The 144,179-nt window shown below is 40.8% G+C and overlaps 2 protein-coding genes across 3 annotated transcripts; both read left to right on the plus strand.

Annotated features, from left to right (window-relative positions):
* The first annotated feature begins 10,380 nt into the window (after positions 1–10,380).
* Positions 10,381–63,395, plus strand: tfpia (tissue factor pathway inhibitor a). 2 transcript variants are annotated; one of them, XM_084085328.1, is made up of 7 exons: positions 10,381–10,578; positions 42,072–42,275; positions 55,265–55,441; positions 56,580–56,651; positions 57,440–57,496; positions 61,055–61,240; positions 62,684–63,395. In XM_084085328.1, the coding sequence occupies exons 1-7, from the start codon at positions 10,500–10,502 to the stop codon at positions 62,746–62,748; spliced, it is 840 nt and encodes a 279-aa protein (XP_083941454.1). In that variant the 5' UTR covers positions 10,381–10,499; the 3' UTR covers positions 62,749–63,395. The 2 variants fall into 2 exon arrangements, with proteins under 2 accessions (XP_083941454.1, XP_083941453.1); XM_084085327.1 differs by having other exon boundaries at positions 10,384–10,578; positions 42,069–42,275.
* Positions 63,396–64,830: 1,435 nt separating this feature from the next.
* calcrla (calcitonin receptor-like a) lies at positions 64,831–112,789 on the plus strand. Its single transcript, XM_084084947.1, has 13 exons — positions 64,831–64,971; positions 92,973–93,078; positions 94,062–94,212; positions 96,853–96,963; positions 97,646–97,758; positions 99,873–99,964; positions 100,936–101,062; positions 101,858–102,011; positions 102,249–102,309; positions 103,818–103,884; positions 105,642–105,860; positions 107,572–107,613; positions 109,239–112,789. The coding sequence occupies exons 2-13, from the start codon at positions 93,019–93,021 to the stop codon at positions 109,461–109,463; spliced, it is 1,422 nt and encodes a 473-aa protein (XP_083941073.1). The 5' UTR covers positions 64,831–64,971; positions 92,973–93,018; the 3' UTR covers positions 109,464–112,789.
* Positions 112,790–144,179: the final 31,390 nt, after the last annotated feature.

Here is a 144,179-nt window from a genome sequence, read left to right on the forward strand (position 1 = left end):
GTAATTAGGCTTTGAAACTAAAATTAAAGAAGAGAGAGGAGGGGTCGGGGGGACCTCTTTATTATTATTTAGTATTACTATTATTTATTTTTCAACATTTAAGCATGTCATGACGTGTGCTTGTACTGTAGGTACACGTGCTTATGGGTATCTGTTGTCACTACAAATTTGTTACTGTATTTATTTTTGTATCTTTTAGTTTTTTATTCTCACTTTGTAAATGTCTCTCATTCATTCCTTCATTCATTCATTCATTCATTCAAAGATCCAGTGTAGAAATCTAGGACCATCACCACCAGTATTTCATTGTATTTTATTTATTGTGTTTGGTTCTTGATTCTTATTTCTTACTCTAACCTGCACGTCTCCTGTGTTTCATTCTCACTGCTGCTGCTTCCTGGATTTCCCTCTGGGAGTCAATAAAGGTTTATCTTACCATATGTTATCTTACAAAATGCATAACCACCAACGCCTGTGAGGAACAGATGTCCAGATGCTGTTGTTTCTCTACTGGTTTGTTGCTTTACTGAAGGCCAAGTACATAATGCCCCCCCCTGGAGGAAGTCCACCCACCCCCCAACATGTCATAGACTCTTAAACATTAGATTTCATATGAACCATCAATGCCCTCAGTGTCAATATTCAGTATTTCAGTGAATGTTTGATGTTCTTTAAACACCCTAGAGTGTACTTTGTTGAACAACGGATAGAAAGAGCCGATCTACAAGTTCACAATGACACAATTACTTTTGAAGAGCTTTTGCCTATAATGGCATGCCGAAAATAGGGACGGATGCCAGGTTAAAAGTGGTTAAATTTGTCTCAAATCTCAATCAATGCAACTAGCAGCTAAACTTTATCTGCTTTAGCCGAGTATAACATTCTTTAGCTGGTAAAGAATGTTACAAGTCGTGGCTGACGTAGTGCTGATGTAACTGACTGACTCATTTATTTGACCAACCGTGTGTACAATATGCGTATCAGAACTAATGACTTTTATGATGTTTTGCAAGACGTTCTATGTAAACCACTCCTTATTTGCCAAAGGAAGATTGACTGTTCCAACACTGTGCACGCTTGCCCTTTCTGTGCACCACCCTGCTTCATGCTCAAACACTTCTACATATTGAATAGCCCATAGCTGTGACCAGTGGTGGAAAGTAACTAAGTACTGTACATAAGTGCAATTTTGAGGTATTTTTACTTTAATGGAGTATTTCCAATTTTCAATACTTTTACTTCTACTCCACTACATCTCAGAGGCAAATATTGCACTTTCACTCTACTACATATATTTGAAAACTTTAGTTACTAGTTACTTTGTAGATTGTGATTGTTATTACAAAACATACATCGACCACTATACTTCGGCTATATGAAAACGTTGTGAGCTTTAGATCGGCTATTTTCAAAAGATTTTTACATGTCTATTTCTTAAAGGTATTTATAGGTGATTAACTAAGTGATTAAAACCAGGAAAGGACAACAACTATGCCATATCACAATATTACAATATCCCAGACGATAGTCTGATATTGCCCAGCCAATTTGCCAATTTATATTTTGTCTCACGGCACATTTATGCACCCGGAAATAGCTAATCTACAAGCTCACAATGCTTCGCAGATGCCATTGTGAGCTTGTACAGTAGATCGGCTATTTTTGGCCCACGATACCATCACACGACAAAGTATAAATCAGGAGTTAGTCATCTACTGTTGGCATCAGTGCCTTTAATAAAGTAGCTCTGCTCAGAGGCACGTTGATCGATTTCCCCAGCTGTTTCAGGGATTTACTCCAGTGACCCTCCATTTACAGTCTCTCTTAAGGATGCTTTGTCCCAGGGTCGCGCCAGTGACTCGCCTGGTAAGAGCGCAGCAGCATACCACATAATTAAAGCTATTCCTTTCTGCAGCAGGTCAGGGTTTGAATCCAACCCGAGGTTCTCTGCTGCATGTCATCCCCTCTCTCTCCCGCCTTTCCTGTCTCTCTGATCTCTCTCTGATCACTGTGACTAGTAAAAACAAAACATAAATACAGAAAATAATATATTTAAAAAAAAGGATGCTTTGTCTCATCAACGGCAACAGTGGATGTCACTAAAGATAACGAAGGAAAGGTACTACAGGTTGTACTGTACCATCGCAGCGTGTTGTGAGCTTGTAGATCGGCTATTTTCAATAGTTTGGGTCCCGGGGTTTGAGTCTCAAGCTAAAACGTTTGGGAACCACTGCCCTAAAGTAACCATACCCTAAGTGTCAATCGAAGTCAGAGTCCTTGGTACGTTTTTCCAAATTATTTGACACTTGAGACACTGGCAGAGCAAACAACGTGTCTCATTGTAAATCCTCATACCGGCACAAAGGACATGCCAAGTCTCACAGACTGTCACAGGTATACGATAATCATTCCCTGCACGACTCTGACGTGGTCGTGGGTATGCGCTAGCGCGTTTTCAATGGATGAAATGGTTAGTAGACTGTATACGCTTTTTTCCAAAAAATCTGCACTGTATATATTGTTTCCTCTCCTTCTCAGGTGCCCCACTATATCGAGGCAGAAGTGCAGTATCCTACTTGAGTAAATGGACTTAGTTACTTTCCACCACTGGCTGACTTTCTGTTGGGTTTAGATCAGGGGTCAATGTTTTTCAGGCCACGGACCCCTTAGCTGAGAGAGAGATGAAGCAGGGACCCCCACTACATATTGGATCCATGTTAAATGTGTGTTTTCAGATATTTAACGACTGAAACCCTCAATACTTTGTAAACTTGACATTTGGCTTGGTACTTGGTCTGCTCTTTTTTCCCTGTACACCAAACCTCTTAGCCAAAAATAGCCGATCTACAAGCTTGTAGATCTCTGCTATTTTTGGCTAATGTTCCCCCCAGAATAGCGATGCGAGGGTTAATGCAAAAACAAAAGTTCCTATCATACATACATCTTATATAGGGTATTTTATTCATATTTTAAATGAATAAAATACACATTTATTTTCAGCCAATAATAATTTCAGCCAAAAAATACATTTATTAGGCCTACATTTATTTAAATTACAGCTGAAGTTCATTTTGGGTACATTAATCGATTCATTAAAATGTAACTTAAATGTAAATTAAAAGTTTACAAAGGACATATTAATTGCATGTATTTACAGTAATTAGAAAAACACCACTTCAAGAAATTACGTGTAATGGTGTAATAATTATTACAACCATTAAACCACCATTAAATTCTTCCTCTCACTAGAGAGGAAAAGACAGACAGCTCGAGCATCTCAGGCATGCACGCACCTCTCTGGGAATCCCTGGTGTAGAGTGAGGTGTCACATTTTGGTCTATATAACAGCTATACCTGGCAGGGATAGTGCAGTGCTTTACTTGTGTTGTACAGGGCAGGCTACGCTAACTCAGCACACTATTTCACATACATAATTGGCTTCATTCAAACTATGAAATAAGTCTAGGCTACCGTATAGACTGGGTTGGTAGATGCAAATTTAGCCTCTCTCGGCTGCGACTGTGACACCACTTAACAAAGAGCATACCCTTGCTGTGGAGTGGAAATGTCCAAAACGGTTACCCATTTTGGGCATGTCATATTTTCAAACTTTTCAAAACTCTAATTTTCACAACTTTCCTATTGCAACCACCCGGGGCTTACCTTTGAGCTCATCTCTTTGATATGCCCCGTTTACCAAAAATGAAACAAGCACATTACCAGACTCCACAGATGGTGAATGGACTGGTGGCCCAGAGGTAAACAAGTGTAATACAGATGAACCCAGGTTGTTACTGGCACAGAGGACAGCCAGACTAGTCGTAAACATTAGCTCACAAAAAGGGGTGGTTCAGACTGTTTGTTTGCAAGCATGTATCCAGTCTTCTTGTTTTAGGGTCAGGGTTGAAGTAATTTAACCAATTAATCCCTATTTTATACTTTGTCTAACAATGGTGTCACACCAAAATAGTGCATACTAAAAATACAAAAACTACAAGCAACGCATTGCGAAGTGACACGTTGTTATCTTGTAGATACGCAATTTTTGCTACTTTTGAGTGACAATGTCATACGATGTAGTATAAAATACGCCATTACATTGTGGAAAAAAAGGTATGGAGTAACAAGGTTTCTGCCCGACAGCGATGATATACACTTGGACATATTTGATATATGATTCTTTGCGTGCTATGAAAATAAAGTGTGGGTAAAGTTGCTCCTGGCAAATACAATTTTAGGCCATATTACAGAACGCTCTGCTTAGTGAATGAGTACTTTCACTGCACTATTTCACATGGCATGCATTCAAATTATGGAGGTTAAATGTGCAGGCGTAGGCAGACCAGCATTTCCAAAGTGAAGCTCAATTATGTGTCACCAACGCCAGGACAGATGAGTCGAGATGGTTTCAGATCTCCTTCAAAGTCCACAATTCAAGTGTGAATTTCCAGAATGAAAGAGACACTTTGATGAGTTTCTGCCAAAAGGCTCGACTGGGGTAATGGTGCTCCGGAAGAAAATCTTTCATCCCAGCGAGACAAATTGCCTGAGATTAAAGTGTTGAAGCTGTGTCGAGGGGCTGAGAAGACGCGATCATGGTCAGGTCTTGTCACAGTTCATCAGGTCCCAATTGGGGGGGGTCATATTGTAACGTCCGGGGCTATTAGTGTCTGGGAAGATTTCACATTGTTCAGTGTTAGCTACTGTGTTGTCCTTAGTATCTCGTTATCATGTGCTATGGGAACGTGTTGGGAGGATGATAGATTAATGTGTTGTGTTGTGTTATGTTGTGTCATTCATATTATGTGTTGAATACGACGAGTGACGTGTATTGTCACTGTGTATTATTGTCACTGTACAATTGCACACACATTCAATTTGTCCTCTGTATTTACCCACTCTAACTATTCGGCGCAGTGGACGCCTGGACGGCATTAATGCAGTGCCCAGGGAGCAGTTATGGGTTATTGTTGAATGGCCACACCGAAGGGGATCTTCTGGTTCCCAAACGGACCCATTCAGCTATGGCTGTCCCGTTCTGTGTGTGATGAGTCATGCAAGCTGTTGCTGCAACAAAAGAGTGTTCCTATACAAAAGCTGTTGTCATGGCTCCTTCTTTTAATGTGCCAAACCACTAGTCATTAAATTGGTGTCTGGCAGAACTGGAAGTGACAGAAGAACGAAAAATCCCCCTGTGCTTTCCGAGGAGATGAGAGGGAAGGGACAGCAAGTACACCACCGTGAGGGTGCCCAAGCAAAGGTACAGAGAGTACATGCCACAGGAAGCAACCTCAAAGAAGAGACCAACACGGTATGGAAAAAAAGTCTCCAGGGGATGCTCATCACCAGGTAGCTGTACTGGGTTATATCGCTGATAATCTCTCAAGAACAGATTCCGACCTGCGGTGGAATCTGTCGGAGCGGTTCGTCCTAACCAGTGCGCATTGGCTAAAAGTGGGCGTGCCTTCAGATCAGGAAGTGGGCCGCGCTTTACCCAATCAAATGTAGTGGGCGGGATTCACGTGTCCATCCACCATGATCCACCCTCCCCCCCTCGAAACTAGCCGAAACTAATTTAACAATAGCGTCCTCGGAGCGGACAAAACCACGGAAAGATATTCACATTTTAAATTACTCTTTCATCATAGAAACAAGTGGGCTTATAACCAAAACCATCCATGTTCTCTGGGAGAAGTGGTGTTAGTGTTCCGTGTAGAAATATTGTTAGTGGGAATGAAAACATGGTCGCACCAACCGGAAGTGATGCGCTATAGGCAGACATGAAACCGGTGTTTCCCTGCGCTCTAGTCTAACATTATACTCCTGCCAGACTCCACAGAATATCAGAAAAGCAGAGGTCGCTGTTTTTCATTTTCTGTGGGGTCTGGCTACGCGAGACTATATCGCTGAAGACTCCAACCTTGCTCAAGATCACCAGCAAGAGCAGCCGGTAGAGGGCGATGACACCACGTCGAACCACACGCTACCAAACCTGGGAGTTCCTAGACTGTTCCTAAAGAAAAATCTGCCAATACACCAACAGGCTTCACACTGCCATGACTCAGACTGGCAGAACCCAAGAACTGTTGACGACGCCAGGAGCTTTGAGGAGTCAGTCTTCCCTGTCGTCAGGCTTCAATGATGGCATGCTAGCCAGGGGAGGTCTCGAGCTGCCCTGATAGAATGGAAAGAAACCTCTCTTTGGCCATGTTATCCAGGTCCAGGCCGTGGCTGGACTTGATGACTGGACACAGACATCGACACTGTCATTTATATACGTGTAACAAAAGAAAGTGGTGCTGCGGGCCGAGAGACCCCAGGCTGACTGCCTAAGGGGGCCTGCTCATCCACCTGGGCCATGTTGTGTGTCAAGTGTGGACCCAGAAGCAGACGAACAGACAGGCAGGCCAAGTCCAGTAATATCTATTTAACAAATAACAAAGGCTTACATGAAGGACAGAACAGCAGGGCGGAACATCAGACGAGGGACACGACGTAGGACTGTGGACTCTCTGTCAGTCGATGTGGTATGTGCCATCAGGTCACCCCAAGGGGGCTGAGATTTGACAGCTCTGCATTGCCTTGCTGCTTTCATCCCAAGTTGCCCCAGATGGTCCGTGTTGACAGTCCAAATCCGGATCTGTGTGATTTTTTCAGAATTGCTGATGGGGCATACAGTAGAACTTTTTGGATGCGCGAGTGCCTCGGGCCGCAGGTGTGAGTGTTCAACCCATCCGGGGAGAAAAGAGCCTGGCAGAGCACAGAAAGAGAGAGACACTCCACACAACACGTGAACCCTCACGTTGGGGCATCAGAGCCTCCAGGTCCTGGAAGAAGGAGCCTCAGCATCCCGGGACTTTGTGTCAAGCGAGTGGGTTACTGGGGAAATAAGCTGCTAGCTTTATTGCATTTTTATCCTTTTGATAATGGTTGGGCCCATAACTGTATACAGTATGTATTTCATCGTCACCGAAGATATCAAAGTCAAAGGGGAGAGGTGAAGCGTTGGGCTGTTTTCTGGGGGGTGCTTAAGGCTATTTCACCATGTGCTAAGGGAACAAGAATGTGTGTGTGTGTGTGTGTGTGTGTGTGTGTGTGTGTGTGTGTGTGTGTGTGTGTGTGTGTGTGTGTGTGTGTGTGTGTGTGTGTGTGTGTGTCCATTAGCACATGTTATGTGCTAATGGAGTGACACATTGTTGCAATTAATCCTTTCCCATTCCTCCTTTCATGTTGAGTTTATTTATCTGTAGCTGTAGGCTATGTGTGAAGCGTTTTGCGAGCTGATTGCCATATTAAAAGAGTGATTCCATGAATCCATTGTCATGGCTCCTTATAATAAGCCGGTCATTACAATATAAATAGGCTAGCTATACGATTAAAATAATGAACACCTATGACACGTCAGGAGAAATGTAAACACATCACACTTATATAGAGTAATGATAATGTATGTTCAGTGTTCAGAAAGAGTTGTGAAGCATGAGAAATATGCTCATTAAAGGCAGTGGTGTAAAGTAACTAAGTACATGTACTCAAGTACTATACTTAAAAGTAGGGTAAGGGATTTTCTTTGGTTAAAATAAGTGTTAAATAGCTCTATATTCTGATAGTAGTCATTGCTATAGAGTGTTTGTTCAGTAAAAGGAGTCTCCTTGTCTCTCCAGCTCTTTATAAAACAGAAAATGCATTTTCGTTTCAGTTTCAGTTTCATTTCCAATTCCAAGAACTCAATCAGGATATAGATTAAACAAGTGACATTGGAAGTGATGACACTAAGAAATGAGCAGGCAAAATTGGAACTGGAACACTATGAAAATGAAGCTTAAAAATGGGTACTTTCTCCTGATTGGCTGAGATTTTGACACCTACCGGAAAATGTATTTTCTGTTTATTAAAGGCATTGTAGGGAACATTAAGCCTAAATTTAAAACATATTTATATATATATTTTTTGCATTTTTTCCCCTCTATCAGCCACTATATAATGATGCTGGGGTGTTTTCCTGCACTGAAACACAGTACTCTTTCTGAAAACCCTATTTTCCCTGCATTGTTATTGTTTGTGCAGTTCGTTTCCCGGCCACCAGGGGGTGATGCCTCCATAGACTTCCATAGACTTCCTTACGTACCGGACAAATATAACAACAACAACAACAATAGGGAAAATAGGGTTTTCAGAAAGAGGCCTGTGTTTCAATGCAGGAAAACACCCCAGCATCATTATATAGTGGCTGATAGAGGGGAAAAAATGCAAAATATATATATATAAATATTTTTTAAATTTAGGCTTAATGTTCCCTACAATGCCTTTAAAGAGCTGGAGAGACATGGAGACTCCTGTTACTGAACTAGGCTGGCTCAGGGTGGAAGACAGGGTTAAACAACTAAAAATGGGACTGGCCTTCAAAATTGTAAATGAAAATTTGCCCGATATGCCCCCTATTCCCGCATATCTGAGTAAATACCTCCAAAAGGTTAGTGACACCCACAGTCACAATACCAGAGGGAGTGCAAACAACAATTTGGTACCACCCACCCATAAAACAAACATGGGCAAATTCTCCTTCTACAGCACTGCCACCCAGGTTTGGAATGGTCTAACCCCATCCCTCAAAAAATGCAGTTCGCTGGGCTCATTTAAAAGAGCCTTAAAAAATCACTTTTCAGGAGGCCAAAAGAGGAGGTAGTACCATTTTCCCGTTAGACAGCCGACCCCCCCCCCCCCCTGTTCTTGTACATATCTTTCCCCCCTTTTTTTATTCCATTGGCTGTACATAGTGTTATATATATATATATATATATATATATATATATATATATATATATATATATATATATATATATGTATATATATATATATATATATATATATATATAATTTTTTTGCTGTTTTATTTTTTATTTCTTTGTGTAATGATATTCGAACTGTGGTGCCACTATATATGTCTATGAATTGAATACCAAGGCCCTCATTGGAAACAAGTCCGCAAGGACTTTTATGAACGGACCTGTTAGACAAAGTATTTTAAATGTAAATGTGTTGTTTTACATTCTTTTGCCTAATAAAATATTCAATCAAATCAAAAAACAAACACTCTAGCAATGATTACTATCAGAATATAGTGCTTTAACCTTTTTAACAAAATACTTTTTGTTTTAACCAAAAAATATCACTTACCCTAACTTTAAGTACAATGTTGAGGTATTTTAACTTTCTTCAGTATTTACAAATGTCAATACTTTTACTTCTACCCCACTACATCTCAGAGGAAAATATTGTACTTTAACTCCACTACATGAAAACTGTTGTTAGTTACTTTGTAGATTTTGATTATTATTACAAAACGCACAAACCACTTCAGCTGTATGGCAATTTTCAAAAATATTTTGTATACATTTTCAACTTGTGAAATGGGACATTCTGCACAATGAGTACTTTTACTTTTGGTACTTTAAGTAGGCTACATGTTGACGCAAATATGTACTTTTACTCAAGTATATTTTGAATACGGAACTCTTGTAACAGAGTATATCTACATTGCAGTATTGATACTTTTACTTAAGTAAAACATTTAAAGGTAGGGTAAGTGATTTTCTTTGGTTAAAATAAATAAATAGGTCTATATTCTGATAGTACTCATTGCTATAGAGTGTTTGTTCAGTAACAGGAGTCTCCTAGTCTCTCCAGCTCTTTATAAAACAGAAAATGCATTTTCGTTTCAGTTTAATTTCCAATTATATTCCATCAGGATGAGAACTCCATCAGGATATAGATTAAACAAGTGAAATTGGAAGTGATGACACTAAGAAATGAGCAGGCAAAATTGGAACTGGAACTGGTACTTTCTCCTGATTGGCTGAGATTTTGACACCTACCAAATGTATTTTCTGTTTATTAAAGAGCTGGAGAGACTCCTGTTACTGAACAAACACTCTATAGCAATGATTACTATCACAATATAGTGCTTTAACCTTTTAACAAAACACTTTTTGTTTTAACCAAAAAATATCACTTACCCAACCTTTAAGTACTTTTTCCACCACTGCCTATGACACATCAGGAGAAATGCAAACACATCACACCTCACATAACCTCATAATAACCTCAGTAATGATAATGTATTCAGTTAGAAATAGTTGTGAAGCATGAGAAACAGTATTACGCTAATTATTATTAGGGTAATAAAATACTATTCAATGAGCGTAATTTACGCTCATCAAGGTGCCCGCCTTTTCTGAGAAATGTATTGGAATTTCATTCCATGTAAGGAATATGCCTTATCTAGGCGGAAGTGTGCGCGCCCCCCATACACACACACACACACACACACACACACACACACACACACACACACACACACACACACACACACACACACACACACACACACACACACACACACACACACACACACACACACACACACGCACCACACAACTTCAGCCCTTGTACAAAAGTTGATGAAGTTTCCCTCATAACTTACAGTCTCTCCGCTCAGCATGACACTATTAACCAAGTGGTGGGTTTCGTGCGCTCTTTCTCTCCTCTGTGTCTCCCTCGTTGTCTCTTCAAATGAAGGTAAGGTTTAACTGATAGAAGTTGTATTATACTTTGCTTTACAAGTCATTTAATAATGTCCACGAGATGGAAGTCGACGTGTTGTTGTCTAGTAATAGCAAAAAACAACGCTTCTTTTGACGCTTTGCAAAGGCGTTTCGTTCGTCAAGAAACGACACTATAGTATGTCGTCGTTAAGTCCGTGCGTAATTGGGGGTCTCCGTTCACGTTATGGATCAGACCCGAAATCTACAAAGTAACTAGCTAAAGTTTTCAAATAATTGTAGGGGAGTAATAGTATAGAGTAAACTACAAACAAGTTACAGCTTACTTTAAGTTCAGTGGTAACTGAACTAAAGTACATTTACTGGTTGTTTAACATCGACATAAGGGGTTCCCTAGCGTCTTCATTATTTCTTGGCTGTGCAATATGAAAACAAACTCTGTTGTACTTAATGTTGTTTATAATACTTCAAGATCAACTGTAAGCAACTTAAAGCAAGTTTAATAAGCAACATTATGTGGTTTGTACACTAGAGTCTAGTGTGTTTACAAACCACATGTTGCTTAACGCAGCAATATGCACAATAAGGTGACTAGACCAGTGGTTCTTAACCTGTGGGTCAGGATCTACAGGGGGGGTCCCCACGTGATTTGGGGGGGGGGGGGGTCCTCAGCTGACAGTGAAGTGACAATTTAATGACTTTTAAGACCTTTTTAATACTTCAAATTATTCTTCTATTTTGAAAATAGACGATCTACAAAATGGACGATCTACAAGCTTAGATCAGCTATTTTCACAATATTTATCTGTGGAACCGAGTCAAACTAAATTGAATGCCTCAACTCCTACAATTCCATGTGCTTGTCAGGTCTGGGGGGTCCCCAGGACTCCCCAGTTCAAATAATTATGATTATTTTGGGGGGTCACGGCCTGAAAAGGTTGAGAACCACTGCTATAGACTACAGCTTATTGTCCCGTTGTTGCGTGTCAGTGTGAGTGAGAGTTTATTATGAAATCAAGGACATTCATATGACCAAATCGTCATCAATGAATGTCAGAAATGTTATCATTGTGTTTCAACAAAGACCCTATTCATAATTGAGGCTCTTAACCTAAGTCATATCATTGACATTAAGCAGCACAGGCACATTATTGTTTTGGTCCAGTGTGGTAGTCAGTGGTGCTGTTGTTAACAGGGACAAGCAGTCGGACCTTGTTAGTGTTGTGTTGGTGAGGCCGAGACACAGATGATTGCCTCAGGGCTAAAGTCCAGACGGCTCACAGACAGTGTACATTGGCCATGGCTTTAACACCTGCCCTGGGATTCCCTATACTGTCATGTCACTGGTGTTTCAAAGCTGGTAATAGGGCCACTAGGGAGCGGATGTCAGCATGTCACAGTCACAGTCACTCAACAAGCAGTGAAAGTTGTGAGTTGGCAAAGTCAAGCACGATAAAAAACTGACACCCCCCCACCCACTCAAAGCTTTCTCGTTCCCTCCTTCACCATGTCCATTTGTAAAAGCAAATCGCTCCTTTAGCTACTATGACTTCACTAAATGAAACCAAACCCAGTAAGTGTGGAAAGAACAGAGCTTTCATTCCAGACATGTTAAGTCACACGCTATATTTGAAGGAAAAGGAGGGTGTTGAAGGCGTTTTTGTGACGCCTGGCCAAGCAGTCCACAAGGGGCTGTGAGCAAAAGGTCAAAAGGAGTGTCTGTGCAATAATAACGTCTGCTGATCAGTCTGTTATTATCTGTGGTGTCTGTGTCTGAACCAGACTGAACTATTCTGTTATCTGCGTTCCCCTGCACGGAGCCTTGATATAATTATAACACTCTTTGGGGGTGGAATTTGTTAACCCCCTGGATGGTAGCCCAGGAAGAAGGAAGGTTTGGAGTCGGGAGGGAGGGGGGGGGGGCACCATTTGTTTTGTACAGCTACTGTAGTACGATGTGCCTGTTTTAAAGCCATGCATACTGTAGTTCATTGGTTTTCAAAGTGGGGTCCTTGGGGTGGTTACAGGGGGTCCCCAGCAAAAGTAGCAAACCACTTTATCCATTTATAAGTTGGCTATTCAAAAATAGCAGATATACAAGCTCACAGCGTGTCACTTCGTGCCGCGCTGCGAGCTTGTAGATCTGCTATTTTTGAACATTTTTTTAAAAATCTTGAAATTATTTTGAACATTTTGCATTTTACAACACACATTTTCTCTTCTGGGGGTCCCTGGCTCAAAATATTTTCAGATGGGGGTCCGCGGACAAATACATATCAATTTGGGGGTCCTTGACATGAAAAGGTTTGAGAACCACTGCTGTAGTTGACTTGGAACTGTGTGTTCCTACTGTGGAATGCACAGTCAAGGAATTTGACCTGGTTGGTTGATTTCTTAGTTCACTCAATACAACAACAACAACAAAAAGAAAAGTGTTGACACATAAATACCACAGCCGCACTATCATAACAGCATGTAATGTCTTTTCAAGCTGCTTGCCCAAAGTTTTGTGTGTCTGTTCAGATCAGGATGCATGGAAAAGAGAGACGTTTATGTTGAAGTTTAATTGCAATTGCCATATTTGGTATTGAGTATTAGTGCATTATGTCTGCGCTGCACTGTTGTTCAAGCATTTATTAACACATTTGCATTTTAATTGCATATAGTTGCCCTTAGCTAGTTGATTATTATTGATGGTTTTTCATAGGCAAACAACACAAGGTCAAAGCTATGACCTTAACATGCAAGGAGAAATAGGAAAGTAGAAGTAAGTTTCTACTTATTTATAGCTTATAAAATTAAAATTGAACCCCCCGGCAATATCATGGGAAGCGTTATTTTCTTGTCACAAATTATGTTTTTCATCCTCTACATATTTTAGGAACTAACATACAAGCTACAGTAGATGCACAGGACAGGAGCGCTCGATGTTACTGTCATTACGGTAACCCTATAACCAGGTTTGTTGATGGGAATTAAAACATTATTATTTGGTAATTGCATGGTGCACTTACAATGGAAAACAGTGAACATCTGTTTAATTGCTGGGCTTCTTCTAAACTAAACATTAGCATCACTGGTCCTCATAATTGCCTCGCAAAGAAGTGCACTGTGTCTCATTAATTTGTGGGGAAATTTAATTAGATACGCGCTGTGTTTGAAGTGGTCCCATTATACAGTGTGTGGCAACCTTGGGCCATAGACAAGAGAGAGACTTGCCAACTTATGTAATTAGCTTTTGCAATAAAGAGTGCACTTCACAAAAGTGCTCGCCTACCCTGTTGAGCAAATCCGGTAGTGTGTGGTGTGTATATCAGAACAGAAAACACCTTGAATTGTATTATGTATGCACCTTTATAGTGGCCCACTGATGCCCGATTTATGGTTCCGATGAGGTTACAATTTTGGAGAGTCCTGGTCTAGACCATCGGTATTTTGTAAAAAGAAAAATAATGAAAAAGACTATTTATTTGAGAACATAACTTATAAGCAAACTAATGACAGGTTGAAAGTGGTTAAAAATCAGGACGCATCGACTTTCTACCTCACCAATTGTCTAAAACTAGACGACTCAGAGAAACTACTGTTCTAAATTGTTGTACCGAATTGTAATTAGTCTGTGAGAGGAACAGGTCTTAGGCTGTGAGATTCACTCGCTTAGTGATAGGTGCAGCATAACCATTTCAGGACTTAGTCGCATGAGGGCCCTTTAGTGTTTTAATGAGGAGGTGTCCGTTTCACTTGACCATGAGTCTCACCTGGAAGCAATTTAAGCTGCTGTATGACCAGCGGGCTGTTGTGTTTCTTGAGCCACACGACGTCTGCTGCCAGGGTTTGATGTGAAAACACACTCTAAGTTCTTTCCTCAGTGGAACACCTCTGCGTCTTTCTTTATCCTCATCACTTTTTACACACGCAGTTGCAGACGCGTACACACTCACAGACACACACGCTGTCCCATTTCTTGCATGCACATACACAGAAGATGCAAGCAGCCCTGAATAAAGCAGCATTGTGTTACTTTGTCATGAATGTTTTAAATGAAGACAGGTTTTTAAATAGATTTGTGCTGTTGTAAGCTACATTACATTAAATATTAATGTTGGGGAAGGGAGCATGTGCACATCAGAAGTGTAACTTGTCTGCGTGCATCTGCAGCAATTTATCCCCTTTCACTTCAGTGCTAATCAGTGCCTCCCTTAACATTGCAAATCTTTTGTTATTCGTTTCCCAGCTCGCTGGTTATTCGCACTAGTCAGGGGGCTGGAAAATATCACGTAATAAGATGAATGTCAATATGACATTATTCAAGTGTCATCTCTGCCCATCCCTATAATCGATTTCACACAAGTTTGGCAGTGCCCAGGCAGTTACCAAGATCACTTCTAACAGGTGACGCTTGAAACGCAGAACAGTGTGCAAAGTAGTATGTTTCACCAAAGTAAACCTTTGAGAGTGATATATTTAAAGTTGCATTGTTCTTTGCATTGTTCTTTAAAAAAAAAATTAGAGTAGCTTTTTACCCCTTTTTCTCCTCAATTTAGTCGTTATGCCAATTGATTCCTCCCCACACACATTTCTGTGTTGTCACTGCTGTCGTATCCTACTGACTCACCTGCCAGTGAGGAGCCCCCACCAGGAGGACGTAGAGCCTTCGCCCTACTCCTCCCGCCCAACACTCATTGCTGGCAGGTGCCGCCCCGCCCGGCTTCCCTCCCCTGAACACGGGCCAATTGTGTAGACGATTCGAACCCACAACCTGCCCACAACCGTGGTAGTGGGCAGGGACTTTACCACTGTGCCACCGAGCGCCTGTGTGCATTTAAGTTGCATTGTTCTTTAAGTGAGCTATTACTCTTGGGTTTTTACCGGGTAAAATACTACTGTAAACTCATTTTAGTTTTTGCTTTCAAGTCTCGAGTCAAGTCTAGACGATTCCAAGTCAATGATTTTTCAGAATTTTATTTTAAGTGAGTCGCAACCGCAGCGTCCCTATTCTGGGGTCAACATTCATCGAAAATACCCCATCTACAAGCTCACAATGCGTTACATTGTGCTCTTGTAGATCAGCTATTTTTGGCAAAGAGATTTGGTCGGTGTAGAGGGTAAAAAGGAATCGACCTAGTATAGAGCCCTGGGGGACCCCGGTCAACTCAGAGTTGACTCTAAAGTCTCAAGCCTACAGCTCTGCAACGGGAAATAAAGTTAATTAGACTGTGTTTGTGTCCTAGCAGTGACATCCCCTGCTCGCCACCTACTCATTTCCATAGATTCCGTTGGCGAAGCTTTGAATTCTGCTTGAGATGGAGCCTCCAGCTACCTTCCGTACCACCTTCTGTTATCATGCATGCCTTTGTTGTCTCGCTCTCCTACGCCCGATGTCCTAACAAAATAACAAACGGTACACAGCATAACGTCTCCCTACTAAATTCATGAATAAATAAATGGATAAATAAATGGATGATGATTTCCAGAGCTACAGGGAAGTTGATACTTCTGTGGCATTATTGAATTTACTGGGAACTTTGTTTAGTTATTTAACGGTTGTGATGAAAACTGTATTATAGCATCCGCTGGGCTCAGCTGGAAGCAAAATAACTCAAGTCTTTATCAAGGTTGAAGCTCATCTCTTGTGAGCTCAAACATCACATCTTGCTGAGCCTCATATAAGAGAATATTTTGCCACATCTGTGATACTGTAGCTCTTAAGTTTTAGTTTCATAAGGTTAACGTGTTAGTTTTCATCCGGAGTTTATTTGGAAACACAAAAGACTTATACTGGGAAAAAAAGAAAAAGAAAACTGTGAACACTGACAGGTGAGAAAATGAAAAACAGACTTCAGAATTGTCTCACTTTAATGAGATTTAAAAAATACTAAACAGCCACAATGCATCAAGATGAGATGTCCTTGAGCTGAATAACAAGAAGTAAATAAAACCAAAACTCACCAAGGATTAGAATATTTCAAAACAAGCGATGAGCAAAACTGAAAACGTCAAAAGAAAATTAGGAGACTTTATAGAAGAACTTAAATAAAAAATGTGCTTGGCACTGTGGGCAAACCTCAATTAGTTCTTGACACCTGGTAAACAGGAGAACGGGGACATTTGCGCAGAATATTTTCTCATTTACTGAGACACACAGATGCTCCACCATAAGTCCGCCTCACCCGCAGACCTCAGGGGATTCGGTTCTGTGCTGTCGAAATTCTGAAGTGCCAGGCATTAGCCCACTTCCAGACGAGGGAGTACTATATAGTTCTGAAATGTTGGCCTGGCTGAGAAACTTCCCGGCCGCCTGAGCTTGACATGGCAGAGAGGATGAGTAATGTACTCATACTGCAGCTCCAGCCAGAGCCACCACAGGTATAGGAGTGTGTCTTGTAATGTGCACTGTCACACACACAGGTAGGATGTGTGTAAACTGCCTCATGGAGGAAATGACCAGTGGTGGAAAAAATAATCAAATGTTTAACTTAAGTAAAAGTATCAATACTGCGATGTAGAAGTACTCTGTTAGAGGTTAAAGTCCGGAATTAAAAATGTACTTGAGCTCATGAGTAAAAGTACAAAAGTCTTGGTAATGGTATTAAAATGTACTTAAAGTACCAAAAGTAAAAGTACTAAAATGTTTGAAAATAGCAGATCTACAAGCTGACTTTCCCCTCAGCCCCGAAAGGAAAAGTTGGTCAGGCAAATAAATAAATAAATCAGATCTCCTCTCAGCTCTCTTCAGAGAAGAGTGAAACTTCTAATTCAATATGTGCCGGTCTTTAATAGTTAATAGTAGTGCAGTGTGACCAAACCATATGCCCCACCCTCCTGTAGTGTGCCACCTGCTATTTCACCGTGCTCACCCTTACCAATAGACAAGTTCCTGAAATTCTCTCACACATAACTCCCAACCTGCCAGCCTTTATTGACACTGCCACCACTCACAAAGAGCACTGACCCCTGTCAACCCCTCAACCCCACTGACCACCATAGCACACGACTCCTGCCACCCCGTCAGACTTACGGACCATAGCACACGACCCCTGCCACCCCGTCAGCCCTACAGACCATAGCACACGACCCCTGCCACCCCGTCAGCCCTACAGACCATACCACACAGACCCTGCCACCCCCTGAATCCATGCTTTACCCTCCTCCCCCCTGGCCGTTGATATAGACAACTACTCTGCAAAGGAGAACCATTGTGCCCTCAGTAATCACTGCCTCAACCACGTAACCACTTTAACCCTATAACTGACTGGGGTCTCCCAGGGGTTTATACGTGCCTTTTACCTTTTTTCACCAAATCTATTTGACAAAAATAGCTGTTAAAAATATCTACAAGCTCACAATGTAGTGAGCTTGTAGATCTGCTGTTTTCACCAAATGTTAGCCCTTTTCACCAAATGCTGACCTAATATGACAGAATAGGGACGCTAGGATTTAAGTGGTTAAGCCCTATATAGGCCTACTTATAGCCAAACAAATTGCCAATCCTACAAGCTCACAACACGTTCATGATGTGATGCTGAGTTTGTAGATCGCTACTTTTAAACTGTTTTGACAAAATAGGAATGTCAAGTTGAAAGTGGTTATGGCCTGGTAACACTGTAACAGACTTGCATTGTTGTGATGTTCCTGTTTGTTTATCCTGTTTGTCCTTTATGGAGGACAATAAAGAATTAATCTGAATCTACTATATCTGCCTATATGAAGGCAGATGGTTGAGTGTGTCCAAATGTTTTACCAAATGAGTATTCATTTTGATTCTACCATTCAAAGTCCAGTTCCATTTTGATTGGCCTACTGTCCGTGCAATTTGTGAAAGCACTGATGTCTGTCAGAATGAAAGCAAAAAAACACTTCTAAAGGATTTGCCTTTGCCAAGGGATGCAACACATTAAATTCAGACAGTAGAATAAACTAAACGGCAAACATAAAACCTCAAAGCAAATTGTTGACTTGACATTTTCTGGGTTCTGCACTGAGAGAAGCGATGCCTCCTCTTCATCTCAAACTTGCTGACTTTTCCATCACCCCTGAAATCGAAAGTTGGTCAGGCTAAAAATCTGCGTTTTCCTCCGACTGCTTTGAAGAAGAAAATAAACAACCTAAGCGAGTGAGTTGTTTTGCTGTGTTCAAAATGATTCCCATTAACCACTTAAGCCCTATATACTTTGTGGTCTGACAAACAGCAAAAATAGCCTATCTACATTTGCTATTTACAACACCAGGTTGCAAGTGCTTCGGAATGTTGCAGTATCAACACGTTGAATGTATGATGACAGATGTTGGAACATCATGTCCCTGATGTGATTTGAAGGGTATTTACTCTGTCGAGTCGACATCACAGTCTTCCTCACTTAGATCCGATAGTGTCCTGAAAGCTTCCATTTCAGTTTGAAAGCACTGCCGTCAAGAATGACAATGCACGAAGGCCTGAGCTGTATCTATTTTTACAGCATGGCTCTGTAGGAGGAGAGCTAGACATGTCTGTCTGTCTGTCAGTCTGCCTGTCTGACTGTCTGGAGCTAATCTCGTAAACGTTTCATACCCTAATACCTTCCTGACATTTCACCAGGGTATACACCCTGGTGTATATGACAGTGTTTGTGTAAAAAAAGAAGAAAAAAAGCTAAGCGGCTGGTGAAGTTATTGTAGCACATATGATATGATGTTGTCTAGTCTACAATGCTGAGAGTGTCTTAACTCTTTGACTGCCAGAGTTAAAACATCGTCTATAGCTGCCCTTGCCAGCGATTCCGAGCCACTGACGAGTACACTCGTCATTGGCAATGTGGACCTCGCGGGCCAACTGACGTGTACTCGTCAGTGGCAATACTGTATGCAGTTAGCCTACTTAGACAAGTCTTGCTGGGTTTAATCATATGAACCCTATAGCGCTATTCTGGGCATGTTGTATTAGGCAAACATTCCGTGAAAATAGCAGATCTACAAGCTCACAGCGCATCACAACGTGTTGTGATCTTGTAGATCTGCTATGTTCACTGTTTAACATAGGAAGTACAGTACAGTGTGTAGGGTTTAAACAGTTAACTACTTATGGCTCATAGAATAATGAATATAGGAGATAAGTGCCCTTCTTCCATGGATTCAGCGTGCACGATAACACTTATTATCGACACATCAGTGGGCTGGATGGAGATAATGTGGGGTGGTGACAGACTAGCAGTTGAATAAAATCATGTGGCTAAAAGATTTCTTTTGTCATTGGAAGAAGTCATTTGAAGATACAATTACACGTGGCAACATTTTTCATAATTCTACAAGATCATCTGTATTTTTGTCGGTATATCATCCAGGCCTATCCGATAGTGTCCTTAACATGTAAGTTCTATGTCCGTGCAGTTGCTGAAAGCACTGCTGTCAAGAACGGAACAATGCAAGTGCATTCTGATTACTGAGAAGATCCCAGATACCTCTAATGAATACCGACAAAGCATGGATTTGTCTCTTACTTTTAGACCTAGATTTGACAGCAACTTGGATTTTGAAGGGCTGCCTGTCAGAGACTCTTAGATGACTCTTAGATGTGTGCCCAGGGCACACAAATGGGCAAGTCAAAATCTCAAGGCATACCTGTATTCAAGTCTCGCCGTGATGTGACGCGTTGTGAGCATATAGATGAGCTATTTTCACTATTTTTGAAGATTTGTGGGAAACATTCGCCTATAATGACCTGCCCAGAATAGGGACGCCAGGTTGAAAGTGGTTAATGATATACTATATTTTTTAGGATATAGAATTTGCCTCTTTATTGGGAAATGAGCACACAAACTGATATTTTTTTATAGTTGTATATATTGCAATAATGTTGTGAGATTGTCACAAAATCCCACCTGGACACCGTTTGGGAACCACTGCCATAAACTGCAACACTTTTGTAAATTCAATTATTTTCAAGTACTCTACAGTATGTATTTTAAATACTTAATTTTCAAGTACAGTACTTTATGTCAGAGGGCGCGACATCCATGTTTCTCCATCTCTGTGTATTCATTATGTATCATTAACACGCCGTTAACACGCCGTTGCCCAATTTTGTGCAGGGGGTCAAATGACACATACGGAAACAGAGTTGGGGTTGGGTGTCAACCGTTGTGATGGATTCATGACTCACTGATGACTTGTGTATGCTCAGAGTGATAGTGGTATCTTTTCCCCATGTCATATAGAACATCGTTAGCGGTTCTATAAGAGGCGTGAGCCGGTCATCTACAAACGGATATGGCTATGGTGGCATGACTTCCTGTGTTAGTCATACTGAAAATGACTTATACGCTATTATTTGGGGGGAATGCGTGAGGAAGCTGTGTTCCACACAGGATACTGAACCAGTGGGAGATAGGGCCTGGAAGACTGAGGCCCCTGAGCTATAGTCTGAGCTAGAGTCATGCAATAATGTTGCAAATGCTTCAGAGAGGCATGTGTTAAACCCATATGTACTCTGTTGACCGGGGTCCCCCCATTGTTCTGTTGAGAAAATATTCAAAATAGTTTTTATTTCAGGAAGTGTGTGTGTGTGTGTGTGTGTGTGTGTGTGTGTGTGTGTGTGTGTGTGTGTGTGTGTGTGTGTGTGTGTGTGTGTGTGTGTGTGTGTGTGTGTGTGTGTGTGTGTGTGTGTGTGTGTGCAAAGATTGGAGTTAAAAATGTTTGCTTTAAAATTATGCATATATTCAAAAAAATAGCAGATCTACAAGCTTGTACCGCGGCACTCGTGCCGCTCTATGAGCTTGTAGATCTGCTATTTTTGAATAGTCAAAGTGTAAAATAATGCTTTTTAGCTCAAATCTAAAAATGACACGGATACGTTCCCGGTCTTAATGGGTTAAGTAGCTTTGGCTAAAATCACTGGCAAAATATATCTTCAGTGACATGTTGCTGCATTGATCGATGGACCTGAATATTTCACTGCAGTCCCATAAGTCATGACAGTATCGTCAAAACCCTTAAGTATTGGGAATTAAATTCAATATGAAAGTCATAATCCAAAGTTCTATAGCCTTCTACAATCAATATAGTTTCCCTTTTCCTAGTATGTTCCCTCATTTATTAGAATCCTATCATTTATTTCTCATGGCTGCAGCAATGGAAGAAGCCCAGAGCCTGTAAGATGGATTATGAGGCTGAGACTTCAGGATAAAAATCAGGGTGTATTTTCTACCTCGCAGAGATTACCTTCTGATCGAATGAAAGATAACTGCATATCGTCCTGACAGAAACCCTACGTCGTGAAGTTATGCGATTCTTTGCTTTTGCACTCATCCATAGCTGGAGTGTACAAAAGGTGTGGCAAAAAGACAGATGGTGGTGGACTGAGTTTGTACTTGTTCAAGTTGCACTCAAACAAAGTGAGCCGTGAACTAACAGCCAGGAATTAAAGCTCCTGCTTTTGTTGCATTCACTTCAAGGTAGTGTGATTCAGAAAGACAGAGCTGCCTGCATGTAAGACATTATCCATGGATTAAAGTTCTCAGTCGCCATGACTGATCTCAGTCATTTGGATCCCATAGAGGCCAGCATGACGTTTTCAGCATGTCTCGGCTAACTCTTGGCTTTTGCTGAAGGACGATTTATATACTTAGCCGATCTTCAAGCTCACAACGTGTGGCGGCTTGACATATTGTGAGCTTGTGTATCTGCTATGGTGTGTGTGCACGACACAGCACGCAACCAAGCATAAATAAACCAAGCATAAATCAAACCTAACCCATGCGGCTCATGCTGTTTACCAAAGATTGGCAGATTGGGATTTGTTTTGCTTTAATCTCTGCATGAGCAAAGTTTGGAGAACAACACGCTACAAAGTAATGTTATTTCTTTGTGGTGGTGAGTTTGATGTAATATTCATTACAATATCAATTACCGGGTTCGCTCCCAGTTCACAGCATCCCAGCATCATCTCTTGGTTAGGACATTTTCATAATGCATGTCCAAATATGTTTCTGTACGCTACAGTTCACATGATGTCCCAAACATTAACGTGGAAGCAGATTGCAAAATACAGTTCAAGTTCAACAGCAAATCTGATACACAATAGTACCGTCATATCCAAGCTGTTGTATTGGGGTTATGTGAAACACTGGAAAAATCATGAGCATATCCTGTTTTTTGTAAAGGCATGGTATTTTCATGACAACTTGGAATGAGTGTCTGGAATAATACTGACATAATGACATGCTCTGAAATGTGACATGATTGTTAAAGGTCTTTTATGGAGGCCTTATAGGCCTATATACTGTATGGGTGTACTCTATCACCACAGCAATCTGTTAGCTAACTTCTCATGTGTGCGGCGCTGATCTTTGGAACATCGGTGAAGAGGTTCGTGCTACGCCAGCCGAGAGACGTTCCTTGCAGGCAGTACTATGCTCGAGTTCAGCCATTTTGTGGAGGCTATGAAATCGTACCGTCTGTCACAAATAGCCCAGGCGGGACAAGACACTGACAACCCCCTCCCACCCCCAGGTTTGGTCGGAGTTATCTCAAGAAGCAAGCGTTGGCGTGAGGCCACATTTCTGAATCAGCATCTTTGAATCAGTAGTGGGGGGAGCAATTTGCTGCAGTCTTAAAGCCATGCAGTGTTCATTGTTGCTGAATTCGGCTAATCTCCTCTTCTGAGAATTTAGCAACCGCAATCAGGCTGGCATTGCAGGGGAGTGCACTTGGTCCAGCAGCCTACACGCTAAAATTCTCAAGTTTGATGTCCTACACGGGATTCAAACCCCAGTCTCCCGTGTGGGAGACCAAACGTCATGGGAGGGACTTCCTGCTTGGCCAGCGGAGATATTGCGCTTATGAGCTTAATACAGTACTATGTGTCAACCAGTAGGTGCATGTCCTACCCGACACCACTGGGGTCTAAATGTATCAATGGAAGAGTAAAGAAACAACCTCCAACCACTGCAGATGTACTAGTTATATAGTACTATACCTTAATCCATTAAAATAAGTTCCAGTTTGCACCTTTAATTTATCAATTTGTAACTCTGAGTGCGCACAAATGGAACCAAATGGACCCTCACGGGTCCATTTGGTTCCATTTGTGCACTCTCAGGTTTAAATTAACGTGTGGATTTAAGTGTGTGGAATGTGTGAGAGGGAGTAAAAATGTCACTACAGTACCAGTCCAAAGCTCTTTCAACACTCTAATTTCTGTTAGAGTGTAGTAATATCTTGGGAACAGCAGCACATTGCAATAATGGACACGCCACTGAAAGAAAAATCCCTTTTGGACTTGTCTCAGAGATTAAGCAAAAGCAAATTGGAGCTTTTGGTTCAATTTCACATGCCCTTTTATGTGCAATAACTGTCTGCTTCGGTAGACGAGATCTCTGCGGCGACAAGAGCAAATCCCCCTGGGGAAAGGAGCGGAATTGAATGAGACCATGCATGCTCGCCTGCTTCCAAGATAAGAAGTGTTGCCATTGTCTCATTTGTATTGTTTGAGCGATAACCTGCGTCGCTGAAAAGGACTCCCGTATTGATCCGCCCATCCAATCGAGTGCATCTACTACAGTACAGATCGTTTGAGGCGTGGCATTTGCACAGGGAGGAGACGAGGCGCCCTCTCTCGCTTTCTGTTCTTCCCATTGATTTGACACTATAATCATATCCACTTCCATCAAGAAAATGGTAAATGGTCTGCACTTTTGTCCAAAGCACTTTACAATGTGTGTGACATTCACTCATTCGCACACATTCACACAAAGACGGCGGAGGCAACCATGCAAGGCACCAACCAGCTCATCATGAGCAGTGAGGGGTTCAATGACTTGTTCAAGGACAATGACACGAGGCCAGGAGAAGCCAGGGATCAAACTGGGAACCCTTATTGTTCCCAGACGGCCACTGTACCTCCTGAGCAAGTGCCGTCCCGGAGGAGTTACCTTCTTGGTTTGACAAATGATATGATTGAATGCCCGCGGAGCATTATGGCTCCCATTATTCTTAAAATGACAGATAGTCCTTTAGAACTGTGGTTTTCATGTCAAGGATCCCCACTTCCGAAAATATTTTGTGCTGTGGACCACCATAATAAAATAATTGTTTTGGTAAAAATAATAATATTTTTTCAAGATTATTATTATATTTATTTTTACATTTTGAAAATAGCTCACATCACGTCACATAAAATATTAAATAATTTAGCTGGAACCTCCTCAAAGCCCCTTGGGGGCTGCGGATATTTCATTGCTGACTAAGCCATGTGCCATATAGCACTGTCACAAATTAAAGGAAAGCTTTGACTGTTTTAAGTTTTCCCTACTTGCCACATTGTACAGAAAGAAACTTTCTACATTGGTGAGCTGAATGCTCTGCTTAAGTCTGAAGTTCTGATGCCACTGATTTGAGGCGAGATTGAATTAGTCTTGGTTTTCATGGCAGTTTTGACATGGTGGCAGAGAATGGTTTACAAAGCAACAGGCAAACAAATGTGTCAAGAGCACTCATGCATGACTTAAGCTGAGCATTTCTTCCTTTAGTCTTTCCCTGTTGAAGACAATTTCTCTGAGTTGTGGATGGGCTTGTTGAATGAAGACAACATGTGGAGTTGTCAGTACAAATGTCAGTCTCTTTTTATTTCTTGTACAAAGCAAGGGCAACTTGGACTTCAATTTACTGTGCGATCATTATCTTAAATCATAAAATAAACTTAAAGGGGCATGAAATGGCTTGAGACAAGTTTTCAGTCAGTCTCGATCCCTCTATGATGAAGTTATGTTATGTATGACCTTTGACCGCTGACTGCCAAACGTAATATATTAAGTTAGATAACTATTACCGGTATGATGTTTCACTGTCTTGTGTGGTGATTTGATGATATTATGGTATAGTTATTGCGGAGAGTGGCTCAAACTGATCATTATAATAGTTTTGCACTCATTTCACACTGCTCAACTAACCAAGTTGTTGCGAACAGGTTGGGTGTATTTTCATGGCTTGTGCTCGAGGGGAAAGCAAACCAATCTCAGTGTGTCTTCATCCAATGGGGAAGGGTTATTTTGTGATTGGTATTTTCCATTTCCAATTTCAACACATCGGAGGAATTATATTGGATGTCCTCAAGCAGGAAACGGAGTATGAGGATATCGTATTGGGAAGTTGAACTAAGTAATTTTCTAGAACATGGTGTAAAGGTGACAGAATCTGGTCAGACTTTCTGTCCTGCCTAAGACTGTTCTCTAGGTCAGGACATGCACTAGAAGCATGCAAGTCTTCCAAACGCCGGGGGCTTTGACTACAGTGACCAGGCTGCTACAGTGCTACAGAGTCAGTCACCTCAAAGTGAAGTGTATTTAATAGTTTTCTTCAAAACCATCTATCACAAAAATGTAATTTCCGCTTATAATGCCTGAAGCGCTGTCAGCGTGCATCAGCTCTGTTGCTAAATAAAGCCAGTGGTCTGTGTTTCACCCATTTCCCATTCCAGCCTATACACTGAGACCAAACTGCCCCTCACAAAATCACATGTGAATGTGACATACGGCCAGCTTCTTCTTCCTCTTTACTGCTTCAACAAACTGCTAATATAGCCTTTTACGTTACTTGCTTATCGTAAAACCCACAGAGAGATGTAAAGTGTGACCAACAGGATGAGAACCACTGTTCTACATGACATGTGTAGAATAAAACAGTTGTCATTTAATGGCATACACCATTCCCAAACGCCATCAGCCGCTCTGATTCTGAAGTGAAAATTGACTGCCCCAAATATTGTTGTTATCTCCATATTTCAACTTGTTGTATTTTGTTTGTAAACTTAATGGCCTACGTACTTCTTCATACTACAGTGTCACACAAAAGTAGCAATAATATGTACAAGCTTCGCAATGCGAAGTAAATATTGAACTAATGAAAATAATTAACAAGACCTTGTGACTAAATAATAACTACATTGGATCCACTGGAACACAGGTTCTATTTTCCAGTTCCTGAAAACGAATGGTTGTGGACATACAAGGTTTCTACCCGACAGCCACGATATATATTTATTTCCTACATTGTTATATTATTATTAGTGTTGCCATGAGAGCATCAACAGTTTTTTGTTGCTGATTCTTACTCTAGACTATTCTTTAAACTGTAGTCATGGATAACCTTTTGTAGCATGTACTGATAAGAGCACCACAAATACAGACATCTGATTGTAACATCTGAAAATGTATTGCTGACAATTTTGTAATACAAAGGGGACTGGGAGACAAAGTCTGTGTGTGTGTGTGTGTGTGTGTGTGTGTGTGTGTGTGTGTGTGTGTGTGTGTGTGTGTGTGTGTGTGTGTGTGTGTGTGTGTGTGTGTGTGTGTGTGTGTGTGTGTGTGTGTGTGTGTCTTAAATCTGCAGCTCCTCTGTATAAAGTGTTGTCAGTGTGAGAGCGCTCTCTCCATCGTCTGGTTTTGTTTCTCTTTATGGGTTCATGCACACACAAATTGCAAATTGCACATTATGGGCTCATAATGTGACACAATTGTGAAATGAATTAATATTATGACTACGATATTTTCAACTTTCGGTTTTGTCTCTTTGGTTTAGAACAAGGTAAGGACCGATGACTGTCCCTAAACAGCATAAGTTAGTGACGTAAGGGTTTGCACCACGAGTCCTATAGCTTTAACTAACGAGTTTACACTCGTCACTTAAAGGACGACTTCACCCATTTTCAACCTATCTTCATATAATAGGTCCTCACTAATACTCATGATAAAATTATTAAAAAAAAATCTACTTGGTCTGTGTCTCATTGGAGGGCTGTGGACAGTCCAGAAACCCGTCTACCAGTGACATCATCGTTAGGCAGAATTTTTTCCCCCAAAAAGATTATAATTTTTTCATTCAGATTTTTATTAAGGCGAGAACAATGGGATCTATTATTGCATTGCAACTTTCCAGGAATACAAAGCCTGCCGTTTCTATTAGCTTGGATTCCCCATCGATGATGTCACTGGTAGACGGGTTTCTGAACTGTCTACAGCCCTCCTCTGAGACACAGACTGATTAGATTAGATTTTTTTACCATTATATCATGAGCATTAGTGAGGACTTATTATATGAAGACAGGTTGAAAATGGGTGAAGTCGTCCTTTAAGTCTCGTCTTTCACTTGTATTTCACATCACTGTGAGGAACATTTTATTATGATATCAACGTAGCCAGGTTGTACGGTGTACATAAATTATGACACTGTGCATTTGGCCTGCCAGGCTATGCCTGCAGAAGGCACCACAACTCTTAATTTGCTTCCTCTGACAACGCCTCTTCTTTTGACCTGAATTTGCACATGACTGTCTCTGGATGCTTTTTTTTAAGTACCATCCCGGTAAGATAGCTTTGAGTTGACCTGTTTAATTGGTGTTTTGATAGAGAAGGCTGCTTCTCGCTAGCCTCACCGTGGGAAGTATCTCAGTCAAATAGGAACAAGATGCACTAGACGCCCCGCCAGCCTTACAGGAATTAAAATCTCTTTGGATCTACACGATTGACATGGGTGGCATATTTTGCCTTCAAAACAGCAAATTCTGCCGAAAGCCAAGAAGAATGCGTGTTTGCGGGTCTCCAGGGAGGGAGTTGAGTCAAGCAGACCTCGCAGTGTGTAAACAGGCGAGACAAACATGAGCAGGCATCGCATTGAGTTTAAATAAAGAGCCCAAGATATGCAGTATCAGATATACTGTAACTTGGCAGCTTTGTAGACCTCACAAAGCAAATGCAAGTACAAGTACAAACAGGTGGGACTTTTGTTTTGTTGGTTACTCAAGATCTCACATGCCGCCGAGAGATGGTTTAGGCACCCCATATACACTCCGAAGCAGCCTTTGGGCCTTGGATAGTCTAGGGCAACTATCGATTACTTTCGTAGTCTTATTCTATCGATGGCGTTTTTGATGAATCAAATAATTTGGGAAGTGTGTACATGTATATTTGTTATATATCAATGAATCGACAAGAGGACATTCTAGTCGATTTTTCATAATGGACTGAATTGATTAGTCTGATTAACCACTTAAAGGGGCTACACCATGAATTTTTTTTTTTTTTAGGTTTTTAGTATTTTTTGGGCTCCCCAGTGTCTCTTGTACCCAATTTTTTTTTTTTTTTTTAACATTCAGTCATTCATCCTCATTTCATGGATTTCCTGAATGGGCGTGTCTGAACAGGCCATTTCAGAATGGCAGGGCAAGTGATGTCACTTGCCCTGATTTTGCATTGATGATGGCCAGACAGAATTGCTCAGTAGCTCCCCCCTGCCCAATAGGACGTTTTGGTATTGCAGCTGAAAAAGCTTGGAATGACAGTCAGATTGTGAGAAAAAATATCTGGATGTTTTTTAGGCTTACAACCTGTTTAAAACGTATTAGGGGGTAATATTTATATATAATATATTTTTTTCAATTCATGGTGTAGCCCCTTTAAGCCCTACTTAAGCCTACTATACTTTGTCGTACAACAGTGTCATGTAAAAATAGCTAAAATAGCCAATCTACAAGCTCACAACACGTCACAGTTTCACTATTCTTGAAATCTTTTGAACATTTCCGCCTATAATGACATGTTCAAAGTAGGGATGCCAGGTTGAAAGTGCTACTTGATTCATTGATTATTTTATTATAATTGTAATTGATTTAGTTCTCTTTAAATAATCGATTAAATCGAGACCCACCTGAGCCCTTAATTTTGTGTGCTATTGTTGGTTTTCCTATACAGTCAGGAACAGTGCAGAGGAGTATAACTGACTGTTTCAAATAACAAGCCTATATTATTGAGTCTGTGATAACTTTATCAACTGTGAAAAAAAATCTGTTATAAGACAATGCATATATTGGATAATTGGCATTTGGATACTAATAGTTTCAACCTACATGTTAATGTAAGTACCATTCCCTGTAGAAAATGCTTGAAATAGGATATCCATCCACTAATCCTAAAATCAGATCAGAGGATCTTGCATAATTGAAGTGAATCATTTTTCAGTCAGATATGCAATACTTAATAATATGCAGTGCCTCTTTCTGTTTAGGCTGCCTGACAAATGATCTCGGTTTTACACCCCTGGTGTTCTTTGTAATGAAACCCATTGATGTCTGAGTGTTTTCTGTTTTTGCCTTTGTAAATCATTTGGCATGTCATTGCTGGTGATCCTGTGAATAACTCAAGAGTGTTAGTGTAATTGGGACTCCCTGACCCTAGCAGATGGTGCTTTGGTACACCCCCCCCCCCTGCAGCCCTGTACAACGTATGGCAAACTTATGTTTGCGTCACCATTCGCCATATGCTCCTTCTGAGTTTAGTAGTGACCATTTTGTATCAAATAAAGGGGCAAGAAACTAGATGCATGTTGTTTGGTTTCTAACACCAAGCCTGACCAACTTGGAGGAGATGCGTCATAATCCCGGGTGGTTGAGCTAATAAAACGCACCTGTTGAATGACAGCCCCCGAAAACCCACTTTCTCCAATTTCTTGGTCTCTAATTGGCAGCAGTGGGGATTGTTTGGTTCACCAGAGCTTGGACTTTGTAAACTCTCAGAGCCGAGGATCGGCAGAGGAATCCACGCGAGGAGGAATTGACACAAGCCGTTATCGTACGAGGCCAGGTGAAAATCAGGTAGGGGCTCACGGCAGATATTGCCAGGAAAAGATAGAATGCGGGTTCCTAGGAGTAGGAGGGTGGGTGGTGGGGGGAGCAGGGTGGGAGTGTGGGGGAGATTTTCCCCCATCGAGCCAGGCATTGGTGGGTAAACTTAGTTGTCCCTGATAAACGCCAGCCATTGGAGATCTCTGCTGCCAGATACAGGCTGAAGCTATGGAGAGGCAGAGAGAGAGAGAGTTTGATTTATTACTTTCCAATCCCTCCAGCAAGAAAAAAAGAAACTAAACTACAGAGGTCGAGGGCGGCAAAGACAAGCCGTGATGAATGCGAAGTCGGGCATGGCTCGGACAAATAGCTCTACATAAGCTATCGAGCGGCAGAGTGACAATTAGCTCCTTCATCGCGACCTCTCCCTCCCCCACCACCTGCCATACCAACACAACTGCTCTGATTAAAAATGCATGGTTCTCATTGCGAGCTTTTAGATAATTAAGAAGGCTTTTTTCCCCCCTCTGCAGTTCTAGTCGATTGCTGCTTGTTATACAGAAAGACCGATTGTGTGGTGTAAGCGCCCTATGATAGGCGTGGTAGTAAATATTAGAGGACAAGATGCCAAATTTCTGGGTCTGATGCCGATCCGGAAAAGTACAAAAGTGCAAAATTGTTAATTTTGTTAAACTTATAAGCATCTATTAAAAATATGTTTTATTAATACAAATATTTTTCAATAGATAAAAAAATAGAAAAAGTGCTCCTCGGAGCACAGGTCTCCGCCAGGTCAGGTAGGTTATTGTGGCCTCCTGGTGGCGCTATAATAGGCCAATGTTTAAAGGGTGCCATTTGTTCTTAGGCCTTGCACGGACACTGCATTCATGGTTTGAGGCATTTTGTGTTTTTTTTTGCTAAATTAGACCTGCTGGTGGCGCTATAACAGGCCAATGTTAAAAGGGTTGCATTTGTTCCTCAACATAGTGTGAATGTGGGTGCAAAGTTTGACCGCAATCGGACGGTGCGTTCATGATTTGCAGAATTTTGTTCAAAACAAGCCACTACTGCAAACTTTAGATGTCAATCTTAGCCAATGAGGATGGAATATGAAACACATCCGTCTTGATCACATGACTATGGAGATCATGTGTACCGATTTGCGTGAAATTTGGATAAAATCGGAAGGAGTAATATAAAGAAATGTGTTTTACATAAGTCGGCCTCCTGGTGGCGCTATGAAAGGCAGATGTGAAAAATGCAGGGCAAAGGTTTTTCCTTTACCTCTAGGGAGTGTGCATACAAAGTTTTACACAGATCGGTGCCGTTATAGGTAAAAACATGAATCGGCCTGTTATAGCGCCACCATGAGGCTGATTTGATCATTTTCAAGTGTCATTTCTTCCTCTGCATAGTGGAAATATGCGTGCAAAATTTCACGGAAATTGCATGCTGTGTTCATGATTTGAGGCATTTTGTTGAAAACAAAGCACTCATGCAACTTTGGAAGACATTTTTAGCCAATCAGGATGGAATATGAAAAATCTGAAAGACACGTTTCGTTTAATGACTATAGAGATACTGTGTACCGTTTTGCGAGATTTTTTGGACAAAATCTGTAGGAGTACTGTCAAAAAATATGTTTTGCACAAATCGGCCTCCTGGTGGCGCTATAAAAGGCCCATGTTAAAAACCTGGGGCAGAAGTTCATAATTGGCATCCAGGGAGTGTGTGTGCACAGTTTCGCTGCGATCAAGCCAACGGTGCGAGAGATTAGCTGGTCACAGACGGACACACACGGACGGACGGAGGGTAAAACATACGTTCTCTCGCCATAACTTTCGGCCTGGCGAAGACAATAAAGACAATTTACAAGCTAACAACACGTTGCAACGCAACATGTTGAAGTGTGTAGACTTTTGATAAATTTCGTATATGGTGACATTCCCAAAACATAAAAAATCTGGCCTAGATATATCGGTCTAGCTCTAGTAAATATGGATGTTGTTTATCGTGTGATCTTACAGTCAGAAAACACCGTTTCCTCTAACAGAGAGGGACAGCTACTTCACTTGCACAGATGCAATACATTGGTTTGCATGACATTACCATATGTCCTTTGATGGGAGCTTTTATCTAAAGCAGCCCACTTTAATCTGCCCAGCATGGAGCTTCACGCGAAGTGTTCATCGCCCCATGTGCAAACCGTGCAGGAATGAGGTCACCGTGTTTAGCCGCCTGAAAGGCCGTCGTTTTAACAAGCTGTGAGTGACTCATGTTCTGTCATGTGTGGCGTCATTCTTCTTGTCATGTCTTTGTAGTTTTCCAATGCATGTTGGGTGGCGTTGGGCTCAGTTACAACTTCCACAGATAAACCGTTCCGGTTTCCAGAAAACCTCATAAACCACAGTTGTTATCGTTTTATAGTATATAATCGGTTTATGATTTTAGGATTAATTTGTTATCGCTGGCATTATCTCCGTTACCTCATTTTGACTGCCACTCCCGACCACTCAAACAAGCACACACCCACACACTCGTGCACGTGCCCATACGCACGCCTGTAGTAGTCACCCACTGAAATGGTCAAGCTGTATTGTGCAGGTTCATAATATTTGACAAGAGGGATCAATTATGTCCTCCTTGTACTGAAAATAAATCTACATTGTAAATGCACGCTGTAAATGTGTACACTGTAAATCTACGCTGTATGCCATGCTTGTTCCTTTGTTTTGGGCAACCTTTATATGGGAAATTTGGTTTGGAAACATGTAAACAACTTGGCCAACATTGTCTCATGTACAAACTACTGTAAATTACAATGTAAATTTAGAGCATTAAGCATTAATTAATCCTGAAGAAATTAAGTCTCTCACCATACTGTAACTCTGATCATTGTTATAAACCCTTGTATCCTTGCAGTTGCAAATCAATAAAAAGCTGAACAGCTGTGGCACTGTGGCCCATATCTGTTACCTTGATAGATGGGTGCAACTGTAACGCTTTGAGGCAAGCTGGAAAATAGCACAATGGCTTCGAACCCTTTGGCCACCGGCATCAGTGCATACTTCTGATGTCATGCTCTATACTACGCCTGCACAGTAAAATCCTCAGTGTTCGTTTAACTCAGAGAGTATGTGCAAATGGATCTGTAACAGTGTTGATTTTGTCGACTAAAACTATGACGAAAAATGTTCGTCAACTACCTTTTTTCACTGCCGAAAACGAAATAAAAACGAAATAAATATAAGGTACGATGACTAAAACTAAGACTAAATATATTGGCAATTTCGTCAACAAATAAAAACTAGACTAAACTGTCAGGGAGGGACGACTGGAGCAGTAGAACTAAAAGACAAGTCATTTTATGTTTGGTTGCGCTCAGGTGTTGCGCTCTGAAAATAGCAGATCTACAAGCTTGTAGATCGGCTATTTTCAGCATGCAAGCAAGTGTAAAATCAGCCATTACGACACCATCGAGGCACCGCCAAAATACATTTTAGTCGACTAAATCAACAGTAGATTTAGTCGACTAAAATCGTATGACATTTAGTCGACTAAAACTAGACAAAAACTAAAACATTTCAGATGACAAAAATTTGACTAAATCTAAATGGAATTTTATTCAAAAGACTGACTAAAACTGAATTGCTGTCAAAATCAACACTGATCTGTAAGGGTCTATTTGGTTCCACTTGTACGCTCTGAGTTACAGAACCATAAGGGTCCATTTGGTTCCATTTCCACTCAGAATGTTGTGCACACGGTGACAGGATTGATGTGGACCTTTTGATTGGTTCCCTACCCAATTTGACAAATTTGATCAAAAACTTTATTATGCCAATAGCTACAGTACAAATAACATCCTATTCCTACAGCTCCCCTTTCACAACAGTCGCCAATTTAAAGCCAGCAGTGAGTTTAGATAGGACACGGGCCAGAAAGCCCCGAAGCAGCTTCTCTTGGCCAGTTTAAATCCTTAACGGGGCTGGAGGGACATGAACCCATTGGGAGCTGTCAAGCTGTCCAGAACATGGCTCTGAAAATGCTCTGCCCTCTCAGCGAACTGTCTTCGCGTCTGTCTTTGACTTTCGCTCTCTGTCGCTTTCTCTACTGTATCTCTGAGGCTCTCTGCCACACTCTCTGCCTCTGAAGCGCTCCTCTACTGTATCTTCGAGGCTCTCCGCCACACTCTCTGCCTCTGAAACTCTCCAGAAAGGCTTTAGAAAATGCTTACTGTATATTAACAGAGCCAGTTCCTTGCAGATTTTCTACGGGAATTTGGCCATTTTCCAAAGGATGTTTTACAGTATATGATGACATATGCTGTATATGACTTCTGCGTCTCAAACTCTATTTTTAATATGCTTCTGGCAATAATGATATTGTAATATAGGCTACTGTATCTTACAATAGTTTATAGCATTGAAGCCTCAGCTAGTAATGTATGGGCTATAATTTTCATAATAACACTTTGGGGATTTTTGAATTTATTTCTATATGGGCAATCTCATTTTCTCTCTCTCTCTCTCTCACCCTTTCTCTCTCTCTCTACAGCAGTCGTGCTGTAAGCACTAAGGTAGTTGTTAGCTGAGCATTGACTGCAACCATCGATTATTTTCTTTTCGGTTATTCTATCTATTACTGTTTGATTTAAAGAATAATCAAGAAGCATTGTTTTTTATATCATCAAATCGATGCAAACAATTCTAATCTTTTAAATAGGCTAAACCACTTAACCACCCTGTTTTATACTTTGCCATACAAGTGTCGCACACAATAATGTGCTATTTCTTTTTTTACATTTGTGTCACCTTTAGTGAAGAGAAAAGAAAGAAAACAGTTACCCTTAAAACCAATTATATTATAAAATGTGATGATTTTTTGTAATCGATTAAATTGATTGACTGTCATTCTCATAGTCCAGCACAGCATGCCAGTTCAGTTGGTGTTTGACTTTTGATTGGCCAATCAGAAACTCTTAACAGTGTACTGTTTGGTTGCTCTTCCAGAACATAAAAAAATGTACGACTTAATCCTGGCAAAAGAGATTTAAGATAATACAAAAGTCGTGGGATCATTTCTGCTGGTATTTACTTGAACACGTTGAGACCTGGGGGCTGCCTGCCAGTATTGTGAGCTACATATTGAGTAGATATCCAAAATATGGTTTGCATGATGTGTGGCATGCATGTGTGTATTGCCTGCCTGCGTGTGTGTGTGCGTGTGCGTGTGCGCGCGCGCGCGCGCGCGCGCGCGTGCGTGCGTGCGTGCGTGCGTGCGTGTGTGTGTGTATGCGTGTGTGTGCATGCGTGTGCGTGCAAATCCTGGCAAAGCTTTATAGCCTGTCTCCAAGACAGATGAAACCAGCTTCCAAGTCTGATGCAACCCAAAATGTTGTGCCTAATTTAAATTCGTACATATTTCAGAGGACAGATTCAGATGCTGATTTGTTGTTTGGCTTGGTGTGCATTGTGTGAGTAGGAATATGTATTTGCATACAAATTAGCAGTTAGTTACTGATGTTTGTGAAGCTGGGTATGGTTACAGATGGATTTTGCAAATGTCTTGAGAAGGATTTAAGTGTGTTATTGACAAATACAAGATCTGGGCAATACTGCAGTGTAACCATGATGTGAGCTGTTTATATTTCTTGCAAATGACAGACATTTTTATGATTTCTTCTGGTATTTCTATTTGGACAGACAGCAAACAGCACTGGGTCAGAACACGGGCCAGCTGCAAAGTATTGTAGCCTTATTTATGCCATTTACTCTGTGAGCCACTGTGGCACCCGACAAATATCTTTTGAATTATGACAAAGAGAACTGGAGCACACATCCAAATTTAGCAATACATGGTCTGAATGAGAGAATTTCACTCTTATGTACCCGTACAAAATATGTAACAATAGAGAAACCTTGACCTTGATGAAGAAATTAATGTGTGGTGTCGTGCCTGTGATAGTTAATAGATATTTTATGTTAAGTTCTTTTTCTTCAATGTGAAATGATTACATATTAAAGGTCATAATTTTACTACCATTCGGTATCCAACCGAATAACTAACCTGCTATTAGTTATTGTCTTTTTATTACATTGTTGCCCCCCAGAAACTATAAATCAGAGACGCAGACAGATTTAATTGTTTTAATTTAATCAGGGGCTATGGCCTTTGCATATATCCAAAAGGCTTCTTGTTTCAATAACTCATTATTAATCCATTAAGACCGGGAAAGCATCTGTGTCATTTTTAGATTTCTTTAGGCTATTAAATAAATAGCATATACAAGCTCATAGCTCATGAGCTTGTAGATCTGCAATTTTTTTTGAACAATCGTGGGATTTTCTTTCAAATCTTTGAATAAATATTTACATTTTTAATTCAAATCTTTGATTCTGGGGGTCCCTTGAACAAAATATTTTGAGATGGGCGGGGTCCGCAGACAAATACATATCATTTTGGGTGGTCCTTGACATGAAAAAAGTTTGAGAACCAATGATATAAATATATTTTACTGTTAGGATTTAGAAGACATTTGTAGAATCCCCAGATGCAAAAACATTTGAGTTAAAAGAAAATCACTCAATTGTTTTTTTACATTTTTTCAATTGCTTTGAATATATAGTATATTCAAAGATTTGCAAACATTTTCACGATTAAAAAAAAAAATAGCAGATCTACAAGCTCGTAGCGCGGCACCGAATGCTGCGCTACAAGCTTGTATATCTGCTATTTTTTAATCTGATTTTTGACACAGATGCCTTCCCGGTCTTAATGGATTAATGTTGCCAGTTTGCCACCACGGCAGTAGGAGGTAGGAGCAGCTGCTTGGGAACTGGAAGGTTCCCGGTTTGATCCCTATAGCTGAGCTATATCCCTGGCTTTGTGTCAAAGTGTCCTTGAGCAAGAGACTGAACTCAAAACTGCTCCTGGTAAGCAGGTCGATGCCTTGCATGGTTGCATGCATCCAGCATATGTTGGTGAATTTAAAAGCACATTGTAAGGGCAGCTGACACGCCTATGTAATTCATTTTCAATGAGAGGCGGGCGATTATTTGGGACGCGTGGAGAAGTTGAAGGGCGGTGAGGCGAGCGGGCGCAGTCCTGTGAAATTTTCGCGCTTGTTTGTGCACACGCGTGAGGGCGGCAAGAGCTGGATTGCGGTCAGCTTTTTTTTCCCCCGGTACGCGCAGGAGGACAAAACAAAATGTATTTTTCTGAAAAACTTATGTTACTATATCAGTGGTTCTCAAACTTTTTCATGTCAAGGACCACCAAGATTATATGTATTTGGCCGCCGACCCCCATGTGAAAATATTTTGTTCCAGGGACCCCCAGAGTCAAAGATTTCAGTTACAAATGCTTTGCTTTAAAAATATATTAAAAGATTTGCACACATCTTCGGTGCCGCGCTATGAGCTTGTATATCTGTTATTTTTGAGTAGCCAAAGTATGAAATAATGGTTTTAAGTGGTTAAACAGATGTGTTCCCGGTTTTAATGGGTTAAGTACTACATTGTAACTGACTGATGTCAAGGCCCGTTTGGTTTCATGAAAAAGCCCAGCAACCGGTGAATTTTTTGTTTGTTTTTTAGTTTGAGCTGGCTGACCTGATGAGATGAGATGATGGCCTGATTATGTTATGTTCCACCAATGAAACACTGCTACCAAATTATCAAAACGTCAGTCAGTTTTGCGGTTTTACTAGAAACATTTTCCTTGTGTTTCCAGCATTCTTCTTCTCAGTCAGATATGGATTAGTCCTGTCCCTGTGAGCCACCGGACAGAGTTCATGAGCTGAAACTACCTCCTTTGTTCATATTTTTTGAAAAGTCTTCTAACTGTCAGAACATGGTTCACCGAGTAAGAGCTCACGCCACATGAATAAGGCTATAGTAGTCCTTCCCGCAGCTGACCCTGGTTCGATTCTGACCAGAGGCACTTTACTACATGTCATTCCCCACTCAGTCTGGCATTTCCTGTCTCTCTTGTCACTGTCCTGTGGAAATGAGGTCCTGTGGACACTTTTCTTTTGTCAGAAATGTCAGAACATTTCGCTTCCCCTTTTTAGATGAGACAAGGATGCAGTTCTCTTTATTCATAGCCACAGACATGGCTATGAATAAAAAACTGCATCCTTGTCTCATCTAAGGATGCAGAGGCTGTGAGAGCCTCTCGGAGTGAATGAACCAGTGAGTGAACGTGTATTGTAAATACGTACTGTATGCGTATTCTGTGATAAACGCTAAACAAAAACCCAGACATTTTAAGGAATGTTTTAAAAAAAAAACCCGGACAGAATTTTTAGGACCATAAAAGAGGACATGTCCGGGACTCCGGGTAAAAGAGGATGTACTTTTATAGTCACGCTAGCCACAGTAGTCTATTTAATGACTGTGTGTGTGTGTGTGTGTGTGTGTGTGTGTGTGTGTGTGTGTGTGTGTGTGTGTGTGTGTGTGTGTGTGTGTGTGTGTGTGTGTGTGTGTGTGTGTGTGTGTGTGTGTGTCTGTCTTTGCATGACACATTATTCTTGTTTGTCTTGTTTTCTTAGAGGCCCCTTAATGGCTGCTATGCAGAGAAAATGTTTTGATTTGTGTCCGAGGCCGACAGCCCCTTGGTGATATCTGAACTTTGTATTTAGTTGGGAAACTCACATTGTTGTCTTTGGAACTGAGCTGGACCCGGCTCAATAAGACGGAGAAGATAAGTACTGCTTATTGTACTTCTGTGTGTCTCAGAAGAAGGGGGTAGGAAATCAATAGGAACATCCTGTTTATCCTCGCATCCTTGGGAAACAAAATCCTAGCTTAATGTAATACTTTCATTTACAATAAAATACATATCACACTTTATAGGCCAGCCAGTGCAACTGTTTCCTTTCAAACAAATAGCTCCGCTGCAGCAGTGTGACTTGAGGCCTACGATGTGAAAGAAACTAGCATACATTGTCTGTTCAGCTTGTCATTATTTCCCTTTAAAGTTTGCTCAGCAAGGTTCCAGCATGTGGAAGTGTGTTACTGTTAACATATCCCAAATGGGGCCAGTACCATTGAGAAGGCCGGTGGGATTGCTTGTCTTACATAGCGAGACAAACAATCCCCCCCCCCCCCCTCTATTGTTGGATGACCGTATCTACTGCCTCTTATCTGCCTAACAAGACGAATGCAAATACATACTGTATATCATGAGGCGGTGGGGGAAAACATTTAATTTCCACCCCACCCAACCTGCAAACACAGGAGCAAGATAGTGAGTTTTCATTCAGCCCAGGCGTAAATTCATTGGGATTCCACCTCCGTGGTTATACGGTCTGCTGGAATTGCATGGGGGGGTTTTGTGTGGTGCTGGCTTTAGGGAGAGTTGAGATGAGTCTATGCTTCCATTACCTACTACTTGCCTGGCAGAGGGACCGTCAGGGACAGGCCCAGTTGGCAGTAATAAAAGGGAGTGCTTTGGTGGAACTTTGAACCCTGCAGGGAAGGATTCCCGCAGTAATATATAATGAATATAACAAAGGATCTGGGTGATGATTAAGCTTACACACCCAGGTGTATGTGTGCCAAAATGCACTCATCATCATTATAGTTTAACAGGGGGAAATGCTAACTTTCTAGGAATAGAAAGCCTGCAGTTTCGATTAGCTTGGATTCCCCATCCAACCTGATCTCACACAACTTGAGAATCTGAAAATCCATGCATAGCCGCCTCGCATCTCCTCTATTGACTAAACCATTTCGGAGGTGTGCAGTCGCAGCGTTCGGGACGGCAACTCATTTGCTTTAGCTCACTCGGTGGTCCCTCGCGTGGCTCCAGTTCATTTGAGCCTACTCAGCACCGTTTGAGTTATATACCGATATGTTGTGGGGACTGCTCTGCTTCCGGGTTGCAACCCGGTTACGCCCCACCGTGGGATTCGCTGCTCATATGCACGTGTTTTAGGGTTTTCTAGGTGTCTATGCACGGAATGACATCCGTGCAATGTATACTAAATTGTGTGAGATCAGGCTGCGCCATCGATGATGTCACTGGTAGGCGGGTTTCAGAACTGTCTACACAGCCCTCCTCTGAGACACAGACGGGGTGGACAAAAATGGTGCCATACTATCATGAGCATTAGTGAGGAGGACCAATTATATGAAGATATGTTGAAAATGGGCGACGTCGTCCTTTAATAGTGTGCATCCCGCCGCGGGAGCCCTGAACTAACCTGCGCTTCAGGGTGTGTAACAGGGACTTATAACCTGACCTATAAAAAGGCAGGAGTGAGGGCAGACGAGAGCAGCTTCCGTGCACCACGCAGAGAGAGTGATTTAACCCATTAAGAACCACCTTAACCATTATCTTATACTTTGCCTATTAAAAAAATGCAGATATACAGTACAAGCTCATAGCGCGGTACCGAGTGCCGCGCTATGAGCTTGTAGATCTGCAATTTTTGTTTTTAAATAATGTTTTTTTTTGCAAATCTTTGAATGTATATATTTTTAAAGCGAACATTTGTTACTCAAATCTTTGCTTCTAGGGATTCTACAAACGTCTTCTAAATCTTAACAGTCTTTTTTTTTTAAACTTATGTTGCTATAATCAGTGGTTCTCAAACTTTTTCATGTCAAGGGCCCCCAAAATTATATGTATTTGGCCGTGGACTCCCATCTCAAAATACTTTTGTTCCAGGGACCCCCCAGAAGTAAATATTTGAGTAAAATATATTTGCTTGAAAAAATATATATATATATTCAAAGATTCGCACAAATGTGATTCGCACAAATGCGCTCATAGCTCACTCTGTGCCGCGCTATGAGCTTGTATATCTGCTATTTTTGAATAGCCAAAGTATGAAATAATGTGGTTACACAGATTGCGTTCCCCGGTCTTAAAGGGTTAACGTTCTGACAGGTGTCTGGTAGAGGCTGGGAGCATTTCATGTCGGCTGCTTCCTCGCCTTGACGCCCGCTGTTATGAGTGATGTGATTGAGGGGTTATGCAGGCACTGCATTACGCCTACGCGCTCGCGCAAGCTGTTCCAAAGCGCTCTCTGTCGCCTCTGTACGCGACGCAAGTGACCCGTGCACGATTCACCGCCACATAATCTTTGTCATCATGATTATGATAAGTGGGAGTTTGTGTGGATAGTTTAAAATAGCCTGCAGAGTGAATGAATGTACCTTACCCAGAATGATAGTTTTTGTTTTCAGGTTACCGTCATTCATCCTGAGTGCTTGCATGGAAAATACATCTCTAAAGAGATAGACGTATTATCAAACCCCTCATACAGACCCCCCCCCCCCCCCCCCCCCCCACTGCAACTGGAATATATCCCTGAACTTTAAATCTGTCAAACTATTAACTTGTTTAGAAACTATACTGCCAGTGAGGCAACTCTAACCTTATCTCCAAGCCTTAGGTTAAAGAGCTTTCTGCTGTGACCTAAATTCAAAATCAAGAAAATATATATATACTGTGTGTGTGTGTGTGTGTGTGTGTGTGTGTGTGTGTGTGTGTGTGTGTGTGTGTGTGTGTGTGTGTGTGTGTGTGTGTGTGTGTGTGTGTGTGTGTGTGTGTGTGTCAGGGTTGCATTGCTCATGGGACGGCCTAACACGCCGTGCAACAACCTTTTTGAACAGGAGCACGCGCAGGCACACGCGTAGATTTAAAACTACTTTAAATTCACACCTCAACAAAGTTTACAAAGGCTCCCGACTCACACCAGGTGGATTAACATAGGAATGAGCCTAGATGCATATCAAGTGTCCATTGTGTGACCTGTAGTGTCGGTAAGCGACGTGCGCGTCACGTCATTAAAATAGAGTGCAACCACGTTCCAATTCATTATATTATATATTATATATATACATACACACACACACAGAGTGCCACAAGCAGCAGACTGCAAACTCTCTCTTCCTCTCTGTTCACAGCAGATGGAGAGGCTCGCGAGGAGCTGTTCATCTTCAGCGAGATCTGTGCCTACAAGAAGATGGAGGGGCCCTGCAAGGCCATCAAGGAACGATTCTACTTCGATATCGACACGGGCCGCTGTGAGGCTTTTGAATATGGAGGATGCAGGGGCAACGCAAACAATTTCGAGACCCTGGAGGCATGCGCGGAAACGTGTTTGGTATCCGGTGAGTTTTGACCCGCTGCAAAGTGTGTTGCAGGCACTCAGCTATTTGCAACTATTTTAATGAAGGCACTTTGTTTTAATTAAAGAATTTGGTTAGAATAGGTTACAGTATTTTCAAGGCCAAAGTTCTTACAGTGCATTTTCCAACGAACATTTTTCTGCCTCTGGTCCCTGACCTTGTTTTACAACCCATGACACGACCATTTTCTAAGAAATCGCTATTGTACTGTCTGTAGGCTGTAATTCTAATGAAAATCTGATGAATGGGTCCACCAACCACATGCAGCCAAAGTGCACACAGAAGTATTATTTTTATCATTTGTTTTCAGTAAGTTTAGAGGGATTATTATGGCGTCCTTTATCAAGACTTACTGTTATAGGCCATTGTTCCTCGAATGTTAGCAAATGATCGATTTCATGTTTGAAAGCTATTGCACTTCATTAGGCTTTATTGCTACCATGGGCATTTTGAAGGCAGCTTAAAAGCCCATTTAGGAAAGCATTATGTCAGGATGTGGCTCAAACTGAACATGAGAAGCAGACTGTTTTGCTAGAGGCATCTAGCTATAAAAAAAAGAATGACACCTTTTATCAGGCAGGCAGAGTTAGATCACCGCCATGGAGACAACTTATTAGATACTGTAGACGTAAGTAATTGACGGTGTCACAAAATGTAGCATTGCAGCCGTTGCCAACTTTGGGACAAGGAAGTGAAAATGAAAATTGAAGCATCCCCAGAGGGTAGAGCAAAACCTCAAGAGACTGCGATAATATCTGTTCATTCTTTGGAAATTAATTTGCTAATCAGATGTTATGGATGGATTTATCGCCCTTGAAGAGCAATTTTTTTGTACGGTGCTCATAGGGTAAACATCTACAGTGCCAAAAAGGCTAGGCAATATCTGCTATTTTCGCTATTTCTGAATTTATTTGAACATTTTTAAATAATTCATATTAGCCTCACAATACGATATTATCATCACAATATCGATAGAAATATTTGGTCAAAAGTATCTGGCTAGGCTATTTGATTCTGTCCATATCACCAAGCCCAACCTCAGTGTACAGTATGTGTGGACACGTTAATAAATAGGATGGGCGGTCCTGTATTGCATTGCACTTGGGTGTTAATGTTTTACTAGTTACATGAGATAACATTATTGTGTAGTCTCTCATATCTCTTGTTTATCGAGAAATTACGTTTAATTGAAGTGTTCCATAGAAGAAGGAAGAAGAGTCTGAGTTCCACAGAACTGTTAACAATAGATAGCCACATCATTCCCTTCCCAGTCAGTTGTTGGCAGGAGTACGGTAGTGCCGTAGTAGAGTACTTGTTCAGTAGGTGCTACTTGTTCAGTAGGTACTTTTACTCAAGCACATTTTGAATACCGGACCTTTACTTGTAACGGAGTACTTCTGTATTGATACTTTTACTTAAGTAAAAACATTTGAGTGCTTTTTCCACCACTGTCCCTGGGTTTCCTCTCATACTAAAAAGACATGCATGTTTAGGGTACATACTCCTGCCATTAAGGTACTGTCATTACTACTGGAGTTGGTCCCTGAGCGCTGCACTGTGGCTGCTCACTGCTCCTTATGGATGGATCAAATGCAGAGGATACATTTCCCCAAGGGGACGCTCTTAAATAAATATGCATAAAAGCTTTCATGCAAATGAAAGCTTTTATTCATTCACCCCCAGGTTTTGCGTCATCATCATGACAAAACCTAATAACTAATACATATTCATGTACTGGCACCGAGAAGAAGTGTGCAATTCCCAACGTTTCCTTCTAGTTTCGTGATCATCTAGGATACAGATGATTATCTTAAAGAAAAAAACAAAACAACACACTGACAGTCTACCCACTGAAGGCACCAAGGACTCCGAGACATATTGCTCCAGGTTTACGTTGTAGTGATGGGAACTGTGCATGGACAGTTAATCAGGGTGAAAAAAAGATCAAAGAATGGCACCAGCTTTCAGTGTAGAAAGGATATCATCGCTGTCGCGTGGAAACCTTGTATGTCCAAAACTGTCACTTTCAGGAAATGTAAAAAATAACATGTATTCCAATGGATCTAATGTACTTACTATTTGGTCACAAACTCGTTCTTATTTTTAATTGGTTAAATATCTATAAAACCTACAGACTGTCTTAACCACTTTCACTTTATAAACGTTTTAAAAAATGGCAAAAACAACAAATGTGACGCGTTGTGAACTTGTAGATCGGCTCTTTTTGCTCCTTTTGTGTGACACTGTAGTATGACGAAGTAGGGCATTAAATTACGGGGGAGGGGGGGAAACAACAATTTGAAACATGGAGATATGAGGTTTCTGCCTGACGGCAACGATAATATGAATGTCCCTGCTGCCGACAGCTCTGCCTGAAATGCTGATTGTCACTCAACGTTGTCACGCACATCTGTAATACATAATATTGTCTGATACACCAGAAAGCTGTCCAGGGCCATGCCTGAGTAGAATTCACAGTGACTCATTAGTGCCAAATGGTGTGTGTGTGTGTGTGTGTGTGTGTGTGTGTGTGTGTGTGTATGTGTGTGTGTGTGTGTGTGTGTGTGTGTGTGTGTGTGTGTGTGTGTGTGTGTGTGTGTGTGTGCGCGTGCGTGTGCATATTTGCATGTCTGTTTTCTTTTGAACAATGTTTGAATAGTAGTCCCTTTTGGATCAGACAGTGAAATCTGGCACACAAGGCTGATAGACATTCCACTGATATCTTGAAACAATTCTGGCTTGCTCTGAAAGAAAAAAAGAAAAAAAGTTTTGGGTTTCTTTCCTTATGAAAGAAATTCAAATATAAATGGTTCATTTGTTGCTTTGACATGACATGAAGAGACATGGCGAAAGTAGGAACAAGTATTTGTAAAAGTATTTGCTGTGAGTGACACTGGCCTAGGTGGCCGTCAGTTGGGGAGTCAGTAGTAACAAGTTTAACCACTTAAAGGGATAGATCACCCCCAAAAATACTTTTTTTCTATCGATTACACACCCCACACTTGAATTCATGGAGATGTTTTAGTTTTTGTCGCATTCCTAAACCAATAATTTGATGATCGTTGGCGGCTCTGGTAGGAGACTCAAAGTGTCAACTTTGAGTCTCCTACTGGGGACATTAGTGTCTTTCCGCTGGTCATCAAATTATTGGCTTAGGAATGTGACAAAAACAAAAAGAAATGGCAATAATTCAAGGCTTCATGGGGTGTGTAATTGATAGAAAATAAGTAATCTTTTGACCCCAGGGCTCTATACTTCGTGCACACGTTTTTTTTCCCTCTACACCAAATCTCTTTGCCGAAAATAGGCGTGTTGCCACGCATTGTGAGCTTGTAGACGTGCTATTTTTTACCCCCGGAATAGGGACGCTGTGGGGTTCATGTGGTTAATTAAAGAACACTCCAGAACGCTCCAAGTGTAAACACTATGAATGTGCGTCTGTTTTCATCCCGCTCTCTGTGGTGATGAATAAGCATATTGCCATCTGCCAGATAAACATCAGAATATGAATATGGATTCACCTCCCTCACTCAGCTGCAAATACTGATTAAATGTGGTTCACAAGAATACATAGGATTCACATTTATGAATAAACATTTAAAACAATGTTCACATAGTGTGTGTGGAGAGAGAGAGAGAGAGAGAGAGAGAGAGAGAGAGAGAGAGAGAGAGAGAGAGAGAGAGAGAGAGAGAGAGAGAGAGAGAGAGAGGGAGAGAGAGACACACACACAGACAGACAGACAGACAGACAGACAGACAGACAGACAGACAGACAGACAGACAGACAGGCATTCATGCTCTTGGAAGAAATGGTATGTAAAGTCAATTATTATTATTATTATGTTATTCTTTTACCCTTACTCCTAGAACTTTTATATTCACATATTATAATGTTTTAGTATTATTAAACTTGATGTTTTAAGATACATGATACAATGATGAAGATACAATAGAAAATCTGTACATAATATTTTGAGTCAACTTTCTGATACACACCCCAGAACGTCTCACTGGCATGAACCTGTGGTACTTCAGTTTTACTTTACTTATAAGTAGCCTGCTTTTTAAGTGATACACAAGTGTGCCGATACGTCCCACATGGCTAAAGCTACAATCTATAAGACCTCCACGTCCAACCACTACAGATGAGCTAGTTATTAACATTCTGTACCCTACAGATTGGTTATTTGGGATATTTGTGTGAGGAACTGAAGTCAATACTATGGAAGCATTCATTTCTGCAGGAAAATATATTTCTCCCGGCCTAGAGGCTTAGGTAACGTTTGTCTGTGATCAGTCACAATGCTTTTCTTCTCAATGGCAAAGAGAAATGTTCGGCGTCATAAAGTTTGTTGTGTTCACAGCATGCATTATTCAATCAGGCAACAAGATAATCACCAGTCCATTTGCACCTGATGGCAGCAGCCTGGAGATACGTAGGCCTACATTCACTTTAAAAGCATCCCCATTATTCAACACAAACAAATCTGCATTAAAGTGACTCAGGGAATGGTAGCTCCAGCAAAGGTGACATTAAATAAAGCTTGCCGTCTGTTCCGTGACTGAAGTGTGGGGCTGCCGGGTGTCAACACAGTGTCAAAGTCACATGCCAAAACATTACAATGGGTTTGTCTAGCTGCCAAGTCCTGAGTAGAACACTCACAAAGCTCTTTCATCATTTGGAAAGTTAGACTGTGCCATACTGCGAGGGACAACACAATACAAGGAAAGGGTCTGTAGTAGTAATGGTACATTCAATAGGCTGTTTTGTTTTTGCGAGTTATATATTAGCTTTCATGGATGCTTTTATCCTCCACCACCTCAACATCATAAGTTCCTGTATTTCAACACACAGGTCAAGACAAAGTCAACACTTGACCTTGTGTTAGTGTCTTACTTCATGCTCTATGCATTATGCTAACCAGGACAGCTAATTAATCACTCTCAGCCTGGCACCCACATCTTGGGCATGTCATTATAGGCAAAGATTTACAGTAACTTCAGAAATAGCAGATCAGCACATCGCATCATGAGTCATGACGTGTTGTGAGCTTGTGGATCGGCTATTTTCACCACTCGATACGGTCATATTCTGTATAATTCAACTTCTGCATTTGTGAGCTACATAAACAAGTTCAAAAGGAAATGTTATGCACATCCATATGTTCTTTCACTGCTGCAGTACAATGTATCAAAAGCATCAGTAACAGCATCAAAAGAAAACATCTGCACGACAACGTACTGCTACAAAAATCTACAGGAAGACCAAACCTTTGGTCGAAACATGGCATTTGCGCACTGCGCAGTAAAGTGCAGCAAGGAGCAGCAGCAAGCCGTTATGCAGACTTTTTATTTTGATGCTAAATAAACAAGTTTCCATATGGCTCACATGCATGGGAATGCATGATCAATAGCTTGCCGTCTTTGATCTGGATTTTTGGATCACGACCAGTTTGATTGAGTCAGTATAAGCTTAAAGGGTAATTCTCACAGGCTGTGAAATGTTATTTGACCATTTGAAAACCCATTTCAAAATGATATTATACTCTCGCTCTACAGAGAGCTTCTCCTTAGAAATCCCCTCTCCTCAACCACTCAAAAACGCGAGGCATTCGTGTTTTCCCCTGCCTTTCCAGTGGAGCGCCCGGCAACAGGGAATACAAACAAACCAACAACAATGGCAGCTCTCAGGAGGAAGAAGTTCATGCGAGCGCTTCTCATAGTTATGAAATGCTTCTAACTTTTCTTACAGGCGATGTGTGTGGCAGCAAATAGTGATCATCATGTAATTACGTAAAAACTATAACAACAGAACGTGTCCTGATAACATTAACATTGTGAAGAGCGTTGCGGAGAAACGGCACAGGATACTACATCTGTTGCTTAGCAAAGACTTCTCTTAAGCCCTGACACTCTTTGTTACACCACGATGAGTCATAGACCATTATTTGTCAAAGAATTCCTCTGCTCTGATGTTGCTGCGAAGCCTCTCCTGTGAGAGGTCAGACGCTTAATCACACAGAGTCAGACATCGTCCCTTTAAATAAATATATATATCTCGACTCAAGGCTCAGCTTAGTCTATGTAAGACAGACTTATAAGGAAAAATAAAAGAGAGAAAGAACTAAATCTCAGCTGTCAGAATGAACAATAGAGATGGCAGAACTGAAAAGAATGAGCCCGCCTCGCTGTAATCACAACCAGCGATACAGCGTTTAAGTATCTCAGGGCTGTTATTCAGCCTGGCTCATTTACTGACATAATCACTGTGCACTGAGAACGTATTACGCTCAGCACAGTTCTTCCTGCCGACTGTGATGGACCTCTAACCCTTATGACACTACTGTGTCAATCCCATAAAATGCTGACCTATATTTTCATATGGGTGGCTCTGAGATACCGATGTATTTCAGAAATAATAACAGGCTTCATTTCTACTGCACATGTCTATTAAAAAGAATAATGTCCTTTTCAGACAACTGCACACAATGGTAGATGAATTCCAATTTGGTAAACAATAACATGTAGGGCCAGGCCTGAAATAAAGATGGGTTTTCTGAAGAATGAGTAATGCAAAGAAAAGAAGACAAAATAAACATGAATTATATAACAGCCTCTCCATTAAAATTGGCTTATGGGTGGTCGGTGGGTCTGCATCACAAATGTAACATCTAGATTTGATTGTCCAAATCTGGTCACAGAGGCCTGAACATCTAGTATTTTTGTATACATCTGTATTTTGATTGTAAGCCATAAGCATTTCTATATAGGGTGTTTGTTCAGTAATAGCTAACAGTCTGTGTACGGCAAGGCAAGGCATTCATTTGCATATAGCCCATTTCCACAACAAGGTAATACTGAGTGTTTTACACAAAACATAAGTCTTGACACAGCATAACAAGGGTCTCCCCATCTCCCCAGCTTTTTAATAAACAAACCAACTTGGAGAGAGCTCCACATAGATCATTTAACAGCTTCAATGTTATAGTGTTCCATTTCTGATTTTCTTTGAGAGATGGGAGAGACTAATGTTATTGAACAAACCCTCTACAGCAATGAATACTATCAGATTATAAAGCTATTTTAACACTTATTAACTAAAACAAAATAAATCACTTACTCTACCATTAATCTCTGCACTGTACTACTAATGCAGAAGTGCTATAAAAACGACTTGATTGATCCGTTTCTGGAATAAGGAGTCAGTGCTGTTGACTTTTGTATCATGTGTGGCATATGTCTGTCTCCACCTAGTGGCCAAGGTGCGTTTGCACCTACAGTATGTTTCCTTGGTCATCATTAGTGGTCTTGCTTACAAGGGGGACCTGGGAAAGAAAAAACACCGGCCAGGACATCTAGTTACAGACAGAAAAACAAGAGAAAAATTGCGAGGCCAGAGCAAAAATTGCGAGGCCATAGCAAACTATGAAACTGTGCCAATGCAATCACCTGATAAAAATAAATGTCTGAATCTGCCTGTTGCCTATACCCTTGTGGAGGAACACTATTCCTCCCAGTTCCATGCCCTGCCTACTGAACAGAACTTCCTTGAACACAGCCAATTGTGTTTGTCAGAGCGCTCAGCCGACCCGGAGGCACCATGGAGGATTCTAAACCAAGTCTCCACGGTGGTGGGGCAGGTACTTTACCCCTGCACCACCCGGACGCCGAGAAATAATTAGATTAGGTTTCAAATCCCTTTCCAAACTGCAGGGGTTTAATGTTTTTTTGTAGTAGTGAAAATTCTATTTCAGGTATGAAAAGAATACACAGGATTACTCTCCCTCGAACTCACGCTGGCCTGTCTTAACTGTTGAAGTCAATTTGGGGGAAATATTGAGTCAAGTCCAGTCTGGAGAGCAGCCTGCTCAGTGGGACATTATGATTTCCACCCATTGGTTATAAAAATGGTCTGACTGATAGTGATAATTCCCCAGCAAAACATAAATCACCCTTTCCAACACCTCCAGTGCCTTCATACAGAAATGTAATTGTGAATTATCCCATTTAGACCAGAGGCCGATTCAAAACATGTCTTCTAAATCTAAAAAACTGTTTTCTGAAAAACGTATGTCAGTGGTGCTCAACCTTTTGCACGTCAAGGACCCTCCAAAATTATATGTATTTGGTCGTCGACCCCCATCTCAAAATGTTTTGTTCCAGGGACCCCCAGAATCAAAGATTTGAGTTGAAAAAATATATATATTCAAAGATTTGCGGCAATGTTCACAATTTTTGAATAGCCAGAGTATAAAATAATGGTTAAAGTGGTTAAAATATAGCAACAATCTAAAATGACACAGATGCTTTCCCGGTTTGAATGGGTTATTCACTGCATCGCCAAACCAACAGCTGTAGACTGCCCTCTGATATTTCTCTATTCCCTGTGCTTTTAAGTCAGTGTCACCTTGTGAAATTTGTAGATGTCACCATGTAATGGCATTTTAATTATGGTCACCCACTGGGAAACGGGTGGTAATCAAAAGACGGATCAGATCAGTGGGAAATGCAGGGGGGAATAAAACTGTCCGTCCTGGCTATGGGATCGTGACCACGAGTACAGATTCTTTAGCCTGCGGGGACCGTGGCTACAGCCCATGGTGAAAATGTTAAACAGATTACGTTCAGGAAAGGATTGATTGGTGAACCCAATGAGGACAAACATGGCTAAGGACAGATGGACAGAGTTTTGTACATTTTATGAGTTCTGAGTCTTGACTCAGTTTATACTGCGCTAATACATATTGAACTGCAGGGACACTTGAACTTTTAAGAGGAGTAATGAATCCTTCACCAGTTGAAAGTTAAAATGAACCATAACCCTGGCTCCCATACGCAGTGGAGTAAAGTAACTAAGTACATTTACTTAAGTACAATTTTGAGGTACTTTTACTTTACTGAAAGACACAGAATTGGTTTAGAAAACACAAACTGTTTTGGCTGAAGTGCCTTAAAATGTCTTCAGATGATTGACGGCCACTCCAGTTAAATATTCTAATTAAGTGTGCCCACAGATGAACTTGGTTATCATCGCTTAAGGGATTTCTTTTTTCTTTTACTGTAGCTACAGGATTCTGGCATTATGCCAGTAAAATAAGCTGGATAACGGTGTCCTACAAATGAGTCCAAAATTAAATCAATCACTCAGAATGTGATGTGTGAGAGAGAGAGAGAGAGAGAGAGAGACTTTTGCCTTAGTGTGTTTGAATTGTGTGTGTATGTGTGCGTACATGCGTGCGCGAATGGCATCACTCCAAGTCTCTGGACACAAAAAGTTAATGTGGACTCTGATAGCACGAACTTCAGCAAGATGAATGAGCTCATAACTCATATCTCAGAATTATCATGAGCCAATTTTGCTGACAGAGGGCAGATATTTTGTGTTTTAATACACAGATGACTGGATCGTATTTGAAGGACAAGGATTGAACGGAGCACAATCCGGGCCTCCGGCAGCTTGTTCATTTGTTATTCCTATTGGAACAAATCCAGTTAGCACGTTGGCAAAGTTGCGAAAGTTACTTTCAAATTACAATTTAATGTTCCAGATCGCTGATACAGCTGTTTGAACCTGAAATTTAACAATGTAATTCAAAATAAGCTGCACTCCGGTTTCCTTCAGTCACAATGCCTTCTGAATATATCGACCGTGCAAGTACTTCTCTCTGTGCAGTTTACAGACTATCATATTAAGTTTACAGAACCATTATCAAGAATGATTTTGAGATCTCAATCAATACCCTTTTCCATTCAAAGATATTTTGAGTTCTTCAGCAAGTGATTAAAGGATGCCGTTGGTGTTGGTCCCATCATTGTCAAATTTAAAAGCATACTCAACAGTACTTCATACTGGCTGAACAGGCAAATTAAAGTAGATATACAATACTGGCTTGTAGTCAGACCAGTCTCTGTAAGGCAAGGCAAGGCAGACTAATTTGCATAGCCCATTTCCACAACAGGTTGTTGATGACTTAAAACATAAGTCATGACACAGAGCATATAGCTGCTTTAAGAGAGTGCAAAATAAACATTATAAAAGGACAGTTGAATACAATTAAAAAAAAGAATAGTAAGAGAATCAAATTACAGTGCATAAAAACTGAACACTGTTTCTACACATTTAGTTCTGATTCTGGAGACATGAAGCTGACCTTTCCCAGACAATCTGAGAAGTGTTGATGGTTCATAATGTATCACAAGATCAGAAATGTATTTTGGCCCTAAACCTTTCAATGCTTTATAAACCCAACAGTGGTAATACATTCTATATAAGACAGGGAGCCAATGTAAAAGTTTAAGAAGAATTGGAGCTATACGGTCCACTTTCTTAGTACTCGAGCAGCCGAGGCATGCGTTAATCCGACAGACCTTTTCTCTGACTATGTGGCATCCGCGTGCGGTTAGGGTTAGGGTGCGGGTTTGGTTCGGGTTTACTGTTTAATGTCGGAGCACTGCGCTGTCGGAGGAATGCGCTGTCGGACTAACGTACTGCACCCCTCGAGCAGCAGCGTTCTGAATAAGCTGCAGTCATCTGATCGATTTTTTTTTAGGGAGACCTGTAAAGACACAATTATAGTAGGCACGTCTACTGAAGATGAATGCATGGTAAAACTGTATTCACCGTTATGAAACTTGCCATAGTGTGAAGTTACGGGAATAGTGAATGCTATTGCAAGTGATATTACTGCAGGTGTTACCTTGAAAGATGAACGTATGTCTACTCAGCGATGCCAGTCCTGTCTTTCAGACTATTTATTTATTATTCTCTCTATGATTTACACTCGCCACATAACTCTCTCTCCATCTGTGTCTCTCCCTTTCATTCTTCAGGACTTGTCGTTTCATGTTTTTACCATACAAACTCAAATGCATGTGTTCACACAATAGAGAACATACAACTCAATTCATCTCTCTCTCTCCCTCTCTCCCTCTCTTACTTTGTCAGAAAAACTGGGCACTTAGAGCTCTGTTTGTTTGTTTGTTTTTCACATGTATTTAATATTTATGATAAATCAAGAAAGAACGGAGAGGGATAATGGTGGTGAGATGATGCCTTTAAGATCCAGAAACTCAAAGGATTTATCTGACAACCTTTGGGGAACTTTGTTTTTCTCTGTTTTTATTTAAGTGTATTTATTGTAAGCTGTGTCACAGCAATCATCTTCCAATCTCGCAGGGTGCCATGTCCTCCTTTCCTCTCTTAATTTTTTTTTCTCTCCCAACAACCTCAACTCATTTCTCTGGCACAAAATTAAAGTAGCATGGTATAAGGGCTACATGTGTCACTATTTCAGTTGCCTCTCCCTTTCTGGACTGAATTCAACATTTTTACATGTATAGATTATGGCCCAGGCCTTAGTTGTTATTCATTTGTGCCGATACGTAAGCCCTACTGTAGGTTGGATAATGAGACCTACACTATTGTTAATTAACCACTTAAACCAAATACTTCATTGAGTTCCTTAAGTTTGAAAATTTGACCCAAAACAGTGGGTCTTGACTTTAACATTATCCTGCATATTTAACCACTACAACCCAATATAGCTAGGCTACTTTGTTGACCAGGGTCCCCCAGGGGTCTATAATTGTCCATCTATACCAAATCTCTTTGGTTAAAACAGCCAATCTACTGTATGAGCTCACAATGGATCCCAACATGAGTTTATACGATCAACTTTTCCTTTTATAACAGACTATCTTAAAGGTCATGTTATGCTCTTTACTCGACAGCAGTAGACAGACACCTAGCCCTACCCTGGACTACGCCAATATTGCAACAAAGTATTGATCAATATAATTTCTTTTCTGTAAATAAGTTAGCAAGCTTTGATAAATAATTACAATCTCTTGGAGCACTCTGGTAGCTGACCATGTGGTCCAGCAAGCAAGCATATTATTCACACATTCACATCCCTCTTCTCTGGCTTTGATAGCCTGTCTTGGCTCAGTAAATCAAAGGAAAATAAATCTCTTGGAAAACTTTTAACATCCATTAAACTTTGCCTCCTCCATTCACAAGAAGTCAGCTTTATGCCTAATGTTATACTCTGTTGTGCACTGGAGCATAAATTGAGCTTTAGAACAGTCTTATGTGGATCAGTTAATGGGGCTGATTTCTTCTTATCACTAACGGAAAACAAAGCTAACCTCCAAAGATTGATTATCTTTTCTTTAGTGACACGTGTCACACATTCAACTTTAATTTAGCATACAGTGAAATGAAGCAAATTTGTACTACGGTTTTGCACATAGATTATGTGGAAGAAGTAGTAGTAGTAGCTCTGATCAAATTAATCTCTTGTTTTATGGCGTGGCTTCTCAGAGGCGAGCTGCCTAGAATAGAGCCCGTCTGTCAGGCTAATCTCGCAAACTGCATGACCGATGTTGTGCACAATGCCAGTTGGCCACAGTTTTTGTTTCCAGATGTGTTTTATTTTTTTTGAAATATTTAACTTACATTTTTCAATCAAAGTCAGTCGGGCTCTGATCGCCCTGAAACTGTCCACATTTGTAGTCGTACGTCATAATGTCATAGACGGCCGAAGACATAGGGGTGTCACAGGCTGGCCACGTGAAGTCCAAGATCCAATTTAGATTATTTATTTTGCTGGCTTTGACTTGTTATGCCTTTATTTAGAGAGGGATAGGGAAGGTAGGCTGACAGGAAATGGGGAGAGAGATGGGGGGGGTGACACGCAGCAAAGGTCGTCGGGAACGGGAGTCGAACCCGCAACATGCTGTCAGGCCTTGGCATTGCAACCAAGGGTGCCTGGACCGTCACGCTACGGCCCAGGCCCCAAGATCCACTTTAGAGCAATGCCATTACCATGTGGGTACTGAGATTCACCTGATTAAATAATTGTATTACCATTTTTTGTTATAACAGCTGTCACTTAATCTTTTTCTTTTTCTCTCTATAATTTACTCTCATCACATACTGTACACCCCCCCTCCCTCTCTCCCTCACCCAGTTGAAAAAAGCCCCTGTCATTTGGAGGAAGCCCCTGGCCCCTGTCGTGGAATGATGACACGCTATTTGTATGACAGCGAGAGTCAGGAGTGCAAACACTTCTTTTACGGTGGCTGCTTTGGCAACGCCAATAACTTCGAGAGCATGGCGTTGTGCAAGGCAAGATGCCAGAACCAAGGTAAGGCGACTGAACTACTGTGGTCATATAGAGAGAGGCACATGTCTGAGCCCAGGCAATAAAGACAGCTGTGTCACTACCACCCCAGAACATATCTGCAATATAATATAATATAATAATTAATAACTAGAGACATTTTTTCAAAACTGAAAAAAATATTCCACCTATTATGGACCAGAATATGGATACTAGGTTTCATGTTAATTGGGCAAAATAGAGAAACAATATTACTTGTTATTCTGTATTTACACTATGTCTAAAGACCATTTAATGGCCTTAATTTATATACTGCTGCACTTACACAGAGCCATTGCTCCTTCATTTAATTGCCACACAGAAATGCAGAGATAGCCTCATTTCAGGAATGTGTCATATTCAAAATAGCGCTATCTTGGAAAATTAACTTTTTGATGGATTTTTGCAGAGCATGAAATCACGTTCCACCTTGATTTAGCATTTAAATGGTTTTGGAGTACAGTAGCAGAAGCACATTTAATTATGCTAGACTCGGGCTCCATTTGGAAGACATTTAGATATTGGATTTGTCAAAGAAATTAACGAGCAAGTTGTTCTTCTGTGACGGATTCCAGCCGACAGTCTACGTTATATTGAAATCAATGTAGACAAGTGTGGAGAGTAATTTCAAATGAATGCTTCTGTCAGTTTTTATTAGCAACCTTAAACTATGCCTCATGGGAGCACTGGGCTTAATCCCCTTTTCTTACAGTGCCAAAGCTATTGAATTACAACTTTTATGTTCTATAGTTATATAGTATTCTCATGTTAATACAAATGTAAACACTTAAACATTCAATTAAAATTGATCATAGGTGATTGTAGGGTTAGGCTTAATTTATTCAGGCATTTAATTGGATGTATTCGAACCATAGGCCAACTTGAAAGGCCCAGCTACAAACTGACATTTCAAATGGATATGTTATACTTACAACAGCAAAGATGCTTTCCAATTTCCACTTTTCACTAACACCAACAGAATAATAAGACTAGAAGCATGACAGCCGTGCAATGAAGATGATACACAACTAGGATAATGGAGCACTCAATCGATGGTATGGAACGGAACCTTCCTCTGAATGACATAACTTAATAAATATACATTTTCATCCTTTGAGTGCAGGAACCACCACCAAGGCAACAAACGTTGACAGTGTGCAACCAACGAAAGAATCTAGGATACAGCCTCTCAATGGTGAGAATAACACACAGCTGACAGCTCTATCGCTATTCGTCACCACAAATACACAGTGTGTGTGTGTGTGTGTGTGTGTGTGTGTGTGTGTGTGTGTGTGTGTGTGTGTGTGTGTGTGTGTGTGTGTGTGTGTGTGTGTGTGTGTGTGTGTGTGTGTGTGTGTGTGTGTGTGCGTGCGTGTATGTAATAGGATCAGACTCTTCATTAACCACTCAAACCCTATATAACTCGTTGACCAGGGTGCCCCGCGGGTCTGTACCATGTACAGTATATAGTGTAGTATTAGGCACTGTTAACTGTTTGCTTCTCCGGGGTCCGCGGTCAAATACATATCATTTTGAGGGTCCTTGACATGAAAAAGTTTGAGAACCACTGATATAGAAACATATGTTTTTTCAGAATACTGTTGGGATTTAGAAGACATTTCTAGAATTGGCTTCAGGTCTTAATGGGTTAAGTACTGTAATTCATTACACACCAAACCCAAGACGTGGCAATACTAACAGTGCCTAACCTCGACTAAAACGTATTAATGGATGCATAAATAAAAGATAAAGATAAATCATGTACTGATTAATATTAACAACACAAACTGTGGTAGAAGAAAGTAAGCAAACAAACAAGCAATACATAACTGACATTTTTGTGTAGTTATTATGCCTGAGAGGAAGTCTATGTTCAACATCCATACAATGTGCAATCTATCTTCAGATAAAAGCATAACATATTTTCATAACACCTCTGTAAATGATTGATAACTTAATTAAGTTGTTTACTTGTTTTTTCAGGGGACATTGCCTTGAGCCAACCACAGGTGCATCTCCGCAAGCCTCCCAGAGAGACAGGTGAGAACACTGATTATGAGTTTAGATTGTAGCCTGTGGCTTGCATGATGGGAAAACAATGTACCTATCAAAAACAACTCCAAAGATAATCGTGTATTCAGTGACAGTTGTTTCGTTGGGTAACAATGATTACTTGTCAAACCTGGGATGTTATTACTGTACATTGTGGCTCTGTAGAAGGTAGAGCTGTGTAGAAGAGGTTCTGTTTGTGAGTCGGTGTGTCTATATGTTTGTCTGGGTCTTGCAAATCGCACTGTACTCTGCCTGTAGGCCAAAACAACATAGGTTTTTTTGACATATTGAATTGAATTTTACAATGGAAGTCGATGGCGGTCAGACAGTGACCAAATGGAGTACATCGACTGATGCCATAGACTGGATATGTGAAGCCTGAGATCCCACATGAAGCCACACCAGTATTAGACACGTCTTGTTTTATCTTCTATTCATCAATCAAATCGATTAAGTTACTTTACGGCAACATCCTGCTTTGCATTCGTCTAACACACATTTACACTTACAGCACACAATGACTGTGGCTACAACCCCAGTCCTCTACTGTTAGCTAAATGAGGGATTATTGTGTATTGCTCAAGGAAATTTAATTCTTTAGAGTAAAGCTTAGGTTTACGGGCTTGTAAAACCTCTGTAAGGATTTGTCAACAGAATAAGCCAGTGAGGCCTTGTGAAGATACTAGCCCCCCGTGTTTCTTCCCTCTACACCAAATATCTTCACCAAAAATAGCTGATGTACAAGTTCAGATTGCGATTGGCTATTTTGGGTGAATTTTCACCGAATGTTAGCCTATTACAGTATGACATGCCCAGAATAGGGACACTATAGGGTTCACGATGTTAAGTACTGAATCACAACGGAATAAGTCAACCGGTCCTCAAAGTAAAAAGTCCCAAAGTAACTGAAGTACAACTACTTTGCTAAGTTGTGCTGTCAGGGTGTTTTAACATAACCACTCAATGTGCAGCCAGGCCCCTCTGCTAGACAGCTCACCAAATTGCCTTGTGCAGTGCAGTCAAAGGGCATAAACAAGACTGTCAGTGTCTCCTCCCCATAGTCTATTTGACATTTTCCCACCTACTAATTTTGCGTGTTTCAGACGTGGGGGCTCATAGATCACTGCTTGGCATTAAGGTCCTTTCATGCTGGAACAGATGGGCCCGTCCAGAGGGTGCTAATTTAATCTCTCTCAGCTCATTGAGTCAGTTATGATTTGTTAAAATTCAATTTCAGCATTGTCAGGCAGGCCAGTGGAAAGGGGAATTCTGTGATGCACAGGTCTGAATAGTCCCTTGTGCTGTGTGTTCTCATCCATGATTGTTTTAGAACTTGAGGGGGGTTCATTCTGTAATGAGGTGCTTCACTGCTTTTAACAAAACATGGGTCCTGCAGTAAATCTCACTAATATCATAAAGGCTCTACAGAATTAACTTGAAAAATATATATTAATAATAAGATTTAGGGCAAGCACTGAATAATAAATAGAAGAAAACGTTTATTGAAGCCAGAAGACAATCTGGAGAGGGGAGAATTTTGGGTTGGGTCGCCTAATAATTCTTCTCTGTTTGTACTCTTTCTTTCTAGTTTTATGGTCGAATTACCTTTGTGTTGTTGGTCCTTGTTTCAGCTTTTATTGGTTGCAGTTTGTGTTTTAATTTTTAATTTATCTTTTAAGATTAATGTTTTTGTTATGCATTTTTCTTTTGCTTTATTTACTGCAGATATGAGACCAGAGTATTGATAGGAGAGTATATAGAGAGGAAACTGAGGTTGGAAAGGAGGAATTCAAGGGTCTCCGACTATTATCTAACCTTGCAATTACTGTAGGTGGTCGATGCACTATCCAGTTTGCAACTGTACCAGCACGCCCCTTCATTTATGTGTATTATAGTCCGCATAGCCTGTAGTATATCGAAAATGAAGACGACAAGCCTTGAGTATTACTCTAGCAGAAAACCCTCTGCTCAGCTAAACACTGACATCTTGTGGATGTTGTGTGTATCGAGTGTGGATGTGGCGTAAGGCAGACCCTTGTGTCTAAATCAGGAGTTCTTAAACTGTTTCAGCTAGAGAACTACTTGAAGTGGAGAAAACTCCACATTCCAGATGAGATCCACTTTGACTGATCATTTAAAAATAAAATAATATGTAATAACCTACTACACATACTACTGAATTGCTATGCTATATGTCTCAATAGATACTAGATCCAGATAGTAAAAATGTATGTGGAATTTTGTCACTTTAATATTGGTGCCGTTTCATTTAACCCGTAACCCATTTAGACCTGAGTCCGACTCTAAAAAAGCCTTCTAAATCCCAACCAAAGTTTTCTGGAAAACTTCAATATGAATTCAAAAATTACGAAAAATGTATGTTGTTATATAGGGACAAAAGTAACACTTTTTGTATTTGCCTTCATAATTCACAGACCACTTGAAATATCCTAATCATCTTTTGCTATAAGAAACATATATATGTGCCCTAATTAATAATAAAAATGTTAAGCTTTCACTAATAAGGACAAGACTAAAATATTAATTTGAATGCAATGAGTCACAGTGTTACAATTGCCCCCGTGACAGGGGCAGTTGTAACAGTGGTTGGGGGAAATTGTAACACTGTAAAAATAAGTCATATTAATACACTTTATCTCAAATAAAAGCACATCACTAAGTAATATGTATTTTGTATAATTGAACAGTTTTACTTAGGAATGTTTTATATACATAAATACAATTATTTTGTATTTTTATTCAAATTATTTTATTTTTCAATTTTGTTTTTTCAAATGCATGTCTATTTTTTATTTAAATGTATTTTTACTTTGAAATGTAGTGACATTTAGTGAAATATGTTCATTTACTAACATAAAAGTATGAAATCCCAGACAAAAAATCTGCCTGCATTGAAAACACATTGTTACAATTGATTAATTTGTTAATTTGTGACCAATAACATAGAGATACAATTCATCCAAGTTTAAATTAGCTGACATCTTATCTTTAGACGGCAGAAGGAAAGTACCGTACACTCAAAAAATTTCATTTACACCTCAAAATCTGTTTTTTGTTGAAAACTTCTGCTGAGATGAAATGATCATTCTATCCTTCCATAGGCAGAGAGAGGACCCTACTGAGCATGTGCACAAGAAGTCTCACCCCTCTAGCTTATTCCCTGTTACCTTTGTCCCCGGTCTCCCTAGCAACAAGAACCCCAAAAGGGGTTCCCGTCCTGTAAGGTATAGTTACAAATAGGGGTTCCTGCCCAAAATGGGTTAAGCCCTACATTAGTGCATGACAAACTGCATGACAAACATGACAAACAATGTGTCACATCGTGACTCTTGAGCTTGTAGAATAGCCATTTTTGCTAATAATAAAAAGAAAGGACGGAATATGCAATGTTGTCCAAAATATGGATGCCAGGGTTAATGTGCTTAGTTGTTTTCAATTATATTCATTCCTCAAAAACGATCTCTCTATCAGTATGATGGGTCTTGAATTCAACATTGTTTTGTGTTGTTAACTGCTGTGTTGCAGATTTCATTCCTCCGGCGTTCTGTATCACTCCAGTGGACAGGGGAACATGTGACGGGGCAGAGAGGAGGTTTGCCTTCAACCCCAGGACAAACAGGTGTCACATGTTTCGCTACAGCGGCTGTGGAGGAAACACCAACAACTTTTCCCACAAGAGACACTGCATGAAGACATGCATGAACATCAAAAGTAAGGGTGCAATCGTTTGAAAGAGATCATTTCTAAAAATGTATTCACACATCATACACATAACACCACCAGCAGCTCTGAAATACAGGAATGGAGATCCAGTCTGTGAAAGTGTTAAACAAGCTGACAACAAGGGATGTTGGCTTTCGTTTTAAAATAAAAACATTCTGAAGTGGCCATGTCCACAGAAAGTTTTCTTTTTTTTTTTTTGTTAAGTTCAACAATTTTGTACTCGAGGCACCCAGGGCTCTCATCCAATAAATGCTGGATGCAGAGAGCGCTGAAATGTGTGTCCTAGTGTGTCTTTACCATACAAATGCATGGCAGAAAATCAATGGCAGCTCAACAAAAACATTACAGTGGCCCTTGAAGCTGCGATCTGGAACTTCTTTTAATGAATAAAACATTATTTAAAATCAATCTGTACGGTAGTGAATGTTAATGCAATATAACTAGTACATCTGCAGTGGTTGGAGCTGGTCTCCCTACTCTTCCAATGAGAAATTTAGCTCCTGGTGTCGGATACAACACCTACTTGTTGACAAGTAGTACTGCCTGAAGCTCATACGCTTAAATAATATCTCCCCTGACCAAGCAATGGTTTCCTCTTGGATGTGCAGTAGAAATGTGGCCTCTCATCCGGGAGACCAGGGTTTGAATCCCTGGTAGGATATAAAAGTTGCGGATTGCAGCTTTAATTTACACTCCATTGCACGACATAGTCGCTTGCCTACAAAAGATAATGTTTAAGCTACTGTATGAAGTAGCCTTCAAATGTTTCAAATGTGTTCAATCCGGGAACGCATCTGTGTCATTTTAGATTTTTTTAGGCTATTCAAAAATAGCAGATCTACAAGCTCATAGCGCAGTACCGAGTGCCACGCTATGAGCTTGTAGATCTGCTATTTTCTTTTAATCGTGAACATTTGTGCAAATCTGAATATATATATATATTTTGAAAGGATTTCTTTTTACTAAAATCTTTGCTTCTGGGGATTCTACAATGTTTTTATTTTATTTTATGTATTTATGTTGCTATAATATCAGTGGTTCTCAAACATTTTTCACGTCAAATGATATGTATTTGGCCCCGAACCCCCATCTCTAAATATGTTGTTCCAGGGACCCCCCAGAAGCAAAGATTTGCAAAAAAAAATCTGTTTGCAAAAAAAGCTCATAGTGCGGCACTCAGTGCCGCACTATTCGCTTGTACATCTGCTATTTTTGAATAGCCACATAAATCTTAAAATGACACAGATGGGTTCCCAGTCTAAATGGTTTAATCATCTTGTAAGACAAGGTTTCACTTTGGTCAAATAGCAAGAATTAAACATATTCACATTATTTATGATCTGAAAGTATTGGCACTGCCAAAACGTGATTGGGGGCCTGGTATTTCAGATCCCCTATATTAACTTTCTCCACTCATGTTGTTTTGTGCAGCCGGGGGTAAGATGATCCGAATAAAGAAGAAAAACCTCAACAACATCTCGTTTCGCTCCGTCTGAACACATGGAATTTCAATAAATCTACTCTACTTTGGACTCACTTTTATTTATGTTTTTTATTTCCTTTTTTTATTCTATTTTATTTCACTCTTTTATTTTGTAGTGCTAAAATGTTGGATCTATTCATGTTTTGCTTTGTAATGACCACTTTCGGTTCATATTTTTCTCCATGTTGATGTATTATTTTGTACTGCAAAGATATAGTAAATAAACATGTATATCCATATCGTCCTTTGCAGTGATCAGAAGCAATATATATTTGGCAGCTTTGTTTCAACTGTTGTTTCTTTTTTCTTCTTTTTTTTCACATTATTTCACTATATCAAAAAGATTTATTGATGCAGTTCTGACAAAAAACAATTTGTTTTGCTGATATGTGTTCTGTATAGCACTTACTATAGCAGCAATATTAATGCAGATGTTGCTTTATATGTGTTTATATCACTGAGAAATCTGCATACGCAGATATCTGACAAACATAGGGAGTCGAGGTACAGCGTGTATGGCTCATGTTAATGTCTTTTTTTCCCTTCTCAGCAATGGTTCCAGTATTTTTAATCAATGTGAATAGCTACTTTAGCAAATTAAACTGCTGCACTGTCTTTATTCCAATAGTGTCCAATAAACTCCAGTGGTGTTTCCAAGCACATACTGTACATTCATCAATAGGCTTTGCTCTCACAAAATTAGCTGTTGCTCCATTAGCCTATGTACACTGTCTATGTGTGTTTATTTGCCTGAAATGGAGTACACACATTTTTGAGCAATTGGATGAGACGGTAATAAATCACCACTGAAACCTTAAGCTTAATTTATTCTCCATTGTAGGGTGTTGCTTGCCAAAACGTACAGAGCAAAGTTATTATTATTATTTCCGATCACATAGTCAGCTTGTAGATCAGTTATTTTTTTTCTTTTATTTTTTTGCCAAGCAACACCATAGTATTATGTTGTATAAATGAGGCAAGAGGCATCATACCTGTGTGTACTGTAGTTGTCAATATAAAACAGGAGAGGACAGTGTTGTATAAACAGACATTTCTGAAAGAGTCTTACTTCACTTGTGTTTTGCTTAACTGTCATACTCGCAACTACAGGCTATAATAAATCGGACTGAAGCTGATGTATATCATGTAAAATGGATGAAACAATATTGTAATTTCCAAATAAAAGTAAAATACACTTTGCTTCATCTTACAACATAATGCTGAGTATGCATTTATTGTGTGTTGCCGTGAGCAACTTAAGGCAAACACATCAAATACTATTTGGACTGCAGCTAATATGACAGCCAGGTAATGTCAAGAAAACACAATATTGTATCTATGAAAATCACTGAAGAGGTATTGGCTCAAATGTTAACCTAATTAAAATACACATGTATAGACCTGCTTTTATTACCTGATTACATACTGATTACTTTGTGGTTTCTTATATTCCATGTTCTTTTATAGGTATTTAAAAAAAAATCTTTGGTGTTTAAAGCGCCATTTGTTTTACTTAAGTAAAAGTGTCAAGACTGCAATGTAGCTTGTAGATCTGCTATTTTCAAACATTTTTGTACTTTTACTTTTGGTACTTTAAGTACATTTTGATGCCAATAGGCTACTTTTGTACTTTTACTCAAGCACATTTTGAACTCTGGACTTTTACATTTTAACAGAGTATTTCTGTATTGCAGTATTGGTACTTTTTGGTAATTGGTACTTTTTCCACCACTGGCAGAATGTCATTTCACAAGTTTTCAAATGTATAAAATGCAGGCAAATCTTTTGAAAATAGTGGAGTAGAAGTAAATGCACAGAAAATTGGAAACACTCGACTACAGTAAAAAAAAAAAAACTCAACATTCTACTTAAGTAGGCTACGGTACTTGAGTAAATGCTCTTAGTCACTTTCCACCACTGATTATCATTATGATCAATTAATTGAGTCAGCGCAGGCGAACCAATGCCTGAACTAGCCAATCACAAGGCGGCAACCAACTAGCCAATGAGTGCGCGTTCCTCCTCCTGGCAATGGGATGTGTAGTCTACCACCTGACAGTGTGATGAACTGTGTGTTCATTGAGCGCAGCGCGGAGCGAGGAGCAGGACAGACAGACAGACTGACTCACTGGGGAGTGCATGGGGACACGTTCAGGATTGCTGTGACATTTCATTACTCCCAGCTTCTTTCCCTGCACTATCATCATAACATTGGATTATATACACACTCTCTCAGGTAAGATGAAGGGGAAGTGAGGCTGATTCTTGCTGTGTCTCACATGCATCTCAGAGACATAGTTCTAAAGCAAGTTGCGCTGCCTGCCAGCATGCAGTTTACATGTCGAATAGAAATACACGTTTTTGTATACGATCTGTGGACGCCTCCCCCGCTGTGCTGTACATGAATTGAAGGCAAAGACGGCGCGTGGACCAATTTGCATGGTGGGCCATGTGTGTCGATTTGTAGGTTACAACACATATTGTGCAAGTATAGCCTATTATTGTGTTATAAATGAGGGAATAGTAAGGTCTCTAAACGGCAAAATGGCATTTCAGTGCTTTGGGACAAGATCATTCATAATTGGGTCAGAGGAATGTACATTGTGCAGGTATTATATGAGTCAAATCAAATCCAAATCAATGTGTCATATGATATGATGACACATTGCTTTGGATTTGATATTAATGTACAGTGACAGTCTCTTCGCTTGTCACTTGAATGGGCCTGACTGCAGGCTATACATGCACAGTGGATCTCGTGCAGTGATGCCTGTGCCACATTAGCTCTTAATTCTAAATTATAGGCCTGCGTGATTTTATCAACATTTCTCAAGTTAGTAGATTTGCATGCATGATGCGCCTCATTTAGGCGCATTGAGTTGACTCATTCACAGTCTACGATTACCGTGGGTTGAGATAATTATGTCAGACACTGTACTGGCTTCATGTTCATTCATAGTAGATGACATTTACAGCTGCCGTCTATGAATATAAATAATAGGCGGGGGGGAAGACCCTTACTGTCTAGCAAAAAAAAAAAAAAAACTAAATTTAAATAACAATGGAATTGTTCAGCCTTAATTGTAACCAATGTTCGCTGCATGGTTGCTTAAGTATTCTACATGGTTATGTAAGCAGCATGATGGAAGTGATCAGGCTGGAGAGTAAAGATGTCTGATGATCATGATTATGATGATTATGATCATGATGATGATATGATTATGATGAAATTAGGTTAATAATGATGTGCAATGGCTTGCTTTAGTTGCTTAATCATAAAAGTTAGTGGGAGGGTATTAATAGTCAACTCTTAAAGCAAAATAAAGTATCCATCTCACAAAATTGCAGCAGCTTTCAAAACCATTGGGACACCGTGATTTTGGTGTGGGATGTACATCCAATAGATAACAGAGAGGGGCAGGGGCGATGGGGGTGAGGGGCTATATCTATGGTGAGGGGGGTATGAATGAACATGTGCCTGTGAAACTTGGTTTTTACTTTATTGTCCCGGGAGGATGCAGGACTCCCAGATAGTTTGGACTCCGAGCATGTTGAAGGTGCCAGCTGGCAGGGGAGGTATCTACTGTGGCCTGACATCAGTGGCTTGGGCCTACATTAAATGCATGAGCTGGCTGATGATGCACTGGGAATATCGTGCAGCATGGACAGTCATTGTGTCCAGGCAACTAGCACGAGATTCAACCCCCCCCACCCCCCCCCCCCCAGCAAGCAACTGTGGAGTGTTTGATGCTTGGCTCAAAAAACAATGCCAGAAACTCAAGCATACTGTAGCTCACTCCCTGCTCCTTAGCAGCATACATTAAAGGGATAGTTCACCCAAAAAATGAATTATTTTCTATCAATTACACACCCCATGAAGCCTTGGATTCATGGAGATTGTTTTGTTTTTGTTGCGTTCCTAAGCCAATAATGTGATGACTGGCAGAAAGATGCCAATGTCTCTGATAGGAGACTCAAAGTTGACTCTTTGTGTCTCCTACCGGAGCCGCCGCCGGTCATCACATTATTGGCTTAGGAATGTGACAAAAAACGAAAAATCTCCATGAATTCAAGTCTCCATGGGGTGTGTAATCTATAGAAAAAAAAGTCGTTTTGGGGGTGAACTATCCCTTTAAGTCCCTAGCATGTCCATGGTATGGTGATGGTTTTACTAAGTGATGGCATTCAGAAGAGCCTGCAAGAGGAATCCTATTTTCAGAGTTGGTTCACACAATGGCATTCCTGCTGTGCGTTAGAATTGAATTGTCTCGCAGTCAAGTAATGAAGGACAATCCATTTCACACAGTGTTCTGTAAGTCTAATCAGGCGCTACGCTTGTCAGTGTTTCATGTTGTAGTGCAGTGGTTCTCAACCTGTGGTACGCGTACCACCGGTGGTACTTGAGCCCCCCCCTGGTGGTACGCGGAAGAATCTTCCCAAAAATGAAAAAAGTGGGGGGAAAATGAAAAAAAAAAAAAAAAAATTATATATATGAAAACATAATAAAACTATCGAAATACTACTTTGAATGGAAATAACATTACCATAATATCACTCAAATTTAATTTAAAAAAGGTTTTGTTGAACACTTTTGGGTGCGTTCGGAAATTACGCACCGGAGCACACTCGCCTATTAGTTTGTATTGGCCAGTGCGCTCAGTGCTGTATTTTGTCAGCGTGGGAACAGCGCATTTCCTGGCTGTTACTTTGAATGCGCCGGTACTGGTAGCCACGATCAAAACAAACACGGTGAAGGGCAGGGGTGAAAGTGGGCCGGCACGGTCCGGAACGGCGTTCCGGTAAAAGATTCGGTGGCGGAACGCCGTTCCGTTAAGAAAAAGTCAAAGGCAGCTGTGAAAATCCCATATTAAATAACCTGCCACAGACCCATGGCCATGTTCAAGAATAAAACATAATCTACTAACGTCAGATTAACATACAGGGCGTCACAACCATTCATTAATTTGTGCGTACGACGGGACACTCTCACAGATCCGTGATTTCCCCCCACTGTTTGTCTGACTTTTTTTTCTTCTCCCCCCGTTCCGCATAAACAGCTGCTTTCGCGTGAAGTTAAGTAGTTTCAACTAGGCTACCTGGGTACTTCTACTTCCAGTAGTATGATTTCAAAATAAAACGTGTGTTGCATTGTAACATTACAAGGATAGAGTTTTAAAAACCTCTTATTCTGAAATGCACATCGTTTTGAAAGGAAACCAGATTTATTTTCTGGAGGCGACTTGACAGCTTTCTGCTCACGGAACACAGCTCCACTTGACTAACGTGCATCGTCAAAATGTAAATAACATGGACGTGGGTCATGGGACATTATGGAATATAAAGACTTTGTGGCAAAAGTTCATATTTACAACCATGATTTCTGAAACCAAGACAATGTGGGGCTATGGAACAAAAGTGTGTTTTCTTTCATCTTTTCAGAAGGTGAGTAATTCATCTTATCTAATGCTGACAGTGGTGGAAAGTAACTAAGTACATGTACTCAAATACTGTACTTGAGTATAATTTTAAGGTAATTTTACTTGACTGGAGTATTTCCAATTTGCAATATTTTTATTTCTATTCCAATACATCTCAGAGGCAAATATTATACTCTTACTCCACCTCAATTATTTGAAAACTTTAGTTACTACTAGTAACTTTGTGGATTTTAATTATTATGACAAAACATACATAAACCGCTTCAGCCCCATTTAAACTTTGGCTTTTTGAAAATGTACTTGGTATTGTACAGTATGGTCAAGTTGGACATGAGTTAATAGCGTCACAATCATTTTTAACCACTTAGCTTTGGCTATTCAAAAACAGCAGGCACGGCACCGCGCTATGAGCTTGTAGATCTGCTATTTTTGGAAAAACCTTGAAAAAGTGTTGCATATCTTTGAATATGTTTTTTTTTTTTAAAGCGAAAATGAACTGATATCTTTGCTTCTGGGGGTCCCTGGCACAAAACATTTTCAAATGGGGGTCCACGGCCGAATGTTTATCAATTTAGGGGTCCTTGGCACCTAAATCCATCCTAAACCCGCCCAAAAAGCATCAATAACCGCTAATAACCGCAAAAAAAATCGCGCGCGCTGCGCGCCAAACGTGCACGCGTGCAAGCCAAACGTGCACGCGCGCGGTTTGGCGGTAGTGGTACTTGGAATTACTTGATTGATTGATTGATGTACTTTATTTAGTAAGACATGAGAACAGTACATGGCAGTACATAACAGTACATGGAAGTACAAATTCGCAATACAAGGTCTACTAAACTGGATAGCTCAGTTAAGCACGTAGCTTGTTTAAGATGAGATCCCCATGCACACAAATCATGTTGACATATAAGAGACAGACAGATATACACACTACTATACAGAATGTCATACAATCAGTTTACAGGTTACTGGTATGAAGTATGAAGGGTCAAAAATATGTACAAAAAAGAAAGAGAGGGGGGGGGGGGTGTAGGTTAGGTTAGGACATGGGGTAGGTTAGGACTTGGACAGGGGCCATTTTTGAATTGCAGCCTCCTGAAGGTGTATCTTTAGGGCATTTTTGAAAGTAAGTAGGGTTTTACACTCCTTTACTCCTTTTGGTAGGGCATTCCACATTTTAGATGAATAGCATGAGAAAGAGTTCATTCCCTTTGTTGTGCCAAATCTGGGTTGAACATGGTTTGTGGAGCTGCCTCTGGTGTTATGATCATGGACTTGATTAACATTTTGGAAGTATTTTGACAAATACAGGGGGATCCCAATGTTGTGGTGTATCTTAAAGACCAGGCCCATAGCAAGTTGCTGTACTCTGTCCTCAACCCTAAGCCATCCAAGCCTAGCAAAATGGGCATGGGTTAGATGGGCTTTGTAATTGAGGCCAAGAAGTAGCCTTACAAGTTTGTTTTGGGATGTTTGGAGCCTTGTTTTTAGGGCCTTGGAGGTGTTGTGATACCACGAAGTGCATGCATAATCATAATGACCTTGTATGAGGGCCCCTACAAGAATCTTCAGAGTATTCTTACTGACTTTACGAACAAGCCTCCACATCCTCCGTGTTATTTTGTGGACCTTTTTGATCGTCTTTTCAGCGTTTTTGTCACCTGAGAGGTTTGCCTCCAAGATGGAACCCAGGTAGGTAATTTCCTCCTTTCTTGTGATAACATTTTCACCCACTTTGATCGTGAAACTCTCAGCCTTTCTAAGGTTAGGGTTGGACCCAAAGAGGATGGATTCAGTTTTACCCAGGTGTAATGAGAGTTTGTTGTCGGAGAGCCAGATGCAGATCTTGTTGAGTTCAGTGCTGAGAGTTTTCTCAACCTGCAGCCTGTCCCTGTCCGAGACCAGCAGAGCCGAGTCATCTGCGAACAGGAACAGTTTGCAGTCGCAAGCTGAGGACATATCATTCACATATATCAGGAACAGTAGTGGTCCTAGTATGCTTCCTTGAGGAACACCACAAGTCACTGGGAGGGGAGGGGACTGGGTGCCGTTTACTTCCACCACTTGCTCCCTCCCTTCCAGGTAGGATCTCATCCAGTTCACCGACGTGTCATCAAAGCCTATTGCTTTGAGCTTATTGATCATAATTGGGTGATTAACGGTGTCAAAAGCCTTCTGGAGGTCCAGCATGACCATGCCGCAATATTTGCCCTTGTCGACATCTTGTTTGATAGAGTCGTTCAAATAGAGAAGGCATGTGTCAGTGGAGTGGTTTGTTCTGAAACCAGATTGGAATTCGTAAATTAGATTTTTTTCGGCAAGGTACTTATCAACCTGTTCATAGACTATTTTTTCCATGACTTTCGAGATGGAGCTAAGAATAGAAATAGGGCGGTAGTTGCCAGGGTCTAATTGGTTTCCTTTTTTGTACAGAGGGGTCACTCTTGCTTTTTTGAAGTCGTTAGGGACCCGTCCCTGTATGATGGAGAGGTTTATTATGTGGGTAATGATTGGGGCAATGGAGGCGGCTGAGTCTTTTAGAAATTTAGCGGGGATGTTGTCGGGACCTGTGGCTCTGTGTTGTTGGAGTGCACTCAATTTTTTAAACACCTCATCTGTTGACACAGGGGAGAGTTTAAAATCATCTTTGCGTACACCCTGTTTATCGTAAAATGAATCAACATACTCTCCACCATGACTCCCAGAGTGAGGGGGTAGTTTTTCAACTAACTCTGAGGCCACGGTCGTGAAGAATATGTTGAGGATTTTACTCACTTCCCGTTTGGATGAAATGAGAGTGTCATTCACCTTGAGGTTTATGTTTGTAAACCTGGTTTTCAATTTCTTGCTGCAGCCTAGTAGGTTGTTGAATAGCTTCCAGAGTTCACGTGGTTTGTTTTGATTTTCCTCAATTTTGCCATCGAGGTAGCTTTTTTCTGCTAACAACAGCATGCCATTAACCTTGTTTCTTAGCATGTTTTTCTCTTTTTTGAGTTTCGCTACGTGGGATTCGAGACCTTTATTGAAGCTTTTGGCAAGTTTGATCCTACTTTTATGATAGTCAGAACACTTTTTGTCTCTGACTTTCATGGTAGCAAGGATATCCGAATTCATCCATGGAACCGAGCGGGTTTTGACCCTGATGGTTTTCATGGGAGCCACACTGTCCAAATTTTGAATGAATTTGGTTTTGAAACCAAGCCAAGATTCGTCTACCTGTGTGCTGTTTAGTACGTCGGACCAATCCTGTTCCTCCAGTCTGTGATCTAAGTCCTCGCTCTTGTAGTTTTTGAGGTCTCTGATCGTGACTGTTTGGTGGTAACCGGTCTTAGGTTTACGTTTCTTTCTGGTGCAGAAGATCATGTTATGATCAGATATGCCACAGGTAGAAACACCACTATTGAGGATTTTGTCCTTGTCCGTTGTTAGAATGAGATCTATGATAGTTTGAGTGGAAACACACAGCCTTTTGGGCTGAGTGATCAGCTGGTGGAGTGAGTGCCGATTACAAAACCCCCTGAATGACTTAAACACTGACGCTTCCTTACGGAGCATGTCAGTGTTAAAGTCACCAAGAAGTACTGTCTCCTCATTGTCCACTTTAGCTAAACATTCATCAAGTCTATCATAGAAATCAGCCTGGTTAGGAGGTCTGTATATGGTACCGACTAGCACAGGTTTAGCATTTTCAAAAATGATCTCGACCCACACAGCTTCAATGTCTGCATCATTCAGGTCTTCGCGAAGGATGCAGACATTGTCTTTATGTACATACATGCATACGCCGCCCCCGTTTCTGTTCCTATCTTTTCTGAAAAGTTTGTAGTTTTCAATCTCAATATCAGTATCATCTATCGTATGATCAAGTTTCGTTTCAGAGAAAGTTAAAATGTCAACCTTACCATGATAAAACATCTGCTTGATTTGTGTTAGCTTGTCTCCTACAAGGGAATTCACATTGAGGTGTATCATGTGCAAGCCAACGCCAAACGATTTTTTCATTTGTTCAATGAAAAGATGTCTGTCCACTGAGAGTCCACAGAGAGGAGCAGTGTCGGGGGGGGAGGGGGGTGTTGAGGTGTTAGCGTCCATCAAAGCCTCTGTTTCGCTGTACGCGGCCATCTGTGGGGGTTGGGGGGGGGTGGGGGGTTGGGCATCGTCTGGTTCTTGTTGGTAAGCAACCAGCTGTGGGGCTTGGGGGATGGGGGGATGGGGGGTTGAGGGGGGCCTTCGTCTGTGTCCACGGGAGTCCATCCTGGTCCGTGTGCCGCCTGGAAACGCCAGATGTGTCCGTGGATAGGTTTCTTCCGTTGCGCAGCGTCTCTCCGTCGCGCGTCGTGGTGCGTCGAGTACGGCTGCGGTGTCGTAGTGGTCCGAGGGTGCGTTGGCTTGTTGGGACCGGGAGCTAGCGGCGTGGAGTTGCTGTTGTTGTGCGACGTTGTCGCTGGCAACGATAGCAACGTTAGCAGCGCTAGCTTCGTTGGCCAAGTTTGCCTCTCTCGCCAGACGGGCAGAAGTTTGCCTGGTGGTAACTGGGCCTGGATTAACGTGGATATCACCCGACAGGAGAAGAAAAAGGATGATTAAAAATCTTCGGTCCATGCGTCCTGTCGGGGGCGCGTACTTTCTAGTCGAGTCCATGCCTAGGAGCATATGGAGAGCTCCAGCCGCAAACCCCAGATGTTTTGATTCTGTAGTGTCGTCGAGTAGGTAGAAGTCCGAGTGTTTTTCGTTTTTCATTTCCCGTGGATTACCCTTTTCTGTCTCCATCAGGTGTAGATTTTGTGGATATTCAAGGAATGAATCCGTTGTCCACGAAAGGATGAAAATGAAGAGTATATCCAGTGAAAAACTGGCAAATATGTTGCCATGAGAGCGCGTCTCCAAGCGGGAGCGCGGAGAGCGCGTCTTCATGCGACTTCTCATCTCGGCAGATAAAATCTGAGGTGGTACTTGTTGTAAAAAGGTTGAGAACCACTGTTGTAGTGGTTGCAGTGGGAGTCACTTTGAAGTAGTTGTTTTGGAATAATGAGTGTGTGTGTGTGTGTGTGTGTGTGTGTGTGTGTGTGTGTGTGTGTGTGTGTGTGTGTGTGTGTGTGTGTGTGTGTGTGTGTGTGTGTGTGTGTGTATGTGTTTATATCACAACACTATTGGACTACAAGCTAGAGGAAAAAGTCAGCCAAAACATTGGAAATAATGTCTGAAGTGACTAACGCTTTGCATTTGTGAATACACCTTGTTCATACTGTGCCCAGGTTTTGTCCTCTTCCACAGGTGCAGGTTCAGTCTGATATGTAGTGAAGTGATGGAGAGTAATAACGTTAATATCATATGGTAATGTAATGGTATTGTTGAAGAGAGTGGTACAGTAAGAGACATGCCAACTTCTCAATATACAGTAGGAAGGAATGTATGAAGGTCTTCTATGGCAGGTCTCACACAGATACTGTAAAAGTGTTTCCCAATATGTGATCGGGTGCATACAACTACCCATGGCCCATGGTTTTGCAACCAAATCTACATATATAAAAATAAATGGCTATATGCAATAATGATCGTAATTCATTTATTAACAACATTAACCACAATATAATATATTGTGGTTATGTTGTTTGTTAATACTGTAAATGAATTACAATATATTATGTGTACATGTTATTTTAAACCATTCTCTTAAGTATAATGAATACAGCAATGAACAATAATGCTTAGTACTAGTAGTTTATACTTAGTTGCAAGCCGGTGTCACACAGAAAATAGCTGACCTATAAGCTTGAAACGCTTGTAGATCGGCTATTTTCGGCATACCACACTGGTACGCAACAAGCATAAATCAGGCTAGAGTGTGCCCGAGGCATGCTAGGAAGCGAGCTGGCACACCCCAAGACGGTACACAGAATTCCTCTCGTAGGCCCACGTCTGGTGGACCCCAGCCTCAGCGAGGGCTCCCCTATTATGAGTCTCATAATCGCCACCATATAGCTGAGCAAAGTAGTTACTGTCTCAGGCGGTGGGCCAAACATATGAGGTCCACTGGGGTCTTCAGTTCTCGAACGAACGCAAGGGTAGTTGGGATGCAACAATGCATAATTTCCTGGACTACACAGTCCAGTATTTCCACACTGCACCAGAGGCAAGTGGAAGTCCCAGTCTCTCTGCCAGCAGTCATAGAGCAGTGCTTCTCAAATGTGAAGGACCCCCAAATTAATATGTATTTGGCCACAGCCCCCATCTGAAAATATTTTGATTTGCGTTGGTGTTGTTTGTGTTGTTTTTTGTAGATTTTTTTGAAAATAGCAGATCTTTACATTAAAGATCAGGTGATTAAGACCTGAGATACAATTACAAATGTCTTCTAAACATTTTCAGAAAACAGTTTTCTGAAAAACGTATGTTGCTCAAACTTTTTCATGTCAAGGACCCCCAAAATGATATGCATTTGGCCGCAGACCCCTATCTCAAAATATTTTGTTCCAGGGACCCCCAGAAGCAAAGATTTGAGTTAGCCTACAAATGTTCCCTTTAAAATATATATGCATGCAAAGATTTGCACAACATTTTTCAAAAATAGCAGATATACAAGCTCATAGTGCGGCACTCGATGCCGCGCTATGAGCTTGTATGTATCTGCTATTTTTTTAATAGAAATCTAAAATGACACAGATACTTTCCCGGTCTTAAAGGGTTAAGGTTGTCACATTGTGACAACTCGTCGCATAAATGGAAAATGGAAAAAAATCGGTCCAAGTTCAGAGCCAACTCAGATCCAAATTTACTAAGTCTAGAGGGTTTAAGTGGTTAAACCAGGCAGCCTGTGGGGTGGGGGGGGAGTGTAAGAGGGGTAGTCCTCGTCCTTCTTTGCTCCGAGTGAGTGCGGAGTTGGAGGGCCACCAAGGAGCTGGTTGTACCGTGCTTCCCTCCTCGGGCGCCTGCCAGTGCCAGCTGCAGTGCAGCAGGCCGTCGATGACAGAGAGATGACTTGGTGGCAGGGGAGCAGCTACCCGTATCGCCCCGACGCCTGTTGCTTTTGCAACCTAATCTACACATATAAAAATAAATGGCCACCACGTAGACTAATAGCAGACAGTATAATGAATACGACAAATTAACAATATTATTTTTAAAAATCCTGCCGAGCATGTTTTTGCACACCCTGGGGCGCTACAATAGCATATAATAGATCATGTTTTATTGCCCCTTCATATGCATCCAAGTGAATCTTCTGTAAGCCGATATTGTGCCGTTATTTAATCTCAAATCTGCTCAGAGCAACGACTCTGCAAGACATCATGCCTCCCCTCACCCCTCACCTCAGGCCTGAGGTTATCATGTTACAGTAAAGCACAACAATGTTGATATGCATCACTCTCCGTCTCTGAAGCTGCCCTGGATTTGGTTTCGGGGATGTGAAACCTTTTGTGAAAGTGTTTCCACTCATACATTATCAATGTTATTATCATTATTGCTATTGTTGCAGTATCTAACATGATTTCAGCACGTTGAGTGCCTGGTGAGATCAGTTATGTGTTCCTGGCTGTCTCCAAAAGCTACAGTTCGGGGTCTCTTGCGTGTGTGTGTGGCGCGCTGTGATGTGGGCCGTATAGCGGTGTGTGCAGAGTGCAGACCGCATAAGACGTTGGACAGTGGAAACAGTCTGTGGCAGTTTCCAAGGGTGTTCCGTGTTTGTGTGAGCTAAACAAACTGTCAGCGGAGCAACAGCCTTCCTGATTTACTGGCTGGGAGGGGGCTTCTGCCGGACAGAAAAGAAGAAAAGGTCCCGGGGTGGGAAGTGGTGTTTGCGTGCGCGTGCAAAATGTCAGCGCATTTGCATTCGTGTGTAGAAGTGTAGTCCTGCCCTTTGCGTCCGTGTGTGTGTATCCGCGTATCTCCATTGTGTGCTTGCGTGCTACTGTTCCTTCTTAATTATTCTGCACATCATTATTAGAAAAATTGCTTATTGTCCGCTGTCCACCACAATTTACAGCCTTCTTTCAACTCGCATTGATTCAAGCAGAATCTCAAGAATCTTCTTGTAGATAAGCGAGGAGTACATAACTCATAAGATTTTGCACGTTGGTTTTCGACTGCTCTTGTATCAGCGGCAGGGCCTGCCTGGGTGAATACTTGATTATGATTGGCTAGAGGGTGTTCTTGTAATAGAACAATCACAAACAAAAAAAAGCTACAACAATGGCTTTGTGCTATCATGAAAAATATGATTATATGTGAATTAATTGAATTATACTGTCAGTGAAACATTATTGGTTTCCCCACAATCTACATGCTTCAATGTCCGTGTGTTAACGCACACACTGTAAGCACAGCGTGTTGCTACAGAAACCTACAGCAGAGAAACATACTGTAAGCACGTCACCAGTGACGTGAATAGCCCCCTTGGAGGTCATGTCTAGGGCCCACGGCGTGCGCAGAGAGGATATTCTTTAGCTTCCTTGGGGCCGTCTTAAAAAAGCATTGAATTTGATCCTGCTCCAGGGTTATTTTGGTCTTTGCAAGGCCAGTTGGGAACCTCTCACATAAGTGCCCTGAAGGCCTGAGGTTCACCGTCCAACTGGCGGCCTGGAACAGAACCTAAGTTAACCTAACTTGTTGTTGAGCGTATAATATGACGCTTGTCCACCCTATTGTTTCTTCGCGTAACACTATGTTCCTTCACTGATTCAGGAATGTCATTATGACGGAACATGAGAATGTGTCATGCATTCACTGGAAGAGTACCTTAGGCATTGGGGAGGATAGAGTAACACCATTTAAATGTAGTTGGCCGAGTCTCAGGCCAGTGAATGGTTCTAGACCTGTTTGCAGATCACAGCAGGTATTTCCTTGGCTTTACAGTGTGTCCCCAGATAAAATAAATAAATACATAAATAAAAGATAATTGAGGTGAACCTACATTGATGCAATATGCAGACGTAAACCACAACCATCTTTCCCTCAGATAAACAGAGGAAGAACATGTAAACAACCATTTAAGATCCCAGGGTGGATTTTGGCCTTCTAATCCCCCTGAGTAACTTAATGACCGCTGAGCACGGCAACAAACAAAATGTAAAATTCAATCTTTATGCTTGACTAGATTTTGTGGGAGGAGATCGACCTTTTAAACAAATACAGACATGTGCCTGCCGAAGGTCTGAGAACGGACACTTTCTTTAATCAATTATTCATTTGCAATTATAGACCGGGATCTCTTAGTTTGTTTAGTTCACTTTCAGGCCATCTCTTATGCATCTGTCCTCTTTTTATGTGTGATCTTAGTTTCTCTAAGGAGAACCATTTGAAAAGCAATGGTGTTGCCTAACGGCCTATTGTACAAACATGTAAGTCCATATCTTTATATCCAATGCTAGATGCCCCTGTACACTGTATACTTGTGTCTCTCTAGTTGAAAGCAACGCAGTGGCCAGAATACCCCTAGGTTGGAGTTGGGGTTAGGGCCGGGATTAGTTTCCACGGACCCTGTTCAGTCAACATGGCCCTTGTTCTGTCTTCGTCAACATGGTACGCTAAAGAGTACCCTCGGCCTCAGCATCGGACGCAAAGCATCGAAATGTTGATATGAAATATATTTTTGGTTCAGAAATGTCAAGATTCAATGTATCCATGGTTTTAAAAAAAGTACAATGCCAACGTTTTATTCTGGCAACTGGACTATGGAAACAACCTGCTGAATTGGCCACAATTTCCTCCCAGGCTATTAAATATGTGCCTCAGGTTACCCCGGCTTACATGATCCACTAGGTTAGACTGTTTAAACCATAGCCAAACCATAGCGCTCTTAGCTACGTCAAAACATTTAATATCGACACCAAGGAGGCAACTATGCAGGTGCATCACATGGCGTTCCGCTCTTTATTTTTAACCCATGTATTTTTAACTGGGTATTTCTACAATATTTTCCCATGCGTAAACTAGATCCTTTGGATGACAGGCCTTTGGATGGGGATTCTTTCCTATGGTCAGATCACCTAGTTTCACTGCACTTCCTTCTAAATGCACTAAATGGTGCATTGGCTAATTTACTAAAATCACCTTGCATGGCATGGCATTGAAACGCAAGCTTTCTGATAGGAGTAGATGCAAATGGCTTGGTATGTTACTGTATATATGTAACTGTGTTACTGTAGTATGATAGCTGGCCAGTATTCAAGACATGTCTTTGAAAGTGAGTGATGACACACAACAAAGGAAATCAGGAACAAAGGCTATGATGTTTTGATTAGTATCCCTTGTAGGGACAGGAATCAGGCTTATATATACTTACTTATATATGACTACAAAATTTGTATCCTGGCGTTAACATGGCGATATAATAAGGGTTCCCAAAGTTGGGGTCGAGGAACACTGACGGTGGGGTCGCGAAATTATTTTGGGTCATGAAAAATATTTTAAAAAAGAAATAAAAAGGAATTCAAACAAATTAATGAAATACTATCTACAAATGATTACAAATAGTACATTTTACCCATCTCATTAGGTACTGTAAATGTGATCGATTGAAATCTATATTAAGAAGATTATTAACAGTAGGCCTACAGTCAAAAGTCATACTAAAATACATTACAAAAACGCACCGAACGTGCACGTTTATGTGCATAAATTACCTCCAGGTTATGTGGGGTTCGCGAGTCAATGGCCGCATTATTTTGGGGTTGCAGGCTAAAAAGTTTGGGAACCCATGCCCTATGCTGCAATGCCAGCCTGACAGCGTGTCGCAGGTTCGAGTCCCGACCCTGACGACCTTTGCTGCGTGTCACTTCCCATCTCTCTCCCCATTTCCTGTCAGTCTACTGTCCTATAAATAAAGGCATAAAAGCCCCAAAAACAAATCTTTAAAAATAAAGATGTGCAGTGTAGCAGTGATGTTGTGTATGTGTCCTTGAAGCTGGGCTCACACTACACTCTATAATCTCAAAATCCACACACTACGATGATTTTAGTTGTCCAAGAGTCTATTAACATTTCATGTGGTTGCTAGGGGGATAGTCGGTGTAGTAGAAGTGAACTTTGAACTTTATTGAAGTCCTTTCCCTCGGGAAAGGACAGACGAACTGAAAACCTAACCCAATTACATCGTTGTCGCTTTTACCCCCTGTGTCTTATTTGTTATTTTGAAATGCTAGATTTTAATAAAGAAAAAACTACAGGTTTATTTCTATCCTTGCGGCAATGCCACAAAGCTTTAATAATGTTTTTTTGTTTTTTTTTTATCTCTGGGACCCCACAGTACACAGTCAAATACTCAATGTTAATTTAACTATGAGAGTGGAAATGGACCTGTAGAGCGTCAATTTGGTTCCACTTGTACACTCAGAGTTACAGATTCATAAGGGTCTGTTCGATTCCTAAGTTGATAATCTAAATGGGGACCCCTTGGAATTCCCTCAAGGAAACCCCAGTTGTCCGCCAACCCCATGTTGAGAATCAGAGGACTACACTGCAATAGTGACAAAGATCCCTTTGCATTGGAGATTGCCATGATGCACAGAGGTGTGGGGTATAAAGCAGTGGTTCTCAAAGTGGGGGTCCGGGGACCCCCAGGGGTCCTTGAGGGGATTCCAGGGGTCACCAGCAAAATGAGTTAATATAGCATCAAAATCAACTATTTGAAGACACGGTCTGAGCTTACAGATCTGATATTTTCAAAATAACCTTGATAAATGTGGGAAGTTTTGAATATTTTTTAAACACATCTTGTATTGGGTCCCTGGCAGAAAACATTTTCAGATGAGGGTCCGCAGACAAATACTATTAATTTGGGGGTTTCGCAGACATGAAACAGTTTGAAAACCACTGGTGTAAAGAAATTGGTGCTTTTTTTGGCATGTGGATCTGTCCAGATGGATTTGTCCAGACCGTTAATCTGCATTAAGTCTGTTGACAGGGAACATAACCATGATCCGGCCATGTCCACGCAAAGAACCGTTCCCCCTATTAAGGGTGGCTTCAGTGAGTCTCTTCGAGTAGTAAAGATTCCTCCTCCCTCACATCTGTGTGTGCTTGTTATTGTTTTCCCTGACATCTGGTGGCGCCCCTGGGCATCCATGTGAGCTGGCATGATTTCGGCGCACACATCCCACGCTCGCTAACATGGCTGCCTAACTCGGGACCATAATATACTGTAGGAAGTGCCCATGGACTGTGACTGGGGCTGGGCTATATTTGGTCCTGTTGTTTTAGCTAAGCGATGGGCGGAAGACACCCACAGCGGGGGGTCTTTCAAAGTTTTCCGAGAATCATCTGTCTGTATGTCCATTATTCACAAACCTCATCATGTACTGGACAGACAGCTATAGACTTTTCAGAGGATGTGCCATTTCTTGGAATACTCTCACTCCCCTGCAGCCAATTAAAGCCATTTTGTACCATGTGTTTAGAATATAGGACCCCAAACTGAGTTTGTGTTCATGTGTGTGTGTGTGTGCGTGTGTGTGTGCGCGTGTGTGTGCGTGCGTGCGTGTGTGTGAACACCCTGGTTGTCCACATTACGTAATCATGAAGAGAGGATCAACTTATTTTTTCATGAATGCATTCAAGGACAAACGGAGAGAGAAAGAATATCTGTATCACCCTAGCTGGGTAGTTTCTAGTTTCTATCTCAAACATGGCCTCTAGGTGCCGCTACCGGGGCTAATAGACTCTGGTCTTGTCGAAGGCTTGACGCCAAAACACGTCTGTGTATGCTGTTGTCCGTGCATATGAATTAAAAGTACCAGAAGGAGTGGATTATTGCTTTATTTACTTTTCTCTTTAAGTGCCCTCATTTGGAAATGAGAGGTGCTACATAGGTGAAATTTCTTCGTCTACTCTACCATGATGACACAAAAAAAAAAAGGTCCGACCACATGTAACACTATACTGTACAACACTATATATACGTGGGAAATGAAACGATTATTAATATAGGGCAAGTTTTACTTGAGAGATGACATTTCACAACCATAAATCTAGCAAGCAAAGAGACTGAAGTGTAATGTTCAGCCACATTCCTTTGCCACTAACAAAAGGCTGATGTGCTGCTCTTAAGACCTCAATAAGCAGAAACCCAGTCCAGCTTGGTACCATTTAGACCAGGGGTGTCAAACTCAATTTGGTGTCCGGGCAAGATTGGTCAAATTGTGACTTGAGGTGGGCAGGAACCAGTTGCGGACACACATGCGCGCTCACGCATTCAGTTATACAGCATTGTTTTTCAATCTGTTGTCTGAACTTGTCTCAGAAAACAAACAATGCAATTTGTAACAATAATAATAATTATAATTATTATTATAAACCATTTTAAATAGAATAATTCAATTTGAAGTTAAACAATACCTGGTAATTTGTGTGGGTTGTTAAATAATTACATTTATAGAACAGTGGTGTAAAGTAACTAATTACATTTACTCAAGTACTGTACCTAAGTAAAGATTTGAAGTAGTTTTACTTTATTAGAGTATTTCCAATTTCCAGAACTTTTACTTCTACTCCACTACATCTCAGTCACTGCTATAACTACAGCGACCAGGCAGGTGAACACGTCATCTGCTGTTGTAGTGTCTGTCATAGGCACCAGCCCCACAAACTCCTCAGTGACGGTCAAAGATGCATCAACACCACGAATTTCCATGATTTTTCCAAAAATAGCAGATCCACAATAGCAGATCTACTTTATATCTGCTATTTTTGAATAGCCAAATAAATCTTAAAATTACAGAGATTTCCCCAGATAGAATGTTAAATACACTCTGAGTTCAAATAACACTGAGGATTTCACTGGGCAAGCTCCTGAGAAATAAAAGAAGCAGCTTTGATACATTTATTTTTTAACACATATATGATTAATGCTTCTAACTACCTATTATATATATATATATAATATAGACATAAAAAAGTTAGAGAACCACATTATACTGTAGCAACATAAGTGTTTCAGAAAACTGTTAGCATTTAGGAGACATTTGTAAAGATTTCCATGATTTTTCAAAAATAGCAGATCTACAAGGGGCCTATGAAGGTCTAAATTTTAGACCTTCATAGGCCTGCTCACACTAACACCCAGGCACAGCACCTGCGGTTCTCATGTCCATTTTCAGTAGTCCCACTAAGGTGAACAATGCCTGACAAGGGCCACATACGTAACTGTAAGTCAGCGTCCACCGATTGGCCATTATGTCACTGTGAGTGCTTCTGTGGGTTCTTGCAGACGCCACTGTGTAATTAGCTTCTGCGCTTTATGGACTACGCACCACACGTTATATATACTGTAACAACAACAGTCGTGCTGGGTCTGCTGCTTGCTATGCATTTAAAGTTCTTTATAACTTTGCAACAATGAGCCACATGTCTCTCTTTGCTGGCATTCTCTCTCGTGTTGTGTGTGTGTGCACTGTAGCCTGAAGCCAGGTCCACCCACCGTCCGCCCGAGCAATGGGACTAAAGCCACTTCTGCGCTTTACACACACACATAACAGTCTGCTGCTGTATTTTTTTTTAAGTCCTTTATAACTTTGCACCATTGAGCCAGCTCTCTCTCTCTCCCTCTCTCTGCTGGCATTCTCTCTGGGGTTGTATGTGTGTGTATTATTCTCTAGTCGCAAAGCCAGGTCCACCCACAGGATGGTGACCCAGGTGATGAGACCGCAACTCTGGCAAAAATGCTCATAACCCGTTCAATCCGGGAACGCATCTCTGTCATTTTAGATGTCTCAGATAGAGCTCATAGCGTGGCACCGAGTGCAGCACTATGAGCTTGTAGATCTGCTATTTTCGAAAAATCGTGAAAATCTTTGAATATATACATTTTTAAAGCGAACATTTGTAACTCAAATCTTTGTTTTTGGGGATTCTACAAATATCTTCTAATCTAAATCCTAACAGTTTTCTGAAAAAACACTATGTTGCTATATAGGACCCCCAAAATGATTTGGCCGAGGACCCCCATCTGAAAATATTTTGTTCCAGGGACCCCCCCCAGAAGCAAAGATTTGAGTAAAAAGTGTTCCCTATAAAAAATATATACACTCAAATATTTGCACAAAATGTTCCAATATATAAAAAGTAAAATAGCCGATCTACAAGTTCATGAGCTTGTATATCTGCTATTTTTGAATAGCCAAAATAATATTGATAAAGTGGTTGGTTTGAATGGGATAAACATGCTTCAATTTGGGAAAAGTTAAGAACCGAATGAGCGGACTGCCATGACTCACTGAGCTCAATGCATGCTCTCTGGAGGATGGTGGGTCTCTACTGATTTTGGCGACCACATGACCTTTCCTCTAGTGGATACACATAGATTAAAGTTCCCATACAGTCACCACGACTGATTGAGAGCTCTCTTGAGAGCTTGTGGATATAGGCTATTTTCCGTTATTATTTTACGATTAGAGCATTTGAAGTGGTCAAACTAGCAATATGTTCATAAGCATCTTCCATAAATATAATAATAATGGTCTCGGATATTTCATAAAAGAAAAAGGTTAAAGCCTCAATCTGTGATTTCCTCGCCTGGTTTGCAGTTTGTATAACAGCAGGAACATTACTAAAACGTAATTTCATTGTGTTAACTGGAAACGGCACTAGTGTGGGCGGCTCCTTTAACACTTTTTCACAAATATTAAATTAGTACTTGGCCATACAAAAATGTTCTTGTCTTGAGATTTTATTTTTGCTTTAATCCATGAGGGTCTAAGCGCCAAATTTTCAGGTTACCATTACAAGTTATCTCAAAGTCTAATGGGCAAATTGTCATGAAAGTTGCTGAGTGCATTCATGTTCCCTAATTGAACCCTACTTATTTAAGTGACCCCATGACCTTTTTCTCAAGCCGAAACATCAACTTCTGACGCAAGATATCCATAACATAATACATGATATAGGCAGATTCCCGGATGAACCCTACCGACTTTTGAGATCCCATTGCTTTTCCTTTAGCACAGGGATGTCAAACTCATTTTAGGTGGTGGGCTGGATTGGTTTTAGGTCAAAATGTGACTTCATGTTCATGTGGGTTGGATTACTTTTTGTCTGTGCGTGTGTGCATGCTCTCAGTGCTGAAAGGCATGAATGCTGTTGTAGTGTTCTGTCACATTATACAAAACATGACTTTTAGGTTACTGATTGATTTCAGGTCTTGGACTAAATTGGAATTGTGTCCATTTTATTTGCATGTCATATAGATGTTTTGGGGTGTGTACAGGACCTTTCCACCTGCAGTGACCTTTCACTGTGTGCTCTACGACAGAGTGACTGTTGATGGCACAGAAGCCTGATGGCCTGCCCTACAGTATAAATTAACAGAAACGTTTGGTTGTTAATGTGAGTTTTTTTCACGAGGGTCCATCTTTCATCGCCCCCCCGCCCACTTCGCCCTATCGCCAGTAGTTGCCGGCTCTCATAGACATATAATGCACTTCCGGAAAATACTATCCCACTGTTAAAACGCACCGTGAGGAGACTGTGCTGTCAGACGCTATTATTCCTTGCATTACATTTTTAATCAATTTGTCAATAAAAAAAAGTTTTTTTCCCCCCACAAGATCTTAAATCTAATCTCTAGAGTTATTCCTCTCTACAAAAAAGGAAGTAAATTAGACCCGGGGAACTACCATCCTGTTTCAAATTTAAAAGTAATTAAAAAGATCATGTTTGAACAGATTAACACCTATCTATTGTCCCATGACCTACTGTTCAAATTTCAATCAGGATTTAGGAAGTCACATTCCACAGACACTTGTCTGCTCTATCTGACTGATTTGATACATAAAGAAGTTGACATGGGACAGTATTCTGGACTGGTGATGCTGGACTTGCAGAAGGCATTCGACACCGTCAATCACAATATACTTTTGTACAAAATGAAGGCTCTGGGTTTTGACAATACATCTCTAGTGGGTGGAAGTGAATGGCACAAAGTCCTCTCCACTTCGACTAACATGCAGGGTCCCCCAAGGGAGTATTCTTGGTCCAATATCAGACTCAAGAGATCTCCTGGGTTTAGGGTTATGGTGGGGGACTTTGAGGTCGCAGCAAAGGAGGAGATTACTTACTTGGGCTTTATCCTAGATAACAAATTATCTAGTGAGAGTATGGCAAAAAAGGTTATCTTTAAGATAAACCAGAGAGTGAAGTTCCTAGCGAGATTTTCCAACTTTGTGAACAGAACTGCTTTGGAGATATTGTCGGGGGCCCTGGTTCAATGTCATTTTGACTATGCCTGTGCATCCTGGTACACAAGCATAACCAGGACCCTCAAAAATCGACTCAAAACTGCCCAACATAAATTTGTCATGTTGATTTTACATCTCCATCTCAGGACTCACCTCCTCCCAGCTCACTTTGATCAGCTAAGTGGCTTAGGGTAGAAGAGAGGGTATCATTGATTTAGTTGGTGCAGACTGCAGAAGATAGTTAGCAACTCAGTTCCTGGTTATCTCTGTAATTCAGAAAGGTCAGAGATGTTCACAGTCACGCCAACAGACGGGTCCGTGTATACACGGACCAGACGAGCCCCACTTGGTGCCTTACAGGTTCAAAACATGGATAGGAAAAAATGCATTCAAATATTATGCTGTGTTACTGTGGAATGGTCTACCTGCTTTACCTAAAGTCTATTAGCTCATACAGTATGTCACCTAAGTCCTCCTTAAAGAGCTGGTTCAGCAGCACTAGAAGCTGCTTCTGAATAGGGAACCAAGTAGATATGTAGGCATTATGGTTCCTGAGATGTGTTTGTTTTTTAGTGAATAGTATTTTTTGAAGATGTATGTACTTTTGTTTGGTTTTGTAGACTTTTTGTATCGATATTGTATTGTAGATGGTATATTGTAAATATGTATACCCCCCACACTCTGAGAGGAAGGTACACCCACGCATCCAAGTCTCAGAGACTCATACTAAGGACCGTAATGTTAACAAACTGTAAGCTTATTATGATGGGTCAGATCTGTACGTTACATGTGACACATGTTTTATTTCATGATCAATAAAGATATCAATCAATCAAAAAACCTGGGCTGGAAGTACATCTGGAATAGGAAACGGAGTCCAACTCAGCTTTAAACTGAATCCTGAGCCAAAAGTCCCTCTCAACCCCCAACTGCTTATCAAAATTCTGCAATCCTGCAAGTCCTTTAGAAATGTGAAACCCAAAACAAGACCTTAATAGTGCTGAGTGCTGCGTTTTGTGAGAACAACTGCAATGCTTCCTTTGCTATGTATACTCTTTTACTGTTTGTTTATACAGTAAGTACACAGTACTTATCGAGGTATCGCCATGGACAGTGTAGTGTTTGACTTTCAAAAACCCGATAATGGAATCAAACAAACGTTGCTTTTGGGGACAATATGCAGAATAACCATCTGGCTCTTGTCACTTCTGCGAGCAGGTGATAAGTTCAATACTTATTTAGGTCTGGCAGCACACTGTAAATACACTTGGTGGGCCCAGGGTGTTCCATTGCAACAATTCTCACCATTGGAGCAGCCCTGATCCTCGTCCAGCCATGATATCTGCTGCTGAAGAAGCAGCTTTAAGAGAAATATGGGAAGTAGGTTTATGTATAGTTCGATGGGAAGAGCACGACTCTTTGTGAGGTTTAGATATTTGTATATAGTTGTAGCCAAGCATCAAATATGTCATTTTACTTTTGAAAAGGAATCTTTTTTTATTTTTTTATCTAGCTTTCGTCTACTGTTGCTTCTCATTCAGAATCACTTAAACCCTAGTTGACCAGGGTCTCCCAGGGCTCTATACTAAGTCCGCTAGTATTTCCCTGTACACCAAATCTCTCTGACAATAGCCGGTCTACAAGCTCACAATGCGTTGCAATGCATTGTGAGCTTGTAGATCTGCTATTTTCACCGAATGTTCGTTCCCAGAATAGGGGCGCTAGGGTTCATGTGGTTGTGAGAAGTTTGCTGGCCGTGGCACAGACTATTTGACAGTCAAACACAGTACACAGAAAACACTGCCACATGATACTAGATCAACAGGACTTCACACAGCGCACGTAACTAGGACACAACTGTAGCAAATAAACACAGTCCATCAACACCTCTGCATTTTGTGTGACAGTATCTTTCATCACTACTCTCCTACCACCAACAGTACCTGTCTTTATATATATATATATATATATATATATATATATATATATATATATATACACACACACACACACACACACACGCGCGGGTACGCACTTATATATATATACATACATACACGTGCGTGTGCATGTACACACACACACACACAGTTGGAATGATGTTACAAGCATGGAAATGGATATCTGAATGCCACTGAGAGGAACCTGAGGAGGACGGTGTGCAAAACATCCTGTGACGGAAGAGGGGCTTGGATGGGATGTTTACAAGCGTAACACTGCCTCTATACAGGGACAATGGGAGCTGATAAGAGAAGGCAGGGGGGGCGCGATCGCAACAGCTGTTCCGCATACTGTAGGCTGCTTTCCCCGCATCTTTTTGGCTACTCTCAGATGTGATGGGTGACGTCGGCTCTTGTGCAAAGTGTCCGTGACTAACCACTTTGGTGGACCGCTCTGACGCACTGTACAGATGATACTGGATGGACCACCCACACGGTTAGTGTGGATGTGTGGATGGATTACGTTGACATAAATAGATCAATAGGGCTGCGACTATCAATTATTTTCTTAGCAATTATTCGATTATCGATAACCTTCGATTTTTATAATTGACTAAATCAATTAGTATAAGCCCTATTTTGTATGTGGGTGTATACAGTGTTATGCAAGACCCATACGTCATACACGGACATGGTAATCAGCTGACTAATTGGGCGGGTTATTTAAGCTCACCTGCATTCATTCCGGTGTATTGTGTCCCTGGTTGTTGTTATGCGGCTGTTTGATCCCACCACCAGTGGGCTCTGCTATTGATTCTGTTCCCCATGGGGGGTTGTTATTGTATATCTATCTCCCTGCTCTTTATGGTTAATGATGGTTGTCTAATTGTGCTGAGCAGGGAGAAAAATGTAGCAGCCTGAACGCCAAGACAAAATATTACATCAACCTTGTATTCTCATTCTATAATATTGGTTCAATCTATTCCTGAGTTATCTGACTGAACTAGCGCCTATCTGCAAGTTCAAAGCGTTTCAGCCACAATCACAATCAACTGGTAACTTCAATTACAAGGTTTAGGGCAGGGCGAAATGGACAAAATAAAAATAAAATGTCACAATATGTTTTACCTAGAAACCTCAATATCAACATTGAGACAATAATAATAACACAATTAACCACAACGCCTTAAGATGTGATGCATTGTGGGCTTGTGGATATTTTCATTATTTTATACAGTAAGTATAAAATAAGGCTTAAGTGATTAACACCGGGAAACAACAATCCTTATGCCATTATGACGATCCAAAATCACAGACGATATCTATCTCATACTGTATCACAATATTGATACAAATGATTTCAAGGTCAAAGTCGATGACACAATTATCGCTAGCAAAGAAGAGATTACCTATTTGGGTTGTATTCTCGACAAATACCTGTCAGGTGAAAGCATGGGGACAAAGGTGGTCAAAATAGTAAACCAGAGAACCAAATTTATGGGCAGAGTTTCCTCTTTTGTCAACCCACAGGCCCTCAGGACCCTCTCAGGGGCCCTGATTCAACCACATTTTGACTATGCTAGCACCTCCTGGTACTCCAACACCTCAGTGTCACTGAAGACTAAGCTTCAAACCTCCCAAAACAAACTGATTCGGCTACTCCTCGGATTGGGGCCCATGACCCACCTTTCTCCCACCCATTTTGCCAGCCTAGGCTGGCTCAGGGTGGAAGACAGGGTTAAACAAGGGGGACTGGCCACTTGGGACTGGCCTTCAAAATTGTAAACGAAAATTTGCCCGATATGCCCCCTATTCCCGCATATCTGAGTAAATACCTCCAAAAGGTTAGTGACACCCACAGTCACAATACCAGAGGGAGCGTTAACAACAATTTGGTACCACCCACCCATAAAACAAACATGGGCAAATTCTCCTTCTACAGCACTGCCACCCAGGATTGGAATGGGCTAACCCCATCCCTCAAAAAATGCAGTTCGCTGGGCTCATTTAAAAGAGCCTTAAAAAATCACCTTTCAGGAGGCCAAAAGAGGAGGTAGTACCATTTTTCCATTAGACAGCCGACCCCCCCCCCCCTGTTCTTGTACATATCTTCCCCCCCCCCCCTTTTTTTTATTTCTTTTGTTGTACATAGTATTATATGTATGTATATATATATAGATATATGTATAGATATATATATAGATATATATATATTCTTGCTGTTTTATTTTTATTTTCTTTGTGTAATGATATTCGAACTGTGATGCCACTATATATGTCTATGAATTGAATACCAAGGCCCTCATTGGAAACAAGTCCGCAAGGACTTTTATGAACGAACCTGTTAGACAAAGTATTTTAAATGTAAATGTGTTGTTTTACATTTTTTTTGCCTAATAAAATATTCAATCAATCAATACAATATCAATATATTGCCCGGCCTACACAGGTTTGTAGCTGTCAGTCTTTAACGTGGCCTTTACAAAAATAAAGCTTCAGACAGTAAACATTATTTACTTGCATACTAACATGTTTTTTTTAAAGGAACTGTAAAACATGCACTATACATCCGTGGGAGCGTCGTCTGTGTTGTAATCTGACAAGATGTATCCTCTCGTTCAGTTTGTAAATGTCTGAAAAACAACCCTTGCCAGAAACAGCTGGGGAATTTGGCAGAGCATGTGGCGTGCATGCAATGGTGTGTGTGTGTGTGTGTGTGTGTGTGTGTGTGTGTGTGTGTGTGTGTGTGTGTGTGTGTGTGTGTGTGTGTGTGTGTGTGTACACTTGTATTGCTACACTTGTGAGGACCAAATATTCCCACAAGTATAGTTGAAGAAATAGACAATTTTCCTGGTCTTTACAAGACAAATTGTTGTTTTATGAGTTAAAATAGCCTTACAATTAGGAAAAGATTCACGTTGAGGTTAGGGTTGGATAGGCATTTAAAGGTTAGGTTTAGGGGGTTAGGGTTGGAGTCACGGCCAATTTATTATTAGTTGCATGCCGGTGTCGAGCACTGAAAATAGCCGATCTGCAAGCTCACAACTCACAATGTATAAGCCGATCTATAACCTCACAAATAGCTTGTAGCTCGGCTATTTTCAACGTTAGAGTAAAAAAGAAAATATGGCGTTCACAAAATCACCATCCTAAAATGCTGATGTCCTGACAAGTACAGTATTGCTGTGTCACACACACGCACACTGTGTGTGTGTGTGTGTGTGTGTGTGTGTGTGTGTGTGTGTGTGTGTGTGTGTGTGTGTGTGCGTGTGTGCGCGCGCGCGTGCCAGAGCAGCTGATTTTCTTCCAGGCTGTTTCCAATTTGCACATCGCTGTAATGTTTTACAATCCCAGTTTCAGTAAGCCCCCCCTGCCTCCCACCTAACCTCCTCTCCCCTGTGTAATGGAACTGTAATCCCTAGCAGACTGGAGAGCACTTTGGTTCTGTACAGTACATGTACCTCTGCGAGACTGAACTTGGTTATAATGGCTCAGTGCCGGACTAGTTGATGTCTACTTTTATACGTAGCCGTTTATCTGTGTATTCCTCCACCAGTCTGCCTGACTGAGGAACGTGGGTATTTTGGCGCTGTCAATGCAAATACAATGCTGCAACTATTGATTATTTGCAATTATTCTATTAATTACTTTTTTACTCAAATAATCTTAATTATCTGTTTTTTATTATATCATTATGAAACACATTTTCAAGGTATTAAAGGGATATTTCACTTTCAGAAAAACTTTTGGTGATTTTATCATCTACTCAGGCCTTTGTGAGCCCCCCAGACAGTTTTTGAGTTGCTCCATTCAGTATTTAGATCTTTGATTTTCATTTTATCAGACACGCCCCCTTCCTATACAAACCCATTGTAACTTCAAACTCCATTTTAACCATGTTAGATTCATCAAAAACACCCGTTCTTGTTTCTGGTGACTCACCCTGCCATCCTAATGCGTGAGGGGGCCGTGTTTTTCCGAGATTTTTTTTCATTTATTTTATTTTATTTTTTTATTGTATTTTATTTTTTTCATTTTCCAAAAAAAAAATTAAAAATAAATGAAAAAAGTAAATGAAAAAACACGGCCCCCTCGCGTATTAGGGGGGCGGTAGGAGACGGGTGAACCAAGGATGGGTGTTTTTGATGAATCTAACATGTTGAAAATGGAGTTTGTAGTTACAATCGGTTTGTATAGGAAGGGGGCGTGTCTGATAAAATGAATATCTAAATATTGATTCAAGTAACTTAAAAACTGTCTGCGGGGCTCACAAAAGCCTGAGTAGACGATACAATCACCAAAAGTTTTTTTGAAAGTGAAATATCCCTTTAACGAAAAAATACAGTGTCATTGTTAACATTAACGTTTTAAAATGAATGTTATATTGGCATTAAAATCTGTGTTTTGGCAATTATTTGGGGTCCCACTTGCAATGCACTCACGGCCCACAGGTTGGGAATTACTGGCCTAATCATTTCTTCAGGTCTACTGACCATTCCCACCGAGTTTCATGAAAATGTGGCCATCAGTTCTAGAGTTATTTGACTAATGGACAAACAAACAAACAAAAGGAATGAGGCGAAAACATTACCCGGTCGAACTCCATCGGCAGAGGTAATAATAACTCAAGAGATTTATTTGTCATGATTAAATCTCTATGTATGTAACTAAGCAATAATACAGGAGAGGGGGTGCAATACCGTGAGATATTTGCACTGGTGTGCCGTAGATCAGCACAACTACCACGGCTTTAAGTGCATTATTGAAATAACAGTTGCATTATTAATATCTATGATTAGAAAACGAAATATTTATTTTGAAAATACATGTGGCAGCTGCTGTTGCTAGGTTACAAGTAAGATAAATAAGGTGGAAGCAGTTGGAGTACTATACCGTGAGATATTGACTCTCAGCCAGAATGCGAGGTTGGAACTAACTGTGGTATAGCATGCATTTTAATGCATTATACAGTAAAATGTGTAATGCAATTAATGTAATTGTGAGTGCACAACCTGAAACAAATGGAGCCTACGGGTCCATTTGTTTCCATTTGGTCCATTTGAAGTGTACACTTCCCACAAGGACATGAACATTTAATTTCTACTGTGTGGCACCGGGCAAATTCCAACCTCTAATCCCCCGACTGCATCAGATCCTAGCCCCGCAGGCAGCCATACAGGTGACCCCAGGTCTCAGAACATTGAACTCTTGGATTAAAAGTTCTCAAGAGTCGTCACGGCTGATTGGATTCCATACATAGAAGCCAGCATGTCTTCCTCTGAGACATGGGCATTTATAGTGCATAGAGACAGAGGACATCTACAGTGCATAGACAGAGTAATGAGACATGGACATGTAGTGAATAGAGCGCGATGAGTCATGGACATTTACAGTGCATAGAGACCGACTGATGACCATGACATTGTACAGTGCATAGAGACAGACTGACGATAGCATGTGACTGTGATGGCAAACAACAGCTTTCATGCTCAGTTAAACACAATGCTAGCTTTCATGCTCGGTTAAACAATACCAGTGGCGAGGGCTTGTGCATCCTTCAGGCATAATAGGTCATTAGGTGTTCTATTCATCTTAAATGGGAGCGATGATAGGTGCTGCGGAGCACCCCCGCCCCTTGGGTGATATGAAGGTTCCATGTGCATCATTTGCTGTACTCTCTCTCCTTTCCAGATCCATCGCCGGGCCAATCACTGAACAGCGCTTGCCCAAGAGGAAGATGGATGCTACTGGGTGGAGGTGGATGGCGGCCCTCATACTGCTGTGCACTCCAGCAGAGGTAGGTCCAGTGGTGGACAGTGGTGGATAATATGTCATTGGAATCATATTTATCATGTCTTTCTCATGCCATCTTGTTCCTCCCATGGCATTATACTGCATCAGAGAAGTTGAGAACACATGAAATTCGGCCGGGGACCATGCCGGTTCTCTAGGCGTGTTGTTCTGCTGGTCCAGTGTGTAGAATCGTATTCGTATATCACAATTTTAGTTTCCGTAGTCGACGAGCAAAGAATGGCTGTTGTGGTTGCTTATACTGGTTGGAGGGAAGAGTTTGCATAACAGAGAAGTCGCAGGTTCAACTGGACACATCTGGTTGGCCCTTTCTCTGTACAGAGGTCGCATTTTCCATGAAGCTCAAATGGATTTAATGGATGTCTGTGCAGCTTCAACTCCCCTTCCTGTGGTCTAAATAAGGATATGGGGTCCTACTCCATCCTGTTTTAATAGCCCCCTGGGGGGCTTACAGTAAGAATAAGAACACAGGGTCAAAATGGGGTGCAGCTAGGCACAAGTTTTATCCCGAGTACTTATAGCTCACTCACTTATAGCAGAGGTTTGGTCGAGATAGACATTTTGTTTTAACCACTTAAGCCCTATATACTTCATTGCACAGCATATTTCTAACGTATTTAGACAATTCTTAACATTATTTCTATATAATGACGTGTGGACATCAGGTTGAAAGTGGTTAAAGTCGAGAATAATGCTCTGTGTCGCAGGGATGTGTCAGGAACACATGGACACAAAAAGCATGCAATACTGTATTTAAAATAAAAACCCTGATCTGACAATTGATATTAATATGATCTCTTATATATATTTAAAAGTTTACTAGAGGGTGTTTATAATTTCTTAAATGGAACCTTCACATTTAAGGAAAAAAATAATTTTCGTTGACTTATGTATGGGAACAATGTTGATATGTATGATTCATTTGGTTAAATAAAAATAACTTTTAACTAATTAAACAATTTCTTGCAGATCTACGTGAAGGCAAGCCTAGGCGTCAACGAGACCCAGCAGCATCCAATCAACGTCTACAACGACATCGGTGTCACCAGGAACAAGATAGTAACAGCACAGTTTGAGTGCTACCAGAAGATAATGAAGGACGATTCTCATGAAAGACAAGGTAAACCAATAATTGCTTGTAACCTTTACGGATGTTTTTGATTCATACTGTAAAAGCTGTTGATCAGTTTCTCTCTTTCTATTAATCTACACATTTCACAGCACCTTGCATCGTGACATGTTGTGAGCTTGTAGATTGTCTATTGTCTACATCAGGGGTTTTCAACTGATTGTGCACCAGGGACCACCACGCTGACTAAGAATCAACCTGGGGACCACTGTTATGTTGGGTGGGGTATCTGGGGATATGGAATAAGATTAGCGCTTTGGTAACACTTTCTATGCATCCCATGTCTGCATCCCGCTGTTTCTCAACCAATAGTCCACGGACTAATAGTGGTCCATAGTATAATTAGGCCTGCAGGTAGTCCGTGGGAAAAAAATATAAAATGTAACTAGAATAAAATACCTTTGTAAAAAGTATTAAAATAATATTTAATAAGTCCATCAAATGTAAGAAAATATTTCAATTAATAGGCGTGGTGTAGGAGAAAAAGCTTGCAATTAAATAATTACTGTTAAGGGCTTAATTTTTGTTTGCACGATAATATGTGCAACAAATTATATCAAACCCAGGCATTATTTAACTGAAATATGTGAGTTGTCCAGAGCTAAAAAAAAAAAAAAGATTGAGAAATCTATTCCTACCCCTCAGCTACACTTATTCTATTCTCTTACTTTATTCAACCTTCCACTAAACTCATGTTTTGTATCTTATGTATGAGTGAGCAGACACATGTGATTATATGAGCACTTTTCCTAATAATGACTCAATCAGGCAATCCAGTACACTTCCCATTCTAAACAACATTGACGCATCATCATAGGTCACCAGATCATTAGTGCACTGTTCCGTGGAAGAAAATATTCACTTTCACTTTCCTACATTACTACGTGCATGGTCAGGGACCACATGCAATACCTTCACGGACCACCAGTGGTCCACGGACCACCTGTTGAAAACCCCTGGTCTACATATTCGGCCGTAACAATGAAGTTGGAACACTGTCATTGTCACCACCAAATAAAGTCACAGATCAGGCATTTTTGGAGAATGCTGGCCATTTCCCCAGCTTTTGATAGTGCTGTAGTCAGTCATTTTATAATCCATAAATGCAATTGTGTGGGTCAGCACCAAAGGAAAGAGAAACACATTTCCTGTCGTGAAAAAAAAAACGAAACAAGCCTTCATCCAGATTCTAAATATTCTCTGAAAAGAATTCTCATTGCAAGCGTGTCTTCACCTTATCAAGTGTCTTTATCACCGCAGGGCATGGATTTCATGAATTTGAAACCAAGGTTTTTGGAACGCTTTTCAGGAAGCGCTGAAACCCTACCAGTCAAAAGATAAAAGGGAATCTAGGGACCCGAATAGACAGCAAAGTGTTCCTGTGACCTGTAACATTAGGCACCCTCAATATTACATTTACTTTTAAGAATTGTATTGACTATTTATTGGCAGCTGAGCTGTTGCTGTTTGTGAACGGATATATCGGCTTATTATACGGCTTGGTTGAATGCTTGATCCTGATTGGTCAATCACTGAATTCAGCTGTGTTATTTTGGAATAATGGCTACAGAACTCAATAACAGACCGCTGTCTAATCAAAGAATCAATCTGGGTTGCTTGATTTTGTGTCGTATCCAACATGGCAGCCATGTCACAAACACACAATGTCATTTACAGCTCAGCATTGCTGTCAAGAATGTTTTTGAAAACATTTGAAGCGAGAAATAGACAATGCAGTAACCGAAAATGTATTCTATTTTATCAACACTTCCCGTTGCTTTCCGAGGTGACCGCGTTGCACTGGACGTACCTGGCATAAATTAATGGAATACTTTCATTACCATAAGGCAGCAATGAAATCCTTCGTTTTGTTACTACTTTTTGTTCAATTTATTAATTTCTTTATTAACCCTTCAAGACCTGGAACGCATCTGTGTAATTTTTTGATTTGAGCTAAAAAGCATTATTTTATACTTTGGCTATTCATAAATAGCAGATATACAAGCTCATAGCGCAGCACCGAGTGCCGCGCTATGAGCTTGTAGATCTGCTATTTTTGAAAAATCGTGAAAATGTGTGCAAATCTTTTAATATATTGTTTTAAAGCAAACATTTTTAACTCAAATCTTTGCTTCTGGGGGTCCGTGGAACAACATATTTTGAGATGGGGGTCGGCGGCCAAATACATATCATTTTGGGGGTCCTTGACATGAAAAAGTTTGAGCACCACTGATACAGAAACATACGTTTTTTTTTCAGAATACTGCCGTGTAATAAGCGGGATAACCAATTGCGAGCGGGTCATTATTGAGAAATAAACCCCTTGAGATTAGACCCCAACGTGATTTCTCATTAATGACCCACTCCCCATTGATTATCACTTGCATATTTATTGGAACAAGAGGGCTTTAGACTTACATTCCATCAATACAGCTAATCCTCAGAAACGAAGCACCTCAGAGAGGCATGGATCTGCCTCACACCACATCAAAGAAAACTGTAGTATTATTTCCATGCACAATACCTGACTTACAGAGATATCTTGTGTAAGAAGGGAAGGGAGAAAGTGCTATTTCTGTTCCAGTATTCATTCAATCACTGATTTCTTCTCTGGTATTTCCCGTGGTTCAGAGTCCATGTGTAATCGCACCTGGGATGGATGGCTGTGTTGGGATGACACCAAGGCAGGCTATACCACCGAGCAGCACTGTCCAGACTACTTCCAGGATTTTGACCCTTCAGGTGAAGCCTGCCATACTGTAATAATTCCCACTAAACCTAGACTACTTGGCCTCCAGAGATTTGAAAAAGATTCACAGCTACAGTGGGACAAATACTGATTGAACACACACACACACACACACACACACACACACACACACACACACACACACACACACACACACACACACACACACACACACACACACACACACACACACACACACACACACACACACACACACACACACACACACACACACACACACACACACACACACACACACACACACACACACACACACACGCTTATTGGATACAGTCATTCACTGTGATCAATGGCTTAAAATATTTCATGTAGATATTGTAGTTTCAGAAGCGCATGTCCCCTCTCCAGTCAGCATGTTAGTTGTAGTATTTGTCTTACAGGTTTTGTTATACTTCTAAGAGAATTCAGTTAACAATGTCCAAATACCCATACATGACACAGTGACACTGTTAGTGTTGACTAATGAGATCCTCTAAGAAAGTGATTTGAAGATGAAGCACAGTATGCAGATTGCTATTACTTCACGTGGGAAATCCTCGATATTAGTCTTGAGACACTCTCAAGAGTTAAACTGACACTGATGATTTGACTGTACTATGTGTGTATAGGATGTGTTTGAGGTTTTCAAACTAAGGCTATTGTTTTGGCCTGCAGAAATGGTGACGAAGATCTGCACTGACAGTGGACACTGGTTCCTGCATCCTGAGAGTAATCGCACATGGACCAACTACACCCGTTGCAATGAACACACACACGAAGGCAGAGTGGTAGGTCACTGTAAACACGCACTCACACACAGGCAGAGTGGCGCACACACACACACACACACACACACACACACACACACACACACACACACACACACACACACACACACACACACACACACACACACACACACACACACACACACACACACACACACACACACACACACACACACACACACACACACACCACAAGGCAGAGTGGCAGTTGTATGTCTATTTAAAATGTTTATATTTATATTATACTAGGGCAATGCCCGTTGAAAATGTATGTCCCTCCGGTTATGCAATACCCATGGTAACCGTTGTCAGGGTACTTCGTGCATTACGCTGTAACGCGCTTTCAGCTGGTCTGCCAAAGACAGCAATTGCCCAATTAATTACAAGTGATACAGAATGCTGCAGCACGAGTCCTCACCAGGTTATGTTAAGCGCAGGGCACAGATCACACCGGCTAAGATCTCTGCATTGGCTACCTGTCACTTTTAGAATAGATTTTGAAACTATTTTATTTGTTTATAACTTTCACTTCATAGTTATGCACCGGAATACATTTCAGGTATGATCTCTAGGTATACAACTACCTAGTAGATCACTGAGATCCTCTGGCGCTGAACATTTAACAGTTCTAACTGTCAGTACCAAGATACACAGAGAGGAACTCTCTGCCAGTGAATCTCCGAATGGCTGAATTAGTAGATTATATATTTTTTTTTAAAAACGTTATCTTTATTTAGTTGTTTGCTTATCTCAATGATTAATTTGATAGCGTTTTAATGTGTTCCCCTGCACATTTTTCTTAATCTTTTAGTTTTTTTTGAAAGCTTCCTTTTTTGATATTTAATTCTTTTTATGTACTTTTTTATGATCTTTCTTTTTTTGTGTTAAGCACTTTGAATTGCCTTTTATGAATGAAAGGTGCTATCATATCCTGTATTAAAATTGCCTAATGGGTGGGTGTGTCAGTTGGTCGGTCAGTGTGGACCACCGGCCCCCACCCCCGTCAAAGGCACATATCCTACTTACATGGAGTCAAATGCATATAATGGAGATGTACTGATGTCAGACACAACATAAACCAAGTGCACATCTATGGAGATTTGATTTTCAACATGCACTGATGTCAGACACAACAGAAACCATGTCAAACTGTATAACAGTATTTAAGAGTTCCTGATCATCATTTGGTCACAAAGTAAAATACATAGCAGTGGGTGATCATAGAAGCCTTCCATGTTGCTTCATACCTGTCTCCGTTAAACAACTCATACTACATGGTACATAATAATACCACATTAGACATGGCAGGCTGTTTACCATGAAGGACAAATCTCATGCGCCTGACGTCAGCTGTCACAATAAACAGGATCATTAGAATTCCACTCACGAGTGACCTGGCAGAATGACAATAATTCATCACTCCATGAAGTGTGTGTGTACGTCTGCTGCAGCCAGTAAATAATACATGGTCTGCATTTATATAGCACATTTCTGGTCTTTCTGAACCATTCAAAGCACTTAATTAATGTAATTCAGTCAATGTAATGACCTTCACTCATTCACCCCACCACAGCACAGATACAGCGTTATGCTAAGGCGACAATCAGGAACCTTCCAGCTCCCAGGCTCTACCTCCTGAGTGCATGATTGTGTGTTTTATATTATATAGTATTTTTATGACTTCGATCATGTTCAAATGTCTTTTCACATTAACCACGTGAACCCTAGCGTCCAAATTGTGGGGCGAACATTTGATGAAAATAGACGATCTACAAGCTCACAACGTGTCACACGGCGACGCTTGAGCAAAGAGATTTGGTGTAGAAGGAAAAATAGAGGGGGCCTAGTATGGACCTCTGAGGGACTCCAGGGGTCGAAGTATAGGTTGAACATTCCTACAACATCCATAAAAGTCCTTTTTTACCATTAAACATCCATAAAAGATTTTCATAGAGACATAGTATAGTCTAATATAGTAGAGACAGCATAGTGTAGCCTACAGCACAGTTATACAGTCATCTGCTTTTATGGGTTATTCACATACTAAAGTTTAAACAAACATCACCAGGTCAATGAAATGGAATCAAATTATATTTCCTTTTGTTTTCTTCCAGACTGCAATGAATCTTTTCTACTTGACCCTCATTGGCCATGGGCTGTCGCTGACCTCACTGTTTGTCTCGCTGGGAATATTCTTTCATTTCAAGTACGTCGACTAATGTCAAGAGCTTATGTCAAGTAGAATGGATCGTTTTGCAGGACAATACCCAATTACCCATGATGCATTGTGCTTAGTTTACAGTAGATAATGGTTAACATTAGGCGTGTGAGGCTCAGGGAGGGGGTATAGTAACTGTACTGAGATTTAGGCTTTCTTTGGCTCCACTCGTTGCACAGTGCATATCGGGTATTGTCCTACCAACCTATCCATTCTAATAACCTCCAACAAACATGCTATGTTTGCGTAACTGCTGCTATTGGATCTACACAGATACACAGTATGTTGTATTTTTTTCTTAGTTTTTTTTTCTGTGAAGCCCTTTCTCTCTTTCTGTAACACAACCGCTGGGCCAGCAATATAAACGCGAATGTCTCTGACTGAGTCACTGACTAATGAAGTAACACCACTTGTCAGCCGGCCAAGTTTCCCAAGGGTCCCCAGCTAAATTGTTGATAGTTAGGATAGATCTGTAACTCTGTAACTCTGAGAGTGTACAAATGGAACCAAATGAACCCTTTTGTACACTCTTTATGGGTTAGGGGGTCCGTGGCCTAATCATGCACACCAAACTGAGAGTCCTTGAAATGTATACAGGTACCGGTAATGGGTCACACTCAGAGTTACAAGAGTGAGTTGACTTTTTTTTATTATTTCTACAAACGTTTCGGCTATCCAGCCTTCGTCAGTGTGATGCTGACGAAGGCTGGATAGCCTAAACGTTTGTTTATTATAGAGACATGTAAGAAATTATAAAAAAAGACTCACAAAAACTCACTCTTGCCACTCTTAGTATGACCCATTACTTGTATGAATGTTGTTGGCTAAATCTAAGAGGATATCGCACCAGAGGAGTCAGAGTGCAGTGGTAAACAAAAAGTTTATTTATAGTCCTTGAAACTAAAAGGTTTGAGAACCACTGCACTACAGTACAATGACTCATCTTCCCTCCATTGCAGGAGTTTAAGCTGCCAAAGGATCACCCTTCACAAGAACCTCTTCTTCTCCTTTGTGCTAAACTCTATCATCACGATTATCTGGCTGACGGCAGTGGCTAACAACCAGGAACTGGTGCAGAGGAATCCTGTGAGTGGTCTTTACTTGTATCCCTTCTCGTCACCTATTTTGATAGATGCTAGTTATTCCCTGCAAATATATGTTGGTAATTTTTTCACGTTTTTCATATTTAGTTTTTGCTTGACCATGAATGCTTATAGCATGAATGCATGTTATTTAGATGGCATGCTGTTTAGACAGATGCTAGGTTTGATGTTTACCTGGTATCGTAGTTTATTTGAAGCACTAAATTGTTTTATTTCTACTCTACTCATGTGACTGTTGGTGTTTACCCTGTTGTTTGTTGACCAGTGTAGACCTTTAATGATGCCATGGGGAGAAATTAATCATAGATAAATATGCATGCAGTCATAGCATACCATTTACTCTGATTTCTCACTTGTACAGTAAGTCGCTCTGGATACGAGCATCTGTTAAATGCCTACATTTTACATTGGAATTGGTGTCAAATTGGTCTTCAAATTCACCATCCCGAGGTGACAAGTGCTAAACGGCAGTGTTCTGCTGTTTTTAGTAGGAAAATTCTGGGGGAGAGACAAAATGGCAAAGAGATTACGCAGCCCCTCTGTGGGAGGACCATCATTGTCATCCCAGATCAGAAAATGGCATATCCGTCGCCATGGGGACTGTTTAATGAAATATTTCACGCTCTATTAAGCTAGATGATATTACTTTAAGAGTCTAAGTATGGCAAATAGTGCAGAACATAAGCACATGATGAAACCACAGTTGTGGAAAATTGAAATTGAAGATGATGTGCATCTTCATTTAGCTCCTGCATCCCGTTTGTTTCTTTTTATACAGACAAGCTGCAAGGTTTCTCAGTTTATCCACTTGTACCTGTTTGGCTGCAACTACTTCTGGATGCTGTGTGAGGGGATCTACCTGCATACCCTCATCGTGGTGGCCGTGTTTGCCGAGAAGCAGCACTTGATGTGGTACTATCTTTTGGGATGGGGTAAGTCATAAGAAATGAAATGGACATTTTTAATTGAACCACACCATTACAGATTTTCACTTGTTTTAACCACTTACTGTATGCTCACAACATGTCACGGATGCAACGCGTCATGAGCATGCAGAGAGTAGAACATTTTGGAAAATACTTGTTTGAAAAGTAAAATATGAAATAGTTTAGTAATATAATAATAATAATGATAGGCTGTTTTAGTAACAAATATTGTGTCGTTTACAGGATTCCCTCTTATTCCAGCCACCATACACGCCATTGCACGAAGCTACTACTACAATGACAAGTAAGCACTCAAAGGCATGATCTACAATGATTTATCTCAAAATAAAGTAAATTACAATAATAAATGAATTTATAATTTTTCTAAGCAGTGTCAATAGTAAGTCGCTAGGGAGCCCCAGAGTAAACATTGAGATAATCTATTAGTTATAATGTAGTCTGGGAGGGTTAGCGTCGGAGCTTGGACAGCAGGGGCGCGGCCACTGCGTTGTGATTCAAATCAACAGCCAATGAAGAAAAGGGGGCGGGGTCCACATGCAGTGGGTGTTGCATCTAAATAGGATCGACGGGAAGCAATTTCCCCTTGAGAAATTTCGGCCGCCATTGTTGTGTACTGCTGTTTGCCTCTCGTCGGACTTTTTAGACGAGTTGCACAGCTCTCAGACCGGTAAGAGGCGTGTCCGCTCAGATTCAGAGCGTAAGGTACATCCCGCCCACAAATACCAGGGCTCTGGCCCAGAAGTTCCTCGCCAGAGCTGGCGAAAACTTCTGGGAACTCAGATTAGTTATAATGAGGCCATGACTTACTACATCAAGCTCAGAGTCGATAGCGGTGTGGCTTCCTTGTGTTATTGGAAAGACTTCCAGACAGTTAGCTAAGATAATTATCAGTTATCTGGATAACTGGCGTGAATCCCCCTACATATAATAGACTACATCTTAAAATGCAAATTGAAAACATTTCATCAGTCTTACTGTAGTGGGAGAATTACTTTCCTTCATCCTTGTACAGTGAACTACAGCCATATGCAGTGGTGGAAAAAGTACTCAAATGTTTTACTTAAGTAAAAGTATCAATACTGCAATGTGGAAGTACTTTGTTACAGGTAAAAGTGCATAATTCAAAATTTACTTGAGTAAAAGTACAAAAGTATTGATATCAAAATGTACTAAAGTACCAAAAGTAAAAGTACTAAAATGTTTGAAAATAGCAGATCTACAAGCTCAAAACGCATCGCGATGCGACGCGTTGTGAGCTTGTAGATCGGCTATTTTCAAATAGCCTAGGTACAAAATAGGGCTGAAGTGGTTAATGTATGTTTTATAATGTAATAATTTGTATCTGCAGAGTAGAAGTGAAAGTACTGAAAATTGGAAATACGCAATAAAAGTCAAAATACCTCAAAATTGTACTTAAGAACATTACTTGAGAAAATATACTTAGTTACTTTACACCACTGTCTAGTGTCTATCTATCACCCATGATGTGCTAACGTGAGCTTTATGTGCTAACGTTGCCTACAGAACTTGGCCCGGCGGTTCGCTGTATGCACATGACAGCGTGAGCTCAGCTGTAATTGGTCTATTTATGTGGGGACAGAGATAGAGACAGACAGAGATACAGACAAACCCTGTTCTAGGTGGCTATTTTTGAATTATATATATAAAAAAAGATTCCTTTATTTATTTATATTTATTTATTAACCCTAAAAAAAATGAAAATGGAGACAAATAGGGTTAATGTGGAGCATGTTGCATCACCATCCCTTTCTGTCTCGTGCTGTGTTCTAGCTGTTGGATCAGCTCTAATACGTCTCTACTTTACATCATTCATGGGCCGATCTGCGCTGCTCTCTTGGTAAGCTGGCTCTGTGCTAGAGCTTCCTTTCAGTAATGCTTAGCGTTAGGATGTTATGATAATATGATATTGTGCCTCGTTATCTCTCACACTTCTGTTGTTTATTGTGACAGCTGACGTCAGGCGCATGAGATTTGTCCTTCATGGTAAACAGCCTGCCATGTCTAATGTAGTACTATTATGTATCATGTTTTTATGTAAGCTACAGTATAATATAGGTACAAAGGTCATCTAGTTTGAAAATTCCAACGAGGAAAATTATATCAATATGTAGGTCTGCAACTATAGATTATTTTCTTCGACGCAACGACCTGTTTGATTAACCAAATAACGCTTTTTTTTAAATTATAAAATATATTTTTTAATCGACTAAATCTATTAGTCTGATTAACCACTTAAGCCCTATGTTAATTACTTTGTCATACAATGGTGTCACGCAAAATAGCCTATCTACAACATGTTGTGACGCGTTTTGAGCTTGTACATCTGCCATTTTCTGTATTTGTCCTACTGTATTTAAAATATATATATATTATCGATTATCGTTAGATTAACTCCTATTAATATGTATATACAATGGTGTGAAGAATCTCACATGATCCACGTTCAGGCAGTGGTGTAATATGCGTGCGATGAATAATGACCCGCTATTCTTGCTCTGTGGTGTGGAAACAAAGTCGTGGTTTGCAAGCAGGGAAGCATACCGCAGTGAGAGGGCTTTATTTTTTAATTAATGGGTCGACCTCCTTTGCTGATAAACACCCACGTCTCTCTAAAGACTCCTGCTGCAGTTTAGAATACAGCTAATCAACAGGCAAGGCATGTTTCAAGGAGTATTATATATACCGTATTGAAAGGAAAGGCTCAAAGTAATCTTTGGCCAAAATGTAGCTTGGATCATAATGAAGATTTTGATTAGTCCTTGGCATTGCAAAACAAATTAGTCAGGTTGATCCCTAAACTCCATCCCAGAACACATCTTCTCCCTGCTCATTTTATAAGCCTCAAGTGGCTCAGAGTGGAGTGTCACATATTAAAATGTGTATGTTACATTTTACAGGATTGTAAATAAGGTGGTACCCCGATATCTAGTCAATCATTGTTTCTAAGGTTCAATTCAAGTCCATTTAATTCATAAAGCACATTTAAAAACAACCAAGTTGACCAAAGTGCTGTCTGATAAAAACAGCTAAAAATGTAACAGACTATAATCAACATAAAAACAGTTAAAACAGCATAAGATTAGACCAATGTAGGATAACAGAATAGCCTAATATAAGGTTAGTGTGATACACAGCACAGTTATTTCACCAGATGGAGGGATATTTGTCACTCAATCAGTCAACCAATCAATGCTACTGAAGTACATCCTGTTTACATAATCCTGAACATTTTTATGCCACTTGCCTCTTCTCTCATTTCAATATTTTCAATCTTTACATTATTTTCGTGGAAATATTCTGGCTGTATTTAGGCACCAACATAATATTTGCGAACGGATATGAAAATTCACATACTGTACTGTATTGTACACAGCTTATCAAATACACACCAGACCCGAGATCTGAGCTACAGCAATAAACACAATATTAACACCCTATTTTATACTTTTGGCTATTGGAAAATAGCAGATCTACAAGCTCACAATGCGTTGCATCGTGATGCATTGTGAGCTTGTAGATCGGCTTTTTCCAAGAATTTAACAGCATTTAGACAAAAGTGTAACTTAATGTCTTGCTTGTTTTCCCTTCCACCAGGTGAATCTGTTTTTTCTACTGAACATTGTGCGCGTGCTCATCACCAAACTGAAGGTGACCCACCAGGCAGAGTCCAGCCTCTACATGAAGGCCGTGAGGGCCACGCTCATCCTGGTGCCCCTGCTCGGCATCCAGTTTGTCCTCCTTCCCTACAAGCCGGAAGGAAAGGTCTCCTCTGAAATATACGACTATGTCATGCACATCTTAATGCATTACCAGGTAAAACTATGCCATGCACATCTTAATGCATTACCAGGTAAAACTATGCCATGCACATCTTAATGCATTACCAGGTAAAACTATGCCATGCACATCTTAATGCATTACCAGGTAAAACTATGTCATGCACATCTTAATGCATTACCAGGTAAAACTATGTCATGCACATCTTAATGCATTACCAGGTAAAACTATGTCATGCACATCTTAATGCATTACCAGGTAAAACTATGTCATGCACATCTTAATGCATTACCAGGTAAAACTATGTCATGCACATCTTAATGCATTAAGACCTGAGGCCGACTGTTTTTTGAAAAAACGTATGCTACTGTACAGTACAGTGTGTCAGTGATTCTGAAACTTTTTCATGTCAAGGACCCCCCCTAAATTATATGTATTTGGCCGCGGAGCCCCATCTCAAAATATTTTGTTCCAGGGACCCCCAGAAGCAAAGATTTGAGTTAGAAATGTTCGCTTTAAAATATATATATTCAAAGATTTGCACACATTTTCATGATTTTTCAAAAATAGCAGATCTACAAGCTCGTAGCGCGGCACCAGCTTGTATATCTGCTATTTTTGAATAGCCAAAGTGTAAAATTATGTTTTTTAGCTCAAATCTTAAAATGACACCGATGCGTTCCAGGTCTTAATGGGTTAATGCATTACCAGGTAAAACACCTTTCAGGCATATAATCCAGCTCAAAGTGCTCTGTAGTGTTATGGCAACCTGGACCTGTGCATACTCTGTAACTCTGATGATTAGAACCAAAATGGTCCACTTACTAATGAACAAATATCAAGCTTCCATGTTAGGTTACATCATGCTAGTAATCTAGTTATGTTAATTGGTGGAATGTGAAATGCCATGGGAGGGCCAATGATGTATTTTTGTATTCATAATTATCTGTATCTATTTATTTATTTATTTCAGTATATTTTCGTGGGGAGGTGGGGTGGTCCTGGAGGATTGTTTAAAATATGCTAGCGGTCCAGAGCTCAATTTATTTTATAACAACTGCTCTACAGCAATGCCACTAGGATAAAATTCCCAAGCAAGTTCTTTCTGATTTAGACATGCAGCCTTGTGAATCTGAAACCCCTGGCTTTTGGGGATTTTGTAAAAAAAAAAAAAACAAGACTTCCCTTTGCCCTTTGGCAACCTTTTGTTTATGTTGTAGCCTAGGGAAGAGCTGCAGGAAGGAAGGCACGATTATTATCTGGGCTGGGAGGCTGCAGAATGTCAACTGCATGCACGTTGCCTAGGTTTCAGTGTGGCGTCCGTGCTTGCTTCATGGTCAGACGTGGGCGGGTTTCATGTCGCTGAACAATTATAGGTCTGATTCACACTTTGCTTATGCGCCGGTGTCACACGGTGGAAATAGACGATCCATAAGCTTATAACACGCCGCGGCGTGACACGTTGTGAGCTTGTAGATCATCTATCTCCTCAACGTGACACTATGCGTAACCATTAAACTCAGGATACAGACTGAATCGGCTAACAAATCATGCTGTCTACACAATCTCCTTCTGTCTCTGTCTCTCTCTCTCTCTATTCTCCCCCAGATGCCAAAAGGAATCATTGTGGAGAGGTTGACCTGCTGTCTTAACAGCTTTAAAAACTTATTAGGCTGTCCAAGCTTAAGGACTGTTGCTTGTTGAACAGTAATCATAATTTCCTCTCATGTTCTTTTTTTCTTGTCAGGGCCTGCTGGTGGCCACCATCTTCTGCTTCTTCAATGGAGAGGTGAGATGCAGGCACCCTCTTACCATATTGCCTTTCTCATTTTCTTCTGGCACAAACACATACGTTTACCTTTGAGGACATTGCATTAACTTGCATTCATTTCACATCTCCTTACCCTAACCAGCACGTGCGCACAAACTCACACTAGTTATCTTAACAACATTAATGCTCTATTATCTCTCACAGACAGACGGACAGACAGACAGACAGACAGACACAGTACATCCATACTAGCCGTGCATGATATGGGATAGATTCGATTAGGGCTGAAACTATAGATCACAAAACATGCTGTTATGCTGTCCACTACTTTTTGGAATAAAGTGCATTTCTTTAAATGTTTGGAGAAAAGATTATATATCCACGAATCGATTAACCACATAGGCATTGTTTTATCCTTTGTCGCACAAAAATGTTGTGAAAGAAATAGCCGATCTACAAGCTTGTGACGCGTTCACAATTTTTAAAAATATTCTGAGCCTTATTGCCTATAATGGCATGCCCAAAATATGGATCGATCATTAATCGATTATTTTTTTCCTAACCGATTCAATTGATTAGTTCGATTAAATGACACTGCAGGCATACATCTTTGGCGGATCAGTGTCTTTCAAGCAAGCCCCAGTTCCCTACAGCCTGCTCACACTAAAGATAATTTAGCATACTGGCAAGCAGCCAGACAGCAGACACAGAGAGCTATATCGACCAGGCTACTGTTGATTGATCCCCTCTGTGTTGGGATTGAGGGTGTTACAGTATATATGGGCCATATTTTAGCTCAAGAAGTCCCTGGCAAGTGTTATCAATGGGACAAAGCTAGCGACAGGGGCTTCAGCTGCTATGATGCATCGTTATCCTTGTCTTAAGTTATATCGTATCTCACATGCAGCCTGTGCTGTGTAGAGTACAGCCTGTGCCGAAAGTTTGATGGAATGTATTTTTACAAGTGAGTCCCGAGCAGTCGTGTTCTCTGCCTGCGTGATGTCAGTGGTGTCTGTAGAACCAGTGGTGGAAAGTAACTAAGTACATTTACTCAAGTACTGTACTTAAGTGCAATTTTGAGGTACTTTTACTTAACTGGAGTATTTCCAATTTCAATACTTTTACTTCTACTCCACTACATCTCAGAGGCAAATATTATACCTTTACTCCACTACAATCATTTGAAAACTTTAGTTACTAGTTACAGTACTTTTCTAAACATACATTAGCCAGTTCAGACCAATAATAAACTTTGGCTATTTGAAAATAGCAGATCTACAAGCTCGCAACGCGTTGTGAGCTTGTAGATCTGCTATTTTCAAAGGAATTTTACATTTGGAAACTTGTGAAATGGGACATTGTGCATAATGAGTACTTTCACTTTTAGAACTTCGGTATATTTTGATGCCAATACCTTTGTACTTTTACTCAAGTAAATGTTGAATACTACTACTTTTACTTGTAACAGAGTATTTCTACATCGCAGTATTGATACTTTTACTTAAGTTAAAAAAACTTGAGTACTTTCACCACCACTGTGTAGAAACGCATCACAAATTGTACACACGTCAAAACAGGACCACGCTTGAACCCGGTTGCGTTTTAATATCTTGTTGGATGTTGTGGTGTGCGTGGTGGGACAGGTCCAAGCCGTCTTGAGGAGGCACTGGAACCAGCACCGCATCCAGTTCGGCAGCAGCTTGGGGACCCACTCGGACGCCCTGCGCTCGGCCTCCTACACGGCCACGTCCATCACGGAGGTGCAGGGCTGCTACAGCATCGACGGCCACCCGGAGCACATGAACGGCAAGGGCGGCTGTCACGACAACGACGCGTCCATCTTCAAATCGGACAACCCCTTCGCCTGAGGGAGGACCCCCTGTCCTCTGGGGGGGGGGGGGGGCTCAGCAGCCCTGTCCCAAGCTCCCAAACGACGGCAGCGCTTTTTCCAGAGATGGCCAGTTACCTTTGGCAACTGCAGTGGTAACGGGGTTTGAGAAAACATGTCCCAGACCTCCCAACAAACCCCCAAACCCCCCCCCCCCCCCCCCCTACTGAAACATTTTTGCTGCCTAAGGGATGAGGGGGGGAGAAAGGATTGTATGAACAGGCTCTTATACCCACTTGAAGCATTTTGCTACTTTTCTCTGTCACTCCGGCATGGGCACTTAAACGTACTGTACTGTGACTCTGTCTGGCTTAATGACAAAAAAACACATGCCGTCTTTTTGTCCACTGTTTTTAATCTGCTCCTGTTGGTATATACTGTACATATACTCAGATTCTCTGTTACTGCTTGATATATATTCTTAACCACTTAAGCCCCATTTTACTTTGTCGTACGACAGTGTTACGCAAAAAAAAAGCTGGCGTCACGGTGCAATGCATTGCATCGTGACACAAGCTCGAAGATTGGCTATTTTTGCTATTTTGGATGGAAAATGTTTGAAGTTTTTTGCCTATAATAATGACATGCCCGAAATAGGATCGGCAGGTTTAAAGTGTTGGATACCTCAGAAAGCCTTCAGTTGACTTGCCAAAAACACAACAAAACGCATTCTCTGCTTATAGTGCCAAAACCAAGGGATCTGCCCCTCTCCATTTTTATACACAGTGATCCGAGTACAACCCCACTACAGCACTTAGAAGAGTGTGATTTTAACGATGCGTACAAGCAAGTATGACCGTCGATTTACTGCTGGAACATTGCAGTCATGGAAAGAGTTAAAGTTATCCACAAAGAAAGAGAAATGTGCTACATTTAACCCATTAAGACCGGCAACGCATCTGTGTCATTTTAGATTTCTTTGGCTATTCAAAAATAGCAGATCTACAAGCTCATAGCGCAGCACCGAGTGCCGGGCTACGAGCTTGTAGATCTGCTATTTTTAGAATAATCGTGAAAATGTGTGCATTTGAATACGTATTTTTTTAAGTGAACATTTGTAAAATATTTTGTTCCAGGGACCTCCAGAAGCAAAGATTTGAGTTAAAAATGTCGTTTCAAAAGAATATGTATTTTAAGATTTGCACAAAATGTTCAAGATTTTTCAAAAATAGCAGATTGTATATCTGCAATTTTTGAATAGAAGAATAAAATAATGGTTATAGCAAAAAATCTAAAACAACAAAGTATGCGTTCCCGGTCTTAATGGGTTAAAGTTGCAGTGCACTTGTGAACTTGCGAACATGTGGGTTTCGGTAAATGTCCACATCTGGCTCCTTTGTTACTGCTAAGGCACATGCTTTACCAATTCATACTTTTTACTTTGATGTGGCAAGAGCTTCATTAATCGCTGATCACTTTGATATCATGCTATGCTCCATTTCTAAGTCTACAGCATCGCTTAAAAGTCACTGGTTCTCAACATGGGGTCCGGGCCCCCCCCCCATGGGGTCCTTGAAAGGGTTCCAAGGAGTCCCCAGCTATATGATTGATTAGTTAGGAACCAAATGGAGACTCATGGAGTCTCCAAGAGTGTACAAATGGAACCAAATGGACTCATTTGGTTCTATTTGTACGCTCTCGGAGTTAAATGAACACTGAGGATTTTACAGTGTAGATTAGACCCATAGTTAGATGTTTTATCAAATGGGGGTCTGTGGCCCTAATTCATATCAGACTAGGGGCCCTTGAAACAAAAAAAAAAAAAAAAAAGGTTGATTTAAGTGATTTCAGGTGTGATCCTTAACAGGGTGTGAGTCCTTTGAAAATTAAGCCATGTTGTGGGTCGTAATTTAAATCCTGACATCTCATATCGTTGCTGTCGGGCAGAAACCTCTTATATCCATATTTTAACTTTATGTGTTTTTTTCGTAAATGAACGCCCTACTTGATCACACAAAAGCATCAAAAGTAGCAGATCTGCACGCTCTAAACTTTTGAGCTTGTAGATCTGCTACTTTTGAATTCGAAGCCTGAAAAGTAACATCTTTTGGACATATATGAGGTTTCCACTCGACAAGAGCGATATGTCATATCTGTTATATCTGAATGTAACACACAGCTCAGTTTTCACACTGTGCTCGTGCTGAAAATATCTCTTAACCCATTAGAACCGGGAACGCATCTGTGTAACCACTTTAACCATTATTTTATACTTTGGCTCTTCAAAAATAGCAGATATACAAGCTCATAGCGTGGCACCGAGTGCCGCGCTATGAGCTTGTATATCTGCTATTTTTGAATTGCCAAAGAAATCTATTCTTGTCACATTAATGGTCACAAGTACAGCCCAGCATCCCTCACTCACGGCTAGATGATTGAGGTCTCGTCAGACGCCACTGCGCTTTTTAGCGGCGCTAGCCGCTCTATACCTTTAGGTATAGAGCGGGTCCTGCTCTATACCTGACTTTGTCCGTGTTCACCGTCAACGCTCTGATTGGTCAGACCCGTCAACGCTCTGATTGGTCAGACCCGTCAACGCTCTGATTGGTCAGACCCGTCAACGCTCTGATTGGTCAGACCCGTCAACGCTCTGATTGGTCAGACCCGTCAACGCTCTGATTGGTCAGACCCGTCAACAAAGTGATTGGTCAAGCTTCACGTGACACATGGCTATAAACACATTATAAACACATATCGATGACAAAATGTATCAAAGGCGCCGCTACCTTCACACAGGGTGTGATTTTTTAGTATACTGTAAAAAAAAAAAAGTACTTAAGAGAGCATTTAATATGTGAATATGGCTGTATTTAGGCCAAATTAAGCATTTACATATGTCGATTTTTGGTGGGACCTGGTCCGTAGTCACAGCACATGATCTTTACTGTTCCGCTTTCGCTTCCATCCATGATCCAAATCTATTCGTTTTGTTTTGGGATTTTAATAATTATTTAAAACATTGTCATTGTCCAAAATGCTGGAAACACCACTCGCTATCACTTGATGTAAATACTATGTACAGAACATCTTGCACTAGGGAAGGGAGAGTAAGTTGTGTATGTGTACTATTTGTGCGCGCATGCATGCGTGAACATATGCATGTGTGCGTGTGTGTGACTGTCTATGGTCTGTGAAGTATTTTTTTTTTGTTGCTGTTAATGACATTTCTTCACTTTGTAATGCATATTTAAGTCCACATGCTGGATGAAACGTGCTCCATAATGTCTAATTGATTGATAAGTGAATATCTGTGTGTGTGGTTTATATATATATATATATATATATATATATATATATATATATATACACACACACACACACACAATTCCATATATATATATATATATATATATATATATATATATATATATATATATATAAACAAATATACACACACCGGAAGTATTTATGAATACCTCACGCTCAGAGGCATTCAACCATGAATCATCTGTCTCATGTAATTGTTAAAGCATTCATTGTTGAAGGAGTTGTTTGCTTATGTGTGTGTGAGAAAGTGGTTATTTGGGGCTCGCACTAAAATTACAAAAAGAAATGTTCCAGCAAGAAATCTTTATGCCTGTATTATGTGCATATTAACCTCTATAGATTTATACAGCTATGTGAAATTTAAGGTGTAATCCTTATCAGGGTGTGAGTCCTTTGAAAATTGGTAACCCTACTTTTGTTTGTTTGATTTGTAAGGGGTTCAAATGACACAATCATCGCAGGTTCCCAGCATATGTTTCAGGATGTGTTTAGCAAAGAGAAATCCAGATGTGTTGTAGTTTTGTGAACAAATCACGGGCCATGTCATAGGCTCTTTGAACTGCTGATAAAGAGCAGAAAACAGACTTCAGTAAGGAACACGAGTCACACCCTACCTGGATGACTCCAATGGGGCTCTGTTTCATTTCATTCAGAAGTGTACAGTACATCCAGATCGACTGATAAAACAGATGTTGCCCTAGTACCGGTACTGCATATGTGGGGTAAGCTGCAAATTTCCAGACACACAGAAATAGCCCCAGTCCCTACAGTAATAAATGTGAACGTCTCTTATTGACATCTCTTTCTGCAGTCCCTGAGTAACTGAGGCAGTTACACTAGTGGTTGGCTGCGTGGCCCAACAACAAACTAGCCAATCTCAGAGCAATCATCACTCCGGGCTATAGGATGTCATTCCTCCAGGCTATGGCGTTATAGTCTATCCTATTAACCGACCCTTTCTTATCATTTGACATTGGGGCTGGTGCCAATTGCGTTTGCCGTGGACGAGTATACATCCCCAACCAAGTCAAGTCTTTGATGATTTATTATACTGGCACGACCAAACTCGCCGGCAGGGGTCTTCAACAGGGGGAGCAGGACCCCTAGAGGGTCCTCAGAGTTACCACAGGGCGGCCACCAAATCTTTGTGTGATATGATATTTTTTACATTAACCACTAGCATCCATTTTCTGAGGAGAACTTAAGCCAAAAATAGCCGATCTACAAGCTTGTAAATCGGATTTTTTTTTGGCAAAGAGGTTTGGTGTTGAGGGAAAAAAGAGCAGACCAAGTTAAAAAAGTGGTTTAATCTGCAACACAATTGTATACAATATAGAGGGGGTCCATGCTTCGTCTCTCTCTCAGCTTGGGGGTCCTTGGCCTGAAAAACGTTCCCCTACTCTACGGGGATAATAGAAAAACCTGAAGATCACTGACTAATGATGCTACACTGTCAGAGTGTTGCAGCTACCTGTATCCAGTTTCAAATGAAAAACCCTCCAGTGTTTCACACAGACCAGCCTTATTCTAGGTCTTGACCTAGTCTTTTTTGTTGTTTTTCCTAATAGATCTGCAGGACAGTTTCTCAACATCTGGACATTAATGTTTATCTTAAAAACTATATAATTCATCACCATTGTAATCTGGCATAGCACTGCTTGGAACAAATACTGTATTATGACAGCATTGTGAAGCCTTCATAAACCATTTATAAGTCATTCATAGATGCATAGCAATCATTTATGAGCCCTTTTTTCATAATGGTGGAGTCGTTATTGCCAAATGTAGTTTAATTCTAGTGCCATCTATTATTAAGATGTATATTTTGTGTGATACAGTTTTAAATGGCCTTTCAAAGGTCTTATAAATGGTTTATGACATGCGGAGAGACGCTTTGGCAACATACGTATTGTAAAGTATGAAAAAGCATAGAGGACTATGTCTGTAGTTTTGTATTTGTATTTTTTGTTTTTCTGTTTTGTTTGTTTGATTTTATTGTACTGTATTTTAAAGGAATACTCCACTATTCTTCAACTTTATCTCTTTATTGGTAGGAGTATATTGATCAATACATCTGTTTCGCCGAATTAAAGGAAATTTAAAGCAACACAGATCGTCTGTGCTGCTTCATAATTATGCCGGCATTACGCCGACATAATTAATTAATTACTGCCCAGATGTACATCATACAATATAACTAGCACTGGTTATATTTGACTACTCTGCTATACAGCTTGGTTAAAATAACATCTTAAAATAAATCCCATATTGTAGCATTAATTAAAGCATACATTTCTACAGTGGAGTGTTCCTTTAAAGGTGGGGTAAGTGATTTTCTTTGGTTAAAATAAGTGTTAAATAGCTCTATATTCTGATAGTACTCATTGCTATAGAGTGTTTGTTCAGTAATAGGAGTCTCCATGTCTCTCCATGTTCTTTATTGAACAGAAAATTGATTTTCAGGTCGGGATACCAATTGTATCCAATCAGGATAGATAACTCAGTCAGGCTACAGATTAAACAAGTGAAATTGGAGAGACAGGCAGACCCCTGTGCTATAGCAATGCTTACTATCACACAATATAGAGCTTTAGCCTTTTAACAAAACACTTTGTTTCAACCAAAAACTATCACCCACCCTACCTTTAACTTTTGATGACTACACTCGACACCATGCTACTGTTTGAATGTAACTGGTTGTGTTTAATTCTGTGGATGTGAAAAACATACAATCTATATTTACGTACAATGCATTTCCTTTTTTATTTCACTGAAATGGACGATGTTGCTATCTTGTGTGTACCTGATCCAACTAATACAGCATAGCACAACAGAACCCGGATTTCAGGTGCATCTCTTTCTTAATTGTGAACCAGGCTATCCACTATCCAGGGCACTTGGTAGCACCATACATGTATGTTGTGTACACAATTTATTAATTTATACTCGTCACACTCGTCGCATGTGACAAGTATAAATCAGCCTTCTTATGACGTACAGTGTGCTGGTAAAACACCCAAGAATATTTGCTAGTCAGAGCCAGGCGCGCGGGAAGTACTTAATAGCCAGCGCGCGATTTTTTTGCGGGTTCGGGTCGAAAAATGTGCGGGTTTGGGTGGGTTTTGGCACTTTTTTTCCTTGACTTTATTTCGGTTTTAGGGTTAGGGTTAGGTTAGGGTTACGTTATTTAATTCTTTTAATTAAATTTAAATGTAATAAAAAAAAAAAATTTTAAATCCCTTCCCATCACCAGGGGGGCTGCAGCCCCCGTAGCCCCCCCCTTCCCGCGCCACTGGTCAGAGCCCACTTGCAAATAATACTAATAATAATAAACTTTATTTATATAGCACCTTTCATGACATGAATGCAGCTCAAAGTGCCTTACAGAGCGAAAAACAATTAAAAAAATAAAGCAGAAGTGCTTTACACAAAAGCAGTAATACTTTAACAGGAAATGATGTGGCCGTGTTGTGGCACACTGGAAGCAAACATGTAAGTATTCCACTGTAAAACCAAAGGCTGCTGCTGGTACTGTTGATCACAAAAGGCACAAGATTAAAGTGTCTTTTATCATTCCATCCCATTATACTATAACGTAAGATTATTGCGTGACGACTAGCCAACATTGCAGCAACAAGCTAACATAGTAAAACAAAATAGCAATAAAAAGATTCTAATGAAAAAAAAAACATTCGTGATATCAAGCCTGCCAGGTTCTACTTAGATTTAGAAATATCTAAAAGCACATTGCACATTTTGTGCAATTGGTTTGTTCATGAGACCCCTGTGACTCAGCAGTGGGGGGTAGTATTAAGTAATCTATCTGCCCCAAGTGCTGGCGGAGAGCCCCTGCAGTGTAACAAAGCAAAGCCACAGTATGCCTTTTCATTTCATATTATTGACCCACAGTGACTATCTTACCTCCTACAGTAGCTGGATTCAACTCAACGCCGCTGTGAGCTGGCAACTGCTCTTTGGAATCACTTGAAAAGGTCCCTGGACGTTAGATGATCATTTGGACCTTGGTCAATATACGATTATAAATTAATAAATGAATTCACTGGTAATACTGTAGGTATGAGTTACCAAGTACAGTAAGCCCCATATACTTTTCCATAGGAAGAAGAATATAACAAGGGAACCAGGAGACCTGGTACTGCCAGACCCCTAGTGGTTGAAATCTGAATTGCCGGGCTTCACATGACGTGTGTCCCTTCTATGTCCCTTCTATGACGAAAGGGGGACAGACTTTTTTTGGCTGGGGCCGGGGGACAAAGTGACCATGCCCATGTATGGAGAAAACAGATACAAAGCCTCATGTAAGGCCGACCCCTTGGGTCTGGCAAAAACAGGAAGTCTCACAACACGAATAAAATCCGTGACTGATTAACCCTGTCTTGTTCAGAAGGGAATCAATCACAGAAGAGCAAAACAGCCAACTGTACATTATTCAAAGTATCAACCTCAACCAAACCACAGTGCTGTTAATGGAATATATAGTGCTGCATTAACTCTTCATCACCACACGTGAATTAAACTCTGGCTTTTACAGGTCGCGACTGAATAACCACAATCACCGCAAGGCACTGAATTGCAAAGTTATGCCCAAAAGGATCCTCATACAGTATATACTGTAGGCCCCTTTGCGTCCATGTTTGCCCTCAAACTTTAATAAACACTATGGATTTTACTGTATAGTGGTGCATACAGTATAATGATCTCAGATGGTCAGTCAACCAGAATGTGTCTACAGTATCTCTCCTCATTATACAAACAACTCTGTGGAGTTCAACAGTTCATACAGAGGACTCTCTGCCCCTGTGTTGTTCCATGAAACACGGCCAGAGACAGGCTTCCACCACCGATCCCCCTACGTCTAAATGCGCCCAATTATAACTCCCATGTACCGCCTGGTTACTGCCGCTCCTCTGACTCCGACGCAGCCTGAGCTGACATGCAGAACTCCAAATGACCCTTATCCACGCTTTCAGCACAGCAAGCGGAATGAGATATCATATGTCATAATATTCCAACGCCTCAACCTTTTTTTATCTAATGTTTTGGCCCAGTGTTGAAATAGTTGTGCTTGTTTTCAGTGCTGCCTATGTTGGAACCTTTAGGGAGTTTTTTGGTTTCCCTCTACTCCTTGATGACCTGAATAAGCATTGTTGTCACCCTGCTGGCTGGTAACAGGGTGCTGTCACCTGCACTTAGGCTCAAGAACGGTTAAGCATACATTAACTAGACAAAGCACAACATGGGGGAGACTGCCCTCTCATCTAGTCAGTTTGACTGCAGAGCTAGATAGCAAATGTGACCATTTATTATTTTTATAATCCAGGGACATGCTCTGTCACTGGTCACTTTCAAACATTTTTATTTTTATTTTTCAAAAGCAGCTGATCTACGAGCTCATGCATCGCGACCTGTTGTGAGCTTGAAGAGCGTGTGTGTGCGTGTGCGTGTGCGTGTGCGTCAGGGGCGTAGCCACGGGTGGGCATAGGTAGGCCTGGGCCCACCCACCTGGCTGTTGTGCCCACCCAAAAAAATAAAGAAGAAAAAAACATTTTTTTTTAAATTAAAAAAAAAAAATAATAATTTATTTTTTAAAAATATTCATATGATATGAACAAAGTGTCTTGTAGCCTACTAGTCATATGATTAACTGAACGAGTAGTTTGATTTTATTTTTCTGCTTGTGAACTGTGCCTGTGCTCTGTGAGTGGAGGCGGACTGCGGACTGCGGACGCGCGGAGGAGGCGGACAACGGGGCATTATTTGCGACCTGTCAATATTTTCATGAAAATGAAGGCAAAAATAAGAATTAAATAACATAATAAACCCGCAAAAGACCCGCAAATTGCGCAAAAAAGTAAGATTTTAACCGATAATAACCGGGAAAAAAATCGCGCGCGCGCATGGCACTCATGCACGCGTGCTGCGCGCGCGTGCATGAGTGCCCACCCACAAATCCCCATGCCCAGCTGCTGCCAGCTTTCTGGCTACGCCACTGGTGTGCGTGCGTGCGTGTGTGCGTGCGTGCGTGCGTGAGTGTGTGTGTGAGTGTGTGCGCGCGTGCGTACTCTCCTTGATTTGAAAAGGAAACTCACGATCATCCGGTCTTGGAAGCTACAAAAGTGTCATGTCTATTAGCGTCCAATAGCTCTCTATCTTAGTAATTGGCTCTTATGGGTGAAATGATGAATGTCTTGAATTTGTACAAACTAATCTAATGCCACCCTACGTACCCATGTTGATGATAGGCTGACCAATCTCCTTTGCTCAAAATCACGAGGACATTTGGTCAAAACAAACATATGACCTCGTGGGAACGCCAACTGCTGGTGTCTTCCACCAACAAGCGGCGACGCTCGGTAACCCCAGCGTTAATAGCCTGGGTCTGTGCTGAAGTGAGGATAATGGATGTGTCAGTTCAGCCCCCGCTACAAGGGAGGCCTCATGACATCATGGAGTACCAACAGTGCTTTCTTCAGGAAGGGAATCTGTCATTTTGACGTGCCAGACAAAAGTGTAAAAGTGCGAGGCTGCAGTTACTCAGTTTGTTCATAAAAATGGAGATCTGATTTGCAATGGGAGGACTACTGCAGAGTTATTGTGTCCGTGTGTGAACATGCCAATAAAATCACCGCCGGTGAAATGAACATGAGCAACACTCCCTCTCTGTCTTTCCACCTCTCTCTCTCTCTCTCTTCAGCTGGAGTTGAACCTACTGCTCTAGCCTTGTTAGAAATTGAATATTAATTCAAACACATACGGCGTCATATGTTTCCAGTTCAAATCTGCTCCTGAGATAGCTATGAGATAATTAACCAGAACCGAAAACGGGTATACCTCCTTCGGGAAATCCAGGACTTACAGTTATGCACAGACACAGAAACCCGACGCATTGTGAATTTCAGAAAGATCGACAGCAAGTTTAGCATGATGTGTGAGTACTCTCCTAAAAGTTTCATTCAGTTCCATGGCATATGAATCCTTCTCCTTGTTCTATGTGGTGTCTGTCTGTCTTTGTGATCAAAACATTTAGGCCTACCTGTTGCTGCCATTTGTGGCTGAAAGTCTCTGGTGCAGCTTTACGTAAATAATTGCCATTAACGTATCTCACATTGTGTGATACCATTTAATTGTTTTCCCCAACAACTACATGCATCAGATAGGGAAAAGGGTGCGATTGTGTCAAAAGACTGTAGTCGACATGTATGCATGAAACTAGGAATGCACGATTAATCGGTCATGTCAGTATCGGCAATATCGGCCTTAAGAAATCTATATTGGCCAACCGATATCAAATCGGTATTAGCTGATCATTTATTTTATAATATTCATGTTGGAAGTTGAAGCCTTTTGTGAAGATGAAGGCTGCAGTGTTTTCTGGAGAAGCTTTCCATAGGGTCAACAAGTTGGAAGATTTACATGTTTGCACTAATATGTGCATCTGTAGGCCTAATAAATGAGGCCTACACATCTATTTTTGAAAAATATCAAAATGCATAAATCTCTTCTGGGGGTCCCTGGCACAAAACCTTTTCAGATGGGGGTCCGCGGCCAAAAACATATCAATTTGGGAGTCCCTGGCACAAAAAAGTTTGAGAACTACTGGCTTAGACAATGGTTCATTTATAGCTGCTGGGAGCCAGCCAGCTATAAAGATGAAAAACGCTTACAATACATCTTTAGAAATACAGCAGTGTTTCTGGTTCAGTTCCTCGCCAGCGCTTTGGGTGTCTCCGTTCACTTTAACCTTTCCGAGCTGGAAAAGCGCCACAGGATGAGAAGGCGCCAACGTGTGTGTTTGTCCCTATCTAATCAGCACCACCCCCACACACCCCCTCCTCCTCCATGACAGCAGAGGAAATGGGGACGTTGGGAGGGTTTGTAACTCAATAAAAACACTTACCCTGCCTTGTGCTGATAGCTATAGCTGATAGCTGCCTTGTATCCCTAGGAGAACAGCCAAATTCACTGGAGAGAGACAAGCCTATACTTTGTCCTATGAGTGGTGTCGCGCACCGATCTACAAACTCGCAACGCGTTGAATCTGTGACGCATCGTGAGCTTGTAGATTGGCTATTTCCGGCACGCGACAGTGTTGTACGGCGGAGCATAAATTAGGCAATAGAGAGACAGACAGCGGTTGTTTATTGTTTTTAGAATGTTGGAAATTACTATCTAGGAGGGAAAACAATCGTGTTTTCAAAGACATTAAGCTCAGCACAGCCGAGACACTTTTTCCCCCTGATTATGCAGAATGAGAATACTTTGAAGGGACAGTGACTTAAAAACGATCCAAGGAAAACTATGTATTAAATTATCAAGATAGATAAAAAATATAACGTAAAAATATAACTTATTACTAAAAAAAACTAAAAAATATTTCCTGGCCATCTGCACTTGGACTGAATGGGTTAATCTTGTACAAAATTCAGTACTGTATACAGTAGATATCTTTTTTTGGCAGTTTGTTGCTGTTATGCTCATATAGCCTACAGTATAAGCAGTATGTGAGTGCATGTTTTATTTAAATTAATGTGGAGTCTCGGTGGGAGTTGGGTGACCTGCTGTAACCCTGCACTACAAAATCCTGAAAGTTACAGTTTCAGTAAATGGACCCATTAGGGTCCTTTTAGTCCATTTGTATACTATCCGAGTTGAATTAACGCTCTGGATTTTACTGTGTGAGCTGGCTAGGATGAACTCTGACCTGCAGCAGTGTTTGGTGTTGGCAGCCTGGCATTTATGTCCTATTGGATGACGTTTATTGGGTCCGATGTCAGTCACATAACGCTAAAGCTGACTGGTCTTACCATATGTGTGTGAACTGTACCTGTCACTGACCTCTCCGTAGGTCCGTCCACGCCGTCCGTCTTGCTGTCTGCAGCCAACAATTTCAAAATGCCGTGCCTCTGACCCGAGAGGTCAACTAGTTCTAAATGAGCTCGGCATTAGCTTGTACACCTAAACACCATCTCATCTTGCACTGACATGTTTATACTGATCTGATGATGTACTATCGAGTTTTTGGATCTCGCTCTCCCCCTCTGTTGTGTTTCATGTTTTCTCATAGGAGGTTCCGCTGTGTGCTGGCTTTCGGTGTTGAAATAAACTCTTGGGGCATCTGTTATTGCTCAAGTGTTACGCCCTAATGTATCCATCGTACAACTGTGTCCCTTGCCGAAGAAATAGCAGATCTACAAGCTCACAGCTGGTCGGCTTTTTTTCAGTAAACGACACCATAGTACAACAAAGTATAAATCAGGCTTCATTCTATTTAAACTGTGTTATTAAAAAAAAACACCCAGCTTCCCATCTGGGGTGGGGCCTCCTTGTACAGGACAGGTGCTGATATGTGAGAGAGTAACAGCAACGCGCTCCTGACCCGCTCCTTCTGACTGGCAGTGCAGAGCGGTTTACACAGGGGGTCACCAAGCTGCCCATTCTTCGGGAAACACCAAGGAGGGTTTGGTTACTGATTGCTGACCCAGACCTTAACCACTTAACGTTGCAACGTGTTGTGAGCTTGTAGATTGGCTATTTTTGGAAGATATGTTTGTGTATAGCCGTGGGGGAATCCGGTCAACTAAGTATAGGATCCTTGAGAATCCGGTCAACTAAGAATAGGATCCTTGAGAATCCGGTCGACTAAGTATAGGATCCTTGAGAATCCGGTCGACTAAGTATAGGATCCTTGAGAATCCGGTCAACTAAGTAAGTACAGGATCCTTGGGAATCCGGTCAACTAAGTGTAGGATCCTTGAGAAGCCAGCCAACTAAGTATAGGTTAAAGGGAACCCATGCTTGCCCATACAGAAACTGGCGTGTCCGCTAAGGCTTTTTTCCCCCGTCTGAAAACGCTAAACCGATTTGTAAACAGTTCCCATTGTAAACAGTTCAAAACATACTGTATGCTGCGCTCAGGAAGAAACATGTAGGTGGAAACAGGTCATAATCGTAAAGGGGAATGAATACATAGGCTGATTTTGTTTTCCTGTACAGGTTCAAAACTACAGAATGTTCTGCAGCTAATAAAATGATGGATGGGTGTGTCAGATTTAGGTATGCTGATGTGCAAGCATTGACAGTAGTCGACAGATTTATTGATTATAGTCGACCAATTTTCACCCTCTTCCTATTATTTAGGGCAGCTTGCCATAACTTCACTGCAAGAAATAATTAGTATATAAGTACCTGAGACTTCAACTTTTTTCTGTTTTACAACCATTACTGCTACTACACATTATCTATGTAAGATAATATGTTTATTATATTTTTTATTTCACCAAGTATCCTATACATATAATAGCTCCATGTCTGACATTTGTAACAAACCAAACCGCATGAAAATCAGTTGAGAATTAAAAATAAGGATTTTAATTGTGGAGAGACCTCCTACTTCATACATAGATGGGGCATACGCATATGGCAGTGGCAATGACACATCGCTCCAATGATCAAATTATCAAATGAGGTATCTATGTACAGTATCTATGACCGGAACCCCATGCACAACCGCATAAAAAAACATGATCTACAAACAGTACCTCTCTAGTTCACTAAATATATGCCATATGCCATGGCTGTAGGGATAAGAATGATGAAAATAAACGTATGTGTAAAATATCCGACTAAATCTAATCTTCCTTGTGATACACCAACTCTTGTCCAGCTACATTAACGAGAAACCATGTATTATGTCTTGAGACATCTTGTTCAGGGCAAAAACATAACCTCCTTGGTGGAGGGAAAAACAATAATCGGCGAGAGCCGAGAGACTGGATTTCTAGTTGATCACATATTGACCACGTTGCTGATGCGTTTGCAAAGTTGATAATATCTAAACATCTCCTCACTAACCACTAATACCCCAGCATACCCACTCTGAGGGGAACATTCTCAGAAAACAGCCGATCTACAAGCTCACACCGTTGTGAGCTTGTAGCTATGGTTGTTCTGTTTTTTGCTTGTAGATCGCCGTTTTACTCCCAGATCGCTATACGAGATTTGGCGTAGAGGGAAAAAAGAGCAGACCAAGTACAGAGCCAACTCAGGTGAAGTATATTTTAACTAACTTTGTGATCAACAGCACATCTCTTTTCTAATGACTTTGGCACTGACGGAACACTGCAGGTGTGCATGCCAGCCCTGGTGAATAATTGTTCCGTCTCTGATGGATGTCCCAGTCAGAATGGGATCAAGGTAATCGATTACCCATGGACAAACATGCTTTGCTCAGTGACTAAAGCCTGCGGCCCTGACTTGCTTAGGTGAGAGTGATAGCTTGGAACAGTCCGTTATTGGCAGCTTGACGGGTGTTTGATCAACATAGCCAAGCATGCCAACTGGAGCTCTATATCCAGCATAGAGCAGTTCTCGGGAAGCATTCAGTGGGTATCAGCCACATACATGGCCGCTTGACAAGTGACAGGCGAGAGTGTGACGACAGGTGTACCTTAACGGAGGTCCGTAGCCTACGTAGAGGAAGTGAGAGTAGAAGGATAAAGTATATATGGACAGGACAGCATTAGACATGGATAGCTTTTGAGTGGGCGTAATAGGAGATGTGTGAAACAGAGTATGAGTTTTTGTCTGTATGCTCATGACTGCACGTTTGCGTTTACCTAGTATTTCTGCGCAGGCATGTCTGCATACAGTAAGTGCACTTGGAGCATGCTTGTGCATGATAGACGGTTGTGGCATTTTCTTAACCTAGGTGGTTAAGAAAATGCCACACTACACATTACTTTAGCGATTTTGAAAATTGTAAAAAAAAAATATTTTACAGTAACTTTGTATTCAAATATATATTATTGTGATATTATTGTGGACAAAAATCTAACATTTTCCAGTCTACATTTCCAGTTTAAGGCATGAATCCCCCCTAACCCCCCAGCAAATCGAACCCTGTGCATGTCGTTCATGTACTGTACACAGTATATATATAAATAGGGCATCAGACGTACAGTATACTACAAGACCACCGGTTGCTACTCTGTGTGCTAAAACCGCTTCGTCTCCTATTTGTCCTTGGGAGGTCTGTGGGGATTTAGTTGTCTGCTATATCTATCTGTGGGCATCCGGAAGATCACAGGGTCAACTGACACCGGCAGTGTCAAAAGATTACTTCCAATTCTGATGGGATTGATTGCGTTTCCATTCCCCGAAACCTATTTTGTTCGTCGCCTAGGCAGCTGTACAGTACAGTGTTTGAATCCTAATTGGTGGGAGTCCCCTGTGGAGAATGGATAAAGAATGGATAAAGCTGTTGTTCATCCTGACACGTACTGTGTTTTGTTAGGGATAACTTTATACCTATAAAGAAACAGTAAGTCTCATCAGGGGTGGAAAGTAACTAAGGACATTTACCCAAGTACAATTTTTAGGTACTTTTACTTTACTTGAGCATTTCCATTTTCCAATACTTCTACTCCACTACAGAGGCAAATGTTGTACTTTTTACTCCACTACAATTATTTGAAAACTTTAGTTGGCTACTTTACAGACTTTGATTTTGATTACAGACATACTTGCTGTCTGTAATTCTCCCTCCCTGCTTCTCCCTCTCTAACAGAAGGATGATTGTTCAAGCTGTAGTTATGTCTGTGTTTGACGTTTGATGTGCTGTACATGCATACCTCAATATCCATACTAAAACCTCTCGATGCAGTGTACCATAGTGCATTACGCTTCATCACCGGTGATGGTTTTTATACTCATCACTGTACTTTATATGAAAACCTAGGTTTGTCTTCTCTCACCACTCGTAGAGAACAACATTATGTTGTATTTGTTTATAAGGCCCTGTGTGGCAAGCTCCCATTATATTTATCTTCTTTTTTAAACACCAATCCTTCGGGATATCGCACACACGCACAAGCTTACATTTCTCTTAAAATTCCTCGAATGAATAGCGAACAAGGAAAATCTGCTTTTTCATTTTATGGCCCTGACAAATGGAATAAACTCCAGGTCTCTCTGAAACTGGATAGTCTGATCTCCAGAGTCTTTTAAGGTTCTTCTCAATGAGGTATTACGTAAAGAGTGTACCTGTTTTGCACACCCATTGTGATTTTACATCATGTGTATTCTCTATATTCTCTGTATTATTATTACTAGACCATACCCGGTGAAGGGCGCAGACGAAAGTCGTTGCAAACGTGGGGTTAATGCACGTCCTGTCGCGCGGTTTCTCCCCCGCGCACGTCCCGTCGTGGCACCCCCCCCCCCCACCCCCGGTCGCTCCCGTCGCGGCAAGAGCCATATGAAATCCGTTTTATTTTTTTCCCAAATTCTGTTTTTTCCATTTTAATATTTCTGAATTCTGTATTTTGCTTTTTATGCTCATTTTTACCATAAAAAAAGTGTCTGGTAAGTGGAAATGAATAAATGTTCAAGATATAACAGTCCATACATGTCTCTGAAAGAAATCTACACAATTCCAAATCTTTAATATTTGCAAATTATATGCAAACATAGAACAGTATATAAGTACATTAAATAGCACCAATATAGGCTTGCTATTTTAATATAGCAAAATATAAATATAAAAACGGATATATAAATACTATGTTGTTATAGTTCTATATATATATATATATATATATATATATATATATAAATTTGCTATATAAAATAGCAAAATAGGCTTGCTATTTTCTGTTGCCCTGCAGCAGGCTTGAGTATATTTTTTGATGGCATTTTACACCACTAACAACATTAATCAGAGTTTATTTTTAATTCACGTGTGTTAAATGTGTTACCCATACAATCAGGTCTGCTCACGTCACGTTTCAACTGCGCGGGCGCTAATGGCCCTTGTTGTGTTATACGCAAAAATGTTCCCAAAATAATTCGGTCTAGAGCATGCGCAAAATGGCGTCGCCCATGTATTATTATTTCTATCGTCTTTCTAAGACTATTTCTACATGGATTTTACTGTTTATAAAGTAGGATGTGACCATGCAAAATGGTGGTGGCCCGTGGATTTGTAAAAATGCGCGATAAAAAAAAATATTTTACCGCGAATATTTTTTATTTTCCAAATTCTGCAATAGTCCGTGTTTTATTCCAATTCCATTTGTATTGGTCATTTCCGCGATTCCGACCGCGATTCCGTTAACACGGATTTCATATGGCTCTCCCCCCGGCCCGCGGTCACCCCTCCCCACGGGCGTATATATATATATATATATATATATATATGTCAGCACGGAGAATGGCGTAGGCATGTTACTCGGCCGCCTCGGGTCCGTCTGGTGTGTTTACTTTCCACAGGAAGAGTTGTACTGAGAGAGTGGGCGGGGTCTAGGTGTTGCCATGTCGGCCGACTGTAAGCGCTGTAGGGCCAATGTTGGTGGTATAGGGTTCGTTTGGTTTGGCCTCGTTTTCATAGACCTCGTTGCTTGTTTCTCTCGCGAAACCTGGCAACACGACGCATGCGCAGTTTGATCGGAGACCCAGGACTCCATCCACCCACCCACCGTCAGGTTACTAGAATTATAGTAGGATTATTATTTTCTTTAATGTTCTTCTATACTATATCTTACTTCACTGTTTATTGCTTTCTATTGTATATACTGTATCTGTGTTGTACTCAGGGCGTCCTCGCAAAAGAGAGCCTGCTCTCAATGGACTACTGAAACTGGACCTTTATTTACCTGAATAAATAAAGGTCAATAAAAATAAAATACATTAGCCACTTAAACCCTGTTTTATACTGCGGCTATTTTCTTTTTCAATAATAATGAAGGAAAAAAATAATATATACTCAGGACCCATAAAAATGGGCCCGCGACCCCAAAATGGGTCCCGTCCCATTGTTTGGGAAACACTGATCTAAGGGATGTTTGCTGACAGCAATTCCCGTGCTTGACATTCATGCAGTTGCACACTTTCACACCCAGAATTGTCGCCCACTACAACAACTACGCTCTTCCGGTGTTGGCTGCAGAGCAGCTTGGAAGGAGTGCCAGACATTTTAGTACCATGCTCAATGGCACCGATGGTCTGTTGTGTGGCATTTATCAGAACATCGTACTTAAGCCCTCCTCATGGTGCCAGTGAATAGAGTGGCAGTGCAGGGTCCTTGTCCTGGAGAAACATTGTCTCTAAAAAAAAACTCTCCTTGTTTCCACTCTCTCGCCCAATCAAATCTCATGGATTGTTTTACTCCTGGAGGCAAGATGATACAATGGGGTTTTTGCTTATTGTCAATTCTATTACAGTATCTGCGAAATATGTCCTTTTTTTATATCATGAAACAGATGGACTTACTGAGTACTCTAACCACTTAACCAATGAAACCCTATTGACCGTAGTCCCCAGGGGTCTATACTAGTCCCCCTCCTTTTTTCCCCTCAACATCCAATCTCTGCTGAAATTGTTGAAAACATTTGAAAATGTTGTCAAATGTTCACCCCAGAATACGGACGCTAGGTTTCAAGTGGTTAAACCCAGTTGACCGGAGTCCCCCAGGGGTCTCCTCATTTTTTGCTTCTATACCAAATCTCTTTGCCAAAAATAGCCGATCTACGAGCTCACTTCTGAGCTTGTAGATCGTCTACTTTCACCAAATGTAAGAGTTCATGTGGTTTTAAACAGAGCTTCATTAGTTTTGCCAACTAGGAAACAATCAAAACAACATCTCTCTGTCTAAAAAACATATCTTTAAAAAACATGTCTCTGTCCTAAAAACATAAGGTTCTCTTACTTCAACGAGACAAAACAAGATTTTTTTCCAACTCCAATCTGTCATTCAAAACGAAGGGAAGGAATGTTCAACAGGTTGCAGAAATCGTTTCACGTCAGCGAAGACAGAGGGAGAGAAGGAAAAAAACGTACTTGTTTATGGAACCAGTTAGTCTGAGGACAGCCAGCAAGACGGACTGCCTAGAGTAACCTTCCTATCCTACGAGGAAATGTCCTTCCAGGTTACGCACTACTAAGAGGGTCATTAGCACTAAACCGCTTTCCTGCGATTGTGAGAAATCACCGCCTTCAAGTGTCTCTACTTTGCTTGTAGACATAAGGATAGTTAGTGTGTACTCCTCCACCCAGAGGTCTGTCATATCACCAGTGTGTAGTCTAGTTCAGTGTGCCTGTGTCCCACACATAGTATTTCCCAAACACAGGGTCGCACAACACATTCTTATGGGTTGTGAGTATATTCCATTTTTCTTTCTTTTTCTTTCTTTCTTTCCATTTCCTACAATTATTACATTTTGTATTATTATTATTATTATTCACAGAATTCTTCCAAAACCCTCTAAAGATTTTCAGAAATGTTCATAAGCAAATTCATGAAAACATTTTTTGGCTTGTAGATCAGCAATTTCAAATTCTGAAATCTTAACAATACAAAGGCCGTTGTTAGGATAGCAGGACAAAATCTGAATACAGTATTGCAATTTGACAGAGTATATCTCCATTCAAACCACCCCAATGTATGCAAATTATGACCATTAAAGCTTAAATACTCTTTTCTTTTTGGCAAGCAAGACTGTCATACTACCGAATATAAAGTGATCTTAAGGTGTGGTCGTACAGTCCAGAGGACAATGTATTACGTTATTCATAGACAATAGCAACATGAATAATGATGTGAATCAAACAACTGTCATCGTAAACTATTTGATGCTATTGTTTGAATAACCTTCTGTGTTTATGAACCAACTCACTAATTTAGATCAATTTGTGATAAGTTTTTCCTTTTCCAGCTCTAAACATAACAAATCGTCCTGCACGTCTCTAGATAAGACCACTTGGTAAACACAGGATGGATTATTTACAAAATCTCCCCTCGCAACTTTGCCCTGCTGCTCTGAAATGAAAGCAATCAAGAGTCTGATGTTGAATTAACGGGTATTATAGTACAAACGTGGAGTGAAGCTGTACCTTCCACGGGAGGTCAAACCTATAAAACATGAAAGATTAGAGCTGAAGTTGGACGTGAAGCAATGCAAGATGCAGGCGTCTACGGATGGCTATGTCCGCTCGTCTCTCCATCCGTCCCAAACAACACATCTCAAAAAGTACTATCCGGATTGCCATGGAATCTTTCTGTGCGCCTTCATGCTCCCCAGGGAATGAACCCCACTTCACAAATCTGTTTCTATGGAAGTAAATTAAGTTTTTTTATGTAAAACAATTTTCAGAAGAATAAATATCCAGAAATAATAAAAATCCAAATAGCGACGACAAGGTTAATGCGGTTAAGCTCTTGTTTCATTCAGAATGTCCCTTATGAGTTCTCGCTCTAAAGGTCAAACAGTACTTGAACCGTTCTCCCACTGTAGAGGCATGTGTCTTTCCATGGGATTATACATGATTGCGCAAGATTGGTGTGAGTAGCTCCAGCCAAACGTCATAGACGAATGACTACTAGTAATTCAATGTAATGTACAGTAATAAAATGTTCTGCGTTATGGGAAATGCTGTGATGGGTTTTGACAGTATTTCAGGCCTCCATGGACGAAAAATATTTGAGAAAAGATTGCCTGAATTGGCTGTGAACGAAGCCTAGTTTATACCCCGTATTACGACGGTGTCACTTGCCAAAAATAACAGATCTATAAGCTAACAGCACTGCATTGTTAGCTTGTAGATCAGTTATTCTTGGCAAGCGACACTTGGGCGACTGCTCTCTGGTACTTAGCTGAGTTAGCTCTACTGCTGGCAGGGGAAGAGGACTGAAGAATTCAATAAAAATATGGTCAGTCAATGAATGAGTATGTGTATTTGTCTGTCTGTCTGTCTGTCTGTCTGTCTGTCTGTCTGTCTGTCTGTCTGTCTGTCGGTCGTCCTGTTTGCACAGGCTAAGAAGATGTTGGTTGGATATGGTTTGGGGCCAGAATATTCTCAGTATTTTCTGTAGGCTTTTGGTGTGAAAAAATGTCTCTTCTAGATTAAGTCGCCTTAATCTAGTCTATCACCAATCATACTGTATATAGTAAGTAAACTGTGGTAATGTTATACTCTGTTTGCAGACAGACAGACATACATGGCTACCATCCTGGCGGTGGAATTGGATTGGATATGCCCTTCATTGGACACCAGACGGTGAACGTAAAAGAGGCCGACCCAAGAACACCTGGCGTAGGACAGTTGAGGGAGAGCTGAAGACCCGGCTGCATCACATTCTATAAAGACGCTGGCCCAGAACAGACAGGAGTGGAGATCCTTTGTTGCTGCCCTGCATGCCAGCCGGCATAAAGGGCAGTAAGTAAGTAAGACAATTTTATCCCAGGATGTATATTGTACGTACTTGTTACAGCGTTGTGACAGTGAATAAAAGTGAGTTCTGGCTCGGATGCTGCCTTGTTGTCCCACAATGGAGGCGTCCAGGGCTGCAGCAGAAATGACTCATTATAATTATGACTAACAGTGACCCATGAGCCCACTTGAAGTGACTGTCAACTCAAGTGAAATAGAGCTTTTCTCACAAAATACTGTTTTGTTATGGGAGCAACAAAAGCCGACGAATGAGCCCGCCCACAATTTCAAGTACTCTTTGATGGGTTTCAGGAATAGTCCACCCCCTCCCCACCACCACCCACATGTATAGAGAGAGACACATTATTTTGGGCTTTGACGTGAGTAATCGAGTGTTGCGTGTTTCTGTAATATACCTGCGTGTCCATAAATATTATCTTTCTGTGTAACCACAAATGAAACTAGAAAAGTGAGCTCAACAGAGCACTGCAGGCCTCCACCAAAATGTTGCACACAGCCACATATCCTTGTCATGTCGTTGTGGCTTTAAATACTGTATTGTATATTAAAGTATTATAAATTCACTCAAATGTGAAAAGTGTAGACGATAACAATCACCAGCAATGATTGTGACCGATGACACCCAACAAAACCCCCATTCGGTAGGCTACATTCTGAAAATCTTAACTGCCTGCATAGTGGTCTAGAGAGGTCAAGTGTGAAAAAGGTGTGAAAAAGTAATGTTATGTTATTCTTTGTCCAATCACAAACCTATCTCAAGGTTTTGTGTTGTTACAAAAATCTGTTTAGGAGTCACTTCTTTATGAGAAGCCATGACTACCCTACCATACTGTATCACTTGTTTGAAAGATACATTTTCCCATGACAAACCTTTCCACAAAGACTGCAATCTATACATGTTGGAGATACCCTGCTAATAAAAACAGAATGGAGAGAAAATAGAATATAACAATATCCTCCACTCAAAAGGTACATTTTTACCTCGAATTTTGGCCGTTTTGACGGTTAATCGTCTCTTCAGGGCAGTGTACTTATCATTTCCACCACGTTTCATGAAAACCCACCCCTCCATTCTCAAAAATGTTGTTTCTCAAAAAATACGGATAATAAAGTGGTATCTCAGTGGTATTGTTGTGTAAAAGCTGAGAAAATGCACTGGGGGATGGTCAGAAAATAGACTGGCAGAGGAGCATTAGTCACTCACCATGATTCACCTCTAGTGAAGTCCACCCTTTTGTCAGTTTGAGAGGAGGATTTATATGCCATCATTCTCTTACAAGAGCTGGAGTAGAGTTTTTTACACAATGTCTTTTAACAAAATGTTCTTCAATGGTCTCATAAATTCCAAGCAGATACGTATTGGTTAGAAAATATTTGCACATCAGAATAGGGGTGTAAAGGTTAATCAAACTGATGGATTTAATCAATTATTTAAAAGAAGAAAAGAAAGAAAGAAATGTTTTAATAAAATAATCGATTTGGGCGACATCATTGTAGGACGAAGTATAAAATACCTAATATATAAAAAGTATAATCAGACTAGCCTAATTGATTTAGTCAATTATAAAAATAAATCTATTAGAATTTCTTCATGTAGATTCTTTGATATACATATAAAATATAAAAGAAAATATAAGATAAATGTGCTTCTCAATTATTCTGTAGTTGGAGGCCTACATCAGAACCATCATTTGGACAAGCTCATCAGTTTTATTTACAGTATCTGTAAAATAAATTGCTTACTCTATTGTAGTACAGTGCTAATCTTCCAAAAATTCTGCCCATACTGCCAACAATGTGAGCACAGCACTAAACCTGGGTGGCACCGTAGGAAATAACGGCACGTCAATGTTCTCAAGCAGCAAAGATTCATGGGGCAATAAATTCTCCCGTATACCATTTTTAGCCATGACATCAACTGTGCTCTTCGCCGCGGAGTCGAACGCACGTACATCTAAACTCAGTTCAATATAGAAGACAAAAGCCTATTCAGATGTTTTTCTTTTTTTTCCTGAAACAAAGAATTGCTGTGATAAGGACTGAAGTAAACTTCCTCCTGTGCTTGCCGTGGTCTGTTTCCTGTCGGTGCGATTTTCTGATAGTAGTGTAACAATCTCGGCCTGACAGCTGCGATGCGTGTGTTAAGTTTGTGATGCATGACGCTGCACAGTGTGCTGCATGCGTTGACAAGATTTAATTTAGTCAAGGTTCAGGCAGAAGATTGCATTAACTTGGAATCCCTATTTTGGGCATGTTATAGCAGGCAAAATGTTTCAAAAAAGTTCCCCAAATGTCCAAAATTGCAATGTGTTGTGAGCTTGCAGATTGGCTATTTTTGTTATTCGCCATACATAGGGTTTAAGTTGCTAATAGGCAGAATCGCGGTAGTGTGTTTTCAACACTCTTGGCATGATTTGCTCTTTTTTTGTACACTCTTGCAGTAAATTGCACTCAAAAACCCATAGGCTATTTCACACCTATAGCATGACACATTTTAGTTGCAGTGTAGGCTCAGGTTGGATTGTCACAGCACATTTTTTTTACTGCAGTGGTTCTCAAACATTTTAGACCATGGACGATCCATTACAAAAGATTTTGTGCCAGGGACTCCCATAAGAAAATATTTTGTACAGATACTGTGACAGTGATGAGACTGAAAGCTATATGTTTTGGGGCCTTAAGTGGTTAATCCACTGATGAGTTCACGCCCATCCATCTGTGGTTTGCTTCTGGGGTCCACTCTCAAGAGTGACATTTAGAATTTTCTCCCCATTTCCTGCCATTGTCCCCCTACCCACCCACCCATCCACCCCTTGGCTTGTTAAGCTTGGGGCCAGGACATGGGGAAATGGTGCAAAGCGAGAGTGCACCATTTCCTGACCAGCTCTGGAATGTCTGCCAGGCACCACAGAGGGGCAAATGACCCTTGACCTGTAAAATATACAGAGGGAACTTGATTAGTGGTGCTCGGTCAGCGGAGGGTAATGTTGGGGTCCAGGAAAAAACTAAACCCATACCCTACAGTACATGTGTTGGGAGTATTGGTGTTGTTTTTTTAGTTGCAGGCTGGATTAAGAATTAATCAGGTTAATCAGTCACTCATGGGATGAAAATGTCTGGGTTTGATGAGTGTCATTAAAAATTGGTTATGTTCCCATTGACACTGTAGCTATTTAGAAGCATAATGCCTCCAGAATCACACACAGTCCGGTATGCCTGCTGCTCATATGTAATTCATCAGTAGATCGGCTATTTTCGGCATGCGACAAAATCATAGGACGGACTACAAATTAAGCATTACTTACTTATTAAGTGAGAGGAAAAAAACTAACCAACGGGAATCTATTCAGGTGTGCAAAATAATTTGTATTACTCGAGCTTAAAAGTTTAGAAGGCAATTGCACAGTTGCACGACTGCAAAATAAATTGACAAGTAATAAAGCCTATTGCAGTTGCGCAATGGTTCATAGCTGAAGGCCAACAGTTAAAAATGTTGAGCATACAAATTCTGAATGCAATATTTGTTTTTCTAAGTAATAAAGCCTATAATGACTAAACTCTCTCAGATAGTTGCACTATGGCTGGTCGCTGTTTCTGCTATATCTCATAGCTGAATGGCCGTACATCGTCATCAAAAATATCTACTAAATATCGCACGCACACAATTGATTCATGTTCACATAAAGGAGAGCATACAAGGACAAATATTAAAGGTGCAGTAAGGTTACATTAAAAAAAATGGCATATATCGTCATGATACAATAAGGATACCACACATGGGTATATTGGCAGACGCCATATATGGCGTCTGCCAGTTATTACAGACAATACTTTACCAGCCTTTTTGCCTCATTTTTGGGCATCCTAAGTTTGAAACCCTCTAACAAACAGTCTGTGGGTATGTTCTAGGCTGCCAAATATAAAAACAAATAGTCTGCACCTAGACGAGCTCTGAGAGGGTATTTGGGAGTGATTGGTATTTAATTACCTTGGTCATAAATGCTTCCCCTAAGCTAGAGTCAAAGGGGCTATCTCTAATACAGACACTTCCCTGGACTCTTCATCAACCACAAAAACTGGTGCACAGAGATGAGCCATGGATGGAATGACACAGGAATGCTTGTACATCCTCACTATAGATGCATGATGGTTTGATATGTCCTTCTTGTGCTATATACGGTACATTCCTTTGTATGCATAACAGCCATTCAAGATGTGTGACAGTGTTTCAGTGACTTGTTCTGTGGTGTGGTCAATAAGGGACCTGAGTGGTGGGGAACCACATGGAAAGATTGAGTCTGTTGGGAAGGACATGTAGTCTGGCTTTTACTGTGAATAATGATGTCCTCATCGAGTGCAGTGTTCTTTAGGAATGAGTGTGAGACAGTGATCAGTAAAGGGCACACACACACACACACACACACACACACACACACACACCCCTCATAACCTCCAACAGCAGTTACAACACAACAGACAAACTGTAGATTCTCACCTTTATAACAGAGCTCAAAACCTTAAGCTTGAACTTGAAACTTTAAAACAGTGAACTCACATATAGGCTAGTGACCAAAAGTCACATACATGCATACTGTATCCTGTCACAACTCACTACCTTCAACCCGCAGCCACAACACAACAGATGCACTGCAGATTTGCATCAGTCTTCAATTCCAGAGCCAAATTAATTGGACATGTGTAACTGTAATAGCGCACCAGCATGTACCATATTATACACAGCATACTGTAAAACACACAAGACACATAAGCAACAGAATCACATTTACAAAATAAAAGAACGGTCAGCCGTTGTCTGCAAGTGACACAAAATAACTCAATGCAAAAGAAAGAAAGATTCCTACCTTGAGCAGTCTTATTCTTGACTTCATTTTCTTCATACATCATGTCCTACGGCCAGTAGACAGTTGGACTCGCATGTCCTACAGCCAGTGAGTAGACAGTTGGACTCACATCTACAGGAGACAGATGGACAACAACCAGGACTGGAAGGCATTGGGGTCTTCTTTTTCCTTAAACACACAACACAGGCATCCTTCTGTAAGGCACTGCACTTGTTTCAAGACTGTTGATGTCCTCATAATATATAATACATATATACAATAATAATGTATAGGAAAAACAATATGCAGCACTGCATATTGTGAGCTCTGCCATCCACTTGACATCCATTTTTTTTATACCATGCCACTATTATACCAACAAAAAAAAATCACACCCAGTGTGAATAGAGTGGTGCCTTTCATGAGTTCATTTCATTAGTTACTTTTTACAGACTTTGATGACTTCAAATTATTTTTACTCATTTTAAGTACTTTAAAATGTTTTTACTGATTTGTACGTGTTTTAACTCATTTTGACATCTTTTAAGTATTTTTTACTCATTTTAAGTATTTTTACTCAAAAGTGTGTGTGTGTGTGTGTGTGTGTGTGTGTGTGTGTGTGTGTGCGTGTGTGTATAATCAGTGTAACTGGTTGCATCTTTGTGTTGCAATCAGCCGCAGCTGTTGAGGCTGTGCTCAAACATACAGAGAGGCCGTGCTCATACGGACGGACATAACATACTCAAAAGTGTGTGTGTGTGTGTGTGTGTGTGTGTGTGTGTGTCACAGTGTGTGTGTGTGTGTGTGTGTGTATAATTAGTGTAACTGGTTGCATCTTTGTGTTGCAATCAGCCGCAGCTGTTGAGGCTGTGCTCAAACATACAGAGAGGCCGTGCTCATACGGACGGACGGACGGACGGACATAACATACGGACGGACAAAGTCACGTATAGGAGTGGTTGGCACCACTCAAAAAAACATGTATCCTGAGAGGACTAGGAAAATTGTCCTCACAATGTCTACATCTCGAATTCTACTACACTTCTGTGGACATAAAGGTCCTCACAAGTATAGTCTCACACACACACACACACACACAACCCACACCCTCTGGGGGCGACAACTTCTACGCAGGAGCAACCCTGATCATTATAATAAACCAAATTGGCTCAGTTTTCGGTTTAGTCTTTGTTCTGAATGTTACTTTAAAGTTGTCAACCCTGAGTCTCTTCAAAATAACAGTCAGTGTTGTAGATGAGTGAGGCAAAGATTCTCAGTCACAGATGAAGGCCATGTCAGACAACATGGCCGAAATGTTCAACTTTTACATCATACTCAAATGTTTTATCCTGACCTGATTTTGCTTGACCAAAGTCAAACAACAAAACAGTGGATTCGGAATGACACACAACTCAACTGTATGCATGTTAATTCTAAACTAATTGCAGATAGCTAACTAACTCACATGGATAGAATAACTCAATTGGATAGAAGATGCACAATATAGTTCATCAAACTTGATGAAGATAATACTGATCTATCAACAGTCACACTGTGGTTTATCAGTTTTAACTCCCTGACAACTCTGCTAGCTCAACTTCTTAGAACTTTACATATACATTATGTATGTAATATATAATATTTATTATATAATAGTGAAAATCTACAAGTTCCCAACGAATCAGGAAGAGACACATTATGAACTTGTAGATTGGCTATTTTCACTATTTGTTTACATTTTTGTATGGACTTTCTTGTTTGTATTTAAATCTTTGGAAATAATAATGTGACAATGTGACCACACATTGTCACGAAAACAACAATGCCAACTGATTGTGCTATACATACATGCCCATCAAGAGAGCACGCTTGCTGGGTGGTGTATGGACACAAACAGAAACTTTAAAGTTATTTATTCAAGAAAGCAATTACCAAACAAATCATAATCATCTCTCTCACCATTGCTCTGCTCTGGAACCTAAAAGAGTCACAATGGGGTCCAGGTCATAATATAGGTTTGCCAGGAAACACACCTGTACCCAACCACTGATTGGGGCCAAATTGGGCCAAACCAATTCCTTGTATGTGGACAGGGGTTTGATGTGTCAAAGAGGGACACTGGACACTGAAAGCAAAGATACAATATCTACAAGTCTAAATTAAATGTAAATAATGTATTTTGTGCTGGTTTATTTCACAAGAACAGGAAGGACACAGAATTATAAATCACACTGATTATTTGGTCTGTCTGGTGGGAGGGGCCATGGGGTGTATAATGGGTGAGCTGTTGTCTGTCTGATACTCTGCTATGATTGTCTGACTACTGAGTTGCTTGGGAGCTGTCAATGTCAAGGAGATGAAGTGTTTTGTAATTATATTTAGTTAAAACCATGGTTAAAATGCATTTTTTTATTATAGAATTTGGTTGGCCTAATCATTTGATAATTTGTTGTATTTATTTTATTATAATAATTCTTGATTAACTTTACATTTGAAGTATTTGTTTTTTAATATCCTTTGTTTTCTATTTACAGATATATCTAATGGTCTCCCTTTGTTTTTGCTGCTTTATACTTTATGATCATCCCTCGTGGAAAATAAACACTGTTAAATCTGACAAACTGTCTGCCTTGCCATCATTTGCCTACTCCATTAGGTCGTAGTAAGCGGTTATACTACCGTCACCCGAGACTAGACGGGTGTGAACAATAACTACAACAAAAATGGGGAAAACTTACTACAATGGTCCCGACCCATTGTTTGGTAAACACTGTATAGGCTATAGAAATGATTACTATTAGAATATGGAGTTTTAACTTGACTTTTTGTTTTAACCAAAACATGTCTTATTATACTATTTGACCTGCAGTACATGTGTGGTGAGCACAGTCTTACAGAACACAGACCTGTGCTCCCCTCCCGAAGCAGCCCATGGGAGGGCTGGTTCCCAACGTGTGCGTAAAGCGACATGGGGATAGTGTCGTGCGAAGTGAGGTAGCTTACCCACGCACCCTAGCATGCTCACAACTGGTGAACAAGTTAGGGCATTAAACGGAATTAGCAGCCCAAGCGGAGCGCTTGCAGTTGGGAAACTTCCTGTCTGCGTTGAGATCAATCTGCCCGTGTCCTCATTTTGGACCGGGCCCCACCTCCGATCCTCTCTTCCTTGAACAGTGGCTTTGGTTGGGCTACCCAGGGCTTCTACTTGGGAAGTCTGCGTCTGACACAGATGGGAGTGGGAGTTGCATGTTAGTGGTGGGAGTGAGCGTGTCTGCGAACCAGAGATCCAGGTTCTGTCACGCTTCAGGGAGGCCCCAATGAGACCCTCCCACACGTATTAGATTTTCTTTTTTGAACTGTCCAGACTGTGGCCCAAGAAAAGTCTCTGCGAAATAAAACCAGACATATCCAAATGAGCCTTGCCTTGTGATCGGGCCTGTTAATGACCGATAACGACCAGCGTAATGAGAGTTCAATCATCTGTGGTGAAAATGTTGATGAATCAAACAAATCCATCCAAAAGTTATCCAAATTGACGTTCAGATTTCACTTAAAGGAATTCATACATCACCTTTGGAGACCCTGCATACCGATGCAGTGTTTTGGCTTTGTTCCAATTCCATTGTTCCCCTTGTTGTGCACTGACACGTGGCCTCGAACAATCCACTTTTGGAACAAAGTAAATCCACAATGAGCTGTTTGACAAATTACCTAGTGACTACATTTGTAAACAAGGCCTAACAACTGTAGCAGAAGTTCAGAAGATGTCCCTCTAGTAATGGCATTAGTGCTAAACTGAACACGCTACAGAGATGCATACAGTATATGATACTATAAAGGTTTTTCGGGTCAAAGTGTCTACTGTTGCAATGGAGTGGAGCGTGTTACTGTATGTTACAGTATGTTAAAGATCTTGCAGGCAAGGACTGAGCTGCTTCATCGGCCGGATTTTGCAGGGGCCATGTTGGAAAGGCAGCTCAATGAAGCCAGATTTATACTTGTTTGCGTGCCCTCCATGTTGTGCGTCGAAAATAGACGATCTCCATAAGCTCACAACACGTCGTGACTCGTAATGCGAGCATTGTGAGCTTGCAGACCAGCGCATAACTATATACATTGAGCCTCCAACATATTTGAAATGACACACACACACACACACACACACACACACACACACACACACACACACACACACACACACACACACACACACACACACACACACACACACACACACACACACACACACACACTAAAGAGTTAAAAGTCGAATGCACATGCACGACTTGCATGCCAATGCTGGGACAGTGGGCTGAACAAATTGGCAAAGTAATCAAAAGGCTGCAGGGCTTTTTAGGAATTCTGTTTCCTCTTTGGAGTGTGTGACCCTGAAAGCTGTTGGTTCATGGAAATAATTACAGAGAGGAGAAAATAAGAGGGGGGGGGGGGGGGGGGTGCGCGTGTGTGTATGTGTGTGCGTCCTTAGTGCATTTTGTCATTTTTGTGTCCAACCCCTAAGAATGCTAGTTATTGCATAACTGAGGTTGTGTTTTGTGGAAAACTGTAGCCAGACACAGGAAGGATCCCATTAGGGCGTTTCAGCGCCATTTACAGCAAATAATGTTGTATGACATTATGATCTTGTGTGTGTGTGTGTGTGTGTGTGTGTGTGTGTGTGTGTGTGTGTGTGTGTGTGTGTGTGTGTGTGTGTGTGTGTGTGTGTTATTATTGATTACAATTACTGTGTTATTCAAACACGACTTTCAATTAGAATTTATTATTAGACGTGTGATTAACAAAGCAAAGAAACTATAGAGCACAGATGGCTCTGCTTTTCTCATCAGGTTCCAGTCAAACATTGTGACACCGATACATTGGACAATAATACAGCCTTTGGGAACCCACTGCCAATATGTTTGCTTTCTATACTGAATCAAATTTAGATTAGCTCATTATGTCATCTCTGTTATGTATCAATATCATATGCATAAATATTTATGTGATTTCACAAATCAATACAACACACTGCAATGAAGGATAAATAAATTAAATGAAAGCTGGGCTAAAAAACTAACAAAAAATGTTTTCCAGGAACTGATAATGAAACATCTGTTATGAGTATAAAATACTCATTATTAATACTCATTAATTCCACGTTCTCAGATGGCTTGATCTTCAAGCCATAAATTTGATATTTGATGTATTTATGACTCAAAAATAAATGTTAGGAAATATTACTTTCATGATCTCTTGCTTTTGGCTGAGGTCTTTGTTTGAAAGTAATTTGTTAACGGATCAGTTCTATTCCAGCTGAGCTGAACATGACTATTCACTGCACAGTGCACAGATGTGGCAAACACATTTTTGCCACAGCTGTAATGTTTGTGAATATTATTGTTTGAGAAGAGTTGGATGGAGGTAGAGTTGTGTCATCTGTCCTAGAACTGACATCCATATGTTGGGCATGTCATTATAAGCAAAAACAAAATGTTAAAATTTAGATTTAAATAAAAACAACATTTTCAAACACATTCTAACTTTGTGGGTTGGCAATTTTTTCTACTCATCATGATTAAGTGCTTAAAGTGGTACGCATCAGCTAGCATGAATGCACCTCTATCTGCCTTTATGATTTGAGAAAGCAAAAAGCAAAATTGTCACCAGACAAAGCTTTGTCACGTATGTGTCTGGTGGCAAGAGTGAGAATGATGCAGTCTTGGCCGGATGCCAACCGGCGCTAGCCGTTTTGAAACTTGATGCACCAAAGTATCGCAAAGGCTCTCGGGGAGAAAACCCTTGATCCGAGCTACGTTTGAAGACAAAAGTGAAAAGCACACTAGCCTTGGATCAAGACTATCATAGATGTATTTTATCGAGTCTGACTTTTATATTTGTTTATAGATATGCAAATGTCGAAATCGATCAAATACATCTATGTCTTGATCCAAGACTAGGGTCACACGTTGTTGCTGAGAGAAATGTACACTGCATGCACGGCCACCTAGCAAACCTCATTCCATTCATCATCAATGACATAATTGACAGAGGACCCCTTAAGTACATGAAGCAAAATTAGCACTCGTCCCCCGGGACGACGGGGAGATGCTGGTTTGAATCGACCCTGAGAGGCACTCTTTTCCCTTTGCCTCCCAGAGTATTCAGCGCGACCCCTGGCCCCTGCAGTCCCAGAGTCCCCCCAGATGTTTGCGCTTGGCTCCACTCCCGCGCCGTTCTCACGCAGCGGTCAAGATGGAACCCGGGGGGACTTTGCCCCGACCCTGTGTTTTATGCAGCTTGTCAGAACGGCCCCACGAACAACTCCAGTAAAAACCCACCTTCCAGCTGTTGTTGCCGTTCAGTTAAGCCACCTGAACTCATTTCAGTATGGCCTAATGGCAAATAGCAGATCTACAAGCTCACAAAGCGTCTCGTGCGATGCGTTGTGAGCTTGTAGATTGGATATTTTTGCCATGGGACACCATTATGCAACTAAATCAGGCTTATGTCAGGGTAAATTCCTAAGCTGCTGATATTTGTGATGCTGTGAAATAATGAGCAGATATTCTCCAAACGGGATGGTTTGTCTGCTTGTGGAACAGCTGTGTAACATGATGATTTGTCATGAAACTGTACTATTAAAAAAGTTAATACAGAGAAATACAAGTAAGCAGCTTGTCAGTTGTGGAATATAGTTGTAAATAACTATTCAAATAAAAGACTATTTAACGCTGAATTTGTGTAGCATAAAATGCCATTAATTATTGCTTTTATTGTCATTATCATTGTAGTAATTTAAAATAATATATACCTTATACCTTCTTGTCACCTTTTCGATGATAGGTTTGATGTATACCTGGTATCCTAGTTTCTTTGAAGCAATACATTGTTCTCTTTCATCCTACTTATGCGACCATTTGTTGCCATTTTGCCTTTTACTCTGATTTTGCACTTGCTCTGGATAAGAGCATCTAATATATACCTACTTTGTACTACTTGTAAATTAAAGTTTATAGCTGAACTATGTAACTTTCCTCTTCTACCCTGAATTTGGACCCAGTTTCCTGCGCAAGTGCTGACATTTTTACCATTGAGCTAGAGCCTGCTTGCTTGCTCAGGGGATAAATTGAATCTTGACTATCAGGTCAGAATTTGTGTCAGATCCTGTGTCTAAATGACCTTTGACACAATCTACAGTAAATGTCTCAATAGAAGAGCAGGGAGATAAAATACAACCACCCCAATTATTATAAGTTATATTGTATTAACATACTCTACCATACAGATTGAACAAAATTATATTTTATTATAAAAATAAGTTACATAGTGCCATTTTAAAGTGAGGGGTAAGACGAATTACTAACTATTTTACTTAGTTAGGTCGCAATGGAACACTAGCACAAGATTACAAAGAGTTCTGACTATAAAAGGTCAAGTGTGAAACAAATATAAGCAACACATAGGGGTCGAGCTAGGCAGGTGTTGTCAACACCATACCATCACTGGCTAGTGTCGTTAGAAACAATTTAGCACTTTGCAGAATCTGCCAGCTATGATAGCTTTAGATTTTATGGCACATCAAAAATAGAGCACAGATTTCCCAGAAGCAGAGCAGCGTTCCAAAGTTTTGGAAAATATCTCAGAGGAAACAGCGGTGTCTCCTATGTAACGAAAGAACCCAGTGTCTTGACTGTCCTTGGTTGTTAATATGTCTCCACTCCACTAGGAAGCTTCCTCACGAGTGCACACACACACACACACAGTACACCAACAGGTGCATCCACTCACACTGACAGCGTGCATGTTAATGGTACAACTTTGGAACAGAGAATGGAAAAATCTCTCCAAAAATAACCTTTCCACTAGCTTGAAAGGGAAGATGATGAAAACAGTGATATCATTTAGTGTAGGTTTCGGTGTGGCCATGTTTCTTACTTTGTTTTTTTTTACTTTAATACTTTCTTTTTTTTCACACATAGTGAAACTATGAAAATAATTTGAAAGCCCAACGGACTGTGATGATGTCTGAATCACCTCGGTCAGGCTTTATTTAGGGTGACAGGGGATTTTATTATGTGGGACAGTATGTTATAATGGGGCTCAGAATTCAAGTAGCACTCGGCCTATTACAATTAAGTCATATTCATAAAGACACGTCTTCGAGATGCAGTCCTTTTCACCTGAAAAGTAACGGACGCTGTGCCGCATCTCCCGCTGCCACATAGTGAATACAGTGAGACGGTGATGATCATATCACGACCGGGTGACCAGCCTTGTCCTCAACCTGCCAAAAGGGAAAACAACACAAGATGAACAATAGAAATAGAAACTAAAGCCCTTCCTGT

The sequence above is a fragment of the Gymnoscopelus microlampas genome, assembly GCF_963454915.1.
Source record: "Gymnoscopelus microlampas genome assembly, chromosome: 17".
Classification (NCBI taxonomy): domain Eukaryota; kingdom Metazoa; phylum Chordata; class Actinopteri; order Myctophiformes; family Myctophidae; genus Gymnoscopelus; species Gymnoscopelus microlampas.

Coding starts and splice junctions, on each gene's coding strand:
- tfpia (XM_084085327.1), top strand. CDS start 10,500: ATGACACTATTAACCAAGTGGTGGGTTTCGTGCGCTCTTTCTCTCCTC. Junction 55,442..56,579: donor GGCAAGATGCCAGAACCAAG/GTAAGGCGACTG, acceptor CTTTGAGTGCAG/GAACCACCACCAAGGCAACA. Junction 61,241..62,683: donor GACATGCATGAACATCAAAA/GTAAGGGTGCAA, acceptor TGTTTTGTGCAG/CCGGGGGTAAGATGATCCGA.
- calcrla (XM_084084947.1), top strand. CDS start 93,019: ATGGATGCTACTGGGTGGAGGTGGATGGCGGCCCTCATACTGCTGTGC. Junction 93,079..94,061: donor TGCTGTGCACTCCAGCAGAG/GTAGGTCCAGTG, acceptor AATTTCTTGCAG/ATCTACGTGAAGGCAAGCCT. Junction 99,965..100,935: donor GGAATATTCTTTCATTTCAA/GTACGTCGACTA, acceptor CCTCCATTGCAG/GAGTTTAAGCTGCCAAAGGA.